Below are 144,179 nucleotides of genomic sequence, written 5' to 3' on the forward strand. Positions count from 1 at the left end.
GTCAACAGTAGGAATAGGGCTCTGGTCAACAGTAGGAATAGGGCTCTGGTCAACAGTAGGAATAGGGCTCTGGTCAACAGTAGGAATAGGGCTCTGGTCAACAGTAGGAATAGGGCTCTGGTCAACAGTAGGAATAGGGCTCTGGTCAACAGTAGGAATAGGGCTCTGGTCAACAGTAGGAATAGCGCTCTGGTTTAAAGTAGTGCACTATGTAGGGAATAGGGCTGTAGGGAATAGGGCTCTGGTCAACAGTAGGAATAGGGCCCTGGTCAACAGTAGGAATAGGGCTCTGGTCAACAGTAGGAATAGGGCTCTGGTCAACAGTAGGAATAGGGCTCTGGTCAACAGTAGGAATAGGGCTCTGGTCAACAGTAGGAATAGGGCTCTGGTCAACAGTAGGAATAGGGCTCTGGTCAACAGTAGGAATAGGGCTCTGGTCAACAGTAGGAATAGGGCTCTGGTCAACAGTAGGAATAGGGCTCTGGCTCAACAGTAGGAATAGGGCTCTGGTCAACAGTAGGAATAGGGCTCTGGTCAACAGTAGGAATAGGGCCCTGGTCAACAGTAGGAATAGGGCGCTGGTCAACAGTAGGAATAGGGCCCTGGTCAACAGTAGGAATAGGGCTCTGGTCAACAGTAGGAATAGGGCTCCACTCTATATCAGACACCACCACCACTCTATATCAGACAGCACCACCACTCTATATCAGACAGCACCACCACTCTATATCAGACAGCACCACCACTCTATATCAGACAGCAGGACCACTCTATATCAGACAGTACCACCACTCTATATCAGACAGCACCACCACTCTATATCAGACAGCACCACCAATATCAGACAGCACCACCACTCTATATCAGACAGCACCACCACTCTGTATCAGACAGCACCACCACTCTATATCAGACAGCACCACCACTCTATATCAGACAGCACCACCACTCTATATCAGACAGCACCACCACTCTATATCAGACAGCACCACCACTCTATATCAGACAGCACCACCACTCTATATCAGACAGCACCACTCTATATCAGACAGCACCACCACTCTATATCAGACAGCACCACCACTCTATATCAGACACCACCACTCTATATCAGACAGCACCACCACCACTCTATATCAGACAGCACCACCACCACTCTATATCAGACAGCACCACTCTATATCAGACAGCACCACCACTCTATATCAGACAGCACCACCACTCTATATCAGACAGCACCACCAATCTATATCAGACAGCACCACCACTCTATATCAGACAGCACCACCACTCTATATCAGACAGCACCACCACTCTATATCAGACACCACCACTCTGTATCAGACAGCACCACCACTATGTATCAGACAGCACCACTCTATATCAGACAGCACCACCACTCTATATCAGACAGCACCACCACTCTATATCAGACAGCACCACCACCACTCTATATCAGACAGCACCACCACTCTATATCAGACAGCACCACTCTATATCAGACAGCACCACCACTCTATATCAGACAGCACCACTCTATATCAGACAGCACCACCACTCTATATCAGACAGCACCACCACTCTATATCAGACAGCACCACCACCACTCTATATCAGACAGCACCACTCTATATCAGACAACACCACCACTCTATATCAGACAGCACCACCACTCTATATCAGACAGCACCACCACTCTATATCAGACAGCACCACCACTCTATATCAGACAGCACCACCACTCTATATCAGACAGCACCACTCTATATCAGACAGCACCACCACTCTATATCAGACAGCACCACCACTCTATATCAGACAGCACCACCACTCTATATCAGACAGCACCACTCTATATCAGACAGCACCACCACTCTATATCAGACAGCACCACCACTCTATATCAGACAGCACCACTCTATATCAGACAGCACCACCACTCTATATCAGACAGCACCACCACTCTATATCAGACAGCACCACTCTATATCAGACAGCACCACTCTATATCAGACAGCACCACCACTCTATATCAGACAGCACCACCACTCTATATCAGACAGCACCACCACTCTATATCAGACAGCACCACCACTCTATATCAGACAGCACCACCACTCTATATCAGACAGCACCACCACTCTATATCAGACAGCACCACCACTCTATATCAGACAGCACCACCACTCTATATCAGACAGCACCACCACTCTATATCAGACAGCACCACCACTCTATATCAGACAGCACCACCACTCTATATCAGACAGCACCACTCTATATCAGACAGCACCACCACTCTATATCAGACAGCACCACCACTCTATATCAGACACCACCACTCTATATCAGACAGCACCACCACCACTCTATATCAGACAGCACCACCACCACTCTATATCAGACAGCACCACTCTATATCAGACAGCACCACCACTCTATATCAGACAGCACCACCACTCTATATCAGACAGCACCACCAATCTATATCAGACAGCACCACCACTCTATATCAGACAGCACCACCACTCTATATCAGACAGCACCACCACTCTATATCAGACACCACCACTCTGTATCAGACAGCACCACCACTATGTATCAGACAGCACCACTCTATATCAGACAGCACCACCACTCTATATCAGACAGCACCACCACTCTATATCAGACAGCACCACCACCACTCTATATCAGACAGCACCACCACTCTATATCAGACAGCACCACTCTATATCAGACAGCACCACCACTCTATATCAGACAGCACCACTCTATATCAGACAGCACCACCACTCTATATCAGACAGCACCACCACTCTATATCAGACAGCACCACCACCACTCTATATCAGACAGCACCACTCTATATCAGACAACACCACCACTCTATATCAGACAGCACCACCACTCTATATCAGACAGCACCACCACTCTATATCAGACAGCACCACCACTCTATATCAGACAGCACCACCACTCTATATCAGACAGCACCACTCTATATCAGACAGCACCACCACTCTATATCAGACAGCACCACCACTCTATATCAGACAGCACCACCACTCTATATCAGACAGCACCACTCTATATCAGACAGCACCACCACTCTATATCAGACAGCACCACCACTCTATATCAGACAGCACCACTCTATATCAGACAGCACCACCACTCTATATCAGACAGCACCACCACTCTATATCAGACAGCACCACCACTCTATATCAGACAGCACCACCACTCTGTATCAGACAGCACCACCACCACTCTATATCAGACAGCACCACCACTCTATATCAGACAGCACCACTCTATATCAGACAGCACCACCACTCTATATCAGACAGCACCACCACTTATATCAGACAGCACCACCACTCTATATCAGACAGCACCACCACTCTATATCAGACAGCACCACCACTCTATATCAGACAGCACCACCACTCTGTATCAGACAGCACCACCACCACTCTATATCAGACACCACCACCACTCTATATCAGACAGCACCACCACCACTCTATATCAGACAGCACCACCACTCTATATCAGACAGCACCACCACTCTATATCAGACAGCACCACTCTATATCAGACAGCACCACCACTCTATATCAGACAGCACCACTCTATATCAGACAGCACCACCACTCTATATCAGACAGCACCACCACCACTCTATATCAGACAGCACCACCACTCTATATCAGACAGCACCACCACTCTATATCAGACAGCACCACCACCACTCTATATCAGACAGCACCACCACTCTATATCAGACAGCACCACTCTATATCAGACAGCACCACCACTCTATATCAGACAGTACCACTCTATATCAGACAGCACCACCACTCTATATCAGACAGCACCACCACTCTATATCAGACAGCACCACCACTCTATATCAGACACCACCTCTATATCAGACAGCACCACTCTATATCAGACATCACCACCACCACTCTATATCAGACAGCACCACCACTCTATATCAGACAGCACCACCACTCTATATCAGACAGCACCACCACCACTCTATATCAGACAGCACCACTCTATATCAGACAGCACCACCACTCTATATCAGACAGCACCACCACTCTATATCAGACAGCACCACCACCACTCTATATCAGACAGCACCACTCTATATCAGACAGCACCACTCTATATCAGACAGCACCACCACTCTATATCAGACAGCACCACCACTCTATATCAGACAGCACCACCACTCTATATCAGACAGCACCACCACTCTATATCAGACAGCACCACCACCACTCTATATCAGACAGCACCACCACTCTATATCAGACAGCACCACTCTATATCAGACAGCACCACCACTCTATATCAGACAGCACCACCACCACTCTATATCAGACAGCACCACTCTATATCAGACAGCACCACCACTCTATATCAGACAGCACCACCACTCTATATCAGACAGCACCACCACTCTATATCAGACAGCACCACTCTATATCAGACAGCACCACCACTCTATATCAGACAGCACCACCACTCTATATCAGACAGCACCACCACTCTATATCAGACAGTACCACCACTCTATATCAGACAGCACCACCACTCTATATCAGACAGCACCACCACTCTATATCAGACAGCACCACCACTCTATATCAGACAGCACCACCACTCTGTATCAGACAGCACCACCACTCTATATCAGACAGAACCACCACTCTATATCAGACAGCACCACCACTCTATATCAGACAGCACCACCACTCTATATCAGACAGCACCACCACTCTATATCAGACAGCACCACCACTCTATATCAGACAGCACCACTCTATATCAGACAGCACCACCACTCTATATCAGACAGCACCACCACTCTATATCAGACACCACCACTCTATATCAGACAGCACCACCACCACTCTATATCAGACAGCACCACCACCACTCTATATCAGACAGCACCACTCTATATCAGACAGCACCACCACTCTATATCAGACAACACCACCACTCTATATCAGACAGCACCACCACTCTATATCAGACAGCACCACCACTCTATATCAGACAGCACCACCACTCTATATCAGACAGCACCACCACTCTATATCAGACAGCACCACTCTATATCAGACAGCACCACCACTCTATATCAGACAGCACCACCACTCTATATCAGACAGCACCACCACTCTATATCAGACAGCACCACCACTCTATATCAGACAGCACCACCACCACTCTATATCAGACAGCACCACCACTCTATATCAGACAGCACCACTCTATATCAGACAGCACCACCACTCTATATCAGACAGCACCACTCTATATCAGACAGCACCACCACTCTATATCAGACAGCACCACCACTCTATATCAGACAGCACCACCACCACTCTATATCAGACAGCACCACTCTATATCAGACAACACCACCACTCTATATCAGACAGCACCACCACTCTATATCAGACAGCACCACCACTCTATATCAGACAGCACCACCACTCTATATCAGACAGCACCACCACTCTATATCAGACAGCACCACTCTATATCAGACAGCACCACCACTCTATATCAGACAGCACCACCACTCTATATCAGACAGCACCACCACTCTATATCAGACAGCACCACTCTATATCAGACAGCACCACTCTATATCAGACAGCACCACCACTCTATATCAGACAGCACCACCACTCTATATCAGACAGCACCACTCTATATCAGACAGCACCACCACTCTATATCAGACAGCACCACCACTCTATATCAGACAGCACCACCACTCTATATCAGACAGCACCACTCTATATCAGACAGCACCACCACTCTATATCAGACAGCACCACCACTCTATATCAGACAGCACCACCACTCTATATCAGACAGCACCACTCTATATCAGACAGCACCACCACTCTATATCAGACAGCACCACTCTATATCAGACAGCACCACCACTCTATATCAGACAGCACCACTCTATATCAGACAGCACCACCACTCTATATCAGACAGCACCACCACTCTATATCAGACAGTACCACCACCACTCTATATCAGACAGCACCACCACTCTATATCAGACAGCACCACCACTCTATATCAGACAGCACCACCACACTATATCAGACAGCACCACCACTCTATATCAGACAGCACCACCACACTATATCAGACAGCACCACCACTCTATATCAGACAGCATCACCACTCTATATCAGACAGCACCACTCTATATCAGGCAGCACCACCACTCTATATCAGACAGCACCACCACTCTATATCGGACAGCACCACTCTATATCAGACAGCACCACCACTCTATATCAGACAGCACCACCACTCTGTATCAGACAGCACCACCACCACTCTATATCAGACAGCACCACCACTCTATATCAGACAGCACCACTCTATATCAGACAGCACCACCACTCTATATCAGACAGCACCACCACTCTATATCAGACAGCACCACCACTCTATATCAGACAGCACCACCACTCTATATCAGACAGCACCACCACTCTATATCAGACAGCACCACCACTCTGTATCAGACAGCACCACCACCACTCTATATCAGACACCACCACCACTCTATATCAGACAGCACCACCACCACTCTATATCAGACAGCACCACCACTCTATATCAGACAGCACCACCACTCTATATCAGACAGCACCACTCTATATCAGACAGCACCACCACTCTATATCAGACAGCACCACTCTATATCAGACAGCACCACCACTCTATATCAGACAGCACCACCACCACTCTATATCAGACAGCACCACCACTCTATATCAGACAGCACCACCACTCTATATCAGACAGCACCACCACCACTCTATATCAGACAGCACCACCACTCTATATCAGACAGCACCACTCTATATCAGACAGCACCACCACTCTATATCAGACAGTACCACTCTATATCAGACAGCACCACCACTCTATATCAGACAGCACCACCACTCTATATCAGACAGCACCACCACTCTATATCAGACACCACCACTCTATATCAGACAGCACCACTCTATATCAGACATCACCACCACCACTCTATATCAGACAGCACCACCACTCTATATCAGACAGCACCACCACTCTATATCAGACAGCACCACCACCACTCTATATCAGACAGCACCACTCTATATCAGACAGCACCACCACTCTATATCAGACAGCACCACCACTCTATATCAGACAGCACCACCACCACTCTATATCAGACAGCACCACTCTATATCAGACAGCACCACTCTATATCAGACAGCACCACCACTCTATATCAGACAGCACCACCACTCTATATCAGACAGCACCACCACTCTATATCAGACAGCACCACCACTCTATATCAGACAGCACCACCACCACTCTATATCAGACAGCACCACCACTCTATATCAGACAGCACCACTCTATATCAGACAGCACCACCACTCTATATCAGACAGCACCACCACCACTCTATATCAGACAGCACCACTCTATATCAGACAGCACCACCACTCTATATCAGACAGCACCACCACTCTATATCAGACAGCACCACCACTCTATATCAGACAGCACCACTCTATATCAGACAGCACCACCACTCTATATCAGACAGCACCACCACTCTATATCAGACAGCACCACTCTATATCAGACAGCACCACTCTATATCAGACAGCACCACCACTCTATATCAGACAGCACCACCACCACTCTATATCAGACAGCACCACTCTATATCAGACAGCACCACCACTCTATATCAGACAGCACCACCACTCTATATCAGACAGCACCACCACTCTATATCAGACAGCACCACTCTATATCAGACAGCACCACTCTATATCAGACAGCACCACCACTCTATATCAGACAGCACCACCACTCTATATCAGACAGCACCACCACTCTGTATCAGACAGCACCACCACTCTATATCAGAAAGCACCACCACCACTCTATATCAGACAGCACCACTCTATATCAGACAACACCACTCTATATCAGACAGCACCACCACTCTATATCAGACAGCACCACTCTATATCAGACAGCACCACTCTGTATCAGACAGCACCACCACTCTATATCAGACACCACCACCACTCTATATCAGACAGCACCACCACTCTATATCAGACAGCACCACCACTCTATATCAGACAGCATCACCACTCTATATCAGACAGCACCACCACTCTATATCAGACAGCACCACCACTCTATATCAGACAGCACCACCACTCTATATCAGACAGCACCACCACCACTCTATATCAGACAGCACCACCACTCTATATCAGACAGCACCACCACTCTATATCAGACAGCACCACCACTATATCAGACAGCACCACCATTATATCAGACAGCACCACCATTATATCAGACAGCACCACCACTCTATATCAGACAGCACCACTCTATATCAGACAGCACCACTCTATATCAGACAACACCACTCTATATCAGACAGCACCACCACTCTATATCAGACAGCACCACTCTATATCAGACAGCACCACTCTGTATCAGACAGCACCACCACTCTATATCAGACAGCACCACCACTCTATATCAGACAGCACCACTCTATATCAGACAGCACCACCACTCTATATCAGACAGCACCACCACTCTATATCAGACAGCACCACCACTATATCAGACAGCACCACCATTATATCAGACAGCACCACCACTCTATATCAGACAGCACCACTCTATATCAGACAGCACCACCACTCTATATCAGACAGCACCACCACCACTCTATATCAGACAGCACCACCACTCTATATCAGACAGCACCACTCTGTATCAGACAGCACCACCACTCTATATCAGACAGCACCACCACTCTATATCAGACAGCACCACCACTCTATATCAGACAGCACCACCACTCTATATCAGACAGCACCACCACTCTATATCAGACAGCACCACTCTGTATCAGACAGCACCACCACTCTATATCAGACAGCACCACCACTCTATATCAGACAGCACCACCACTCTATATCAGACAGCACCACCACTCTATATCAGACAGCACCACCACTCTATATCAGACAGCACCACCACTCTATATCAGACAGCACCACCACTCTATATCAGACAGCACCACCACTCTATATCAGACAGCACCACCACTCTATATCAGACAGCACCACCACTCTGTATCAGACAGCACCACTCTATATCAGACAGCACCACCACTCTATATCAGACAGCACCACCACTCTATATCAGACAGCACCACCACTCTATATCAGACAGCACCACCACCACTCTATATCAGACAGCACCACCACTCTATATCAGACAGCACCACTCTATATCAGACAGCACCACCACTCTATATCAGACAGCACCACCACTCTATATCAGACAGCACCACTCTATATCAGACAGCACCACCACCACTCTATATCAGACAGCACCACCACTCTATATCAGACAGCACCACCACCACTCTATATCAGACAGCACCACCACTCTATATCAGACAGCACCACCACTCTATATCAGACAGTACCACCACTCTATATCAGACAGCACCACTCTATATCAGACAGCACCACCACTCTATATCAGACAGCACCACCACTCTATATCAGACAGCACCACCACTCTATATCAGACAGCACCACCACTCTATATCAGACAGCACCACCACTCTATATCAGACAGCACCACCACTCTATATCAGACAGCACCACCACTCTATATCAGACAGCACCACTCTATATCAGACAGCACCACCACTCTATATCAGACAGCACCACTCTATATCAGACAGCACCACCACTCTATATCAGACAGCACCACTCTATATCAGACACCACCACTCTATATCAGACAGCACCACCACTCTATATCAGACAGCACCACTCTATATCAGACAGCACCACCACTCTATATCAGACAGCACCACCTATCAGACAACACCACCACTCTATATCAGACAGTACCACCACTCTATATCAGACAGCACCACTCTATATCAGACAGCACCACCACCACTCTATATCAGACAGCACCACTCTATATCAGACAACACCACTCTATATCAGACAGCACCACCACTCTATATCAGACAGCACCACCACTCTATATCAGACAGCACCACTCTATATCAGACAGCACCACTCTATATCAGACAGCACCACCACTCTATATCAGACAGCACCACCACTCTATATCAGACAGCACCACCACTCTGTATCAGACAGCACCACCACTCTATATCAGAAAGCACCACCACCACTCTATATCAGACAGCACCACTCTATATCAGACAACACCACTCTATATCAGACAGCACCACCACTCTATATCAGACAGCACCACTCTATATCAGACAGCACCACTCTGTATCAGACAGCACCACCACTCTATATCAGACACCACCACCACTCTATATCAGACAGCACCACCACTCTATATCAGACAGCATCACCACTCTATATCAGACAGCACCACCACTCTATATCAGACAGCACCACCACTCTATATCAGACAGCACCACCACTCTATATCAGACAGCACCACCACCACTCTATATCAGACAGCACCACCACTCTATATCAGACAGCACCACCACTCTATATCAGACAGCACCACCACTATATCAGACAGCACCACCATTATATCAGACAGCACCACCATTATATCAGACAGCACCACCACTCTATATCAGACAGCACCACTCTATATCAGACAGCACCACTCTATATCAGACAACACCACTCTATATCAGACAGCACCACCACTCTATATCAGACAGCACCACTCTATATCAGACAGCACCACTCTGTATCAGACAGCACCACCACTCTATATCAGACAGCACCACCACTCTATATCAGACAGCACCACTCTATATCAGACAGCACCACCACTCTATATCAGACAGCACCACCACTCTATATCAGACAGCACCACCACTATATCAGACAGCACCACCATTATATCAGACAGCACCACCACTCTATATCAGACAGCACCACCACTCTATATCAGACAGCACCACCACCACTCTATATCAGACAGCACCACCACCACTCTATATCAGACAGCACCACCACTCTATATCAGACAGCACCACTCTGTATCAGACAGCACCACCACTCTATATCAGACAGCACCACCACTCTATATCAGACAGCACCACCACTCTATATCAGACAGCACCACCACTCTATATCAGACAGCACCACCACTCTATATCAGACAGCACCACTCTGTATCAGACAGCACCACCACTCTATATCAGACAGCACCACCACTCTATATCAGACAGCACCACCACTCTATATCAGACAGCACCACCACTCTATATCAGACAGCACCACCACTCTATATCAGACAGCACCACCACTCTATATCAGACAGCACCACCACTCTATATCAGACAGCACCACCACTCTATATCAGACAGCACCACCACTCTATATCAGACAGCACCACCACTCTGTATCAGACAGCACCACCACTATATCAGACAGCACCACCACTCTATATCAGACAGCACCACCACTCTATATCAGACAGCACCACCACTCTATATCAGACAGCACCACCACCACTCTATATCAGACAGCACCACCACTCTATATCAGACAGCACCACTCTATATCAGACAGCACCACCACTCTATATCAGACAGCACCACCACTCTATATCAGACAGCACCACTCTATATCAGACAGCACCACCACCACTCTATATCAGACAGCACCACCACTCTATATCAGACAGCACCACCACCACTCTATATCAGACAGCACCACCACTCTATATCAGACAGCACCACCACTCTATATCAGACAGTACCACCACTCTATATCAGACAGCACCACTCTATATCAGACAGCACCACCACTCTATATCAGACAGCACCACCACTCTATATCAGACAGCACCACCACTCTATATCAGACAGCACCACCACTCTATATCAGACAGCACCACCACTCTATATCAGACAGCACCACCACTCTATATCAGACAGCACCACCACTCTATATCAGACAGCACCACTCTATATCAGACAGCACCACCACTCTATATCAGACAGCACCACTCTATATCAGACACCACCACTCTATATCAGACAGCACCACCACTCTATATCAGACAGCACCACTCTATATCAGACAGCACCACCACTCTATATCAGACAGCACCACTCTATCAGACAACACCACCACTCTATATCAGACAGTACCACCACTCTATATCAGACAGCACCACTCTATATCAGACAGCACCACCACCACTCTATATCAGACAGCACCACTCTATATCAGACAACACCACTCTATATCAGACAGCACCACCACTCTATATCAGACAGCACCACTCTATATCAGACAGCACCACTCTGTATCAGACAGCACCACCACTCTATATCAGACACCACCACCACTCTATATCAGACAGCATCACCACTCTATATCAGACAGCACCACCACTCTATATCAGACAGCACCACCACTCTATATCAGACAGCACCACCACTCTATATCAGACAGCACCACCACTCTATATCAGACAGCACCACCACTCTATATCAGACAGCACCACCACTCTATATCAGACAGCACCACCACTATATCAGACAGCACCACCATTATATCAGACAGCACCACCATTATATCAGACAGCACCACCACTCTATATCAGACAGCACCACTCTATATCAGACAGCACCACTCTATATCAGACAACACCACTCTATATCAGACAGCACCACCACTCTATATCAGACAGCACCACTCTATATCAGACAGCACCACTCTGTATCAGACAGCACCACCACTCTATATCAGACAGCACCACCACTCTATATCAGACAGCACCACTCTATATCAGACAGCACCACCACTCTATATCAGACAGCACCACCACTCTATATCAGACAGCACCACCACTATATCAGACAACACCACCATTATATCAGACAGCACCACCACTCTATATCAGACAGCACCACTCTATATCAGACAGCACCACCACTCTATATCAGACAGCACCACCACCACTCTATATCAGACAGCACCACCACTCTATATCAGACAGCACCACTCTGTATCAGACAGCACCACCACTCTATATCAGACAGCACCACCACTCTATATCAGACAGCACCACCACTCTATATCAGACAGCACCACCACTCTATATCAGACAGCACCACCACTCTATATCAGACAGCACCACCACTCTATATCAGACAGCACCACCACTCTATATCAGACAGCACCACCACTCTATATCAGACAGCACCACCACTCTGTATCAGACAGCACCACCACTCTATATCAGACAGCACCACCACTCTATATCAGACAGCACCACCACTCTATATCAGACAGCACCACCACTCTATATCAGACAGCACCACCACTCTATATCAGACAGCACCACCACTCTATATCAGACAGCACCACCACTCTATATCAGACAGTACCACCACTCTATATCAGACAGCACCACCACTCTATATCAAACAGCACCACCACCACTCTATATCAGACAGCACCACCACTCTATATCAGACAGTACCACCACTCTATATCAGACAGCACCACCACTCTATATCAGACAGCACCACTCTATATCAGACAGCACCACCACCACTCTATATCAGACAGCACCACCACTCTATATCAGACAGCACCACCACCACTCTATATCAGACAGCACCACCACTCTATATCAGACAGCACCACCACTCTATATCAGACAGCACCACCACTCTATATCAGACAGCACCACTCTATATCAGACAGCACCACCACTCTATATCAGACAGCACCACCACTCTATATCAGACAGCACCACCACTCTATATCAGACAGTACCACCACTCTATATCAGACAGCACCACTCTATATCAGACAGCACCACCACTCTATATCAGACAGCACCACCACTCTATATCAGACAGCACCACCACTCTATATCAGACAGCACCACCACTCTATATCAGACAGCACCACCACCACTCTATATCAGACAGCACCACCACTCTATATCAGACAGCACCACCACCACTCTATATCAGACAGCACCACTCTATATCAGACAGCACCACCACTCTATATCAGACAGCACCACTCTATATCAGACAGCACCACCACTCTATATCAGACAGTACCACCACTCTATATCAGACAGCACCACTCTATATCAGACAGCACCACCACTCTATATCAGACAGCACCACCACTCTATATCAGACAGCACCACTCTATATCAGACAGCACCACCACTCTATATCAGACAGCACCACCACTCTATATCAGACAGCACCACCACTCTATATCAGACAGTACCACCACTCTATATCAGACAGCACCACCACTCTATATCAGACAGCACCACCACTCTATATCAGACAGCACCACCACCACTCTATATCAGACAGCACCACCACTCTATATCAGACAGCACCACCACCACTCTATATCAGACAGCACCACCACTCTATATCAGACAGCACCACTCTATATCAGACAACACCACCACCACTCCATATCAGACAGCACCACTCTATATAAGACAGCACCACCACTCTATATCAGACAGCACCACCACTCTATATCAGACAGCACCACTCTATATCAGACAACACCACCACCACTCCATATCAGACAGCACCACTCTATATAAGACAGCACCACCACTCTATATCAGACAGCACCACCACTCTATATCAGACAGTACCACCACTCTATATCAGACAGCACCACCACTCTATATCAGACAGTACCACTCTATATCAGACAGCACCACCACTCTATATCAGACAGCACCACCACTCTATATCAGACAGCACCACCACTCTGTATCAGACAGCACCACCACTCTATATCAGACAGCACCACTCTATATCAGACATCACCACCACCACTCTATATCAGACAGCACCACCACTCTATATCAGACAGCACCACTCTATATCAGACATCACCACCACCACTCTATATCAGACAGCACCACCACTCTATATCAGACAGCACCACCACCACTCTATATCAGACAGCACCACCACTCTATATCAGACAGTACCACCACTCTATATCAGACAGCACCACCACTCTATATCAGACAGCACCACCACTCTATATCAGACAGCACCACTCTATATCAGACAGCACCACCATTATATCAGACAGCACCACCACTCTATATCAGACAGCACCACCACACTATATCAGACAGCACCACCACTCTATATCAGACAGCACCACCACTCTATATCAGACAGCACCACCACTCTATATCAGACAGCACCACTCTATATCAGACAGCACCACCACTCTATATCAGACAGCACCACCACTCTATATCAGACAGCACCACCACTCTATATCAGACAGCACCACCACCACTCTATATCAGACAGCACCACTATTTGTCCCCCCTCCCTCCAGACTCACTCTGTCTGTGTGTTTGTCCCCCCAGACTCACTCTGTCTGTGTGTTTGTCCCCTCCAGACTCACTCTGTCTGTGTGTTTGTCCCCTCCAGACTCACTCTGTCTGTGTGTGTTTGTCCCCTCCAGACTCACTCTGTCTGTGTGTGTTTGTCCCCTCCAGACTCACTCTGTCTGTGTGTGTTTGTCCCCTCCAGACTCACTCTGTCTGTGTGTGTTTGTCCCCTCCAGACTCACTCTGTCTGTGTGTGTTTGTCCCCTCCAGACTCACTCTGTCTGTGTGTGTTTGTCCCCCCCTCCCTCCAGACTCACTCTGTCTGTGTGTGTTTGTCCCCCCTCCCTCCAGACTCACTCTGTCTGTGTGTTTGTCCCCTCCAGACTCACTCTGTCTGTATGTGTTTGTCCCCTCCAGACTCACTCTGTCTGTGTGTGTTTGTCCCCTCCAGACTCACTCTGTCTGTGTGTGTTTGTCCCCTCCAGACTCACTCTGTCTGTGTGTGTTTGTCCCCTCCAGACTCACTCTGTCTGTGTGTGTTTGTCCCCCCTCCCTCCAGACTCACTCTGTCTGTGTGTGTTTGTCCCCTCCAGACTCACTCTGTCTGTGTGTGTTTGTCTCCTCCAGACTCACTCTGTCTGTGTGTTTGTCCCCCCTCCCTCCAGACTCACTCTGTCTGTGTGTTTGTCCCCAGACATACAGCACATTAAGCGCAGGGACATCCTCCTGAAGAGGGAGCTGGGAGAGGGGGCGTTCGGAAAGGTCTTCCTGGCTGAGTGCTACAACCTGATCCCCACCAAGGATACCATGCTGGTGGCTGTCAAGGTAAGGAGGGATCCCCCAAACAGACACAGTACTGTCTGTGGTAAATGGTTCTCATTAGGAGGGATCCCCCAAACAGACACAGTACTGTCTGTGGTAAATGGTTCTCATTAGGAGGGATCCCCAAACAGACACAGTACTGTCTGTGGTAAATGGTTCTCATTAGGAGGGATCCCCAAACAGACACAGACACAGAAAGGAATGGTGTCTGTTGTGTGAAAGGAATGGTGTCTGTTGTGTGAAAGGAACGGTGTCTGTTGTGTTGTGGGAAAGGAATGGTGTCTGTTGTGGGAAAGGAACGGTGTCTGTTGTGTGGTGGGAAAGGAACGGTGTCTGTTGTGGGAAAGGAACGGTGTCTGTTGTGTTGTGGGAAAGGAATGGTGTCTGTTGTGGGAAAGGAACGGTGTCTGTTGTGTGGTGGGAAAGGAACGGTGTCTGTTGTGGGAAAGGAACGGTGTCTGTTGTGTTGTGGGAAAGGAATGGTGTCTGTTGTGGGAAAGGAACGGTGTCTGTTGTGTGGTGGGAAAGGAACGGTGTCTGTTGTGTGGTGGGAAAGGAACGGTGTCTGTTGTGGGAAAGGAACGGTGTCTGTTGTGTTGTGGGAAAGGAACGGTGTCTGTTGTGGGAAAGGAGCGGTGTCTGTTGTGTTGTGGGAAAGGAGCGGTGTCTGTTGTGTGGTGGGAAAGGAATGGTGTCTGTGGTGGGAAAGGAATGGTGTCTGTTGTGGGAAAGGAACGGTGTCTGTTGTGGGAAAGGAACGGTGTCTGTTGTGGGAAAGGAAGGGTGTCTGTTGTGGGAAAGGAACGGTGTCTGTTGTGGGAAAGGAATGGTGTCTGTGGTGGGAAAGGAACGGTGTCTGTTGTGGGAAAGGAACGGTGTCTGTTGTGGGAAAGGAATGGTGTCTGTGGTGGGAAAGGAACGGTGTCTGTTGTGGGAAAGGAATGGTGTCTGTTGTGTGGTGGGAAAGGAATGGTGTCTGTTGTGGGAAAGGAATGGTGTCTGTGGTGGGAAAGGAACGGTGTCTGTTGTGGGAAAGGAATGGTGTCTGTTGTGTGGTGGGAAAGGAATGGTGTCTGTGGTGGGAAAGGAATGGTGTCTGTTGTGTGGTGGGAAAGGAATGGTGTCTGTTGTGGGAAAGGAACGGTGTCTGTTGTGGGAAAGGAATGGTGTCTGTTGTGGGAAAGGAATGGTGTCTGTTGTGGGAAAGGAACGGTGTCTGTTGTGGGAAAGGAATGGTGTCTGTGGTGGGAAAGGAACGGTGTCTGTGGTGGGAAAGGAACGGTGTCTGTTGTGGGAAAGGAATGGTGTCTGTTGTGTGGTGGGAAAGGAATGGTGTCTGTGGTGGGAAAGGAATGGTGTCTGTTGTGTGGTGGGAAAGGAATGTTGTCTGTGGTGGGAAAGGAATGGTGTCTGTTGTGTGGTGGGAAAGGAATGTTGTCTGTGGTGGGAAAGGAATGGAGTCTGTGGTGGGAAAGGAACGGTGTCTGTGGTGGGAAAGGAACGGTGTCTGTTGTGTGGTGGGAAAGGAATGGTGTCTGTGGTGGGAAAGGAACGGTGTCTGTTGTGTGGTGGGAAAGGAACGGTGTCTGTTGTGTGGTGGGAAAGGAATGTTGTCTGTGGTGGGAAAGGAACGGTGTCTGTTGTGTGGTGGGAAAGGAATGGTGTCTGTGGTGGGAAAGGAACGGTGTCTGTGGTGGGAAAGGAACGGTGTCTGTTGTGTGGTGGGAAAGGAATGGTGTCTGTTGTGGGAAAGGAATGGTGTCTGTTGTGGGAAAGGAATGGTGTCTGTTGTGTGGTGGGAAAGGAATGGTGTCTGTGGTGGGAAAGGAATGGTGTCTGTTGTGTGGTGGGAAAGGAATGGTGTCTGTGGTGGGAAAGGAATGGTGTCTGTGGTGTGGTGGGATAGGAATGTTGTCTGTGTGGGAAAGGAACGGTGTCTGTGGTGGGAAAGGAATGGTGTCTGTTGTGGGAAAGGTACGATGTCTGTTTGCTTTCAAACACTTAAATCTTCTTCCATCTCCGTTGAATAGAAGATAAAACAATATCACCTTATGTCAACCAACTGAAACCCTGCAGTTCTCTTCCTGTTATTATCGTGTCTAAGCACTCGTAGTTATTATGTTGGACTGACGCCCAGAGGAGAAACATTTACTGAGTCTGTATCCTCAATGGCATCCTATTCCCTGTGTAGTGCACTACATTTGCATCCTATTCCCTGTGTAGTGCACTACATTTGCATCCTATTCCTATGTAGTGCACTACATTTGACCAAGGTCCATAGGGGCTCTGGGAAAAATAGTGCACTATAATGGGATTAGGACGCCAGTGTGGATGCATTCTCAGTAAATGTTTCTCCTCTGGGTCCAGACAGTTTGTTTAGAGGAGTCACCAGAACACTGTGACCATGCTGTCTGGTATTACTGGTCCAGACAGTTTGTTTAGAGGAGTCACCAGAACACTGTGACCATGCTGTCTGGTATTACTGGTCCAGACAGTTTGTTTAGAGGAGTCACCAGAACACTGTGACCCTGCTGTCTGGTATTACTGGTCCAGATAGTCAACAGAACACTGTGACCATGCGTTGTGTTGTTACTGAGTGATGAGGGGATGTGATGTTACTGAGTGATGAGGGGATGTGATGTTACTGAGTGATGAGGGGATGTTACTGAGTGATGAGGGGATGTGATGTTACTGAGTGATGAGGGGATGTTACTGAGTGATGAGGGGATGTGATGTTACTGAGTGATGATGAGGGGATGTTACTGAGTGATGAGGGGATGTTACTGAGTGATGAGGGGATGTTACTGAGTGATGAGGGGATGTTACTGAGTGATGAGGGGATGTTACTGAGTGATGAGGGGATGTTACTGAGTGATGAGGGGATGTTACTGAGTGATGAGGGGATGTGATGTTACTGAGTGATGAGGGGATGTGATGTTACTGAGTGATGAGGGGATGTTACTGAGTGATGAGGGATGTTACTGAGTGATGATGGGATGTGATGTTACTGAGTGATGATGGGATGGATGTTACTGAGTGATGAGGGGATGTTACTGAGTGATGAGGGGATGTTACTGAGTGATGAGGGGATGTTACTGAGTGATGAGGATGTTACTGAGTGATGAGGGGGGATGTTACTGAGTGATGAGGGGATGTTACTGAGTGATGAGGGATGATGTTACTGAGTGATGAGGGGATGTGATGTTACTGAGTGATGAGGGGATGTTACTGAGTGATGAGGGGATGTTACTGAGTGATGAGGGGATGTGATGAGGGATGAGGGGATGTTACTGAGTGATGAGGGGATGTTACTGAGTGATGAGGGGATGTTACTGAGTGATGAGGGGATGTTACTGAGTGATGAGGGGGATGTGATGTTACTGAGTGATGAGGGGATGTTACTGAGTGATGAGGGATGTGATGTTACTGAGTGATGAGGGATGTTACTGAGTGATGAGGGGGATGTTACTGAGTGATGTTACTGAGTGATGAGGGGATGTGATGTTACTGAGTGATGAGGGGATGTGATGTTACTGAGTGATGAGGATGTGATGTTACTGAGTGATGAGGGGATGTTACTGAGTGATGAGGGGATGTTACTGAGTGATGAGGGGATGTTACTGAGTGATGAGGGGATGTTACTGAGTGATGAGGGGATGAGGGTGATGTTACTGAGTGATGAGGGGATGTGATGTTACTGAGTGATGAGGGGGGATGTTACTGAGTGATGAGGGGATGTTACTGAGTGATGAGGGGATGTTACTGAGTGATGAGGGGATGTTACTGAGTGATGAGGGATGTGATGTTACTGAGTGATGAGGGATGTTACTGAGTGATGAGGGGATGTTACTGAGTGATGAGGGGATGTTACTGAGTGATGAGGGGATGTGATGTTACTGACTGATGAGGTGATGTTACTGAGTGATGAGGTGATGTTACTGAGTGATGAGGGGATGTTACTGAGTGATGAGGGGATGTTACTGAGTGATGAGGGGATGTTACTGAGTGATGAGGGGATGTTACTGAGTGATGAGGGGATGTTACTGAGTGATGAGGGGATGTTACTGAGTGATGAGGTGATGTTACTGAGTGATGAGGGATGTTACTGAGTGATGAGGGGATGTTACTGAGTGATGAGGGGATGTTACTGAGTGATGAGGGGATGTTACTGAGTGATGAGGGGATGTTACTGAGTGATGAGGGGATGTTACTGAGTGATGAGGGGATGTTACTGAGTGATGAGGGATGTGATGTTACTGAGTGATGAGGGGATGTGATGTTACTGAGTGATGAGGGGATGTGATGTTACTGAGTGATGAGGGGGTGATGTTACTGAGTGATGAGGGGATGTGATGTTACTGAGTGATGAGGGGATGTTACTGAGTGATGAGGGGATGTTACTGAGTGATGAGGGATGTTACTGAGTGATGAGGGGATGTTACTGAGTGATGAGGGATGATGTTACTGAGTGATGAGGGGATGTTACTGAGTGATGAGGGGATGTTACTGAGTGATGAGGGGATGTTATGTTACTGAGTGATGAGGGGATGTGATGTTACTGAGTGATGAGGGGATGTTACTGAGTGATGAGGGGATGTTACTGAGTGATGAGGGGATGTTACTGAGTGATGAGGGGATGTTACTGAGTGATGAGGGGATGTGATGTTACTGAGTGATGAGGGGATGTTACTGAGTGATGAGGGGATGTTACTGAGTGATGAGGGGATGTTACTGAGTGATGAGGGATGTGATGTTACTGAGTGATGAGGGGATGTTACTGAGTGATGAGGGATGTGATGTTACTGAGTGATGAGGGGATGTTACTGAGTGATGAGGGGATGTGATGTTACTGAGTGATGAGGGGATGTGATGTTACTGAGTGATGAGGGGATGTGATGTTACTGAGTGATGAGGGGATGTTACTGAGTGATGAGGGGATGTTACTGAGTGATGAGGGGATGTTACTGAGTGATGAGGGGATGTTACTGAGTGATGAGGGGATGTTACTGAGTGATGAGGGGATGTGATGTTACTGAGTGATGAGGGGATGTGATGTTACTGAGTGATGAGGGATGTTACTGAGTGATGAGGGATGTTACTGAGTGATGAGGGGATGTTACTGAGTGATGAGGGGATGTTACTGAGTGATGAGGGATGTGATGTTACTGAGTGATGAGGGATGTTACTGAGTGATGAGGGGATGTTACTGAGTGATGAGGGGATGTTACTGAGTGATGAGGGGATGTGATGTTACTGACTGATGAGGTGATGTTACTGAGTGATGAGGTGATGTTACTGAGTGATGAGGGGATGTTACTGAGTGATGAGGGGATGTTACTGAGTGATGAGGGGATGTTACTGAGTGATGAGGGGATGTTACTGAGTGATGAGGGGATGTTACTGAGTGATGAGGGGATGTTACTGAGTGATGAGGTGATGTTACTGAGTGATGAGGGGATGTTACTGAGTGATGAGGGGATGTTACTGAGTGATGAGGGGATGTTACTGAGTGATGAGGGGATGTTACTGAGTGATGAGGGGATGTTACTGAGTGATGAGGGGATGTTACTGAGTGATGAGGGGATGTTACTGAGTGATGAGGGGATGTGATGTTACTGAGTGATGAGGGGATGTGATGTTACTGAGTGATGAGGGGATGTGATGTTACTGAGTGATGAGGGGATGTGATGTTACTGAGTGATGAGGGGATGTGATGTTACTGAGTGATGAGGTGATGTTACTGAGTGATGACGGGATGTTACTGAGTGATGAGGGGATGTTACTGAGTGATGAGGGGATGTTACTGAGTGATGAGGGGATGTTACTGAGTGATGAGGTGATGTTACTGAGTGATGACGGGATGTTACTGAGTGATGACGGGATGTTACTGAGTGATGAGGGGATGTTATGTTACTGAGTGATGAGGGGATGTTACTGAGTGATGAGGGGATGTGATGTTACTGAGTGATGAGGGGATGTGATGTTACTGAGTGATGAGGGGATGTTACTGAGTGATGAGGGGATGTTACTGAGTGATGAGGGGATGTTACTGAGTGATGAGGTGATGTTACTGAGTGATGACGGGATGTTACTGAGTGATGAGGGGATGTTACTGAGTGATGAGGGGATGTTACTGAGTGATGAGGGATGTTACTGACTGATGAGGGGATGTTACTGACTGATGAGGGGATGTTACTGACTGATGAGGGGATGTTACTGAGTGATGAGGGGATGTTACTGAGTGATGAGGGTTGTTACTGAGTGATGAGGGATGTTACTGACTGATGAGGGGATGTTACTGAGTGATGAGGGGATGTTACTGAGTGATGAGGGGATGTTACTGAGTGATGAGGGGATGTGATGTTACTGAGTGATGAGGGGATGTGATGTTACTGAGTGATGAGGGGATGTTACTGAGTGATGAGGGGATGTTACTGAGTGATGAGGGGATGTTACTGAGTGATGAGGGGATGTTACTGAGTGATGAGGGGATGTGATGTTACTGAGTGATGAGGGGATGTGATGTTACTGAGTGATGAGGGGATGTGATGTTACTGAGTGATGAGGGGATGTTACTGAGTGATGAGGGGATGTTACTGAGTGATGAGGGGATGTTACTGAGTGATGAGGGATGTTACTGAGTGATGAGGGGATGTGATGTTACTGAGTGATGAGGGGATGTTACTGAGTGATGAGGGGATGTGATGTTACTGAGTGATGAGGGATGTTACTGAGTGATGAGGGGATGTTACTGAGTGATGAGGGGATGTTACTGAGTGATGAGGGGATGTGATGTTACTGACTGATGAGGTGATGTTACTGAGTGATGAGGTGATGTTACTGAGTGATGAGGGATGTTACTGAGTGATGAGGGGATGTTACTGAGTGATGAGGGGATGTTACTGAGTGATGAGGGATGTTACTGAGTGATGAGGGGATGTTACTGAGTGATGAGGGGATGTTACTGAGTGATGAGGTGATGTTACTGAGTGATGAGGGGATGTTACTGAGTGATGAGGGGATGTTACTGAGTGATGAGGGGATGTTACTGAGTGATGAGGGGATGTTACTGAGTGATGAGGGGATGTTACTGAGTGATGAGGGGATGTTACTGAGTGATGAGGGATGTTACTGAGTGATGAGGGGATGTGATGTTACTGAGTGATGAGGGGATGTGATGTTACTGAGTGATGAGGGGATGTGATGTTACTGAGTGATGAGGGGATGTGATGTTACTGAGTGATGAGGGGATGTGATGTTACTGAGTGATGAGGGGATGTTACTGAGTGATGAGGGGATGTGATGTTACTGAGTGATGAGGGGATGTTACTGAGTGATGAGGGATGTTACTGAGTGATGAGGGGATGTTATGTTACTGAGTGATGAGGGGATGTGATGTTACTGAGTGATGAGGGGATGTTACTGAGTGATGAGGGGATGTTACTGAGTGATGAGGGGATGTTACTGAGTGATGAGGTGATGTTACTGAGTGATGACGGGATGTTACTGAGTGATGAGGGGATGTTACTGAGTGATGAGGGGATGTTACTGAGTGATGAGGGGATGTTACTGAGTGATGAGGTGATGTTACTGAGTGATGACGGGATGTTACTGAGTGATGACGGGATGTTACTGAGTGATGAGGGGATGTTATGTTACTGAGTGATGAGGGGATGTTACTGAGTGATGAGGGATGTGATGTTACTGAGTGATGAGGGGATGTGATGTTACTGAGTGATGAGGGGATGTTACTGAGTGATGAGGGGATGTTACTGAGTGATGAGGGATGTTACTGAGTGATGAGGGGATGTTACTGACTGATGAGGGATGTTACTGACTGATGAGGGATGTTACTGAGTGATGAGGGGATGTTACTGAGTGATGAGGGTTGTTACTGAGTGATGAGGGATGTTACTGACTGATGAGGGGATGTTACTGAGTGATGAGGGATGTTACTGAGTGATGAGGGGATGTTACTGAGTGATGAGGGGATGTGATGTTACTGAGTGATGAGGGGATGTGATGTTACTGAGTGATGAGGGGATGTTACTGAGTGATGAGGGATGTTACTGAGTGATGAGGGATGTTACTGAGTGATGAGGGGATGTTACTGAGTGATGAGGGGATGTTACTGAGTGATGAGGGGATGTTACTGAGTGATGAGGGGATGTTACTGAGTGATGAGGGGATGTTACTGAGTGATGAGGGGATGTTACTGAGTGATGAGGGGATGTTACTGAGTGATGAGGGGATGTTACTGAGTGATGAGGGGATGTTACTGAGTGATGAGGGGATGTTACTGAGTGATGAGGGGATGTGATGTTACTGAGTGATGAGGGGATGTTACTGAGTGATGAGGGGATGTTACTGAGTGATGAGGTGTTTTTTAGGTTTGTATAACTGAAGACCTACTGGTAATTTACAGACATCATCCAGCAGAATACCAACAGTACATCTCTCTTCTTCCCAGACCCTGAAGGACCTCAACCTGTCTGTTGTCTATAAGATGCCTGATATCAATGTGTTTACTACTACAGTAGTACCAGCAGTAAAACAACAGTACTTCTCCATCTCATCCACAGACCCTGAAACCATCAGGTTGGTGTCCCTTTGGTTCCCAGAGCCTGAAGGACCCCAACCTGTCTGTTGTCTATATGCTGTAGTTCCGTCTGTAAACCAACAGTACTTCTCCATCTCATCCACAGACCCTGAAACCATCAGCGTGTCCCTTTGGTTCCCAGAGCCTGAAGGACCCCAACCTGTCTGTTGTCTATATGCTGTAGTTTCATCTGTAAACCAACAGTACTTCTCCATCTCATCCACAGACCCTGAAACCATCAGGTTGGTGTCCCTTTGGTTCCCAGAGCCTGAAGGACCCCAACCTGTCTGTTGTCTATATGCTGTAGTTCCGTCTGTAAACCAACAGTACTTCTCCATCTCATCCACAGACCCTGAAACCATCAGCGTGTCCCTTTGGTTCCCAGAGCCTGAAGGACCCCAACCTGTCTGTTGTCTATATGCTGTAGTTCCATCTGTAAACCAACAGTACTTCTCCATCTCATCCACAGACCCTGAAACCATCAGCGTGTCCCTTTGGTTCCCAGAGCCTGAAGGACCCCAACCTGTCTGTTGTCTATATGCTGTAGTTCCATCTGTAAACCAACAGTACTTCTCCATCTCATCCACAGACCCTGAAACCATCAGGTTGGTGTCCCTTTGGTTCCCAGAGCCTGAAGGACCCCAACCTGTCTGTTGTCTATATGCTGTAGTTCCGTCTGTAAACCAACAGTACTTCTCCATCTCATCCACAGACCCTGAAACCATCAGGTTGGTGTCCCTTTGGTTCCCAGAGCCTGAAGGACCCCAACCTGTCTGTTGTCTATATGCTGTAGTTCCGTTCTGTAAACCAACAGTACTTCTCCATCTCATCCACAGACCCTGAAACCATCAGCGTGTCCCTTTGGTTCCCAGAGCCTGAAGGACCCCAACCTGTCTGTTGTCTATATGCTGTAGTTCCGTCTGTAAACCAACAGTACTTCTCCATCTCATCCACAGACCCTGAAACCATCAGCGTGTCCCTTTGGTTCCCAGAGCCTGAAGGACCCCAACCTGTCTGTTGTCTATATGCTGTAGTTCCGTCTGTAAACCAACAGTACTTCTCCATCTCATCCACAGACCCTGAAACCATCAGGTTGGTGTCCCTTTGGTTCCCAGAGCCTGAAGGACCCCAACCTGTCAGCCAGAAAAGACTTCCAGAGAGAAGCTGAGCTGCTCACCAACCTCCAGCACGACCACATTGTTAAGTTCTATGGGGTCTGTGTGGATGGAGATCCCCTCATCATGGTGTTTGAGTACATGAAGAATGGGGACCTCAACAAGTTCCTCAGGTAGTGGTATAGGAACAATGCTGGTACACAGGGGCGCCTCTTTGGTTTTAGAAGTGGGGGACATAACCTGACGGGAGGTCTGGAATATTTGGGGGAATCTAAAGCTAATTTCCTGCATTTTTACACAATCCAACATGCCGTCTCTATTTAGAACAAAAAGAAAGCAAAAATGTCCTCTGTCTCTACTCCTCCTCTGTCTCTACTCCTCCTCTGTCTCTACTCCTCCTCTGTCTCTACTCCTCCTCTGTCTCTACTCCTCCTCTGTCTCTACTCCTCCTCTGTCTCTACTCCTCCTCTGTCTCTACTCCTCCTCTGTCTCTACTCCTCCTCTGTCTCTACTACTCCTCTGTCTCTACTACTCCTCTGTCTCTACTCCTCCTCTGTCTCTACTCCTCCTCTGTCTCTACTCCTCCTCTGTCTCTACTCCTCCTCTGTCTCTACTACTCCTCTGTCTCTACTCCTCCTCTGTCTCTACTCCTCCTCTGTCTCTACTCCTCCTCTGTCTCTACTCCTCCTCTGTCTCTACTCCTCCTCTGTCTCTACTCCTCCTCTGTCTCTACTCCTCCTCTGTCTCTACTCCCCCTCTGTCTCTACTCCTCCTCTGTCTCTACTCCTCCTCTGTCTCTACTCCTCCTCTGTCTCTACTCCTCCTCTGTCTCTACTCCTCCTCTGTCTCTACTACTCCTCTGTCTCTACTACTCCTCTGTCTCTACTCCTCCTCTGTCTCTACTCCTCCTCTGTCTCTACTCCTCCTCTGTCTCTACTCCTCCTCTGTCTCTACTCCTCCTCTGTCTCTACTACTCCTCTGTCTCTACTCCTCCTCTGTCTCTACTCCTCCTCTGTCTCTACTCCTCCTCTGTCTCTACTACTCCTCTGTCTCTACTCCTCCTCTGTCTCTACTACTCCTCTGTCTCTACTACTCCTCTGTCTCTACTACTCCTCTGTCTCTACTAGCCCTCTGTCTCTACTCCTCCTCTGTCTCTACTACTCCTCTGTTCTGTTCTGTATCTCCCTCTCCAGAGTCCATGGTCTAGATGGCCAGCCTCTACATACTGTATAGATGAAGGTTAATGTTTCTCTCTCTCCAGAGTCCATGGTCCAGATGGCCAGCCTCTACATACTGTATAGATGAAGGTTTATGTTTCTCTCTCTCCAGAGTCCATGGTCCAGATGGCCAGCCTCTACATACTGTATAGATGAAGGTTTATGTTTCTCTCTCTCCAGAGTCCATGGTCCAGATGGCCAGCCTCTACAGACTGTATAGATGAAGGTTAATGTTTCTCTCTCTCCAGAGTCCATGGTCCAGATGGCCAGCCTCTACATACTGTATAGATGAAGGTTTATGTTTCTCTCTCTCCAGAGTCCATGGTCCAGATGGCCAACCTCTACAGACTGTATAGATAAAGGATAATGTTTCTCTCTCTCCAGAGTCCATGGTCCAGATGGCCAGCCTCTACATACTGTATAGATGAAGGTTAATGTTTCTCTCTCTCCAGAGTCCATGGTCCAGATGGCCAGCCTCTACATACTGTATAGATGAAGGTTTATGTTTCTCTCTCTCCAGAGTCCATGGTCCAGATGCTATGATCCTTGTGGATGGCCATCCCGTTCAAACTGACGGAGAGCTGGGTCTGTCCCAGATGTTACACATCGCTACCCAGATCTCAGCCGGCATTGTGTACCTGGCCTCCCAGCACTTTGTCCACAGAGACCTGGCCACCAGGAACTGTCTAGTGGGCAATGGGCTTTTGGTGAAGATAGGAGACTTCGGGATGTCCAGAGACATCTACAGCACAGACTACTACAGGGTAAGGACTCATGTATGGATGGACTATAGCATTTGGACTGAGAGATTTGATATTTTATGAACCCCTGTGCCATTTCCTTTAACTCCTTAGTGATCCCTTCCCGCTCGAATCCCGGTAACGGGATCGATTGGACAACATCCAGTGAAATTGCAGCAAATTCACAAACAGAAATATTCATAATAAGACTTCATAAACATACACGTGTTATGCATCAGAATACAGCTGAACTTCTTGTTCATCCAGCCGCAGTGTCAGGTTTCAAAAAGGCTTCACGGCGAAAGCAGACCGGGCGATTATCTGAGGACAGCACCCAGCATACAAACACATGAAAATCATATTTCAACCAGCCAGGCATGACACAAAAGTCAGAAATAACGAAAACAACAAAGTGAGTTCCAGGTCACCTGGAGTGACACATGGAAGAGCAGGGCTACTTCTTCATTTCTCAAAGGAAAAACATCAACCAATTTCTGAAGACTGTTGACCTCTAGTGGAAGCCATAGGAACTACAAGCAGATTCCTATTAAAAAGGTCTTACCATAGAAATCTAATGCAAAACAGATAGACCTAAAAAAAATAATCCCAGGTTGGATTGTGCCTGGGGTTACGCCTGCCAACTCAGTTCTGTTATACTCACAGACATTATTCTAACAGTTTTAGAGGTTTAGAGTGTTTTCTATCCAAATCTAATAATGGTATGCATATCCTAGCATCTGGGCCTGAGTGGCAGGCAGTTTACTTTGGGCACGCTTTTCATCCGGACGTGAAAATACTGCCCCCTAGCCCAAAGAAGTTTTCAATCTAGAGCAAAAAAATGTCCTTATATGATAAGTAAACACAGTGGGGCAGTCCACGAGGGGGCGTAGTGCCCCTCTTGAAGTAAACACAGTGAGGCAGTCCACGAGGGGGCGTAGTGCCCTCTTGAAGTAACCACAGTGGGGCAGTCCACAAGGGGGCGTAGTGCCTCTCTTGAAGTAAACACAGTGAGGCAGTCCACGAGGGGGCGTAGTGCCCCTCTTGAAGTAAACACAGTGAGGCAGTCCACGAGGGGGCGTAGTGCCCCTCTTGAAGTAAACACAGTGAGGCAGTCCACGAGGGGTGTAGTGCCCCTCTTGAAGTAAACACAGTGAGGCAGTCCACGAGGGGGCGTAGTGCCCTCTTGAAGTAAACACAGTGAGGCAGTCCACGAGGGGGCGTAGTGCCCCTCTTGAAGTAAACACAGTGAGGCAGTCCACGAGGGGGCGTAGTGCCCCTCTTGAAGTAAACACAGTGAGGCAGTCCACGAGGGGGCGTAGTGCCCTCTTGAAGTAAACACAGTGAGGCAGTCCACGAGGGGGCGTAGTGCCCCTCTTGAAGTAAACACAGTGAGGCAGTCCACGAGGGGGCGTAATGCCCCTCTTAAAGTAAACACAGTGAGGCAGTCCACGAGGGGGCGTAGTGCCCCTCTTGAAGTAAACACAGTGAGGCAGTCCACGAGGGGGCGTAGTGCCCTCTTGAAGTAAACACAGTGAGGCAGTCCACGAGGGGGCGTAGTGCCCCTCTTGAAGTAAACACAGTGAGGCAGTCCACGAGGGGTCGTAGTGCCCTCTTGAAGTAAACACAGTGAGGCAGTCCACGAGGGGGGCGTAGTGCCCCTCTTGAAGTAAACACAGTGGGGCAGTCCACGAGGGGGCGTAGTGCCCCTCTTGAAGTAAACACAGTGGGGTAGTCCACGAGGGGGCGTAGTGCCCCTCTTGAAGTAAACACAGTGAGGCAGTCCACGAGGGGGCGTAGTGCCCTCTTGAAGTAAACACAGTGGGGCAGTCCACGAGGGGGCGTAGTGCCCTCTTGAAGTAAACACAGTGAGGCAGTCCACGAGGGGGCGTAATGCCCCTCTTAAAGTAAACACAGTGAGGCAGTCCACGAGGGGGCGTAGTGCCCTCTTGAAGTAAACACAGTGAGGCAGTCCACGAGGGGGCGTAGTGCCCTCTTGAAGTAAACACAGTGAGGCAGTCCACGAGGGGCGTAGTGCCCCTCTTGAAGTAAACACAGTGAGGCAGTCCACGAGGGGTCGTAGTGCCCCTCTTGAAGTAAACACAGTGAGGCAGTCCACGAGGGGGCATAGTGCCCCTCTTGAAGTAAACACAGTGGGGCAGTCCACGAGGGGGCGTAGTGCCCCTCTTGAAGTAAACACAGTGGGGTAGTCCACGAGGGGGCGTAGTGCCCCTCTTGAAGTAAACACAGTGAGGCAGTCCACGAGGGGGCGTAGTGCCCCTCTTGAAGTAAACACAGTGGGGCAGTCCACGAGGGGGCGTAGTGCCCCTCTTGAAGTAAACACAGTGGGGTAGTCCACGAGGGGGTGTAGTGTCCCTCTTGGTTCTCAGTGGAGGAAGCTGCCTCATGTCAACATGTTATTGTTACAATCTGGTGAATTTCTGTTCTTCCCAAAAACCTCACGTAATGAACGTGTGAGAGAGACATCTGAAATATATATATATCTATCTCATTTCTCAACTGCGACCTGGCCAAGATAAAGCAAAGTAGTGCAGTACACTCCGTGTGTGGCGCATGTAACTCCTTTGATCAAGTCATCCTTTAAATGCATCAGGACCGTGAAAAAAGGGCATCAGGATATATGGGGAGAGTCTAGTTGGTTATCAGGCCTGGGGAGAGTCTAGACGGTTATCAGGCCTGGGGAGAGTCTAGATGGTTATCAGGCCTGGGGAGAGTCTAGTTGGTTATCAGGCCTGGGGAGAGTCTAGTTGGTTATCAGGCCTGGGGAGAGTCTAGTTGGTTATCAGGCCTGGGGAGAGTCTAGATGGTTATCAGGCCTGGGGAGAGTCTAGATGGTTATCAGGCCTGGGGAGAGTCTAGATGGTTATCAGGCCTGGGGAGAGTCTAGATGGTTATCAGGCCTGGGGAGAGTCTAGATGGTTATCAGGCCTGGGGAGAGTCTAGATGGTTATCAGGCCTGGGGAGAGTCTAGATGGTTATCAGGCCTGGGGAGAGTCTAGATGGTTATCAGGCCTGGGGAGAGTCTAGATGGTTATCAGGCCTGGGGAGAGTCTAGATGGTTATCAGACCTGGGGAGAGTCTAGATGGTTATCAGGCCTGGGGAGAGTCTAGATGGTTATCAGTCCTGGGGAGAGTCTAGATGGTTATCAGGTCTGGGGAGAGTCTAGATGGTTATCAGGCCTGGGGAGAGTCTAGATAGTTATCAGGCCTGGGGAGAGTCTAGGTGGTTATCAGGCCTGGGGAGAGTCTAGATGGGAGAGAGTCTAGATGGTTATCAGGCCTGGGGAGAGTCTAGATGGGAGAGAGTCTAGATGGTCCATGATTACAACAGTAACAGTCTTGTTGATGCTGTCCATGATGCCAACAGTAACATCAGTCTTGTTGATGCTGTCCATGATTACAACAGTAACATCAGTCTTGTTGATGCTGTCCATGATTACAACAGTAACAGTCTTGTTGATGCTGTCCGTGATTACAACAGTAACAGTCTTGTTGATGCTGTCCGTGATTACAACAGTAACATCAGTCTTGTTGATGCTGTCCATGATTACAACAGTAACAGTCTTGTTAATGCTGTCCATGATTACAACAGTAACATCAGTCTAGTTGATGCTGTCCATGATGACAACAGTAACATCAGTCTAGTTGATGCTGTCCATGATTACAACAGTAACATCAGTCTTGTTGATGCTGTCCGTGATGACAACAGTAACATCAGTCTAGTTGATGCTGTCCATGATGACAACAGTAACATCAGTCTTGTTGATGCTGTCCATGATTACAACAGTAACATCAGTCTTGTTGATGCTGTCCATGATTACAACAGTAACAGTCTTGTTAATGCTGTCCATGATTACAACAGTAACATCAGTCTTGTTGATGCTGTCCATGATTACAACAGTAACAGTCTTGTTGATGCTGTCCATGATTACAACAGTAACAGTCTAGTTGATGCTGTCTATGATTACAACAGTAACATCAGTCTAGTTGATGCTGTCCATGATTACAACAGTAACATCAGTCTAGTTGATGCTGTCCATGATGACAACAGTAACATCAGTCTTGTTGATGCTGTCCATGATTACAACAGTAACATCAGTCTTGTTGATGCTGTCCATGATTACAACAGTAACAGTCTTGTTAATGCTGTCCATGATTACAACAGTAACATCAGTCTTGTTGATGCTGTCCATGATTACAACAGTAACAGTCTTGTTGATGCTGTCCATGATTACAACAGTAACAGTCTAGTTGATGCTGTCTATGATTACAACAGTAACATCAGTCTAGTTGATGCTGTCCATGATGACAACAGTAACATCAGTCTTGTTGATGCTGTCAGGCCCATGATTAGCTGCTAACCTGTTTCAGGTCAGAGGTCACACAGCGCTATACTAATATAGTCCTGTTAACCTGTTTCAGGTCGGAGGTCACACAGCGCTATACTAATATAGTCCTGTTAACCTGTTTCAGGTCAGAGGTCACACAGCGCTATACTAATATAGTCCTGTTAACCTGTTTCAGGTCGGAGGTCACACAGCGCTATACTAATATAGTCCTGTTAACCTGTTTCAGGTCGGAGGTCACACCATGTTGCCGATCCGCTGGATGCCCCCTGAGAGCATCATGTACAGAAAGTTCACAACAGAAAGTGACGTTTGGAGCTTTGGAGTCATCCTCTGGGAGATCTTCACCTACGGGAAGCAGCCGTGGTTTCAGCTGGCCAACAACGAGGTATACTGGACCACCAACACTTTGCCTGCGTCCCGTAGGGCTCTAGTCAAGAGTAGTGGACTATTTAGGCAATAGGACGCCATTTCAAATCACATTTGTATTGGTGGTCTGAAGTCAAGAGGTCTGAAGACAAGAGTAGTGTCTATATAACACATTTAGGAGCACCCCTAGGAGCACCCCTAGTGTCTATATAACACATTTAGGAGCACCCCTAGGAGCACCCCTAGTGTCTATATAACACATTTAGGAGCACCCCTAGTGTCTATATAACACATTTAGGAGCACCCCTAGGAGCACCCCTAGTGTCTATATAACACATTTAGGAGCACCCCTAGGAGCACCCCTAGTGTCTATATAACACATTTAGGAGCACCCCTAGGAGCACCCCTAGTGTCTATATAACACATTTAGGAGCACCCCTAGTGTCTATATAACACATTTAGAGCACCCCTAGTGTCTATATAACACATTTAGGAGCACCCCTAGTGTCTATATAACACATTTAGGAGCACCCCTAGTGTCTATATAACACATTTAGGAGCACCCCTAGTGTCTATATAACACATTTAGGAGCACCCCTAGTGTCTATATAACACATTTAGGAGCACCCCTAGTGTCTATATAACACATTTAGGAGCACCCCTAGTGTCTATATAACACATTTAGGAGCACCCCTAGTGTCTATATAACACATTTAGGAGCACCCCTAGGAGCACCCCTAGTGTCTATATAACACATTTAGGAGCACCCCTAAGGGGCACCCCGATTGTCTATATAACACATTTAGGAGCACCCCTAGTGTCTATATAACACATTTAGGAGCACCCCTAGGAGCACCCCTAGTGTCTATATAACACATTTAGGAGCACCCCTAGGAGCACCCCTAGTGTCTATATAACACATTTAGGAGCACCCCTAGGAGCACCCCTAGTGACTATATAACACATTTAGGAGCACCCCTAGTGTCTATATAACACATTTAGGAGCACCCCTAGGAGCACCCCTAGTGTCTATATAACACATTTAGGAGCACCCCTAGGAGCACCCCTAGTGTCTATATAACACATTTAGGAGCACCCCTAGGAGCACCCCTAGTGTCTATATAACACATTTAGGAGCACCCCTAGGAGCACCCCTAGTGTCTATATAACACATTTAGGAGCACCCTAGGAGCACCCTAGGAGCACCCCTAGGAGCACCCCTAGTGTCTATATAACACATTTAGGAGCACCCTTGGAGCACCCCTAGTGTCTATATAACACATTTAGGAGCACCCCTAGTGTCTATATAACACATTTAGGAGCACCCCTAGAGCACCCCTAGTGTCTATATAACACAATTAGGAGCACCCTAGGAGCACCCTAGTGTCTATATAACACATTTAGGAGCACCCTAGAGCACCCCTAGGAGCACCCCTAGTGTCTATATAACACATTTAGGAGCACCCTAGTGTCTATATAACACATTTAGGAGCACCCCTAGGAGCACCCCTAGTGTCTATATAACACAATTAGGAGCACCCCTAGTGTCTATATAACACAATTAGGAGCACCCCTAGTGTCTATATAACACATTTAGGAGCACCCCTAGTGTCTATATAACACATTTAGGAGCACCCCTAGTGTCTATATAACACAATTAGGAGCACCCCTAGGAGCACCCCTAGGAGCACCCCTAGTGTCTATATAACACATTTAGGAGCACCCCTTGGAGCACCCCTAGTGTCTATATAACACATTTAGGAGCACCTCTAGTGTCTATATAATACAGTTAGGAGCACCCCTGGGAGCACCCCTAGTGTCTATATAACACATTTTGGAGCACCCCTAGGAGCACCCCTAGTGTCTATATAACACATTTAGGAGCACCCCTAGTGTCTATATAACACATTTAGGAGCAGCCCTAGTGTCTATATAACACATTTAGGAGCACCCCTAGTGTCTATATAACACATTTAGGAGCACCCCTAGTGTCTATATAACACATTTAGGAGCACCCCTAGGAGCACCCCGAGGAGCACCCCTAGTGTCTATATAACACATTTAGGAGCACCCCTAGGAGCACCCCTAGTGTCTATATAACACATTTAGGAGCACCCCTAGTGTCTATATAACACAATTAGGAGCACCCCTAGGAGCACCCCTAGTGTCTATATAACACATTTAGGAGCACCCCTAGGAGCACCCCTAGTGCCTATATAACACATTTAGGAGCACCCCTAGGAGCACCCCTAGGAGCACCCCTAGTGTCTATATAACACATTTAGGAGCACCCCTAGGATCACCCCTAGTGTCTATATAACACATTTAGGAGCACCCTTAGGAGCACCCCTAGTGTCTATATAACACATTTAGGAGCACCCCTAGGAGCACCCCTAGGAGCACCCCTAGTGTCTATATAACACATTTAGGAGCACCCCTAGGAGCACCCCTAGGAGCACCCCTAGTGTCTATATAACACATTTAGGAGCACCCCTAGTGTCTATATAACACATTTAGGAGCACCCCTAGTGTCGATATAACACATTTAGGAGCACCCCTAGTGTCTATATAACACATTTAGGAGCACCCCTAGGAGCACCCCTAGTGTCTATATAACACATTTAGGAGCACTCCTAGTGTCTATATAACACATTTAGGAGCACCCCTAGTGTCTATATAACACATTTAGGAGCACCCCTAGGAGCACCCCTAGTGTCTATATAACACATTTAGGAGCACCCCTAGTGTCTATATAACACATTTAGGAGCACCCCTAGGAGCACCCCTATGAGCACCCCTAGTGTCTATATAACACATTTAGGAGCAGCCCTAGTGTCTATATAACACATTTAGGAGCACCCCTAGTGTCTATATAACACATTTAGGAGCACCCCTTGGAGCACCCCTAGTGTCTATATAACACATTTAGGAGCACCTCTAGTGTCTATATAATACAGTTAGGAGCACCCCTGGGAGCACCCCTAGTGTCTATATAACACATTTAGGAGCACCCCTAGGAGCACCCCTAGTGTCTATATAACACATTTAGGAGCACCCCTAGGAGCACCCCGAGGAGCACCCTTAGGAGCACCCCTAGTGTCTATATAACACATTTAGGAGCACCCCTAATGTCTATATAACACATTTAGGAGCACTCCTAGTGTCTATATAACACAATTAGGAGCACCCCTAGTGTCTATATAACACATTTAGGAGCACTCCTAGTGACTATATAACACATTTAGGAGCACCCCTAGTGTCTATATAACACAATTAGGAGCACTCCTAGTGTCTATATAACACATTTAGGAGCACTCCTAGTGTCTATATAACACATTTAGGAGCACTCCTAGTGTCTATATAACACATTTAGGAGCACTCCTAGTGTCTATATAACACAATTAGGAGCACCCCTAGGAGCACCCCTAGTGTCTATATAACACAATTAGGAGCACTCCTAGTGTCTATATAACACAATTAGGAGCACTCCTAGTGTCTATATAACACATTTAGGAGCACTCCTAGTGTCTATATAACACAATTAGGAGCACCCCTAGTGTCTATATAACACAATTAGGAGCACCCCTAGGAGCACCCCTAGTGTCTATATAACACATTTAGGAGTACCCCTAGTGACTATATAACACATTTAGGAGCACCCCTAGGAGCACCCCTAGTGTCTATATAACACATTTAGGAGCACCCCTAGGAGCACCTCTATTGTCTATATAACACATTTAGGAGCACCCCTAGGAGCACCCCTAGTGTCTATATAACACATTTAGGAGCACCCCTAGGAGCACCCCTAGTGTCTATATAACACATTTAGGAGCACCCCTAGTGTCTATATAACACAATTAGGAGCACCCCTAGTGTCTATATAACACATTTAGGAGCACTCCTAGTGACTATATAACACATTTAGGAGCACCCCTAGGAGCACCCCTAGTGTCTATATAACACATTTAGGAGCACCCCTAGTGTCTATATAACACATTTAGGAGCACCCCTAGGAGCACCCCTAGTGTCTATATAACACATTTAGGAGCAGCCCTAGTGTCTATGTAACACATTTAGAGCACCCCTAGTGTCTATATAACACATTTAGGAGCACCCTAGGAGCACCCCTAGTGTCTATATAACACATTTAGGAGCACCCTAGGAGCACCCCTAGTGTCTATATAACACATTTAGGAGCACCCTAGTGTCTATATAACACATTTAGGAGCACCCTAGGAGCACCCCTAATGTCTATATAACACATTTAGAGCACCCCTAGGAGCACCCCTAGGAGCACCCCTAGTGTCTATATAACACAATTAGGAGCACCCCTAGTGTCTATATAACACATTTAGGAGCACCTCTAGTGTCTATATAATACAGTTAGGAGCACCCCTGGGAGCACCCCTAGTGTCTATATAACACATTTAGGAGCACCCTAGGAGCACCCCTAGTGTCTATATAACACATTTAGGAGCACCCCTAGGAGCACCCCGAGGAGCACCCTTAGGAGCACCCCTAATGTCTATATAACACATTTAGGAGCACTCCTAGTGTCTATATAACACAATTAGGAGCACCCCTAGGAGCACCCCTAGTGTCTATATAACACATTTAGGAGCACCCCTAGTGTCTATATAACACATTTAGGAGCACCCCTAGGAGCAGCCCTAGTGTCTATATAACACAATTAGGAGCACCCCTAGTGTCTATATAACACATTTAGGAGCACTCCTAGTGTCTATATAACACAATTAGGAGCACTCCTAGTGTCTATATAACACATTTAGGAGCACTCCTAGTGTCTATATAACACAATTAGGAGCACTCTAGTGTCTATATAACACATTTAGGAGCACTCCTAGTGTCTATATAACACAATTAGGAGCACCCCTAGTGTCTATATAACACATTTAGGAGCACCCCTAGTGTCTATATAACACAATTAGGAGCACCCCTAGGAGCAACCCTAGTGTCTATATAACACATTTAGGAGCACCCCTAGGAGCACCCCTAGTGTCTATATAACACATTTAGGAGCACCCTAGGAGCACCCCGAGGAGCACCCTTAGAGCACCCCTAATGTCTATATAACACATTTAGGAGCACCCCTAGTGTCTATATAACACATTTAGGAGCACCCCTAGGAGCACCCCTAGTGTCTATATAACACATTTAGGAGCACCCCTAGGAGCACCCCTAGTGTCTATATAACACATTTAGGAGCACCCCTAGGAGCACCCCGAGGAGCACCCTTAGGAGCACCCCTAGTGTCTATATAACACATTTAGGAGCACCCCTAGGAGCACCCCTAGTGTCTATATAACACAATTAGGAGCACCCCTAGTGTCTATATAACACAGTTAGGAGCACCCCTAGGAGCACCCCTAGTGTCTATATAACACAGTTAGGAGCACCCTAGGAGCACTCCTAGTGTCTATATAACACAATTAGGAGCACCCCTAGGAGCACCCTTAGTGTCTATATAACACATTTAGGAGCACCCTAGTGTCTATATAACACAGTTAGGAGCACCCTAGGAGCACCCCTAGTGTCTATATAACACAGTTAGGAGCACCCTAGGAGCACCCCTAGTGTCTATATAACACAATTAGGAGCACCCCTAGGAGCACCCCTAGTGTCTATATAACACATTTAGGAGCACCCCTAGTGTCTATATAACACATTTAGGAGCACCCCTAGGAGCACCCCTAGGAGCACCCCTAGTGTCTATATAACACATTTAGGAGCACCCTGGGAGCACCCCTAGGAGCACCCTAGTGTCTATATAACACATTTAGGAGCACCCCTAGTGTCTATATAACACATTTAGGAGCACCCTAGTGTCTATATAACACAGTTAGGAGCACCCTAGGAGCACCCCTAGTGTCTATATAACACAGTTAGGAGCACCCCTAGGAGCACCCCTAGTGTCTATATAACACAATTAGGAGCACCCCTAGTGTCTATATAACACATTTAGGAGCACCCCTAGGAGCACCCCGAGGAGCACCCTTAGGAGCACCCCTAATGTCTATATAACACATTTAGGAGCACCCCTAGGAGCACCCCTAGGAGCACCCCTAGTGTCTATATAACACATTTAGGAGCACCCCTAGTGTCTATATAACACAATTAGGAGCACCCCAAGTGTCTATATAACACAATTAGGAGCACCCCTAGGAGCACCCCTAGTGTCTATATAACACATTTAGGAGCACCCCTAGGAGCACCCCTAGTGTCTATATAACACATTTAGGAGCACCCCTAGGAGCACCCCTAGTGTCTATATAACACATTTAGGAGCACCCCTAGGAGCACCCCTAGTGTCTATATAACACATTTAGGAGCACCCTAGGAGCACCCCTAGTGTCTATATAACACATTTAGGAGCACCCCTAGGAGCACCCCGAGGAGCACCCTTAGGAGCACCCCTAGTGTCTATATAACACATTTAGGAGCACCCCTAGGAGCACCCCTAGTGTCTATATAACACATTTAGGAGCACCCCTAGGAGCACCCCTAGTGTCTATATAACACAATTAGGAGCACCCCTAGTGTCTATATAACACAGTTAGGAGCACCCCTAGGAGCACCCCTAGTGTCTATATAACACAGTTAGGAGCACCCCTAGGAGCACCCCTAGTGTCTATATAACACAATTAGGAGCACCCCTAGGAGCACCCCTAGTGTCTATATAACACATTTAGGAGCACCCCTAGTGTCTATATAACACAGTTAGGAGCACCCCTAGGAGCACCCCTAGTGTCTATATAACACAGTTAGGAGCACCCTAGGAGCACCCCTAGTGTCTATATAACACAATTAGGAGCACCCCTAGGAGCACCCCTAGTGTCTATATAACACATTTAGGAGCACCCCTAGTGTCTATATAAAACATTTAGGAGCACCCCTAGGAGCACCCCTAGGAGCACCCCTAGTGTCTATATAACACATTTAGGAGCACCCTGGGAGCACCCCTAGGAGCACCCCTAGTGTCTATATAACACATTTAGGAGCACCCTAGTGTCTATATAACACATTTAGGAGCACCCCTAGTGTCTATATAACACAGTTAGGAGCACCCTAGAGCACCCTAGTGTCTATATAACACAGTTAGGAGCACCCCTAGGAGCACCCCTAGTGTCTATATAACACATTTAGGAGCACCCCTAGGAGCACCCCGAGGAGCACCCTTAGGAGCACCCCTAATGTCTATATAACACATTTAGGAGCACCCCTAGGAGCACCCCTAGGAGCACCCCTAGTGTCTATATAACACATTTAGGAGCACCCCTAGTGTCTATATAACACAATTAGGAGCACCCCAAGTGTCTATATAACACAATTAGGAGCACCCCTAGGAGCACCCCTAGTGTCTATATAACACATTTAGGAGCACCCCTAGGAGCACCCCTAGTGTCTATATAACACATTTAGGAGCACCCCTAGGAGCACCCCTAGTGTCTATATAACACATTTAGGAGCACCCCTAGGAGCACCCCTAGTGTCTATATAACACATTTAGGAGCACCCCTAGGAGCACCCCTAGTGTCTATATAACACATTTAGGAGCACCCCTAGGAGCACCCCTAGTGTCTATATAACACAATTAGGAGCACCCCTAGTGTCTATATAACACATTTAGGAGCACCCCTAGTGTCTATATAACACAATTAGGAGCACCCCTAGTGTCTATATAACACATTTAGGAGCAGCCCTAGTGTCTATATAACACATTTAGGAGCACCCCTAGGAGCACCCCTAGTGTCTATATAACACAATTAGGAGCACCCCTAGTGTCTATATAACACTTTTAGGAGCACCCCTAGGAGCACCCCGAGGAGCACCCTTAGGAGCACCCCTAATGTCTATATAACACATTTAGGAGCACCCCTAGTGTCTATATAACACATTTAGGAGCACCCCTAGTGTCTATATAACACAATTAGGAGCACCCCTAGGAGCACCCCTAGTGTCTATATAACACATTTAGGAGCACCCCTAGGAGCACCCCGAGGAGCACCCTTAGGAGCACCCCTAGTGTCTATATAACACATTTAGGAGCACCCCTAGTGTCTATATAACACATTTAGGAGCACCCCTAATGTCTATATAACACATTTAGGAGCACCCCTAGTGTCTATATAACACATTTAGGAGCACCCCTAGGAGCACCCCTAGTGTCTATATAACACATTTAGGAGCACCCCTAGTGATATAACACATTTAGGAGCAGCCCTAGTGACTATATAACACATTTAGGAGCAGCCCTAGTGTCTATATAACACATTTAGGAGCACCCCTAGTGACTATAGAACACATTTAGGAGCACCCCTAGGAGCACCCCTAGTGTCTATATAACACAATTAGGAGCACCCCTAGGAGCACCCCTAGTGTCTATATAACACAATTAGGAGCACCCCTAGGAGCACCCCTAGGAGCACCCCTAGTGTCTATATAACACATTTAGGAGCACCCCTAATGTCTATATAACACATTTAGGAGCACCCCTAGTGTCTATATAACACATTTAGGAGCACCCCTAGGAGCACCCCTAGTGTCTATATAACACAATTAGGAGCACCCCTAGTGTCTATATAACACAGTTAGGAGCACCCCTAGGAGCACCCCTAGTGTCTATATAACACAGTTAGGAGCACCCTAGAGCACCCCTAGTGTCTATATAACACAGTTAGGAGCACCCCTAGGAGCACCCCTAGTGTCTATATAACACAATTAGGAGCACCCCTAGGAGCACCCCTAGTGTCTATATAACACATTTAGGAGCACCCTAGTGTCTATATAACACATTTAGGAGCACCCTAGGAGCACCCCTAGGAGCACCCCTAGTGTCTATATAACACATTTAGGAGCACCCCTGGGAGCACCCTAGGAGCACCCCTAGTGTCTATATAACACATTTAGGAGCACCCTAGTGTCTATATAACACATTTAGGAGCACCCCTAGTGTCTATATAACACAGTTAGAGCACCCTAGGATCACCCCTAGTGTCTATATAACACAGTTAGGAGCACCCCTAGGAGCACCCCTAGTGTCTATATAACACATTTAGGAGCACCCTAGGAGCACCCCGAGGAGCACCCTTAGGAGCACCCCTAATGTCTATATAACACATTTAGGAGCACCCCTAGGAGCACCCCTAGGAGCACCCCTAGTGTCTATATAACACATTTAGGAGCACCCCTAGTGTCTATATAACACAATTAGGAGCACCCCAAGTGTCTATATAACACCATTAGAGCACCCTAGGAGCACCCCTAGTGTCTATATAACACATTTAGAGCACCCTAGAGCACCCCTAGTGTCTATATAACACATTTAGGAGCACCCATAGGAGCACCCCTAGTGTCTATATAACACATTTAGGAGCACCCTAGGAGCACCCCTAGTGTCTATATAACACATTTAGGAGCACCCCTAGGAGCACCCCTAGTGTCTATATAACACATTTAGGAGCACCCCTAGAGCACCCCTAGTGTCTATATAACACATTTAGGAGCACCCCTAGGAGCACCCCTAGTGTCTATATAACACATTTAGGAGCACCCCTAGTGACTATAGAACACAGTTAGGAGCACCCCTAGGAGCACCCCTAGTGTCTATATAACACAATTAGGAGCACCCCTAGGAGCACCCCTAGTGTCTATATAACACATTTAGGAGCACCCTAGTGTCTATATAACACAGTTAGGAGCACCCCTAGGAGCACCCCTAGTGTCTATATAACACAGTTAGGAGCACCCCTAGGAGCACCCCTAGTGTCTATATAACACAATTAGGAGCACCCCTAGGAGCACCCCTAGTGTCTATATAACACATTTAGGAGCACCCTAGTGTCTATATAACACATTTAGGAGCACCCTAGGAGCACCCTAGAGCACCCTAGTGTCTATATAACACATTTAGGAGCACCCCTGGGAGCACCCCTAGGAGCACCCCTAGTGTCTATATAACACATTTAGGAGCACCCCTAGTGTCTATATAACACATTTAGGAGCACCCCTAGTGTCTATATAACACAGTTAGGAGCACCCCTAGGAGCACCCCTAGTGTCTATATAACACAGTTAGGAGCACCCCTAGGAGCACCCCTAGTGTCTATATAACACATTTAGGAGCACCCCTAGGAGCACCCTGAGGAGCACCCTTAGAGCACCCCTAATGTCTATATAACACATTTAGGAGCACCCTAGGAGCACCCTAGAGCACCCCTAGTGTCTATATAACACATTTAGGAGCACCCCTAGTGTCTATATAACACAATTAGGAGCACCCCAAGTGTCTATATAACACAATTAGGAGCACCCCTAGGAGCACCCCTAGTGTCTATATAACACATTTAGGAGCACCCTAGGAGCACCCCTAGTGTCTATATAACACATTTAGGAGCACCCATAGGAGCACCCCTAGTGTCTATATAACACATTTAGGAGCACCCCTAGGAGCACCCCTAGTGTCTATATAACACATTTAGGAGCACCCCTAGGAGCACCCCTAGTGTCTATATAACACATTTAGGAGCACCCCTAGGAGCACCCCTAGTGTCTATATAACACATTTAGGAGCACCCCTAGGAGCACCCCTAGTGTCTATATAACACATTTAGGAGCACCCCTAGGAGCACCCCTAGTGTCTATATAACACATTTAGGAGCACCCCTAGGAGCACCCCTAGTGTCTATATAACACAATTAGGAGCACCCCTAGTGTCTATATAACACATTTAGGAGCACCCCTAGTGTCTATATAACACAATTAGGAGCACCCTAGTGTCTATATAACACATTTAGGAGCACCCTAGTGTCTATATAACACATTTAGGAGCACCCTAGGAGCACCCCTAGTGTCTATATAACACAATTAGGAGCACCCCTAGTGTCTATATAACACAATTAGGAGCACCCCTAGGAGCACCCCTAGTGTCTATATAACACAATTAGGAGCACCCCTAGTGTCTATATAACACTTTTAGGAGCACCCCTAGGAGCACCCTTAGGAGCACCCTTAGGAGCACCCCTAATGTCTATATAACACATTTAGGAGCACCCCTAGTGTCTATATAACACATTTAGGAGCACCCCTAGTGTCTATATAACACAATTAGGAGCACCCCTAGGAGCACCCCTAGTGTCTATATAACACATTTAGGAGCACCCCTAGGAGCACCCCTAGTGTCTATATAACACAATTAGGAGCACCCCTAGGAGCACCCCTAGTGTCTATATAACACATTTAGGAGCACCCTAGGAGCACCCCTAGTGTCTATATAACACATTTAGGAGCACCCCTAGTGTCTATATAACACATTTAGGAGCACCCCTAGGAGCACCCCTAGTGTCTATATAACACAATTAGGAGCACCCCTAGGAGCACCCCTAGTGTCTATATAACACATTTAGGAGCACCCTAGTGTCTATATAACACAATTAGGAGCACCCCTAGGAGCACCCCTAGTGTCTATATAACACAATTAGGAGCACCCCTAGTGTCTATATAACACATTTAGGAGCACCCTAGTGTCTATATAACACAATTAGGAGCACCCCTAGTGTCTATATAACACATTTAGGAGCACCCCTAGTGTCTATATAACACAATTAGGAGCACCCCTAGAGCACCCCTAGGAGCACCCCTAGGAGCACCCTAGGAGCACCCCTAGTGTCTATATAACACATTTAGGAGCACCCCTAGTGACTATATAACACATTTAGGAGCACCCCTAGGAGCACCCCTAGTGTCTATATAACATATTTAGGAGCACCTCTAGTGTCTATATTACACATTTAGGAGCACCCCTAGGAGCACCCCTAGTGTCTATATAACACATTTAGGAGCACCCCTAGTGTCTATATAACACAATTAGGAGCACCCCTAGGAGCACCCCTAGGAGCACCCCTAGGAGCACCCCTAATGTCTATATAACACATTTAGGAGCACTCCTAGTGTCTATATAATACAATTAGGAGCACCCCTAGGAGCACCCCTAGTGTCTATATAACACATTTAGGAGCACCCCTAATGTCTATATAACACAATTAGGAGCACCCCTAGTGTCTATATAATACAATTAGGAGCACCCTAGGAGCACCCCTAGTGTCTATATAACACAATTAGGAGCACCCCTAGGAGCACCCCTAGTGTCTATATAACACATTTAGGAGCACCCCTAGGAGCACCCCTAGTGTCTATATAACACATTTAGGAGCACCCCTAGGAGCACCCCTAGTGTCTATATAACACATTTAGGAGCACCCCTAGGAGCACCCCTAGTGTCTATATAACACATTTAGGAGCACCCCTAGTGTCTATGTAACACATTTAGGAGCACCCCTAGTGTCTATATAACACATTTAGGAGCACCCCTAGGAGCACCCTTAGTGTCTATATAACACATAACACCACCTCTTCCTGAGGACCGGCCCACCTCTTCCTAAGACTCGGCCCAACGCTTCCTGAGGCCCGGCCCACCTCATCCTGAGGCCCGGCCCACCTCTTCCTGAGGCCCGGCCCACCTCTTCCTGAGGCCCGGCCCACCTCTTCCTGAGGCCCGGCCCACCTCTTCCTGAGGCCCGGCCCAACTCTTCCTGAGGCCCGGCCCACCTCTTCCTGAGGCCCGGCCCACCTCTTCCTGAGGCCCGGCCCACTTCTTCCTGAGGCCCGGCCCACTTCTTCCTGAGGCCCGGCTCACCTCTTCCTGAGGCCCGGCCCACCTCTTCCTGATGCCCGGCCCACCTCTTCCTGAGACTCGGCCCACCTCTTCCTGAGACTCGGCCCACCTCTTCCTGAGACTCGGCCCACCTCTTCCTGAGGCCCGGCCCACCTCTTCCTGAGGCCCGGCCCACCTCTTCCTGAGGCCCGGCCCACCTCTTCCTGAGGCCCGGCCCACCTCTTCCTGATGCCCGGCCCACCTCTTCCTGATGCCCGGCCCACCTCTTCCTGATGCCCGGCCCACCTCTTCCTGAGACTCGGCCCACCTCTTCCTGAGACTCGGCCCACCTCTTCCTGAGACCCGGCCCACCTCTTCCTGAGACCCGGCCCACCTCTTCCTGAGACCCGGCCCAACTCTTCCTGAGGCCCGGCCCACCTCTTCCTGATGCCCGGCCCACCTCTTCCTGAGGCCCGGCTCACCTCTTCCTGAGGCCCGGCCCACCTCTTCCTGAGGCCCGGCCCACCTCTTCCTGAGGCCCGGCCCACCTCTTCCTGAGGCCCGGCCCACCTCTTCCTGAGGCCCGGCCCATCTCTTCCTGAGGCCCGGCCCACCTCTTCCTGAGGCCCGGCCCACCTCTTCCTGAGGCCCGGCCCACCTCTTCCTGAGGCCCGGCCCACCTCTTCCTGAGACTCTGCCCACCTCTTCCTGAGACTCGGCCCACCTCTTCCTGAGACTCGGCCCACCTCTTCCTGAGGCCCGGCCCACCTCTTCCTGAGGCCCGGCCCACCTCTTCCTGAGGCCAATAATCTCTCTCTCTCTGTCTCCCTGTTTGACTGACCCCTAACCCCTACACCCAAACCCCTCTCTCTGTCTCTCTGTTTGACTGACCCCTAACCCCTACACCCTAACCCCTCTCTCTGTCTCTCTGTTTGACTGACCCCTAACCCCTACACCCTCCTCTCTCTGTCTCTCTGTTTGACTGACCCCTAACCCCTACACCCTCCTCTCTCTGTCTCTCTGTTTGACTGACCCCTAACCCCTACACCCTAACCCCTCCTCTCTCTGTCTCTTCAGGTCATAGAGTGTTTAGTACAAGGTCAGGTCCTGGACAGGCCGAGGGTTTGTCCCAAGGAGGTGTATGACCTGATGCTGGCCTGCTGGCAGAGGGAACCACAGCAGAGGTTGAACATCAAGGACATTCAGAAGATCCTCTATACCATGGGGAAAGACACACCTGTCTACCTGGATATACTCAGCTAGCACCAGTTCTACCTGGACGGAGTAGGGAGTTGATCCTAGACACTCACCTTGGATCAGTTTTGCATTTCTCTAACCAATGGATAAGTTTAAGATTGGGGAGGAGAAGCTGATCCTAGACCTGTAGCTTAAGGGAAACTTTACCCTGGAGCTTGCCTGGATGTGTTGGGCTAAGATGGTCTGGATGTAATGCTTGTTGGACAGACAGACTGATAGACAACCAGGACATAACCAGCCAGCCTGTTCCTTACTGTTCCGCTGTCAACAGGAGCCTAAACGTTTGGGAAGGACTCAAAGTGCCTGATCCACTATTTCCATATACTGGATAAAAGTATCAACAAAACAAAGGTTTACATTTTGTTTCCTGATACAGTGTACACACCTGGTCAATCTGTCATGGACAGGTGTTCCTAATGTTCTGTCCACTCAGTGTATATCCAGTGCAAAGTATTCAGGACCCTTGACTTTTTCCACATTTTGTTATGTTACAGCCTTACTCTAAAATTGATTAAAATATATATTTTTCCTCATCAATCTACACACAATACCCCATAATGACAAAGCGAAAAACAGGTTTTTTGATTTTTTTATGTATTAAAGATACAAAACATAAATACCTTATTTACATAAGTATTCAGACCCTTTGCTATGACACTCTAAGTGGAGCTCAGGTGCATCCTGTTTCCATTGATCATCCTTGATGTTTCTACAACTTGGAGTCCACCTGTGGTAAATTCAATTGATTGGACATGATTTGGAAAGACTCACACCTGCCTATATAAGATCCCACAGCTGACAGTGTATATCAGAGCAAAAACTAAGCCATGAGGTCGAAGGAATTGTCCCCAGAGTTTGAGACAGGATAGTGTAGAGGCACAGATCTGGGGAAGGGTACCAAAACATTTCTGCAGCATTGAAGGTTCCCAAGGACACAGTGGCCTCCATCATTCTTAAATGTAAGAAGTTTGGAATCACCAAGACTCTTCCTAGAGCTGGCTGCCCAGCAGAGCCTTGGTCGGGAGGTGACCAAGTACCTGATGGTCACTGACAGAGCTCCAGAGTTCCTCTGTGGAGATTGGATAACTTTCCAGAAGGACAACCATCTCTGCAGCACTCCACCAATCAGGTCTTTATGGTAGTGACCAGATGGAAGCCACTCCTCAGTAAAAGGCACATGACAACCCACTTGCAGTTTGCCAAAAGGCACCTAAAGGAGAAACAAGATTCTCTGGATGAAACCTGTCACCAACGGTGAAGCATGGTGGTGGCAGCATCACTACGGTGAAGCATGGTGGTGGCAGCATCACTACGGTGAAGCATGGTGGTGGCAGCATCACAACGGTAAGCATGGTGGTGGTAGCATCACTACGGTGAAGTATGGTGGAGGCAGCATCACTATGGTGAAGCATGGTGGTGGCAGCATCACAACAGTGAAGCATGGTGGTGGCAGCATCACTACGGTGAAGCATGGTGGTGGCAGCATCACTACGGTGAAGCATGGTGGTGGCAGCATCATGCTGTGGGGATGTTTTTCAGTGGCAGGGACTGGGAGACTAGTCAGGATCGAGAGAAAGATGAACGGAGCAAAGTACAGAGAGATCCTTGATGAAAACCTGCTCCAGAGCATTCAGGACCTCAGACTGAGGTGAAGGTTCACCTTTCAACAGGACAACGACCCTAAGCACACAGCCAAAACAATGCAGGAGTGGCTTCGGGACAAGTGTCTGAATGTCCTTGAGTGGCCCATCCAGAGGCCAGACTTGAACCCGATCCAACATCTCTGGAGAGACCTGAAAATAGCTGTGCAGCGATGCTCCCCATCCAATCTGACGGAGCTTGAGAGGATCTGCAGAGAAGAATGGAAGGAACTCCCCAAATACAGGTGTACCAAGCTTGTAGCGTCCTACTCAAAACGACTCGAGGCTGTAATCACTGCCAAAGGTGCATCAACAAAGTACTGCGTAAAGGGTCTGAATATTAATGGAAATGTGATATTTTAGTGTTTTTTAAATGTATAAATTTGCAATAAAAAATGAAAACATTATTTTGCTTTGTCGTTATGTGGTATTGTGTGTGTCCATGTTAGAGTATGGCTGTAATGTAACATAATGTGGAAAAAGTCAAGCGGTCAGAATACTTTCTGAATGTACTGTTTATGATCTATAGTTATTCAATGAAGATGATGTTTATCAAACACTGCAAGGAAAACACACAAAATACTGTAAATGAAGGGAAATCATGTCTTTAAGGTACGGTGATCAGGTCTTTAAGGTACGGTGATCATGTCTTTAAGGTACGGTGATCATGTCTTTAAGGTACGGTGATCATGTCTTTAAGGTACGGTGATCATGTCTTAAAGGTACGGTGATCATGTCTTTAAGGTACGGTGATCATGTCTTTAAGGTACGGTGATCATGTCTTTAAGGTACGGTGATCATGTCTTTAAGGTACGGTGATCATGTCTTTAAAGGTACGGTGATCAGGTCTTTAAGGTACGGTGATCATGTCTTTAAGGTACGGTGATCATGTCTTTAAGGTACGGTGATCAGGTCTTTAAGGTACGGTGATCATGTGTTTAAGGTACGGTAATCAGGTCTTTAAGGTACGGTGATCAGGTCTTTAAGGTACGGTGATCATGTCTTTAAGGTACGGTGATCAGGTCTTTAAGGTACGGTGATCAGGTCTTTAAGGTACGGTGATCATGTCTTTAAGGTACGGTGATCATGTCTTTAAGGTACGGTGACAACACGACAGAAGATGAAACGTTCCTGTGTTTCCTTTTCATTAGTAGATACTTATATATTACATATTTTTACGTTTCATTTGGAGATGTCAGTCTGCCATGTCTGTTGCGAAGGACACACCCCTTTTTTGGGGAGAAACTGATACTGTCAAACTATTGGCAGGGACTTGATGATGAAAGCCTTACTGCTCTCCAATTGGCTGCGTCAGAGTTCTCATGCTAATGAGGCTCCTCATTTCTGTCCAATGAACTGGAGGAAGGGAGAAACTCACCAATCAACAGCCAACAAAGTACAATTCTATTTGAATTGAAGTGAATGTACATAATGTACATGTCTGTGTGTTAATTTATCTTTCCTTGAATTCTTTAAGTTCCTTTCCAATACGATGGCTATAAATGGACTACATCATCTCTGACTTCTGTTTTTAATCAAAGTCACGATCACAGAGGTGATTGGTTATTGTCTTCGGGACTCACATATAGGGAGGCTTAAGTCCATTGACTCTAGAAAGAGAAGGAGAGACTTTTTACAATGCGGAGTGCACCAAAAGAGAGATTTCTCCAAACCAGTGGAGGCTGGCGGAGGGGAGGACGGCTCAAAATAACGGCTGGAACAGAGCGAATGGAATGGAATCAAACACATAGAAACTCTGTGTTTTGATTTATTTATTACCAATCCGCTCATTCCGCTCCAGCCATTACCATGAGCCTGTCCTCCCCAATCAAGGTGCCACCATCCTCCTGTGCTCCAAATTATATTTCTTCAGGAGGTGAAAAAAAATCAAATACCAATCACCAAACACACAGACACACACTGAATAATGTGATAAGATGTCCCACAACCCCCTCTGCCTGTCACCAAACACACAGACACACACTGAATAATGTGATAAGATGTCCCACAACCCCCTCTGCCTGTCACCAAACACACACTGAATAATGTGATAAGATGTCCCACAACCCCTCTGCCTGTCACCAACACACACTGAATAATGTGATAAGATGTCCCACAACCCCCTCTGCCTGTCACCACACACACACACACACACTGAATAATGTGATAAGATGTCCCACAACCCCCTCTGCCTGTCACCACACACACACACACTGAATAATGTGATAAGATGTCCCACAACCCCCTCTGCCTGTCACCAAACACACAGACACACACTGAATAATGTGATAAGATGTCCCACAACCCCCTCTGCCTGTCACCAAACACACAGACACACACTGAATAATGTGATAAGATGTCCCACAACCCCTCTGCCTGTCACCAAACACACACTGAATAATGTGATAAGATGTCCCACAACCCCTCTGCCTGTCACCAAACACACACTGAATAATGTGATAAGATGTCCCACAACCCCCTCTGCCTGTCACCACACACACACTGAATAATGTGATAAGATGTCCCACAACCCCTCTGCCTGGTTGCACCCTACAGGAGGAGGGAGGGGACTGGTTGAACCCTACAGGGGAGGGAGGGGACTGGTTGCACCCTACAGGAGGAGGGAGGGGACTGGTTGCACCCTACAGGAGGAGGGAGGGGACTGGTTGAACCCTACAGGGGAGGGAGGGGACTGGTTGCACCCTACAGGAGGAGGGAGGGGACTGGTTGCACCCTACAGGAGGAGGGAGGGGACTGGTTGAACCCTACAGGGGAGGGAGGGGACTGGTTGAACCCTACAGGAGGAGGGAGGGGACTGGTTGAACCCTACAGGAGGAGGGAGGGGACTGGTTGCACCCTACAGGAGGAGGGAGGGGACTGGTTGAACCCTACAGGGGGAGGGAGGGGACTGGTTGCACCCTACAGGGGGAGGGAGGGGACTGGTTGCACCCTACAGGAGGAGGGAGGGGACTGGTTGCACCCTACAGGAGGAGGGAGGGGACTGGTTGAACCCTACAGGGGGAGGGAGGGGACTGGTTGAACCCTACAGGAGGAGGGAGGGGACTGGTTGAACCCTACAGGAGGAGGGGAGGGGACTGGTTGCACCCTACAGGGGGAGGGAGGGGACTGGTTGAACCCTACAGGGGGAGGGAGGGGACTGGTTGAACCCTACAGAAGGAGGGAGGGGACTGGTTGGCCCCTACAGGAGGAGGGAGGGGACTGGTTGCACCCTACAGGGGGAGGGAGGGGACTGGTTGAACCCTACAGGAGGAGGGAGGGGACTGGTTGCACCCTACAGGAGGAGGGAGGGGACTGGTTGCACCCTACAGGAGGAGGGAGGGGACTGGTTGCACCCTACAGGGGAGGGAGGGGACTGGTTGAACCCTACAGGAGGAGGGAGGGGACTGGTTGCACCCTACAGGAGGAGGGAGGGGACTGGTTGAACCCTACAGGGGAGGGAGGGGACTGGTTGAACCCTACAGGAGGAGGGAGGGGACTGGTTGCACCCTACAGGAGGAGGGAGGGGACTGGTTGAACCCTACAGGGGGAGGGAGGGGACTGGTTGAACCCTACAGGGGAGGGAGGGGACTGGTTGAACCCTACAGGAGGAGGGAGGGGACTGGTTGCACCCTACAGGAAGAGGGAGGGGACTGGTTGCACCCTACAGGAGGAGGGAGGGGACTGGTTGCACCCTACAGGAGCTCCATATCCAAATCGGAGGGAGGGGACTGGTTGCACCCTACAGGAGGAGGGAGGGGACTGGTTGCACCCTACAGGAGGAGGGAGGGGACTGGTTGCACCCTACAGGAGGAGGGAGGGGACTGGTTGCACCCTACAGGAGGAGGGAGGGGACTGGTTGCACCCTACAGGAGGAGGGAGGGGACTGGTTGCACCCTACAGGAGGAGGGAGGGGACTGGTTGCACCCTACAGGAGGAGGGAGGGGACTGGTTGCACCCTACAGGAGGAGGGAGGGGACTGGTTACACCCTACAGGAGGAGGGAGGGGACTGGTTGCAACAGGAGGGGAGGGGACAATGAACCCACATATGAAATCAAATCCACGGACGGACAGACGGACAGAGCAGCCCTGAGAAATGTTAACAAGTCAAATATACTGTCAGGTGAAAATTATTAATTTTATTATCCATTAGCACAATTGTTTGCATTCCCAATTCTGACAGACGTCATGATTGGACCTGTTGTTACGTTGGGGATTTATATACAGAACCAGTCAAAGATTTGGACACACCTACTCATTCAAGGGTTTTTATTTTTTACTATTTTCTACATTGTATAATAATAGTTTAGACATCAAAACTATGAAATAACACATATGGAATCATGTAGTAACCAAAAAAGTGTTAAACAAATTAAAATATATTTCATATTTTAGATTCTTCAACATAATAGATTCTTCAACATAATAGATTGTCCTAACATAATAGTTTGTGGTGCTTTCGCTGTTAAAGCACTTGTATTTCTATCAACATTTATAATGAGCATTTCTGTAAATTGATGTGGCTCTCTGCAATATCACCAGATGTTTTTGGAACTACTGAACATAACGCGCCAATGTATACTGAGATTTTTTTTGATAAATATGAACTTTATCGAACAAAACATAAATGTATTGTCTAACATGAAGTCCTATGAGTGTCATCTGATGAAGATCATCAAAGGTTAGTGATTAATTCTCTCTCTATTTCAGAGTTTTGTGACTCCACTCTTTGCTTGGAAAAATGGCTGTGTTTTTCTGTGACTTGGCTCTGACCTAACATAATAGTTTACATTTTACATTTAAGTCATTTAGCAGACGCTCTTGTGGTGCTTTCGCTGTTAAGCCTATTTGAAATCGGACACTGGTGGGATTAACAACACAATTACCTTTAAAATGGTATAAGATACTTGTATGTTTGAGGAATTTTAATTATGAGATTTCTGTTGTTTTGAATTTGGCGCCAAGCACTTTCACTGGCTGTTGTCATATCGACCCCGTTAACGGGATCTCAGCCCTAAGAAGTTTTAAACAAACAACAAATATATTTGAGATTTAAGATTCTTCAAAGTAGCCACCCTTTGCCTTGATGACAGCTTTGCACACTCTTGGCATTCTCTCAACCAGCTTCACCTGGAATACTTTTCCAACAGTCTTGAAGGAGTTCCCACATATGCTGAGCACTTGTTGGCGGCTTTTCCATCACTCTGCGGCCCAACTCATCCCAAACCATCTCAATTGGGTTGAGGTCAGGTGATTGTGGAGGCCAGGTCATCTGATGTAGCACTCCATCACTCTCCTTCTTTTTCAAATATCCCTTACACAGCCCGGAGGTGTGTTTTGGGTCATTGTCCTGTTGATAGACAAATGATAGTCCCGCTAAGCGCAAACCAGATGGGATGGTGTATCACTGCAGAATGCTGCGGTAGCCATGCTGGTTAAGTGTGCCTTGAATTCTAAATAAATCACAGACAGTGTCACCAGAAAAGCACAATCACACCACCTCCTCCATGCTTCATGGAGGGAACCACACATGAGGAGATCATCCGTTCATCTATTCTGCATCTCACAAAGACACGAACGGTTGGAACCAAACATTTCAAATTTGGACTCATCAGAACAAATGACAGATTTCCACCGGTCTAATGTCCATTGGTCATGTTTCTTGGCCCATCAATTCGACCACGAAGGCCTGATTCAATTAGTCTCCTCTGAACAGTTGATGCTGAGATATGTCTCTTACTTGAACTCTGTGAAGCATTTATTTTAGGCTGCAATCTGAGGTACAGCGAACTCTAATGTACTTATCCTCTGCAGCAGAGGAAACTCTGGGTCTTCCTTTCTTGTCGCGGTCCTCATGAGGCAGTTTCATCAGAGCACTTGATGGTTTTTGCCACTGCACATTTTCTGTACGGACTGACCTTCATATCTTAAAGTAATGATGTGCTGTCGTTTCTCTTTGCTTATTTGAGCTGATCTTTCCATAATATGGACTTGGTCATTTACCAAATAGGGCTATATTCTGTATACCATTCCTAATAAGGAAAGAAATTCCACAAATGTACTTTAATCAAGTCACACTTATTAATTTCTTAAAAATCCAGGTGACTACCTCATGAAGTTGGTTGACAGAAGGCCAAGAGTGTGCAAAGCTGTCATCAAGGCAACGGGTGGTGTCACGCCTTGGTCATTGTATTTTGTGTTTTTGTTATATGTTTGGGTAGGCCAGGGTGTGACATGGGTTTATATGTTGTTTTTCGTATTGGGGTTTGTAGTATTTGGGATCGCGGCTGATTAGGGGTGTTGTATAGGCTTGGCTGCCTGAGGCGATTCTCAATCAGAGTCAGGTGATTCTCGTTGTCTCTGATTGGGAACCATATTTAGGTAGCCTGAGCTTCACTGTGTATTTCGTGGGTGATTGTTCCTGTCTCTGTGTAGTTTCACCAGATAGGCTGTAATTACGTTCCGTTTGTTGTTTTTGTATTTAGTTATTTCATGTATCGTTTCGTTTTCTTCATTAAAGATCATGAGTAACAAACACGCTGCATTTCGGTCCGACTCTCTTCCTTCAACAGACGAACGCCGTTACAGGTGGCTACTTTTAAGAATCTGAACTATAAAATATATTTTGATATGTTTAACCCCACCCCCTAAGTTTTAGATGCACTATTGTTAAGTGACTGTCCCACTGGATGTCATAAGGTGAATGCACCAATTTGTAAGTCGCTCTGGATAAGAGCGTCTGCTAAATGACTTAAATGTAAATGTAAATGTAACGTATTTTTGGTTACAACATGATTCCATATGTGTTCTCTGGTTCTTCAGCTATTAGTAACAAAGTGGCTCTTTAAACATTGAACCACAACAACGATCAACTGACATCGGTCTTTGAGTTTTCTCCAGTTCTTATGGGACTATATAGTATCAATATTGTGTAGACTGACCTGTATAAACAACATATTGATTATCGATCTTGGACATGCACCAGAAAATATTATTCATGTGATCAATATGTAAAATGTATTGGGATTATTGCAACATGTCAAGCACATCGGGAGCACAGTATCTAGCATAGAAACAGTTTCCTTATTGTTATAGACTATCTTTAACCTACAGTGTCTAACATAGAAACAGTTTCCTTATTGTTATAGACAATCTTTAACCTACAGTATCTAACATAGAAACAGTTTCCTTATTGTTATAGACAGTCTAACCTACAGTATCTAGCATAGAAACAGTTTCCTTATTGTTATAGACACTCTTTAACCTACAGTATCTAACATAGAAACAGTTTCCTTATTGTTATATATTTTTAGCAGGTGACAGTCAGGAGCCAATCTGTAGTGAGCACTGAGACAGAACATTGCAGCTGGAGCTTATGACTCAGATGATGAGAGACCTTCCACTTCCTATTGTGTGTCAGTTGGGAGTGTTTGTGAGGACTTAGAGGGTTTGACGATGGGGGCACTTTGGCAACTTGGCCTTCCATTCAGCTGGTGAGAGGGATGTTGCATTGACATCGGAGGAGATGAAGAGGGGTCTCCTCAGCAGAAGTAGATCTCTCCATCTATAGGAGGCTCTATGTGCTGGGTTTCTACGGAGACAAACAGATAAACAGACTACAATCAAACCCCTGTAGTATTTACACTGTAGTTATACCTGCTACTGTCGTATTTACACTGTAGTTATACCTGCCACTGTCGTATTTACACTGTAGTTATACCTGCCACTGTCATATTTACACTGTAGTTATACCTGCTACTGTCGTATTTACACTGTAGTTATACCTGCTACTGTCATATTTACACTGTAGTTATACCTGCCACTGTCGTATTTACACTGTAGTTATACCTGCTACTGTCATATTTACACTGTAGTTATACCTGCTACTGTCGTATTTACACTGTAGTTATACCTGCTACTGTCGTATTTACACTGTAGTTATACCTGCTACTGTCATATTTACACTGTAGTTATACCTGCTACTGTCGTATTTACACTGTAGTTATACCTGCTACTGTCGTATTTACACTGTAGTTATACCTGCCACTGTCATATTTACACTGTAGTTATACCTGCCACTGTCGTATTTACACTGTAGTTATACCTGCTACTGTCATATTTACACTGTAGTTATACCTGCTACTGTCGTATTTACACTGTAGTTATACCTGCTACTGTCGTATTTACACTGTAGTTATACCTGCTACTGTCATATTTACACTGTAGTTATACCTGCCACTGTCGTATTTACACTGTAGTTATACCTGCTACTGTCATATTTACACTGTAGTTATACCTGCTACTGTCGTATTTACACTGTAGTTATACCTGCTACTGTCGTATTTACACTGTAGTTATACCTGCTACTGTCGTATTTACACTGTAGTTATACCTGCTACTGTCGTATTTACACTGTAGTTATACCTGCCACTGTAGTATTTACACTGTAGTTATACCTGCTACTGTCGTATTTACACTGTAGTTATACCTGCCACTGTCGTATTTACACTGTATTTATACCTGCCACTGTAGTATTTACACTGTAGTTATACCTGCTACTGTCGTATTTACACTGTAGTTATACCTGCCACTGTAGTATTTACACTGTAGTTATACCTGCTACTGTCGTATTTACACTGTAGTTATACCTGCCACTGTCGTATTTACACTGTAGTTATACCTGCCACTGTCGTATTTACACTGTAGTTATACCTGCTACTGTCGTATTTACACTGTAGTTATACCTGCCACTGTCGTATTTACACTGTAGTTATACCTGCTACTGTCGTATTTACACTGTAGTTATACCTGCCACTGTCGTATTTACACTGTAGTTATACCTGCCACTGTCGTATTTACACTGTAGTTATACCTGCCACTGTCATATTTACACTGTAGTTATACCTGCTACTGTCGTATTTACACTGTAGTTATACCTGCCACTGTCGTATTTACACTGTAGTTATACCTGCCACTGTCGTATTTACACTGTAGTTATACCTGCCACTGTCATATTTACACTGTAGTTATACCTGCTACTGTAGTATTTACACTGTAGTTATACCTGCTACTGTCGTATTTACACTGTAGTTATACCTGCTACTGTCGTATTTACACTGTAGTTATACCTGCCACTGTCGTATTTACACTGTAGTTATACCTGCCACTGTCGTATTTACACTGTAGTTATACCTGCCACTGTCATATTTACACTGTAGTTATACCTGCCACTGTCATATTTACACTGTAGTTATACCTGCCACTGTCGTATTTACACTGTAGTTATACCTGCCACTGTCATATTTACACTGTAGTTATACCTGCTACTGTCGTATTTACACTGTAGTTATACCTGCCACTGTCGTATTTACACTGTAGTTATACCTGCCACTGTCGTATTTACACTGTAGTTATACCTGCTACTGTCGTATTTACACTGTAGTTATACCTGCCACTGTCGTATTTACACTGTAGTTATACCTGCTACTGTCGTATTTACACTGTAGTTATACCTGCCACTGTCGTATTTACACTGTAGTTATACCTGCCACTGTCGTATTTACACTGTAGTTATACCTGCTACTGTCGTATTTACACTGTAGTTATACCTGCTACTGTCGTATTTACACTGTAGTTATACCTGCCACTGTCGTATTTACACTGTAGTTATACCTGCCACTGTCGTATTTACACTGTAGTTATACCTGCCACTGTCATATTTACACTGTAGTTATACCTGCTACTGTAGTATTTACACTGTAGTTATACCTGCTACTGTCGTATTTACACTGTAGTTATACCTGCCACTGTCGTATTTACACTGTAGTTATACCTGCCACTGTCGTATTTACACTGTAGTGATACCTGCCACTGTCGTATTTACACTGTAGTTATACCTGCCACTGTCATATTTACACTGTAGTTATACCTGCCACTGTCGTATTTACACTGTAGTTATACCTGCCACTGTAGTTATACCTGCCACTGTCGTATTTACACTGTAGTTATACCTGCCACTGGCGTATTTACACTGTAGTTATACCTGCCACTGTAGTTATATCTGCCACTGTCGTATTTACACTGTAGTTATACCTGCCACTGTAGTGATACCTGCCACTGTCGTATTTACACTGTAGTTATACCTGGCACTGTCGTATTTACACTGTAGTTATACCTGCCACTGTAGTTATATCTGCTACTGTCGTATTTACACTGTAGTTATACCTGCCACTGTAGTTATACCTGCCACTGTAGTGATACCTGCCACTGTCATATTTACACTGTAGTTATACCTGCCACTGTCGTATTTACACTGTAGTTATACCTGCCACTGTCGTATTTACACTGTAGTTATACCTGCCACTGTCGTATTTACACTGTAGTTATACCTGCCACTGTCGTATTTACACTGTAGTTATACCTGCCACTGTAGTTATACCTGCCACTGTCATATTTACACTGTAGTTATACCTGCCACTGGCGTATTTACACTGTAGTTATACCTGCCACTGTAGTTATATCTGCCACTGTCGTATTTACACTGTAGTTATACCTGCCACTGTAGTGATACCTGCCACTGTCGTATTTGCACTGTCGTATTTACACTGTAGTTATACCTGCCACTGTAGTTATATCTGCTACTGTCGTATTTACACTGTAGTTATACCTGCCACTGTAGTTATACCTGCCACTGTAGTGATACCTGCCACTGTCATATTTACATTGTAGTTATACCTGCCACTGTCGTATTTACACTGTAGTTATACCTGCCACTGTCGTATTTACACTGTAGTTATACCTGCCACTGTCGTATTTACACTGTAGTTATACCTGCCACTGTCGTATTTACACTGTAGTTATACCTGCCACTGTCGTATTTACACTGTAGTTATACCTGCCACTGTAGTTATACCTGCCACTGTAGTTATACCTACCACTGTCGTATTTACACTGTAGTTATACCTGCCACTGTCGTATTTACACTGTAGTTATATCTGCCACTGTCATATTTACACTGTAGTTATACCTGCCACTGTCGTATTTACACTGTAGTTATATCTGCCACTGTCATATTTACACTGTAGTTATACCTGCCACTGTCGTATTTACACTGTAGTTATACCTGCCACTGTCGTATTTACACTGTAGTTATACCTGCCACTGTCGTATTTACACTGTAGTTATACCTGCCACTGTCGTATTTACACTGTAGTTATACCTGCCACTGTCGTATTTACACTGTAGTTATACCTGCCACTGTAGTTATACCTGCCACTGTAGTTATACCTACCACTGTACTCATATTTACACTGTAGTTATACCTGCCACTGTAGTTATACCTGCCACTGTAGTTATACCTGCCACTGTCATATTTACCCTGTAGTTATACCTGCCACTGTCGTATTTACACTGTAGTTATACCTGCCACTGTCGTATTTACACTGCCTAGTGAGAGTCTACACATCCCTCGTACAGTCTTCACATTTTGCTGCACAACATTTTTTAAATAATAATTTGATTAAAACATTTGATTAAATTGGATCAGGTTTTCAAGTATTGTGGTGGCAGCATCATGTTATGGGTATGCTTGTCATCGGAAAGGACTGGGGAGTTTGTTAGGATCAGAAAAATATGAAGGGAGCATTCTTTTGAAACCTAACTCTGGGATAGAGTTGTTGAGTGTTCCTGATGAGTCCAGTCTCTGCCTGGTCCTAATATATACATTTTGGTCCGACTCTCCTTCACCACAAGAGAACCGTTACAGTCTCAGTCCTGCTTTAAATTTGCGTGAAAATCAGAGACGAGGTCTGAATATTTCAGTCCATCAATGACTTTCAAATAAATGTACTAAACTTGAGTAATAATGACAAAAGCAATGTTTAAATGTCACCCTAAGAGTAACACACAGATGGAGGTATCGTATTCTAATTGTTGCCGAATGTGATCACACCAAACATTAACTCTCGCTGTGAAGACATAAGCAATAAAGACAACTATGTTTTTAAATTTGTAAATTGCCTACCTCCTCATGCCTTTTGCACACATTGTATATAGACTGCCCATTTTTTCTACTGTGTTATTGACTTGTTAATTGTTTATTCCATGTGTAACTCTGTGTTGTCTGTTCACACTGCTATGCTTTATCTTGGCCAGGTCGCAGTTGCAAATGAGAACTTGTTCTCAACTAGCCTACCTGGTTAAATAAAGGTGAAATAAAAAAAATAAAAAATTAAAAAATTTGGAAAACCCTCAGATCCCAGCACATAAAGATATGGCACTGTAGTAGAATAGCCCAGATCACAGACCCAACAACTGGACTGGATTGTGGTCTCAACACTGTAGTAGAATAGCCCAGATCACAGACCCAACAACCTATAACTGGACAGGATTGTGGTCTCAACACTGTAGTAGAATAGCCCAGATCACAGACCCAACAACTGGACTGGATTGTGGTCTCAACACTGTAGTAGAATAGCCCAGATCACAGACCCAACAACCTATAACTGGACTGGATTGTGGTCTCAACACTGTAGTAGAATAGCCCAGACCACAGACCCAACAACCAATAACTGGACTGGATTGTGGTCTCAACACTGTAGTAGAATAGCCCAGATCACAGACCCAACAACTGGACTGGATTGTGGTCTCAACACTGTAGTAGAATAGCCCAGATCACAGACCCAACAACTGGACTGGATTGTGGTCTCAACACTGTAGTAGAATAGCCCAGATCACAGACCCAACAACTGGACTGGATTGTGGTCTCAACACTGTAGTAGAATAGCCCAGATCACAGACCCAACAACCTATAACTGGACTGGATTGTGGTCTCAACACTGTAGTAGAATAGCCCAGACCACAGACCCAACAACCAATAACTGGACTGGATTGTGGTCTCAACACTGTAGTAGAATAGCCCAGATCACAGACCCAACAACTGGACTGGATTGTGTTCTCAACACTGTAGTAGAATAGCCCAGATCACAGACCCAACAACTGGACTGGATTGTGGTCTCAACACTGTAGTAGAATAGCCCAGATCACAGACCCAACAACTGGACTGGATTGTGGTCTCAACACTGTAGTAGAATAGCCCAGATCACAGACCCAACAACTGGACTGGATTGTGGTCTCAACACTGTAGTAGAATAGCCCAGATCACAGACCCAACAACCTATAACTGGACTGGATTGTGGTCTCAACACTGTAGTAGAATAGCCCAGACCACAGACCCAACAACCAATAACTGGACTGGATTGTGGTCTCAACACTGTAGTAGAATAGCCCAGATCACAGACCCAATAACCAATAACTGGACAGGATTGTGGTCTCAACACTGTAGTTATACCTGGTGACTGTCCTCCCTGTCTCAACACTGTAGTGTGTACCTGGTGACTGTCCTCCCTGTCTCAACACTGTAGTGTGTACCTGGTGACTGTCCTCCCTGTCTCAACACTGTAGTGTAGTTATACCTGGTGACTGTCCTCCCTGTCTCAACACTGTAGTGTAGTTATACCTGGTGACTGTCCTCCCTGTCTCAACACTGTAGTGTAGTTATACCTGGTGACTGTCCTCCCTGTCTCAACACTGTAGTGTATACCTGGTGACTGTCCTCCCTGTCTCAACACTGTAGTGTATACCTGGTGACTGTCCTCCCTGTCTCAACACTGTAGTGTAGTTATACCTGGTGACTGTCCTCCCTGTCTCAACACTGTAGTGTAGTTACACTGGTGACTGTCCTCCCTGTCTCAACACTGTAGTGTAGTTACACTGGTGACTGTCCTCCCTGTCTCAACACTAGTGTGTACCTGGTGACTGTCCTCCCTGTCTCAACACTGTAGTGTAGTTATACCTGGTGACTGTCCTCCCTGTCTCAACACTAGTGTGTACCTGGTGACTGTCCTCCCTGTCTCAACACTGTAGTGTCGTTATACCTGGTGACTGTCCTCCCTGTCTCAACACTGTAGTGTAGTTATACCTGGTGACTGTCCTCCCTGTCTCAACACTGTAGTGTAGTTATACCTGCTGACTGTCCTCCCTGTCTCAACACTAGTGTGTACCTGGTGACTGTCCTCCCTGTCTCAACACTGTAGTGTAGTTATACCTGGTGACTGTCCTCCCTGTCTCAACACTGTAGTGTAGTTATACCTGCTGACTGTCCTCCCTGTCTCAACACTGTAGTGTAGTTATACCTGGTGACTGTTCACCCTGTTCCTTCTTCTTCTTGTCCTTCTTGTTCTTGCTCCTGTCTTTAGCCAGTTGCAGCAGTCTGTTAGGTATCTGGTTCTGACTGTCTCCACTAGGGGCCTTTAGGGCCGGGGCCTCAGAGAAAGGGCTTAGGCTCTTCCCTTTTGACGAGGTCAGGGATTCTTTCCTGGGAGAGGAGGAGAGCTCAGTCGGGTCCATTGGATCTTTGTCCAGGGAGGTAGAGGAGGGGAAGTGGGGGGAGTCGTCCGAGGTAGAAGAGGGAGTTCTCTGTATCCACCTCTGTTGAAGATGACAGGATGTGCGGTTATGAATATGATATTACATTATAATAATGTTGTCTGAGTCGGTACAGCCACCGGGTTTCTTCATGCATCATGCCGATAGAAGCAGACATCTCACTGGGAAGAGGAAGGGCGGGGGTGTACGCTTCATGATTAACGACTCATGGTGTAATCATAACAACATACAGGAACTCTATTAATTTTGTTCAACTGACCTAGAATTCCAAACAATCAAATGCCCATGCCGACCACATTATCTCACAAGAGAATTCTCTTCGATCATAGTCCCAGCCGTGATATCACCCCCAAGCAGATACCTCGACGGCGGAGGAAATTAGCTGGAAACTAAACTGAAAACCATATATCCTGAAGCTGCATTTATTGTAGCAGGAGATTTTAACAAATCAAATTTGTGAACAAGGCTACCTAAATTATATCAGCATATTGACTGTAGCACGAGAGCCATACACTGGACCACTGCTAAACTTCCACAAGGCAAACAAGGCCCTCCCCTGCCCTCCCTTCGGCAAATCTGACCACGACTCCATCTTTCTCCTACCGTCCTATAGGCAAACACTCAACCAGGATGTACCTGTGACTAGAACCATTCAATGCTGGTCTGACCAATCGGAATTCACTCTTCAAAATGTTGGGGTGACAGGTAGCCTTAGTGGTTAGAGCATTAGGCCAGTAACCGAAAGGTTGCTAGATCAAATCCCTGAGATGAAAAGGTAAACATCTGTCATTCTGCCCCTGAACAAGGCAGTTAACCCACTGTTCCTAGGCTGTGATTGAAAATAAGAATTTGTTCTTCACTGACTTGCTTAGTTAAATAAAGGTTAAATAAAGAATATATATAATAATTAAACAAGCGAAATGTCGGTATAGGGACAAAATGGAGTCGCAACTCAACGGCTCAGACACGAGAGGTATAGATACTATAGATAATATATTATAAATATGATACATATTAGAGTACAGGTGTTATATAATATATTATAAATATAATTGTTATAGAATAGACATAATATACATAGTATAGTAGAGATAATATATTATAAATATATATATTATAAATATGATAGATATTATAGTATAGATAATGTATTATAAATATGATACATATTATGGTATAGAAATAATATAGATGTTATAGTATAGATAGTATATTATAAATATGATAGATATTATAGTTTAGAAATAATATAGATATAAAGAAAGAAAAAGAGGAGTTGACATGTACAGTATGTGGTAGCTTACAACTTGCAGGCTTGTTGCAGGCTTGTTTTCAAATTGCTGTGCGTTTTGTTGCCAACCTATTTTGCTACCTGACAACTTTACGGGTTTCACTTTTTAATTACCGTTCATATATTTATTTTTTCCTCGACTTTTTCACTCCGGACGCTTTATCTGGACACGATTCGTCAGGACCTCCAACAGCCGAAGCTAAGTAGTAACATTAACATGATGCCTTCTAATTGCAGCCGCTGTGCTCGCCTTACGGCGAGGATAGCTGTACTGCAAGCCCAGCTTCAGACGCAATCGTTAGGCAAGGGTAATTTCAGTGTAGGAAAGGATGAAACAGCGTCTGTGCCACCAGTAAGTACAGATAGTAGTATAAATCCCCTGGCACAGTCCCCGCAGCCGGACAACTTTCTCACGGTTTCTGGAAGGAAATGCTGTAGGAACGCTCAACCGGTGTCGCTCATTCAGCAGACAGAAACTTTCAACCGGTTCTCCCCATTAAGCAGCGGGTCGGTGTCAGAGGCCGAGTCTTCTCTGGTCTCTACTCCTCCCGTTACGGGGTCTGAGACGCCGAAGCTTCCCACCATTAGCTCTGACAAATTGAAAACTCTAGTCATTGGCGACTCCATTACCCGCAGTATTAGACTTAAAGCGAATCATCCAGCGATCATACACTGTTTACCCGGGGCAGGGCTACCGACGTTAAGGCTAATCTGAAGATGGTGCTGGCTAAAGCTAAAACTGGCGAGTGTAGAGAGTATAGAGATATTGTTATCCACGTCGGCACCAACGATGTTAGGATGAAACAGTCAGAGATCACCAAGCGCAACATAGCTTCTGCGTGCATATCAGCTAGAAAGATGTGTCGGCATCGAGTAATTGTCTCTGGCCCCTCCCAGTTAGGGGGAGTGATGAGCTCTACAGCAGAGTCTCACAACTCAATCGCTGGTTGAAAACTGTTTTCTGCCCCTCCCAAAAGATAGAATTTGTAGATAATTGGCCCTCTTTCTGGGACTCGCCCACAAACAGGACCAAGCCTGACCTGCTGAGGAGTGACGGACTCCATCCTAGCTGGAGGGGTGCTCTCATCTTATCTGCCAACATAGACAGGGCTCTAACTCCTCTAGCTCCACAATGAAATAGGGTGCAGGCCAGGCAGCAGGCTATTAGCCAGCCTGCCAGCATAGTGGAGTCTGCCACTAGCATAGTTAGTGTAGTCAGCTCAGCTATCACCATTGAGACCGTGTCTGTGCCTCGACCTGGGTTGGGCAAAACTAAACATGGCGGTGTTCGCCTTAGCAATCTCACTAGGATAAAGACCACCTCCATTCCTGTCATTACTGAAAGAGATCATGATACCTCACATCTCAAAATAGGGCTACTTAATGTTAGATCCCTTACTTCAAAGGCAATTATAGTCAATGAACTAATCACTGATCATAATCTTGATGTGATTGGCCTGACTGAAACATGGCTTAAGCCTGATGAATTTACTGTGTTAAATGAGGCCTCACCTCCTGGCTACACTAGTGACCATATCCCCGTGCATCCCGCAAAGGCGGAGGTGTTGCTAACATTTACGATAGCAAATTTCAATTTACAAAAAAAAAATGACGTTTTCGTCTTTTGAGCTTCTAGTCATGAAATCTATGCAGCCTACTCAATCACTTTTTATAGCTACTGTTTACAGGCCTCCTGGGCCATATACAGCGTTTCTCACTGAGTTCCCTGAATTCCTATCAGACCTTGTAGTCATTGCAGATAATATTCTAATCTTTGGTGACTTTAATATTCACATGGAAAAGTCCACAGACCCACTCCAAAAGGCTTTTGGAGCCATCATCGACTCAGTGGGTTTTGTCCAACATGTCTCTGGACCCACTCACTCTCACAGTCATACGCTGGACCTAGTTTTGTCCCATGGAATAAATGTTGTGGATCTTAATGTTTTTCCTCATAATCCTGGACTATCAGACCACCATTTTATTACGTTTGCAATTGCAACAAATAATCTGCTCAGACCCCAACCAAGGAACATCAAAAGTCGTGCTATAAATTCACAGACAACACAAAGATTCCTTGATGCCCTTCCAGACTCCCTCTGCCTACCCAAGGACGCCAGAGGACAAAAATCCGTTAACCACCTAACTGAGGATCTCAATTTAACCTTGCGCAATACCCTAGATGCAGTTGCACCCCTAAAAACTAAAAAAATGTCTCATAAGAAACTAGCTCCATGGTACACAGAAAATACCCGAGCTCTGAAGCAAGCTTCCAGAAAATTGGAACGGAAATGGCGCCACACCAAACTGGAAGTCTTCCGACTAGCTTGGAAGGATGGTACCGTGCAGTACCGAAGAGCCCTTACTGCTGCTCGATCGTCCTATTTTTCTAACTTAATTGAGGAAAATAAGAACAATCCGAAATTCCTTTTGATACTGTGGCAAAGCTAACTAAAAAGCAGCATTCCCCAAGAGAGGATGACTTGCACTTTAGCAGTGATAAATTCATGAACTTCTTTGAGGAAAAGATTATGATTATTAGAAAGCAAATTACGGACTCCTCTTTAAACCTGCGTATTCCTCCAAACCTCAGTTGTCCTGAGTCTGCACAACTCTGCCAGGACCTAGGATCAAGAGAGACGCTCAAGTGTTTTAGTACTATATCTCTTGACACAATGATGAAAATAATCATGGCCTCTAAACCTTCAAGCTGTATACTGGACCCTATTCCAACTAAACTACTGAAAGAGCTGCTTCCTGTGCTTGGCCCTCCTATGTTGAACATAATAAACGGCTCTCTATCCACTGGATGTGTACCAAACTCACTAAAAGTGGCAGTAATAAAGCCTCTCTTGAAAAAGCCAAACCTTGACCCAGAAAATATAAAAAACTATCGGCCTATATCGAATCTTCCATTCCTCTCAAAGATTTTAGAGAAGGCTGTTGCGCAGCAACTCACTGCCTTCCTGAAGACAAACAATGTATACGAAATGCTTCAGTCTGGTTTTAGACCCCATCATAGCACTGAGACGGCACTTGTGAAGGTGGTAAATGACATTTTGATGGCATCGGACCGAGGCTCTGCATCTGTCCTCGTGCTCCTAGACCTTAGTGCTGCTTTTGATACCATCGATCACCACATTCTTTTGGAGAGATTGGAAACCCAAATTGGTCTACACGGACATGTTCTGGCCTGGTTTAGGTCTTATCTGTCGGAAAGATATCAGTTTGTCTCTGTGAATGGTTTGTCCTCTGACAAATCAACTGTACATTTCGGTGTTCCTCAAGGTTCTGTTTTAGGACCACTATTGTTTTCACTATATATTTTACCTCTTGGGGATGTTATTCGAAAACATAATGTAAACTTTCACTGCTATGCGGATGACACACAGCTGTACATTTCAATGAAACATGGTGAAGCACCAAAATTGCCCTCGCTAGAAGCATGTGTTTCAGACATAAGGAAGTGGATGGCTGCAAACTTTCTACTATTAAACTCGGACAAAACAGAGATGCTTGTTCTAGGTCCCAAGAAACAAAGAGATCTTCTGTTGAATCTGACAATTAATCTTAATGGTTGTACAGTCGTCTCAAATAAAACTGTGAAGGACCTCGGCGTTACTCTGGACCCTGATCTCTCTTTTGAAGAACATATCAAGACCATTTCGAGGACAGCTTTTTTCCATCTACGTAACATTGCAAAAATCAGAAACTTTCTGTCCAAAAATGATGCAGAAAAATTAATCCATGCTTTTGTCACTTCTAGGTTAGACTACTGCAATGCTCTATTTTCCGGCTACCCGGATAAAGCACTAAATAAACTTCAGTTAGTGTTAAATACGGCTGCTAGAATCCTGACTAGAACCAAAAAATTTGATCATATTACTCCAGTGCTAGCCTCTCTACACTGGCTTCCTGTCAAAGCAAGGGCTGATTTCAAGGTTTTACTGCTAACCTACAAAGCATTACATGGGCTTGCTCCTACCTACCTCTCTGATTTGGTCCTGCCGTACATACCTATACGTACGCTACGGTCACAAGACGCAGGCCTCCTAATTGTCCCTAGAATTTCTAAGCAAACAGCTGGAGGCAGGGCTTTCTCCTATAGAGCTCCATTTTTATGGAACGGTCTGCCTACCCATGTCAGAGACGCAAACTCGGTCTCAACCTTTAAGTCTTTACTGAAGACTCATCTCTTCAGTGGGTCATATGATTGAGTGTAGTCTGGCCCAGGAGTGGGAAGGTGAACGGAAAGGCTCTGGAGCAACGAACCGCCCTTGCTGTCTCTGCCTGGCCGGTTCCCCGTTTTCCACTGGGATTCTCTGCCTCTAACCCTGTTACGGGGGCTGAGTCACTGGCTTGCTGGGGCTCTCTCGTGCCGTCCCTGGGGGGGGATGCGTCACCTGGGTGGGTTGATTCACTGTTGTGGTCGGCCTGTCTGGGTTCCCCCCCCCCCTTGGGTTGTACCGTGTCGGAGATCTTTGTGGGCTATACTCGGCCTTGTCTCAGGATGGTAAGTTGGTGGTTGAAGATTTCCCTCTAGTGGTGTGGGGGCTGTGCTTTGGCAAAGTGGGTGGGGTTATATCCTTCCTGTTTGGCCCTGTCCGGGGGTGTCCTCGGATGGGGCCACAGTGTCTCCTGACCCCTCCTGTCTCAGCCTCCAGTATTTATGCTGCAGTAGTTTATGTGTCGGGGGGCTAGGGTCAGTTTGTTTATCTGGAGTACTTCTCCTGTCCTATTCGGTGTCCTGTGTAAATCTAAGTGTGCGTTCTCTAATTCTCTCCTTCTCTCTTTCTTTCTCTCTCTCGGAGGACCTGAGCCCTAGAACCATGCCCCAGGACTACCTGACATGATGACTCCTTGCTGTCCCCAGTCCACCTGGCCATGCTGCTGCTCCAGTTTCAACTGGCCTGGGCCCTAGGACCATGTCCCAGGACTACCTGACATGAGGACTCCTTGCTGTCCCCAGTCCACCTGGCCATGCTCCTGCTCCAGTTTCAACTGTTCTGCCTTACTATTATTCAACCATGCTGGTCATTTATGAACATTTGAACATCTTGGCCACGTTCTGTTATAATCTCCACCTGGCACAGCCAGAAGAGGACTGGCCACCCCACATATGCTCTCTCTAATTCTCTCTTTCTTTTCTCTCTCGGAGGACCTGAGCCCTAGGACCGTGCCCCAGGACTACCTGACATGATGGCTCCTTGCTGTCCCCAGTCCATCTGACTGTGCTGCTGCTCCAGTTTCAACTGTTCTGCCTTATTATTATTTGACCATGCTGGTCATTTATGAACATTTGAACATCTTGGTCATGTTCTGTTATAATCTCTACCCGGCACAGCCAGAAGAGGACTGGCCACCCCACATAGCCCGGTTCCTCTCTAGGTTTCTTCCTAGGTTTTGGCCTTTCTAGGGAGTTTTTCCTAGCCACCGTGCTTTTACACCTGCATTGTTTGCTGTTTGGGGTTTTAGGCTGGGTTTCTGTACAGCACTTTGAGATATCAGCTGATGTACGAAGGGCTATATAAATAAATTTGATTTGATTTGATTTGATAGTAGTATAGACATAGACAGTATAGAACAGATAATATATTATAAATATGATATATATTATAGTATGTATATTATAGTATAGATAATATATAATAAATATGATATGTATTATCGTACAGAAATAATATAGATAGTATATTATAAATATGATAGATATTATAGCATAGAAATAATATAGATATTATAGTATAGATAGTATAATATAAATATGATAGATATTATAGCATAGAAATAATTTAGATATTGTAGTATTGATATAATACAGTTAGTATAGTATAGATAATATATTATAAATGATAGATATTATAGCATGGATATTATAGTATAGAACAAATAGTATATTATAAATATGATTGATATTATAGTACAGATATAATATAGATAGTATAGATTATATATTATAAGCGACCAGTTTTGATAGCCTTTAGCCGTACCCTCATACTACTCCTTCTCTGTTCCGCGGGTGATGTGGAGGTAAACCCAGGCCCCGCATGTCCCCAGGTACCCTCATTTGTTGACTTCTGTGATCGAAAAAGTCTTGGTTTTATGCATGTCAACATCAGAAGCCTCCTCCCTAAGTTTGTTTTACTCACTGCTTTAGCACACTCTGCTAACCCTGATGTCCTTGCCGTGTCTGAATCCTGGCTCAGGAAGGCCACCAAAAATTCAGAGATTTCCATACCCAACTATAACATCTTCCGTCAAGATAGAACTGCTAAAGGGGGAGGAGTTGCAGTCTACTGCAGAGATTGACATTACTTTGCAGGCTTACTTTCCAGGTCCATACCCAAACAGTTTGAACTACTAATTTTGAAAATTACTCTCTCCAGAAACAAGTCTCTCACTGTTGCCGCCTGCTACCGACCCCCCTCAGCTCACCGCTGTGCCCTGGACACCATTTGTGAATTGATCGCCCCCCATCTAGCTTCAGAGTTCGTTCTGTTAGGTGACCTAAACTGGGATATGCTTAACACCCCGGCAGTCCTACAATCTAAGCTAGATGCCCTCAATCTCACTCAAATCATCAAGGAACCCACCAGGTACAACCCTAACTCTGTAAACAAGGGCACCCTCATAGACGTCATCCTGACCAACTGGCCCTCCAAATATACCTCTGCTGTCTTCAACCAGGATCTCAGCGATCACTGCCTCATCGCCTGTATCCGCCACGGAGCCGCAGTCAAATGACCACCCCTCATCACTATCAAACGCTCCCTAAAACACTTCTGTGAGCAGGCCTTTCTAATCGACATGGCCCGGGTATCCTGGAAGGACATTGACCTCATCCCGTCAGTTGAGGATGCATGGTCATTCTTTAAAAGTAACTTCCTCACCATTTTAGATAAGCATGCTCCGTTCAAAAAATGCAGAACCAAGAACAGATACAGCCCTTGGTTCACTCCAGACCTGACTGCCCTCGACCAGCACAAAAACATCCTGTGGCGGACTGCAATAGCATCGAATAGCCCCCGTGATATGCAACTGTTCAGGGAAGTCAGGAACCAATACACGCAGTCAGTCAGGAAAGCTAAGGCCAGCTTCTTCAGGCAGAAGTTTGCATCCTGTAGCTCCAACTCCAAAAAGTTCTGGGACACTGTGAAGTCCATGGAGAACAAGAGCACCTCCTCCCAGCTGCCCACTGCTCTGAGGCTAGGAAACACGGTCTCCACCGATAAATCCATGATTATCGAAAACTTCGATAAGCACTTCTCAACGGCTGGCCATGCCTTCCGCCTGGCTACTCCAACCTCGGCCAACAGCTCCGCCCCCCGTAGCTCCTCACCCAAGCCTCTCCAGGTTCTCCTTTACCCAAATCCAGATAGCAGATGTTCTGAAAGAGCTGCAAAACCTGGACCCGTACAAATCAGCTGGGCTTGACAATCTGGACCTGCTATTTCTGAAACTATCTGCCGCCATTGTCGCAACCCCTATTACCAGCCTGTTCAACCTCTCTTTCATATCGTCTGAGATCCCCAAGGATTGAAAGCTGCCGCAGTCATCCCCCTCTTCAAAGGGGAGACATCCTGGACCCAAACTGTTACAGACCTATATCCATCCTGCCCTGCCTATCTAAGGTCTTCGAAAGCCAAGTCAACAAACAGGTCACTGACCATCTCGAATCCCACCGTACCTTCTCCGCTGTGCAATCTGGTTTCCGAGCCGGTCACGGGTGCACCTCAGCCACACTCAAGGTACTAAACGATATCATAACCGCCATCGATAAAAGACAGTACTGTGCAGCCGTCTTCATCGACCTCGCCAAGGCTTTCGACTCTGTCAATCACCATATTCTTATCGGCAGACTCTACAGCCTCGGTTTTTCGGATGACTGCCTTGCCTGGTTCACCAATTACTTTGCAGACAGAGTTCAGTGTGTCAAATCGGAGGGCATGCTGTCCGGTCCTCTGGCAGTCTCTATGGGGGTGCCACAGGGTTCAATTCTCGGGCCGACTCTTTTCTCTGTGTATATCAATGATGTTGCTCTTGCTGCGGGCGATTCCCTGATCCACCTCTACGCAGACGACACCATTCTATATACTTTCGGCCCGTCATTGGACACTGTGCTATCGAACCTCCAAACGAGCTTCAATGCCATACAGCACTCCTTCCGTGGCCTCCAACTGCTCTTAAATGCGAGTAAAACCAAATGCATGCTTTTCAACCGATCGCTGCCTGCACCCGCATGCCCGACTAGCATCACCACCCTGGATGGATCCGACCTTGAATATGTGGACATCTATAAGTACCTAGGTGTTTGGCTAGACTGCAAACTCTCCTTCCAGACCCACATCAAACATCTCCAATCGAAAATCAAATCAAGAGTCGGCTTTCTATTCCGCAACAAAGCCTCCTTCACTCACGCTGCCAAGCTTACCCTAGTAAAACTGACTATCCTACCGATCCTCGACTTCGGCGATGTCATCTACAAAATGGCTTCCAACACTCTACTCAGCAAACTGGATGCAGTCTATCACAGTGCCATCCGTTTTGTCACTAAAGCACCTTATACCACCCACCACTGCGACTTGTATGCTCTAGTCGGCTGGCCCTCACTACATATTCGTCGCCAGACCCACTGGCTCCAGGTCATCTACAAGTCCATGCTAGGTAAAGCTCCGCCTTATCTCAGTTCACTGGTCACGATGGCAACACCCATCCGTAGCATGCGCTCCAGCAGGTGTATCTCACTGATCATCCCTAAAGCCAACACATCATTTGGCCGCCTTTCGTTCCAGTACTCTGCTGCCTGTGACTGGAACGAATTGCAAAAATCGCTGAAGTTGGAGACTTTTATCTCCCTCACCAACTTCAAACATCAGCTATCCGAGCAGCTAACCGATCGCTGCAGCTGTACATAGTCTATAGGAAAATAGCCCACCCATTTTCACCTACCTCATTCCCATACTGTTTTTTATACTGTTTTTATTTATTTATTTTTCTGCTCTTTTGCACACCAATATCTCTACCTGTACATGACCTGATCATTTATCACTCCAGTGTTAATCTGCAAAACTGTATTATTCGCCTACCTCCTCATGCCTTTTGCACACATTGTATATAGACTGCCCATTTTTTTTTCTACTGTGTTATTGACTTGTTAATTGTTTATTCCATGTGTAACTCTGTGTTGTCTGTTCACACTGCTATGCTTTTATCTTGGCCAGGTCGCAGTTGCAAATGAGAACTTGTTCTCAACTAGCCTACCTGGTTAAATAAAGGTGAAAAAAATAAATAAATAAAAATATATATAATATAGACAGTATATGATAGATATTATGGTACAGATATTATAGTAGATAGTATAGAGTAAAGTTGATAGATATAATCGTATAGATAATATAGATCGTATATATAATAGATTATAAATGACAGATATTATAGTGTAGATATTTTAGGAGATAGTGTAGATATTATAGAAATACATATGATAGATAAAATAGTATATATATTGTAATATAGATGGTGTAGTATAGATCATATATTGTCAATATGATATATATGATAGTGTAGATAATATAGATATTGTAGTATAGATAATATATTGTCAATATGATATATATGATAGTGTAGATAATATAGATATTGTAGTATAGATAATATAATATGACAGATATTACAGCATGGATATTGTAGTATAGATATAACATAGATAGTATAGTGTAAATTATATATCATAAATATGATAGAAATTATAGTGTACAGATAATATATAATAAATATGATAAATATTATAGTATAGATATAATATAGACAGTGTCATGACTGTCCTGCTCGGCTCAGGTTACCTGGGTCCACAATCCTACAGAGAGATCTCTCACCCCCACCAGAGGAGAAGAGGTGTGAAGATGGTTTATGACACCTCACTCCCACCAGAGGAGAAGAGGTGTGAAGGTTTATGACACCTCACCCCCACCAGAGGAGAAGAGGTGTGAAGATGGTTTATGACACCTCACCCCCACCAGAGGAGAAGAGGTGTGAAGATGGTTTATGACACCTCACTCCCACCAGAGGAGAAGAGGTGTGAAGGTTTATGACACCTCACTCCCACCAGAGGAGAAGAGGTGTGAAGGTTTATGACACCTCACCCCCACCAGAGGAGAAGAGGTGTGAAGATGGTTTATGACACCTCACTCCCACCAGAGGAGAAGAGGTGTGAAGATGGTTTATGACACCTCACTCCCATTGTAAATCTAAGGCAGCAGACACAATTCCTTTGTCCTCTCACTACCGAGAACATTTTCATGCAATAAATGGACTTTGTGAAAACGGTTTGGTCAGCCACAATGGTGGCAATGACAAAAGTTGGAATTTGAAAATATATGTCATTTTTGTTTTGTTGTTAAAAGTTAATAAAGGACGACTTTATTAAAACAGTGTAACTTGAAGAGTTGTTCTTGTATGTTTATACGTTGTACGTTGGTGGAAAATGACCAAATCAAAGAGAATGTTTTTGTAAAGATGAAATGTGAAGTTAATTGTCTAAATTGGATCTGAGTAAAATCCAGACCTTGCCTCGTATCTTGACCCAGAGAATTGCCCTAAAAGGCGGTTACGCCCACTTCTGACCCGAGGGTATAAGACCTGTGAGTTAAGAATTAACATGTTAGACTAAGTGACCCGAGCTGCAGCCAATGTCTGAGTAGTCAACGAACCCAAAAACGCAACACGAGGTTGAAGACAAAGGAACCCTCTTCTATCCATGCTACGGATGAGTAGTCAACGAACCCAAAACGCAACACGAGGTTGAAGACAAAGGAACCCTCTTCTATCCATGCTACGGATGAGTAGTCAACCAACCCAAAACGCAACACGAGGTTGAAGACAAAGGAACCCTCTTCTATCCATGCTACGGATGAGTAGTCAACCAACCCAAAACGTAACACGAGGTTGAAGACAAAGGAACCCTCTTCTATCCATGCTACGGATGAGTAGTCAACCAACCCAAAACGCAACACGAGGTTGAAGACAAAGGAACCCTCTTCTATCCATGCTACGGATGAGTAGTCAACGAACCCAAAACGCAACACGAGGTTGAAGACAAAGGAACCCTCTTCTATCCATGCTACGGATGAGTAGTCAACCAACCCAAAACGCAACACGAGGTTGAAGACAAAGGAACCCTCTTCTATCCATGCTACGGATGAGTAGTCAACGAACCCAAAACGCAACACGAGGTTGAAGACAAAGGAACCCTCTTCTATCCATGCTACGGATGAGTAGTCAACCAACCCAAAACGCAACACGAGGTTGAAGACAAAGGAACCCTCTTCTATCCATGCTACGGATGAGTAGTCAACCAACCCAAAACGCAACACGAGGTTGAAGACAAAGGAACCCTCTTCTATCCATGCTACGGATGAGTAGTCAACCAACCCAAAACGCAACACGAGGTTGAAGACAAAGGAACCCTCTTCTATCCATGCTACGGATGAGTAGTCAACGAACCCAAAACGCAACATGAGGTTGAAGACAAAGGAACCCTCTTCTATCCATGCTACGGATGAGAAGCTGCGTCTAAGAATTTAGAACCGGCCTCCACTCTCCATCGAATCCTGTATCTACACTGCTTTCATTCCTACGCTGTGAGCCCTGAGCTACATGGCTGGCTGTCCTCGGAAGACCCCTTTCAGAACAAGGGCGAGGAAACAGACCACTATTACAAAGGACACTGACATCGTGAGGACAACCAGAGAGTTGCAGCAGAGAAGTGCGCCATCCGAGAAGCCGAAACGGCCCACCGGAGACTCCCATCGGTGACCTTCAACACGTAATTCCGTATTTATACTCTGACCCATAAGAGCGGCAGTTTGGGGGCAAGGTTAGGGTTAAAATAAGCATAGCTGACTAATGCACCCAAATGTATATTTCTCTCATCTACTTTCACTTTTTCTCTCTCTTTTAAATACCCATTTTGGGCGACACGTGTCATAGTGTGTTGGCCCATTGTACTAAGTTTTAATAAACAGCCTCGAATGTGTTTTTATGCGACATTCAGAATGAGACTGTAGAGGAAATTGATTAATTAGCGACTGTGGTAAAAATCGATATTCTGATATACTTTGAGTTAATGTGGTAAAGAGAAACTCAATAAAAAAACATTTTCCCAAGGTGCCCCAGGTTAATGAGTTAATAACTGCTTGATTCAGTTAATCATTGTTTTCCCATGGTGCCCCAGGTTAATGAGTTAATAACTGCTTGATTCAGTTAATCATTGTTTTCCCATGGTGCCCCAGGTTAATGAGTTAATAACTGCTTGATTCAGTTAATCATTGTTTTCCCATGGTGCCCCAGGTTAATGAGTTAATAACTGCTTGATTCAGTTAATCATTGTTTTCCCATGGTGCCCCAGGTTAATGAGTTAATAACTGCTTGATTCAGTTAATCATTGTTTTCCCAAGGTGCCCCAGGTTAATGAGGTAATAATTGCTTGATTCAGTTAATCATTGTTTTCCCATGGTGCCCCAGGTTAATGAGTTAATAACTGCTTGATTCAGTTAATCATTGTTTTCCCATGGTGCCCCAGGTTAATGAGTTAATAACTGCTTGATTCAGTTAATCATTGTTTTCCCATGGTGCCCCAGGTTAATGAGTTAATAATTGCTTGATTCAGTTAATCATTGTTTTCCCATGGTGCCCCAGGTTAATGAGTTAATAATTGCTTGATTCAGTTAATCATTGTTTTCCCAAGGTGCCCCAGGTTAATGAGTTAATAACTGCTTGATTCAGTTAATCATTGTTTTCCCATGGTGCCCCAGGTTAATGAGTTAATAACTGCTTGATTCAGTTAATCATTGTTTTCCCATGGTGCCCCAGGTTAATGAGTTAATAACTGCTTGATTCAGTTAATCATTGTTTTCCCATGGTGCCCCAGGTTAATGAGTTAATAACTGCTTGATTCAGTTAATCATTGTTTTCCCATGGTGCCCCAGGTTAATGAGTTAATAATTTCCTGATTCATTTAATCATTGTTTTCCCATGGTGCCCCAGGTTAATGAGTTAATAACTGCTTGATTCAGTTAATCATTGTTTTCCCATGGTGCCCCAGGTTAATGAGTTAATAACTGCTTGATTCAGTTAATCATTGTTTTCCCATGGTGCCCCAGGTTAATGAGTTAATAACTGCTTGATTCAGTTAATCATTGTTTTCCCATGGTGCCCCAGGTTAATGAGTTAATAACTGCTTGATTCAGTTAATCATTGTTTTCCCATGGTGCCCCAGGTTAATGAGTGAATAATTTCCTGATTCATTTAATCATTGTTTTCCCATGGTGCCCCAGGTTAAGGAGTTAATAACTGCTTGATTCAGTTAATCATTGTTTTCCCATGGTGCCCCAGGTTAATGAGTTAATAACTGCTTGATTCAGTTAATCATTGTTTTCCCATGGTGCCCCAGGTTAATGAGTTAATAACTGCTTGATTCAGTTAATCATTGTTTTCCCAAGGTGCCCCAGGTTAATGAGTTAATAACTGCTTGATTCAGTTAATCATTGTTTCCCCATGGTGCCCCAGGTTAATGAGTTAATAACTGCTTGATTCAGTTAATCATTGTTTTCCCATGGTGCCCCAGGTTAATGAGTTAATAACTGCTTGATTCAGTTAATCATTGTTTTCCCATGGTGCCCCAGGTTAATGAGTTAATAACTGCTTGATTCAGTTAATCATTGTTTTCCCATGGTGCCCCAGGTTAATGAGTTAATAACTGCTTGATTCAGTTAATCATTGTTTTCCCATGGTGCCCCAGGTTAAGGAGTTAATAATTTCCTGATTCATTTAATCATGCAACTATAAACCGTTCATCATTCGATGAGCAGCATTCGCCACATTAACCGATACGTCTTGACAATAGTATACATAGTATAGATAATACATTATAAATATGATAGATGTTGATAGTGTAGATATGATAGATGAAATTGTAGTGTAGATATTATAGAATATATATAATATAGATAATGTATTATAACTATCTGTACTATACTATGATAGATATTATAGTATAGATATTATAGCATATATAATATAGATAGTATAGTATAGATAATATATTATTAATATGATAGATATTATAGTAGATAGTGTAGAGTAAAGTTGATAGATATAATATATTATCTATGCTATAATATCTGTACTATAATATCTATCATACTTATAATAGTATATAATATAAAGTATAGATAATATATTATAAATATGATAGATATTATAGTATAGATGTTATAGTATAGATATAATATAGTATATATATTATAGTATAGATAATATATTATAAATATGATAGATATCATAGTATAGATAATATAGATTTAATATAGATAATATATTATAAATATGATAGATATTATAGTATAGATAATATATTATAAATATGATAGATATTATAGTATAGATAATATAGATTTAATATAGATAATATATTATAAATATGATAGATAGTATAGTATAGATAATATAGATTTAATATAGATAATATATTATAAATATGATAGATAGTATAGTATAGATATTATAGTATAGATAGATTTAATATAGATAATATATAAAAAATATGATAGATATTATAGTATAAATAATATAGATTTAATATAGATCATATATTATAAATATGATAGATATTATAGTATAGATATTATAGTATAGATAGTATAGATTTAATATAGATAATATATAAAAAATATGATAGATATTATAGTATAGATAGTATAGATTTAATATAGATAATATATTAAAAATATGATGGATATTATAGTATAGATAATATAGATTTAATATAGATAATATATTATAAATATGATAGATATTATAGTATAGATTTAATATAGATAATATATTATAAATATGATAGATATTATAGTATAGATAGTATAGATTTAATATAGATAATATATTATAAATATGATAGATATTATAGTATAGATAATATATTATAAATATGATAGATATTATAGTATAGATAATATAGATTTAATATAGATAATATATTATAAATATGATAGATATTATAGTATAGATAATATAGATTTAATATAGATAATATATTATAAATATGATAGATATCATAGTATAGATAATATAGATTTAATATAGATAATATATTATAAATATGATAGATATTATAGTATAGATAATATATTATAAATATGATAGATATTATAGTATAGATAATATAGATTTAATATAGATAATATATTATAAATATGATAGATATTATAGTATAGATAATATAGATTTAATATAGATAATATATTATAAATATGATAGATAGTATAGTATAGATATTATAGTATAGATAGATTTAATATAGATAATATATTAAAAATATGATAGATATTATAGTATAAATAATATAGATTTAATATAGATAATATATTATAAATATGATAGATATTATAGTATAGATTTAATATAGATAATATATTATAAATATGATAGATATTATAGTATAGATTTAATATAGATAATATATTATAAATATGATAGATATTATAGTATAGTATAGATAATATAGATAATATATTATAAATATGATAGATATTATAGTATAGATATTATAGTATAGATAATATAGATTTAATATAGATAATATATTCTAAATATGATAGATATTATAGTATAGATAATATAGATTTAATATAGATAATATATTCTAAATATGATAGATATTATAGTATAGATATTATAGTATATATAATATAGATTTAATATAGATAATATATTCTAAATATGATAGATATTATAGTATAGATAATATAGATTTAATATAGATAATATATTCTAAATATGATAGATATTATAGTATAGATATTATAGTATAGATAATAGATTTAATATAGATAATATATTCTAAATATGATAGATATTATAGTATAGACAATATATTATTAATATGATAGATATTATAGTATAGATAATATAGATTTAATATAGATAATATATTCTAAATATGATAGATATTATAGTATAGATAATATATTATTAATATGATAGATATTATAAATATGATAGATATTATAGTATAGATAATATAGATGTAATATAGATAATATATTATTAATATGATAGATATTATAGTATAGATAATATAGATTTAATATAGATAATATATTATAAATATGATAGATATTATAGTATAGATTTAATATAGATAATATATTATAAATATGATAGATATTATAGTATAGATAGTATAGATTTAATATAGATAATATATTATAAATATGATAGATATTATAGTATAGATAATATATTATAAATATGATAGATATTATAGTATAGATAATATAGATTTAATATAGATAATATATTATAAATATGATAGATATTATAGTATAGATAATATAGATTTAATATAGATAATATATTATAAATATGATAGATATCATAGTATAGATAATATAGATTTAATATAGATAATATATTATAAATATGATAGATATTATAGTATAGATAATATATTATAAATATGATAGATATTATAGTATAGATAATATAGATTTAATATAGATAATATATTATAAATATGATAGATATTATAGTATAGATAATATAGATTTAATATAGATAATATATTATAAATATGATAGATAGTATAGTATAGATATTATAGTATAGATAGATTTAATATAGATAATATATTCTAAATATGATAGATATTATAGTATAGATATTATAGTATAGATAATATAGATTTAATATAGATAATATATTCTAAATATGATAGATATTATAGTATAGACAATATATTATTAATATGATAGATATTATAGTATAGATAATATAGATTTAATATAGATAATATATTCTAAATATGATAGATATTATAGTATAGATAATATATTATTAATATGATAGATATTATAAATATGATAGATATTATAGTATAGATAATATAGATGTAATATAGATAATATATTATTAATATGATAGATATTATAGTATAGATAATATAGATTTAATATAGATAATATATTATAAATATGATAGATATTATAGTATAGATTTAATATAGATAATATATTATAAATATGATAGATATTATAGTATAGATAGTATAGATTTAATATAGATAATATATTATAAATATGATAGATATTATAGTATAGATAATATATTATAAATATGATAGATATTATAGTATAGATAATATAGATTTAATATAGATAATATATTATAAATATGATAGATATTATAGTATAGATAATATAGATTTAATATAGATAATATATTATAAATATGATAGATATCATAGTATAGATAATATAGATTTAATATAGATAATATATTATAAATATGATAGATATTATAGTATAGATAATATATTATAAATATGATAGATATTATAGTATAGATAATATAGATTTAATATAGATAATATATTATAAATATGATAGATAGTATAGTATAGATATTATAGTATAGATAGATTTAATATAGATAATATATAAAAAATATGATAGATATTATAGTATAAATAATATAGATTTAATATAGATCATATATTATAAATATGATAGATATTATAGTATAGATATTATAGTATAGATAGTATAGATTTAATATAGATAATATATAAAAAATATGATAGATATTATAGTATAGATAGTATAGATTTAATATAGATAATATATTAAAAATATGATGGATATTATAGTATAGATAATATAGATTTAATATAGATAATATATTATAAATATGATAGATATTATAGTATAGATTTAATATAGATAATATATTATAAATATGATAGATATTATAGTATAGATTTAATATAGATAATATATTATAAATATGATAGATATTATAGTATAGTATAGATAATATAGATAATATATTATAAATATGATAGATATTATAGTATAGATATTATAGTATAGATAATATAGATTTAATATAGATAATATATTCTAAATATGATAGATATTATAGTATAGATAATATAGATTTAATATAGATAATATATTCTAAATATGATAGATATTATAGTATAGATATTATAGTATATATAATATAGATTTAATATAGATAATATATTCTAAATATGATAGATATTATAGTATAGATAATATAGATTTAATATAGATAATATATTCTAAATATGATAGATATTATAGTATAGATATTATAGTATAGATAATATAGATTTAATATAGATAATATATTCTAAATATGATAGATATTATAGTATAGACAATATATTATTAATATGATAGATATTATAGTATAGATAATATAGATTTAATATAGATAATATATTCTAAATATGATAGATATTATAGTATAGATAATATATTATTAATATGATAGATATTATAAATATGATAGATATTATAGTATAGATAATATAGATGTAATATAGATAATATATTATTAATATGATAGATATTATAGTATAGATAATATAGATTTAATATAGATAATATATTATAAATATGATAGATATTATAGTATAGATTTAATATAGATAATATATTATAAATATGATAGATATTATAGTATAGATAGTATAGATTTAATATAGATAATATATTATAAATATGATAGATATTATAGTATAGATAATATATTATAAATATGATAGATATTATAGTATAGATAATATAGATTTAATATAGATAATATATTATAAATATGATAGATATTATAGTATAGATAATATAGATTTAATATAGATAATATATTATAAATATGATAGATATCATAGTATAGATAATATAGATTTAATATAGATAATATATTATAAATATGATAGATATTATAGTATAGATAATATATTATAAATATGATAGATATTATAGTATAGATAATATAGATTTAATATAGATAATATATTATAAATATGATAGATATTATAGTATAGATAATATAGATTTAATATAGATAATATATTATAAATATGATAGATAGTATAGTATAGATATTATAGTATAGATAGATTTAATATAGATAATATATTAAAAATATGATAGATATTATAGTATAAATAATATAGATTTAATATAGATAATATATTATAAATATGATAGATAGTATAGTATAGATAATATAGTATAGATAGTATAGATTTAATATAGATAATATATAAAAAATATGATAGATATTATAGTATAGATAGTATAGATTTAATATAGATAATATATTAAAAATATGATGGATATTATAGTATAGATATTATAGTATAGATAATATAGATTTAATATAGATAATATATTATAAATATGATAGATATTATAGTATAGATTTCATATAGATAATATATTATAAATATGATAGATATTATAGTATAGATTTAATATAGATAATATATTATAAATATGATAGATATTATAGTATAGTATAGATAATATAGATAATATATTATAAATATGATAGATATTATAGTATAGATATTATAGTATAGATAATATAGATTTAATATAGATAATATATTCTAAATATGATAGATATTATAGTATAGATAATATAGATTTAATATAGATAATATATTCTAAATATGATAGATATTATAGTATAGATATTATAGTATAGATAATATAGATTTAATATAGATAATATATTCTAAATATGATAGATATTATAGTATAGATATTATAGTATAGATAATATAGATTTAATATAGATAATATATTCTAAATATGATAGATATTATAGTATAGATATTATAGTATAGATAATATAGATTTAATATAGATAATATATTCTAAATATGATAGATATTATAGTATAGACAATATATTATTAATATGATAGATATTATAGTATAGATAATATAGATTTAATATAGATAATATATTCTAAATATGATAGATATTATAGTATAGATAATATATTATTAATATGATAGATATTATAAATATGATAGATATTATAGTATAGATAATATAGATGTAATATAGATAATATATTATTAATATGATAGATATTATAGTACAGATAACATAGATTTAATATAGATAATATATTATAAATATGATAGATATTATAGTATAGATAATATATTATAAATATGATAGATATTATAGTACAGATAATATATTATAAATATGATAGATATTATAGTACAGATAACATAGATTTAATATAGATAATGTATTATTAATATGATAGATATTATAGTTTTAATATAGATAATATATTATAAATATGATAGATATTATAGTATAGATAATATATTATTAATATGATAGATATTATAGTACAGATAATATATTATAAATATGATAGATATTATAGTATAGATATTATAGTACAGATAATATAGATTTAATATAGATAATATAGATTTAATATAGATAATATATTATTAATATGATAGATAGTATAGTATAGATAATATAAATTTAATATAGATAATATATTATAAATATGATAGATAGTATAGTATAGATATTATAGTACAGATATTATAGCAGAGATAGTGTAGAATAAAGTTGATGGATATAAAAGTATGTATAGTACAGATAATATATTATAAATATGACAGATATTAGAGTATAGATATTATATGGATATTATAGTATTAATAGTATAGTTAGATACAATATTCTGAATATGATACGATATTATAGTATATATATTTTAATATAGATAGATAGTTTAGAATAATTATCATAGATATTATAGCATCTTACCTTAGCCATTCTCATGTGTTCTACCCTCTCCATTTCTCGGTGAATGTTTTCTCTGTGTCGATCTAGTTTCCCCTGAGCGTCTCTCAGTCGCTCTAGATCTATCAGATAGTCCTTCTTCTTCCTTTGTAGCTCCACCCTCTCCGTAACGAGCTCCCTGCTCCTCCTCCCCGTCTCCTCTTCCTGTACCAGGAGCTGCACCTCCCTGTCTGTCAGCTGCTGCTCCCGCACCTCCCACTCCCTCTCCCTCCTCCTCTTCTCCTGGTCGTGTGTGGCCTGCTGGCGCTGCAGCGCGGCCGTCTCCTGCCTGTGTTTCTCCAGGCTGCGCTGTTTCTCCTGCTCGATCAGGGAGTTGTGGCGGGAGGAGGGACGGGAGGAGAAGAAGGAGGTGAGGCGTTCGGGGCGGTTGGTGAGAGCCTGGCGCTGATCCTCAATGAAGCTGTCCTGCTGGATTACCACTGCCTGCAGGGACAAAGAGACACATATACCACTGTCTGTGGGGACACAGAGACACATATACCACTGTCTGTGGGGACACAGAGACACATATACCACTGTCTGTGGGGACACAGAGACACATATACCACTGTCTGTGGGGACACAGAGACACATATACCACTATCTGTGGGGACACAGAGACACATATACCACTGTCTGTGGGGACACAGTGACCGATACACTGCACAAAAACACAGTCAGAGTGAAGTGGAGGAGTCATTCAGCTTCTTCTGGTTAAGTACAATACAGCTGGTCCCAAGTCATCAGGAGAGAGGACAGGTGAGGACACTGACCTGCAGGGTGCTGAGCAGGTCATGGATGTGGCTCACACTGTGGAGGACCTGCTAGAAGACAACAGAGATAGATCACACTATAAAGGACCTGCTAGAAGACAACAGAGATGAATCACACTATAAAGGGTTGGAGGACCTGCTTTTGTTCTGGGTCTGGGGTGTATATATATATTCTGGGTCTGGGGGGTATATTTATATTCTGGGTCTGGGGTGTATATATATATTCTGGGTCTGGGGTGTATATTTATGTTCTGGGTCTGGGGTGTATATATATATTCTGGGTCTGGGGTGTATATTTATATTCTGGGTCTGGGGTGTATATATATGTTCTGGGTCTGGGGTGTATATTTATATTCTGGGTCTGGGGTGTATATTTATGTTCTGGGTCTGGGGTGTATATTTATGTTCTGGGGTCTGGGGTGTATATTTATGTTCTGGGTCTGGGGTGTATATATATGTTCTGGGTCTGGGGTGTATATTTATGTTCTGGGTCTGGGGTGTATATTTATGTTCTGGGTCTGGGGTGTATATATCTATGTTCTGGGTCTGGGGTGTATATATCTATGTTCTGGGTCTGGGGTGTATATATCTATGTTCTGGGTCTGGGGTGTATATTTATGTTCTGGGTCTGGGGTGTATATTTATGTTCTGGGTCTGGGGTGTATATATCTATGTTCTGGGTCTGGGGTGTATATTTATGTTCTGGGTCTGGGGTGTATATATATGTTCTGGGTCTGGGGTGTATATATATGTTCTGGGTCTGGGGTGTATATTTATGTTCTGGGTCTGGGGTGTATATTTATGTTCTGGGTCTGGGGTGTATATATATGTTCTGGGTCTGGGGTGTATATTTATGTTCTGGGTCTGGGGTGTATATAGGTCCTTCTGTAGCTCAGTTGGTAGAGCATGGCGCTTGTAACACCAGGGTAGTGGGTTCGATCCCCGGGACCACCCATACGTAGAATGTATGCACACATGACTGTAAGTCGCTTTGGATAAAAGCGTCTGCTAAATGGCATATATTATTATATTATATTATATTATATGTTCTGGGTCTGGGGTGTATATATATGTTCTGGGTCTGGGGTGTATATTTATGTTCTGGGTCTGGGGTGTATATTTATGTTCTGGGTCTGGGGTGTATATTTATGTTCTGGGTCTGGGGTTATATATGTTCTGGGTCTGGGGTTTATGTTTATATTCTGGGTCTGGGGTGTATATTTATATTCTGGGTCTGGGGTGTATATATATGTTCTGGGTCTGGGGTTTATGTTTATGTGGTAGCCTGGTCAGATATCTTTCTTACCTCAGTGTTCCTCTTCAGTAACAGCATCATGGTCGCATTCTCCCCCTGACAACACAAAACTCCAGCATTACTGAACACAGGATAGGAGTGTGTGTGGTGTGGTGTGGTGTGGTGTGGTGTGTGTGTGTGTGTGTGTGTGTGTGTGTGTGTGTGTGTGTGTGTGTGTGTGTGTGTGTGTGTGTGTGTGTGTGTGTGTGTGTGTGTGTGTGTGTGTGTGTGTGTGTGTGTGTGTTGGAGCTATCCCCGTGTGCTGGGAAGACACCACTACCTGGAACCCAAAATGGTTATGCTTTGGGGACAGCTGAAGAACTCTTTTGGAAATATTTAGCTGGTATACTGTCAGATATAGCTTGGTGTATTGAGTACCACCAGCTGGTATACTGTCAGATATAGCTTGGTGTATTGAGTACCACCAGCTGGTATACTGTCAGATATAGCTTGGTGTATTGAGTACCACCAGCTGGTATACTGTCAGATATAGCTTGGTGTATTGAGTACCACCAGCTGGTATACTGTCAGATATAGCTTGGTGTATTGAGGACCACCAGCTGGTATACTGTCAGATATAGCTTGGTGTATTGAGGACCACCAGCTGGTTTACTGTCAGATATAGCTTGGTGTATTGAGGACCACCAGCTGGTATACTGTCAGATATAGCTTGGTGTATTGAGGACCACCAGCTGGTATACTGTCAGATATAGCTTGGTGGATTGTGGGTAACCTTCTTCAGTACACCGTCTGACTCTGTCCTGCGAAGGTCTGCTCTGTCCTCTCCCTCTTCTTTGTCCCCATCTATACAACACAAGACACAAGACACAAGACACTCATCAGATATGTAGAAGACATGTTGCCCGGCATTAACAGAGAATGAGGTCACACCAAGGCATGAGGTCACACCAATGCTTGAGAATGAGGTCACACCAAGCCTTGAGAATGAGATCACACCAAGGCTTGAGAATGAGATCACACCAAGGCTTGAGAATGAGATCACACCAAGGCTTGAGAATGAGATCACACCAAGGCTTGAGAATGAGGTCACACCAAGGCTTGAGAATGAGATCACACCAAGGCTTGAGAATGAGATCAAACTGATCAGATGGATGCTCTAAGTTAAAGGGATCCATCTTTGATCTTAAACTCCATTATTGACATGATAAACAAGGAAAACAGAGGCCCATCTGAGGCTCTCAAGGCTTCTCAACCCTTGATAATGAATACGTATTACTGACAGGGATGTGTCTTACTCTTAGAGATGTGTATCTGCTGAGAGTCAAAGCCTCCGAAGGTCTCGGCCCTGCGAAGGAGACATACAGGGCCCGGGCCCACCACTCCTCCTCCTCCTTCTGTCTCTGGGACCCATACCACCTGCTGCCCCCATCGCTCCTCCCAGAGTACCGTTCACCAGCGCCTGCAACGTCTCCACTGTCACAGAGAGAGAGAAAGAGAGAAAGAGAGAGAGAAAGAGAGAGAGAGAGAGAGAGAGAGAGAGAGAGAGAGAGAGAGAGAGAGAGAGAGAGAGAGAGAGAGAGAGAGAGAGAGAGAGAGAGAGAGAGAGAGAGAGAGAGAGAGAGAGAGAGAGAGAGAGAGAGAGAGAGAGAGAGAGAGAGAGAGAGAGAGAGAGAGAGAGAGAGAGAGAGTTTCAGAGAGAGAGAAAGTACAGAAGAGCAGAGAGAGAGAGAGAGAGAAGAGAGAAAGATTTCTAAGAAAGAGACAGACAGAGACAGAGAGACATCAGAGGAGAAAGAGATCAAGAAGACAGTGAAAGATACTGTCTCCTCCAGAGAGAGAGAGAGAGAGATCAATATAGAGAGAGAAAGAGAGAGAGAGAGAGAGAGAGAGAGAGAGAGAGAGAGAGAAGAGAGAGAGCAGATGAGAGAGAAAGACCCCTGGTTCCCAGAGATGGGCTACTGTTACCACAGATGTCAGTCTGGTCTCCACCCCTGGAGAGATTAGAGAGAGCTACTGAGAGAGACAGAGAAAGAGACAGAGAAAGAGGAGAGACAGTTAAGAGACCAGAAAGAGAGAGAAAGGATTTCACTAATGATAATAACTGTTACTGACTGTACCGTAGATATTAACAGTGTTTCTAATCTTTGCATCAATATATTCTAATCTAAATCAAACACTCTTTGCAATCAACCTTCCCAGTACGTCCTCACATCAGAGGAGAACATCTGATAGATCAGGAAGACAGTTAAAGACCACTGCGACATTGGAAGCCACCCCTGTTATTAATGCACCATGTTACAGTCTGGTCTCCACCCCTGGTTCCCATTAGATGGGCTACTGTTACCACACCATGTCTACAGTCCTCCACCCCTGGTTCCCATGGGTCTGTTACCACACCATGTCTCCACCCCTGGTTCCCATTAGATGGGCTACTGTTACCACACCATGTCTCCTCCACCCCTGGTTCCCATTAGATGGGCTACTGTTACCACACCATGTCTCCTCCACCCCTGGTTCCCATTAGATGGGCTACTGTTACCACACCATGTCTCCTCCACCCCTGGTTCCCATTAGATGGGCTACTGTTACCACACCATGTCTCCTCCACCCCTGGTTCCCATTAGATGGGCTACTGTTACCACACCATGTCTAGATGGGCAGTCTGGTCTCCACCCCTGGTTCCTATTAGATGGGCTACTGTTACCACACCATGTCTCCTCCACCCCTGGTTCCCATTAGATGGGCTACTGTTACCACACCATGTCTCCTCCACCCCTGGTTCCCATTAGATGGGCTACTGTTACCACACCATGTCTCCTCCACCCCTGGTTCCCATTAGATGGGCTACTGTTACCACACCATGTCTCCTCCACCCCTGGTTCCTATTAGATGGGCTACTGTTACCACACCATGTCTCCTCCACCCCTGGTTCCCATTAGATGGGCTACTGTTACCACACCATGTCTCCTCCACCCCTGGTTCCCATTAGATGGGCTACTGTTACCACACCATGTCTCCTCCACCCCTGGTTCCCATTAGATGGGCTACTGTTACCACACCATGTCTCCTCCACCCCTGGTTCCCATTAGATGGGCTACTGTTACCACACCATGTCTCCTCCACCCCTGGTTCCCATTAGATGGGCTGTTGTTACATTCATGGTGAGAGACTAGTCTGTCTACTAACCTTCCTGTAGTGCTCCCTTTATGATGGGTTCTCCTTTAGGTATGTCCTCAGAGCCCGCTCCACTCCCAGCCCTGAACAGCCCCTTGGCCCTGGTGACGTGGCTGGGGCCCTGGTCCTCTCCTGGGCCTGTTCCTGGGGGTTCCAGGGCTCCGGACCTCACACATCTCCCTAAACACGGCCATCTTCTCCTCCAGCATACACATGATCTGCTCATCCTTCTTCCTCAGCATCTCTGCAGGGGATATATTAGGTATTGTTAGTGTTCAGGAGTGTACCCTTTACAGAATCATCTCTGGAAGGGAGATGAGGTATTGTTAGTGTTGATGAGTGTACCCTTCACATCTCTGGAAGGGAGATGAGGTATTGTCAGTGTTGAGGAGTGTACCCTTCACAGAATCATCTCTGGAAGGGAGATGAGGTATTGCTAGTGTTGATGAGTGTACCCTTCACATCATCTCTGGAAGGGAGATGAGGTATTGTCAGTGTTGAGGAGTGTACCCTTCACAGAATCATCTCTGGAAGGGAGATGAGGTATTGCTAGTGTTGATGAGGGTACCCTTCACAGAATCATCTCTGGAAGGGAGATGAGGTATTGCTAGTGTTGATGAGTGTACCCTTCACAGAATCATCTCTGGAAGGGAGATGAGGTATTGTTAGTGTTGATGAGTGTACGTACCCTTCACAGAATCATCCATGTCTTATAGAGTATACGTCATCTCTAACACACAGTCTCCATCTCATCCGATGGCTATAGAACTGCTGTGGCTATGATTGTAGCTAACATTGATATATACCGAAGTTAGGTATTTGAACAGAACTTAAATGAACAAATATATAAATAATAAATAAATGCCCTCTTTGGCATTTCTACCAGCACGTCCTGTGCAACTAGAGGAGAAAAAAAACTCTAGATCGCCTTTACTCCACACACAGAGACGCATACAAAGCTCTTCCTCACTCTCCATCTGACCATAACTCTATCCTCCTGCTTCCTGCTTACAAGCAAGAACACAAACAGGAAGTACCAGTGACAAGCTCAATACAGAAGTGGTCTGAAGCTACAGGACTGTTTAGCTAGCACAGACTGGAATATGTCCCTGGGATTCATCCAATAACATTGAGGAGTTTTACTACACCAGTTACTGACTTTATTAATAAGTTCATCGACGACATTGTCCCCACAAAGACCGTGCGTGCGCATACCAACCATAAGCCATGGATTACAGGCAACATCCGCACTGAGTTAAAGGCTTGAGCTACCAATTTCAAGGAGAGGGACACCAATCCGAATGCTTATAAGAAATCCAGCTACGACCTCTGACAGTCAAAATCTCAATACAAATCCTACTAGTTGTGGCAGGGCAATCAAACTGTCACGGATTACAAAGGGAAACCCAGCCGTGAGTTGCCCAGTGACGCAAGCCTACCAGACCCTTCAATGTTGTGATGATAAAATCTTGGAGAAATAAATAGCACATAGAAAAAAAATATATGTTTTACCAGATATTATTGTTCATCCTGATCAGACAGGTTTTTTACATGGACGATACATTGTTGATAATATAATTACTTGAAACAATTGAACATTATGAAACATCAAAGATAACCGGACTGGTTTTCATAGCAGATTTTGAAAAGGTGTTTGTTAGTACGACTGGAATTTATATAAAAATCCCTGGATTTCTTTAATTTCGGTGAATCACTTACACATTCGGTTAAAGTTATGTATAGCAAGGTGTAAAATAGTAAATAATAGTTATTGTTTTCTTTTAAGAGGAGTACAACAGGGCTGTCCGATGTCTCCATATCTATTTATTATGGCCATTGAAATGCTGGCTATTAAAATTAGACCCAACAAGAACATCAAGGAGTTAGAAATCCAGGGGATTAAAAACTCTGTCAGAGTGACCATTGGGTTTTTGGTCACCTCCCTGACCAAGGTACTTCTCCCCAGAATGCTTAGTTTGGCCGGGCGGCCAACTCTAGGAAGAGTCTTGGTGGTTCCAAACTTCTTCCATTTAAGAATGATGGAGGCACCGTGTTCTTAGGGACCTTCAATGTTGCAGACATTTTCTGGCACCCTTCCCAAGATCTGTGCCTTGACACAATCCTGTCTCGGTGCTCTACGGACAATTCCTTCGACCTCATTGCTTGGTTTTTGCTCTGACATGCACTGTCAACTGTGGGACTTTATATCGACAGGTGTGTGCCTTTCCAAATCATGTTCAGTCAATTAAATTTACCACAGGTGGACTCCAGTCAAGCTGTAGAAACATCTCAAGGATGATCAATGGAAACAGGATGGACCTGAGCTCAATTTCAAGTCTCATAGCAAAGGGACCGAATACTTACGCAAATAAGGTGTCTGTTTTTTTAAATAAATTTGTAAACATTTATAATAAATAATAATAATAATAATAAATGCCATTTAGCAGACGCTTTTATCCAAAGCGACTTACAGTCATGTGTGCATACATTCTACATATGGGTGGTCCCGGGAATCGAACCCACTACCCTGGCGTTACAAGCGCCATGCTCCAACTGAGCTACAGAAGGACCAAAGCCAACTGAGCTACAGAAGGACCAAAGCAAAAACTTGTTTTTGCTTTGTCATTACAGGGTATTGCGACGTCATTACAGGGTATTGCGATGTCATTACAGGGTATTGTGATGTCATTACAGGGTATTGTGATGTCATTACAGGGTATTGTGATGTCATTACAGGGTATTGTGACGTCATTACACGGTATTGTGATGTCATTACAGGGTGTTGTGATGTCATTACAGGGTATTGTGTGTAGATTGATCAGGGAAAAAAACATTAATCAATTTTAGAATAAGTAACACAATTAGGAGAAAATGAAGGGGTACGAATGCTCTGTATAAATTACAGTTAAACCCCAAATGTAATGTTATCCTGTACATTTGGACAGCTGTGCCATACAGGTTGCAAAATAAATGGGAAGAGATTTCCCGATGTACCGATTCCATGGCACATGGTGTACGAACTGACAAAAAAAAAACACTTTGAGTTTTTGCCACCAACAGAATGCAACATATAATGGCACGCCCTGATCTGTTTCACCTGTCCCTGTAATTGTCTCCACCCCCTCCAGGTGTCGCTTATTTTCCCCAGTGTATTTATCCCTGTGTTTCCTGTCTCTCTGTGCCAGTTCGTCTTGTATGTTTCTCCAAGTCAACCAGCGTTTTTCCCGTTCTCCTGATTTTTGCGTTCTCCTGTTTCTAGTCCTCCCGGTTTTGACTCTTGCCTGTTTCTGGACTCTGTACCCGCCTGCCTGACCATTCTGCCTGCCTTGACCACGAGCCTGTCTGCCACTCTGTACCCTCCTGCCTGACCATTCTGCCTGCCTTGACCACGAGCCTGTCTGCCACTCTGTACCCGCCTGCCTGACCATTCTGCCTGCCTTGAGCCTTTTGACCTTACCCTCCTGCCTGACCATGCCTGCCTTGCCTGTCTGCCCTCTGACCTCCTGTCTGACCATTCTGCCTGCCTTGACCCTGCCTACCTCTGTACCTCCTGCCTGCCTCTGACTCTGATCTGGTTTTGACCTTATGCCTGACCATTCTGCCTGCCTTGACCACGAGCCTGTCTGCTACTCTGTACCTCCTGGACTCTGATCTGGTTTTGACCTTATGCCTGTCCACGACCTTTCTCTTACCTTCCCCTTTGGATTAATAAACATTGTAAGACTCTCACCTTGTGCCTTGATGTATAAGGGTCATTCAACAATCTTAGCTTTGTAGATTTTGTTGCTAAGAGACAGAAACACTAGATAATTCATTATGGTAGCTTGTTTCTGGTCACAGGTTCAGTAATGATAAAAAAAATAATCACAATATTCACTTAATAAAACAAATCTTACAAATAACAGTGTTTGGAAAGCCATACACAATCAATCAATATCATAGTAAGGTTGTAATCTTCAGCTCTGTGGATAATATGCAATTAGAAAGGGTTAAAAAAAGGATGTAAAACATTTGAAAAATATATGGCACATTGAAACCAAACAAGGGTGGTCTGTGGTGATAGGTGGGATGGGCTGAGAGTTGCTGAGGGGGTCTGTGGTGATAGGTGGGATGGGCTGAGAGGGTCTGTGGTGATAGGTGGGATGGGCTGAGAGTTGCTGAGGGGGTCTGTGGTGATAGGTGGGATGGGCTGAGAGTCTGTGGTGATAGGTGGGATGGGCTGAGAGGGTCTGGGGTCTGTGGTGATGTGGGGGGTCTGTGGTGATAGGTGGGATGGGCTGAGAGTTGCTGAGGGGGTCTGTGGTGATAGGTGGGATGGGCTGAGAGTTGCTGAGGGGTCTGTGGTGAAGGTGGGATGGGCTGAGAGTTGCTGTCTGTGGTGATAGGTGGGATGGGCTGAGAGTTGCTGAGGGGTCTGTGGTGATAGGTGGGATGGGCTGAGAGTTGCTGAGGGGGTCTGTGGTGATAGGTGGGATGGGCTGAGAGTTGCTGAGGGGGTCTGTGGTGATAGGTGGGATGGGCTGAGGGGGTCTATGGTGATAGGTGGGATGGGCTGAGAGTTGCTGAGGGGGTCTGTGGTGATAGGTGGGATGGGCTGAGAGTTGCTGAGGGGGTCTGTGGTGATAGGTGGGATGGGCTGAGAGTTGCTGAGGGTCTATGGTGATAGGTGGGATGGGCTGAGAGGGTCTATGGTGATAGGTGGGATGGGCTGAGAGGGTCTATGGTGATAGGTGGGATGGGGATGGGCTGAGAGGGATCTGTGGTCTATGGTAGTTGGGATGGGCTGAGAGTTGCTGAGGGGGTCTATGGTGATAGGAGGGATGGCTGAGAGTTGCTGAGAGGGTCTGTGGTTATAGTTGGGATGGGCTGAGTGTGGCTGAGAGGGTCTATGGTGATAGGAGGGATGGGCTGAGAGTTGCTGAGAGGGTCTATGGTGATAGTTGGGATGGCTGAGAGTGGCTGAAGGGGGTCTATGGTCAAGGGAGTCTCCTCACCTCTCATCTCCTTAGCTTTGGTCTCCAGCAGTCTCTTGTCCTCCTCTGTTTCACTGGGGTTCTCCTCATCCTCATCTTTCTCTCTGTAAAGCAACATCATTAGTACAAACCACTCCCATTTCCAGTCATTCACATGTCCTCTTAGCATCCTATAGAATCCCGTTGACAGTGCTAGTCTTCTCCTTACTGCTGAGAAAGCCTAGGATAGAGTAGCCTACAGTGGCAGCCTGCCCATGAGGTGATGAAGCCAGACAGAGAACATTCAATACTCCAATAGAGCATTACAACATATTGTACATCCCTCCATCCCTAGGTACAGAACGGTAGCACATTCTCTCTCTCTCTCTCTCTCCATGGTTCAGAGTTCAGACTCACATGGACTGCATGGCCTCCTGTATGATTTGCATCCAGGTGTTGCGTTCCTCCTTGGTTGCAGTGTGTACCTCCACCATCTCTGGTTTCTCCGTCCCTGCTGTTATCAGGAAGAGACCCTTCTCCTCGTTAGCCACCTCTCTAACGATCAGCTTCTGGAGGGAGAGGACCGTGGAGCGCTGGTCCTACGGGGCGATGGAAGAGAGGGAGGGATGATTAAAGGATGGATTAAAGGCAGGAAGAGGGAGAGTGAGGCAGAGAGAAGAAGAGAGGGAGAGAGAAGAGGAGAGGGAGAGAGAAGAAAGGGAGAAAGAGAAGAGAGAGAGAGAGAGAGAGAGGGAGAGAGGTGACATGGAGAGAGAGGGGGATAGAGAGGAGAGAGAGTGATAGATAAGAGAGAGGGATAGAGGGGAGAGAGATGAGAGAGAGTGATAGATGGGAGAGAGAGAATAAGAGAGAGAGGGATAGAGGGAGAGAGAGATAAGAGAGAGGGATAGAGGGGAGAGAGAAGAATTAAGAGAGAGATGGATAGAGGGGAGAGAGAGAATAGAGAGAGAGATGGATAGAGGGAGAGAGAGAATTAAGGGATAGAGGGGAGAGAGATGAGAGAGAGTGATAGAGAGGGAGAGAGAGAATAAGAGAGAGATGGATGTCTGAAGAGAGAATAAGAGAGAGGGATAGAGGGGAGAGAGATGAGAGAGAGTGATAGAGAGGGAGGAGAGAGATTAGAGAGAGAGGGATAGAGGGGAGAGAGAATAAGAGAGAGAGTTTAGAGGGAGAGAGAGAATAGAAGAGAGAGATGGATAGAACAGTACAATAAGAAAAGATAGAAGGAGAGAAATAAGAGAGAGAGGGATAGAGGGGAGAGAGAGAATAAGAGAGAGAGATGGATAAGGAGAGAGGGGAGAGAGAGTTAAGCGAGATGAAATTGGGACAGAAAGAGGTAAGAAGAGAGAGGAGATGGAAGGGAGGGAGAGAGAGATTAAGAGAGAGATGGATAGGGGAGAGAGAAGATTAAGAGAGAGAGGGATAGAGGGGAGAGAGAGATTAAGGATAGAGGGAGAGGGATAGAGGGGAGAGAGAGATTAAGCCTTATATGAAAGTCTACATAATATCATCCACCTTGCCATGCAGCTCAGTGTCCATGTCTGAATCACCTCTCTGGTTATTCTCTGGGCATCAATATTGCTTAGTCATTGAGCTATTGAGTTATATGCAAATCAAAGTTTATTTGTCACGTTTACAGAATACAGCTGGTGTAAACAGTACAATGAAAGGTTTAATTGCAAACTCTTCCTCAACAATGCCGAATTCAATGTACGTTCACTTGAGTTAAGCAACAAATGTTATTTACCACAGCCTCAAAGTCACACCATCTGGACTTGGTGCCGGTGTGCTGTGTGATGCTACTTGGCTACCAGCCAAACCTTTCGCTTGGACTTTAAATAACCATTTAATCAAAATCTGCATTAAACACATTTACCAACGTCCAGGTTTTTCCTGATGACCTTTTTCATTTAACTTTTTCACCCCGGACACTTTATCTAGATGTGGTTCTACAGGACCTCCACCAGCCAACCAGTAGTAACATTAACATGATGCTTTATCTGGACGTGGTTCTACAGGACCTCCACCAGCCAACCAGTAGTAACATTAACATGATGCTTTATCTGGACATGGTACAGGACCTCCACAGGACCTCATTAACATGCCAACCAGTAGTAACATTATGATGCTTTATCTGGGCGTGGTTCATCAGGACCTCCACCAGCCAACCAGTAGTAACATTAACATGATGCTTTATCTGGATGTGGTTCTACAGGACCTCCACCAGCCAACCAGTAGTAACATTAACATGATGCTTTATCTGGATGTGGTTCTACAGGACCTCCACCAGCCAACCAGTAGTAACATTAACATGGTGGTTCATCAGGACCTCCACCAGACAACCAGTAGTAACATTAACATGGTGGTTCATCAGGACCTCCACCAGCCAACCAGTAGTAACATTAACATGATGCTTTATCTGGGCGTGGTTCATCAGGACCTCCACCAGCCAACCAGTAGTAACATTAACATGATGCTTTATCTGGACGTGGTTCATCAGGACCTCCACCAGCCAACCAGTAGTAACATTAACATGATGCTTTATCTAGACGTGGTTCATCAGGACCTCCACCGGCCAACCAGTAGTAACATTAACATGATGCTTTATCTAGACATGGTTCTACAGGACCTCCACCAGCCAACCAGTAGTAACATTAACATGATGCTTTATCTAGACGTGGTTCATCAGGACCTCCACCAGCCAACCAGTAGTAACATTAACATGATGCTTTATCTGGACCTGGTTCATCAGGACCTCCACCAGCCGAAGATAAGTATGTTATCCAGATACTGACTGTTAACACTTGGTGGTCTATAGGAGCTTCCCACCAGAATGGGCTTTAGATGAGGCAGATGAACCTGTAGCCATATTACTTAAACAGTATTGATGATTGATTTCATGATTGATTTCATGATTGATTTCATTAACCAGTTAGGGCTAGGCAGAATACTGCCCCTTTGGAGGAATTGCGTGCCCATAGTAAACAGAAAATCTGTCCAAAATTGCTAATATATGCATATAATAATTATTATTGAATAGAAAACACTCTAAAGCTTCTGAAACCGTTCAAATTATGTCTGTATGTAAAGCAGAACTCTCAGGGCAGCCATTCTCCCAAACTCTCTCTGTCAGCAGTGAAGTTGGGCCAACTTTGACGTCATCGCCCCCACCCTTCCCAACCAGCTACGGATCTGGGAACAGTTTGTATGTCTTCAGCGAGGTGTCTCCTTTCAATAGGGCATTTCATTGTGAAAATCGCTCGCTCTCTCACCCTTTGGCGGGCTAAAACATTCGGGTCACGCGAAAATACATGCACTCTCATGCGCACGTCGCGTCTGGAGATCCCTTTGTTCCAGGAATCGTTACACGATGTGAGTTTTGCTGTTCGAGTTGAGAATTGTTTTGCACGTTTAGAAACATCCTAAAGCTTGATTCTGCACTTAGTTTGACCAGTTTAGTCGACATATAATATGTAATTTTGAAGTTTTGATTGGCAACTCCTGGAATTTTGGCTGCATTTCAGCCGGAATTTGTCGCGTTTGATAACCCAAAGACGCAGACTTGAAAGCCAAACGCTGTTTTTGGTAAGTATGACTCCTTGCACGACTTCTGATCGAAGACCATCAAAGGTAAGGGAATATTTATGTGGTAATTTTGTGTTTCTGTTGACTCCAACATAGCGGAGAAATATTGCTAATGTCTGAGCGCCGTCTCAGATTATTGCCTAGTGAACTAATTCTGTAACGTTAAAAATAAATGTAACACAGCGGTTGCATTAAGAAGCAGTGTATCTTTCTAACTGTATGTAGAACATGTATATTTAGTCAAAGTTTATGATGTGTATTGCTGTTATCTGGTGGAGTTATCATCATTTCTCCGGACATTTTAGTAGCCTTTTTGAACATGTCGTCATTGTAAACAGAGATTTATGGATATAAATGGCATATTATTGAAAAAACATAAATGTACTGTGTAACATGTCCTATTACTGTCGTCTGATGAAGATTTTCAAAAGGTTAGTGAATTATTTTTTCTTTTAATCCTGCGTTTGTGATTACATATTTTGTTTGACAAAATGGCTATTTAAATTAGCTGTGTCTTTGCTGGTGGTTTGACATAAATATGTGCTATGTTTTCGTCGTACAACATTTTAGAAATCTGACTTTCTGGGTAGATGAACAAGGTGTTTATCTTTCATTTGAGCTATTGGACTTGTTAATGTGTGGTTAAATATTTCTAAGAATATTTTTGCATTCTTTTGAGTTGAGTGTGGGGGAGGGGGTGCCCTTGGGGAACGTGATGTCTTTAACCTTGTTTACTTAAGCTACATATGTTAACGTGGGCTATTTTTAACACTTTTCTGGGATGCTTGATTGTTTTTCTTGCTTTACTGGGAAGCTTCAGAGGTAGACATGCTCGGGTTATTTTTATTAGTGCAGGGTGAGATGCACACAGTAGACTTCCTGCTAGGGCACACCGCCTCAGTGCTAACAGTTGAACTCTGGTTCATAGGCATATGATTACTGCCTACAATAGCTGTAGGATCAGCAGAGACATTCAGGGTAGTTAGACGGACATACATTAGGTTATTTACATTGTGTCTTCCAACACCCCTGGGATCATGTACATTTGCTGAAGCATTATGACAACTCAGCGTCACAATGGTTGGGATTCAAAGAGCTGGGCTCGGGTCATTGATAAGTCATTGTCTAAGTGTAGGGTTGTTATCCACTATGTTAGGAGGTCACCAAGCGCAACATCAGTGTGTTGTTAGGTTCTTGTTTTTTCAGAGTAAGTAACTCACGGACACTAGAGAAGATAGAAGATTGGTTAATTCTTCCCAAAGGATCTGTACAGTAATTCAGACAACCCAACATTTCTCCCATCACAGGTATATATATATTCCACTTAAGACACTTCTCCTTCTCTCCAATCCTTACATCTTATGGTTCCACAGGAAGTAGTAACCTTTGTTAATCCATTCAGGGGATCTGACCTCAAACCTCCTGACCTCAACCCCTCCTTCACCTCGTCCACAGATGTCCATCTGCCTCCCCTTTGATCTCCTCCCGTCCACCCAGTACATTCCACAGCCAGAGATCTGTCTTTCTACAGATCTCACTCCTTAATATACTATCGTCTGATCTATCATGTCTTTAATATCTCAATGTTCAGAATATTGAATCCAACAGTGTAAATCAGCTAGAAAGATGTGTCGGAATCGAGTAATTGTCTCTGGCCCCCTCCCAGTTAGGGAGTGATGAGCTATACAGCAGAGTCTCACAACTCAATTGCTGGTTGAGAACTGTTTTCTGTCCCTCCCAAAGATAGACTTTGTAGATAATTGGCCCTCTTTTTTGGTACTCTCCCTCACCCGAGCCTGGCCCGCTGAGGAGTGACGGACTCCATCCTAGCTGGAAGGGTGCTCTCATCTTATCTGTCAGCATAGACAGGCTCTAAATCCTCTAGCGCCGCAATGAAATAGGGTGCAGGCCAGGCAGCAGGCTGTTAGCCAAGCAACAGGCTGTTACCCAGCCTGCCAGCATAGTGGAGTCTGCCACTAGCACCATCAGTATAGTCAGCTATTTTTGACTCTCTCTCTCTAACGCACCTGCTGTCTCGACCTCTGATTGCTCGGCTATGAAAAGCCAACTGACATTTACTCCTGAGATACTGACCTGTTTCTCCCTCTACAACCACTGTGATTATTATTATTTAACTCTGCTGGTCATCTATGAACGTCTGAACATCTTGAATAACAATCTGGCCTTTATGGACATGTACTTTCATACTGTAAACCTCCACCGGTACAGCCAGAGGAGGACTGGCCACCCCTCGGAGGCTGGTTCCTCTCTGGGTTTCTTCCTAGGCTCCTGGCTTTCTAGGGAGTTTTGTCCTAGCCACCGTGCTTCTACATCTGCATTGTTTGCTGGGGTTTTAGGCTGGGTTTCTGTACAGCACTTTGAGACATCTGCTGATGTTAAAAAGGGCTTCGTAAATATATTTAATTGATTGATGAATGAACATAATACTGGAGATTGCAACGATGATTAACAATTTTGTTTGTCCAAAAACATCCAATTGATGTACAGATCAATTTATTTAAACTATCCTGCTGTCCATCTACCAACATGTTACAATGTATTTCCATGGTGAACATGCTTATTATTCCCCAACCAAGGACTTCTCTAAATTACTGGCTGTTGGGCCCAATACAACCTACCCATAACCCAGCCAAGGACTTCCCTAAATTACTGGCTGTTGGGCCCAATACAACCTACCCATAACCCAGCCAAGGACTTCCCTAAATTACTGTTTGTTGGGCCCAATACAACCTACCCATAACCCAGCCAAGGACTTCACTAAATTACTGGCTGTTACAATACAACCTACCCATAACCCGGCCAAGGACGTCCCTAAATTACTGTCTGTTGGGCCCAATACAACCTACCCATAACCCAGCCAAGGACTTCCCTAAATTACTGTCTGTTGGGCCCAATACAACCTACCCATAACCCAGCCAAGGACTTCCCTAAATTACTGGCTCTTGGGCCAAATACAACCTACCTATAACCCAACCAAGGACTTCCCTAAATTACTGGCTCTTGGGCCCAATACAACCTACCCATAACCAAACATATCCCATTGAGCTGTAATTTCTGCAAGAAAAACAGCATAATTGCCGGATCAGATGTCAGGAGGCTTAGACCCATTATTATTACTGAATATACCCATTATTATTACTGAATAGACCCATTATTATTACTGAATAGACCCATTATTATTACTGAATAGACCCATTATTATTATTATTATTATTACTGAATAGACCCATTATTATTATTATTATTACTGAATAGACCCATTATTATTACTGAATAGACCCATTATTATTACTGAGTGGGAAGATCAACCAATCACATTCCAGAGATATAATTATGTAATTCTGATGATTGTAAGGTACTCTGGATAAGAGTGTCTGCTAAATGACTTGATTGTAATGGAAAAATTGACTAAACCAATAAGATGCCAAAGAGATATTTACATATTTCTGGTCTTAACCAATCACCTACCAGAGAGGCAAAGACGAATTTTTGGTCTTTCTCCTGTAGGAAGACGACAATATCAGAGAGAAGGATGGCCGTTACATCTAGAGAGAGGAGACCAGAGGTTAGAGGTCAGGGTTAGATATCAGAGAGAAGCATGGCCGTTACATATAGAGAGAGGAGACCAGAGGTTAGAGGTCAGGGTTAGATATCAGAGAGAGGAGACCAGAGGTTAGAGGTCAGGGTTAGATATCAGAGAGAAGCATGGCTGTTACATATAGAGAGAGGAGACCAGAGGTTAGAGGTCAGGGTTAGATATCAGAGAGAAGCATGGCTGTTACATATAGAGAGAGGAGACCAGAGGTTAGAGGTCAGGGTGAGATATCAGAGAGAAGCAAGGCTGTTACATATAGAGAGAGGAGACCAGAGGTTAGAGGTCAGGGTTAGATATCAGTGATATTGGTGTCCTTCTCACCCTTGAGTTTCCCCTGTGAGTTCTTCAGCTGCAGAGGTCCATCATACAGCAATCTTCTCCTCTGAGCAGGTCCTCTCTAGCAAACATCTGACCGCTCTTCATCCTCATTATGGACTTGCTGTCTGTTCGGCTGTAGATGTCCTTCAGCCTCCTCTTCTTCTCATGCTCGTTCACCTAGCAACATGACATTTATTACCATAGGTCAGTTCACCTAGCAACATGACAATTATTATCATAGGTCAGTTCACCTAGCAACATGACAATTATTACCATAGGTCAGTTCACCTAGCAACATGACAATTATTATCATAGGTCAGTTCAACATGACAATTATTACCATAGGTCAGTTCACCTAGCAACATGACAATTATTACCATAGGTCAGTTCACCTAGCAACATGACAATTATTACCATAGGTCAGTTCACCTAGCAACATGACAATTATTATCATAGGTCAGTTCACCTATTATTAGTACATTATTATCACATTTCAGTTGACCTAATATGAATAAATTATTATTATATTACCTTGCTGTCCACTGCAGTGATGACCTCCTTGACCTTGTATAGAGCATCACTCAGGTCCCCATGGTCTTCCTCATTCTCTGTGGGGAGAGGATGGTCAAAGCACACACACACACACACACACACACACACACACACACACACACACACACACACACACACACACACACACACACACACACACACACACACACACACAACACAGGTAACACAGATGAACACACATAACACATAACAGAATGACAGAAAGAGACAGAAAGAGACAAACAAGGTTAATGTCATTCTAGATGAAGCTCCACCATGTGGTCAGTATAACAGACAGTCTCCTCCTCCTCCTCCTCCTCCTCCTCCTCTCTTCTTTCTCGATGAAGCTCCACCATTTGGTCAGTATAACAGACAGACAGTCTCCTCCTCCTCCTCCTCCTCTTCCTCCTCCTCCCTTCATTCTAGATGAAGCTCCACCATGTGGTCAGTATAACAGACAGTCTCCTCCTCCTCCTCCTCCTCCTCCTCCTCCTCCTCCTCCTCCTCATTCTAGATGAAGCTCCACCATATGGTCAGTATAACAGACAGTCTCTTCGTCGTCCTCCTCCTCCTCCTCCTCCTCTCTTCATTCTAGATGAAACTCCACCATGTGGTCAGTATAACAGCCAGACTCCTCCTCCTCCTCCTCCTCCTCCTCTCCTCTCTTCATTCTAGATGAAGCTCCACCATATGGTCAGTATAACAGACAGTCTCTTCGTCCTCCTCCTCCTCCTCCTCCTCCTCTCTTCATTGTAGATGAAGCTCCACCATGTGGTCAGTAGAACAGACAGTCTCCTCGACCCTCCTCCTCCTCCTCCTCCTCCTCCTCCTCCTCCTCCTCCTCCTCCTCCTCCTCCTCTCTTCATTCTAGATGAAGCTCCACCATATGGTCAGTATAACAGACAGTCTCCTCCTCCTCCTCCTCCTCTCTTCATTCTAGATGAAGCTCCACCATATGGTCAGTATAACAGACAGTATCCTCCTCCTCCTCCTCCTCCTCCTCCTCCTCCTCTCTTCATTATAGATGAAGCTCCACTATGTGGTCAGTATAACAGACAGTCTCCTCCTCCTCCTCCTCCTCTCTTCATTCAAACTGGCAGGAGAACTCCTCTAAAAGCACCGCTAAGAAGGACTAGCACCCTATTCCAAATATATAGTGCACTACATTTCACCAGGGCCAGGTATTCACACCCCTTGCCTTATTCCACATTTTATTTTATTACATCTTGAATTAAAAAATAATTCATTTCGATATTTTTTGTCAATGGCCTACACACAATACCCCATAATGTCAAATTCAAATCATAATATAATATAATATATGCCATTTAGCAGACGCTTTTATCCAAAGCGACTTACAGTCATGGGTGCATACATTCTACGTATGGGTGGTCCCGGGATTGAACCCACTACCCTGGCGTTACAAGCGCCATGCTCTACCAACTGAGCTACAGAAGGACCAAATCATGTTTTTAGAAATGAATTAAACATGAAAAGCTGAAAAGAATTAAGTCAATAAGTATTCAACCTCTTTGTAAGAAATGTATTATCAAGTCACATAATAAGGGTCATGGACTCACTCTGTGTGCTTTAATAACAGTGTTTATCATGATTTTGACTACCCCGCACATTAAATTATCTATATGGTCCCTCAGTCGAGAAGTGAATTTCAAACATAGATTCAACCACAAAGACCAAGGAGGTGTTCCACTGCCTTGTGAAGAAGGGCACCTATTGGTAGATGGGTAAAAATCTAAAAGCAGACATTGAATATCCCTTTGTGAAGTTACTAATTACACTTTGGATGGTGTATAAATACACCCAGTCGCTACAAAGATACAGGCGTCCTTCCTAACTCAGTTACCGGAGAGGAAGGAAACTGCTCAGGGATTTCACCATGAGGCTTACAAGTTACAAAGTTGAATAGTTGTGATAGGAGAAAACTGAGGATGGATCAACAACATTGTAGTTACTCCACAATACTAACCTAAATGCATCCTGGTTGTTGAATAGTTGTGAGAGGAGAAAACTGAGGATGGATCAATAACACAGTACTAACCTAAATGCATCCTGGTTGTTGAATGGTTTGAGAGGAGAACAAGGATGGATCAACAACCATGTGTCAAAGAACGAAAAAAAAATTCTATAAATAAACATTTCTTGAATACAAAATGTTATGTTTGGGGCAAATCCAACACAACACTGAGTACCACTTCCTATTTTCAAACATAGTGGTGACTGCATCATGTTATGACTATGCTTGTTATCGGCAAGGACTACAGAGTGTTTTAAGGATAAAAAGAAACGGAATACAGCTATAAACACAGACAATATCCGAGAGGAAAACCTGGTTCAGTCTGCTTTCCAGCAGACACTAGGAGACAAATGAACATTTCAACAGGACAACAACCTAAAACACAAGGCCAAATACTGTATACACTGGAGTTGCTCACCAAAAAGGCATTGAATGTTCCTGACCGGCCTTGTTACAGTTTTGACTTATATCGGCTCTTAGAGACTAACCCAGAAAGACTCTCAGCTCTTAGAGACTAACCCAGAAAGACTCTCAGCTCTTAGAGACTTACCTAGAAATACTCTCAGCTCTTAGAGACTAACCCCAGAAAGACTCTCAGCTCTTAGAGACTAACCCAGAAAGACTCCCAGCTCTTAGAGACTAACCCAGAAAGACTCTCAGCTCTTAGAGACTGACCCATAAATACTCTCAGCTCTTAGAGACTGACCCAGAAAGACTCTCAGCTCTTAGAGACTAACCCAGAAAGACTCTCAGCTCTTAAAGACTGACAGCTCAGAAAGACGCTCAGCTCTTAGAGACTGACCCAGAAAGACTCTCAGCTCTTAGAGACTGACCCAGAAAGACTCTCAGCTCTTAGAGACTAACCCAGAAATACTCTCAGCTCTTAGAGACTTACCCAGAAAGACTCCCAGCTCTTAGAGACTAACCCAGAAAGACTCTCAGCTCTTAGAGACTGACCCAGAAAGACTCCCAGCTCTTAGAGACTAACCCAGAAAGACTCTCAGCTCTTAGAGTCTTACCCAGACTCTTAGAGACTTACCCAGAAAGACTCCCAGCTCTTAGAGACTTACCCAGAAAGACGGTGGGTGGGTATGGGTGTGGGTATGCACCCACCCCTGTTCCCTGTACTCCACCATCAGCTCCTTGGTCTTGCTGATGTTGAGAGAGGTTGTTGTCATGGCACCACACTGCCAGTTCTCTGACCTCCTCCCTGTAGTCCAGGACCAGCTCCTTGGTCTTGCTGATGTTGAGAGAGAGGTTGTTGTCATGGCACCACACTGCCAGTTCTCTGACCTCCTCCCTGTAGTCCAGGACCAGCTCCTTGGTCTTGCTGATGTTGAGAGAGAGGTTGTTGTCATGGCACCACACTGCCAGTTCTCTGACCTCCTCCCTATAAGCTGTCTCGTTGTGGTCGGTGATCTGGCCAACCTCCGTCGTGTCGTCAGCAAACTTGATGATGGATTTCGAGTCGAGCGTGTCTACATGGCTGTGAGGGAGTTGAGGATCAGGGTGGCATATGTGTTGTTACCTACCCTTACCATCTGGGGTGCGGCCCGTCAGGAGGTCCAGGATCCAGTTGCAGAGGGAGGTGTTGAAGTTGGAGTCCTGGGTGTCCGGGATGATGAAGTTGATGTGTGCCTTGACCAGCCTGTGTGTATGTGTGTGTGTGTGTGGTGTGTGTATATACAGAGACCACCTTATCTGTCCAGCAGAGTGCAGGGCAGAGCTGGGGGCAGTGTGTGTGTGTGTGTGTGTGTGTGTGTGTGTGTGTGTGTGTGTGTGTGTGTGTGTGTGTGTGTGTGTGTGTGTGTGTGTGTGTGTGTGTGTGTGTGTGTGTGTGTGTGTGTGTGTGTGTGTGTATACAGAGACCACCTCATCTGTCCAGCAGAGGGCAGAACTGGGGGCAGTGTGTGTATGTGTGTGTATATATACAGAGACCACCTGATCTGTCCAGCAGAGGGCAGAACTGGGGCAGCAGACAAACCTTTGGTGTGATGTAGTATTCTCTGCATCAGGACGGGGTACTTGGTGATCCTCTGGGTGACTAACAGAATGCATTCTGGGATACCTAGCCTCCGGACGATACTGCTTCTCATCTTCTTCTTAAAAGTCACATAATAGGAAGACAGAATTGATGAGATGCAACAGTTAGATGCCTAGAAACAGAGATGATATGAGATATTGGTTTAGCTGATGTCTAATGATAATGGATGCTGTAAATGAGTAGCGCACGGTAAGTGCTTACCCTGATGAAGGCCTGGAAGCGTTTGTCTTTGGAGTGCAGCTCCTTGTAGATGTTTGACCTCGTTGTGGCGGCTGCAGAACTTCCCGTAAACTCTCTTCATAATCGCTGCTTTGGTCCCTGAGAACTGAAAAACAGCAACCAGCATGATATGTGTTACGTTTCCCTCTTTCTGTGTTGTGGGTTTGTATGTGTGTGTTTCAGGAAAGGGCTTCCTTGGATTCCAAGCAGCTGATTGGTCGGCCCCATTGCTAATTGGCGCTCTGACCCCGCCCTCTCGTCAGGGGATACAGTTGTCTTCAATTACCGACTCTTTCTGCAGCTTTAAAAGCCAGTGTTCCTTTGTTAGGAAAAAGAGAGCTTCTTCGTATGTGCTGTGTGGTTGTAGGGTATAAGTTGTATGTGCTGTGTGGTTGTAGGGTATAAGTTGTATGTGCTGTGTGGTTGTAGGGTATAAGTTGTATGTGCTGTGTGGTTGTAGGGTATAAGTTGTATGTGCTGTGTGGTTGTAGGGTATAAGTTGTATGTGCTGTGTGGTTGTAGGGTATAAGTTGTATGTGCTGTAGGGTGGGTATAAGTTGTATGTGCTGTGTGGTTGTAGGGTATAAGTTGTATGTGCTGTGTGGTTGTAGGGTATAAGTTGTATGTGCTGTGTGGTTGTAGGGTATAAGTTGTATGTGCTGTGTGGTTGTAGGGTGGGTATAAGTTGTATGTGCTGTAGGGTTGTAGGGTGGGTATAAGTTGTATGTGCTGTGTGGTTGTAGGGTGGGTATAAGTTGTATGTGCTGTGTGGTTGTAGGGTGGGTATAAGTTGTATGTGCTGTGTGGTTGTAGGGGGTATAAGTTGTAGGTGCTGTGTGGTTGTAGGGTGGGTATAAGTTGTAGGTGCTGTGTGGTTGTAGGGTGGGTATAAGTTGTAGGTGCTGTGTGGTTGTAGGGTTGGTATAAGTTGTATGTGCTGTGTGGTTGTAGGGTGGGTATAAGTTGTAGGTGCTGTGTGGTTGTAGGGTGGGTATAAGTTGTATGTGCTGTGTGGTTGTAGGGTTGGTATAAGTTGTATGTGCTGTGTGGTTGTAGGGTGGGTATAAGTTGTAGGTGCTGTCCTTCCAGGACCTCCTCAACTGTCTCTATGATGTGGTGTAGAGAGACAACATGCCCTCCTCAACTGTCTCTATGATGTGGTATAGAGATACACCAGGACCTCAACTGTCTCTATGATGTGGTATAGAGAGACAACATGCCCTCCTTCCAGGACCTCCTCAACTGTCTCTATGATGTGGTGTAGAGAGACACCAGGACCTCCTCAACTGTCTCTATGATGTGGTATAGAGATACACCAGGACCTCCTCAACTGTCTCTATGATGTGGTATAGAGAGACAACATGCCCTCCTTCCAGGACCTCCTCAACAGTCTCTATGATGTGGTGTAGAGAGACACCAGGACCTCCTCAACTGTCTCTATGATGTGGTATAGAGAGACAACATGCTCTCCTTCCAGGACCTCCTCAACTGTCTCTATGATGTGGTGTAGAGAGACACCAGGACCTCCTCAGCTGTCTCTATGATGTGGTATAGAGAGACAACATGCTCTCCTTCCAGGACCTCCTCAACTGTCTCTATGATGTGGTGTATAGAGACACCAGGACCTCCTCAACTGTCTCTATGATGTGGTGTATAGAGACACCAGGACCTCCTCAACTGTCTCTATGATGTGGTGTAGAGAGACACCAGGACCTCCTCAGCTGTCTCTATGATGTGGTGTAGAGAGACACCAGGACCTCCTCAGCTGTCTCTATGATGTGGTGTATAGAGACAACATGCTCTCCTTCCAGGACCTCCTCAACTGTCTCTATGATGTGGTATAGACACCATGCACTCCTTCCAGGAGTGTGGGGGGGGGAGGATGTTGTTGTGCTCTGTTCTGTTCTGTGGTGTTCTGTGGTGTTCTGTACTGTGGTGTTCTGTAGTGTGGTGTTCTGTAGTGTGGTGTTCTGTGGTGTAGTGTGGTGTTCTGTGGTGTAGTGTGGTGTTCTGTGGTGTAGTGTGGTGTTCTGTGGTGTTCTGTTCTGTGGTGTTCTGTTCTGTGGTGTTCTGTTCTGTGGTGTTCTGTTCTGTGGTGTTCTGTTCTGTGGTGTTCTGTTCTGTGGTGTTCTGTTCTGTGGTGTTCTGTTCTGTGGTGTTCTGTAGTGTGGTGTGGTGTTCTATAGTGTGGTGTTCTATAGTGTGGTGTTCTGTAGTGTGGTGTTCTGTGGTGTGGTGTTCTGTGGTGTGGTGTTCTGTAGTGTGGTGTTCTGTTCTGTGGTGTTCTGTAGTGTGGTGTTCTGTAGTGTGGTGTTCTGTAGTGTGGTGTTCTGTGGTGTTCTGTAGTGTGGTGTTCTGTTCTGTGGTGTTCTGTAGTGTGGTGTGGTGTTCTGTGGTGTTCTGTAGTGTGGTGTGGTGTTCTGTGGTGTTCTGTAGTGTGGTGTTCTGTTCTGTGGTGTTCTGTAGTGTGGTGTTCTGTAGTGTGGTGTTCTGTAGTGTGGTGTTCTGTTCTGTGGTGTTCTGTAGTGTGGTGTTCTGTAGTGTGGTGTTCTGTAGTGTGGTGTTCTGTTCTGTGGTGTTGTGTGGTGTGGTGTTCTGTGGTGTTCTGTAGTGTGGTGTGGTGTTCTGTGGTGTTCTGTAGTGTGGTGTTCTGTTCTGTGGTGTTCTGTAGTGTGGTGTTCTGTAGTGTGGTGTTCTGTAGTGTTCTGTGGTGTTCTGTTCTGTGGTGTTCTGTAGTGTGGTGTTCTGTACTGTGGTGTTCTGTAGTGTGGTGTTCTGTAGTGTGGTGTTCTGTAGTGTGGTGTTCTGTTCTGTGGTGTTCTGTAGTGTGGTGTTCTGTAGTGTGGTGTTCTGTAGTGTTCTGTGGTGTTCTGTTCTGTGGTGTTCTGTAGTGTGGTGTTCTGTACTGTGGTGTTCTGTAGTGTGGTGTTCTGTAGTGTGGTGTTCTGTGGTGTGGTGTTCTGTGGTGTGGTGTTCTGTGGTGTTCTGTGGTGTAGTGTGGTGTTCTGTGGTGTGGTGTGTGGTGTTCTGTAGTGTAGTGTGGTGTTCTGTGGTGTAGTGTGGTGTTCTGTGGTGTTCTGTACTGTGGTGTTCTGTACTGTGGTGTTCTGTACTGTGGTGTTCTGTACTGTGGTGTTCTGTGGTGTAGTGTGGTGTTCTGTAGTGTGGTGTTCTGTGGTGTAGTGTGGTGTTCTGTAGTGTTCTGTAGTGTGGTGTTCTGTAGTGTAGTGTGGTGTTCTGTAGTGTAGTGTGGTGTTCTTTAGTGTGGTGTAGTGTCGTGTTCTGTAGTGTTCTGTAGTGTGGGCTCTCTCCCTCCTCCAACCTGTGTCTCCAGGATGTCTCCTATCTTGTTGATGATGAATCCTCTGTCCTCCCCCTCCAGCTGGCTCTCTCTCTTCCTCTCCATGAGACGTGTCAGGAAGGAGGTGTGGAGGTCCAGGAGCTCCCCCAGGGCAGGGAACAGCCTGTCTACTGTCTGAGGTTCCAGCTGCAGCTCCTTCACAAGACCCTTACTGTACACCTCCATCATGATCAGCAGGGTCCTCACGTGGTGCATCTCTGTCTGCATCAACTCTGGAGGAGGAGAAACAGGGAGGGGTTAAAGGTCAGGAGGGGAGGTACAGGGAGGGGGAGGTACAGGGAGGGGGAGATACAGGGAGGGGTTAAAGGTCAGGAGAGGGAGGTACAGGGAGGGAGAGATACAGGGAGGGGTTAAGGTTAGGAGGGGGAGATACAGGGAGAGAGGGGGTAAAGGTTAGGAGGGGGAGATACAGGAAGGGGTTAAAGGTTAGGAGGGGGAGAAACAGGGAGGGGTTAAAGGTTAGGAGGGGGGAGATACAGGGAGGGGGAGATGCAGGAGGGGGAGATACAGGGAGGGGTAAAGTTTAGGAGGGGGAGATACAGGGAGGGGAGATGCAGGGAGAGAGGGGTTAAAGGTCAGGGGGAGGTACAGGGAGGGAGAGATACAGGGAGGGGTTAAGGTTAGGAGGGGGAGATACAGGGAGAGAGGGGGTAAAGGTTAGGAGGGGGAGATACAGGAAGGGGTTAAAGGTTAGGAGGGGGAGAAACAGGGAGGGGTTAAAGGTTAGGAGGGGGAGATACAGGGAGGGGAGATACAGGGAGAGAGGGGGTAAAGGTTAGGAGGGGGAGATGCAGGGAGAGAGGGGTAAAGGTTAGGAGGGGGAGATGCAGGGAGAGAGGGGGTAAAGGTTAGGCGGGGGAGATGCAGGGAGAGAGGGGGTAAAGGTTAGGAGGGGGAGATACAGGGAGAGAGGGGGTAAAGGTTTGGAGGGGGAGATACAGGGAGAGAGGGGGTAAAGGTTTGGAGGGAGATGCAGGGAGAGAGGGGGTAAAGGTTAGGAGGGGGAGATGCAGGGAGAGAGGGGGTAAAGGTTAGGAGGGGGATAAACTTAGGGAGATCAGGGTATGTCCAGCTCTAGATAGAGGGGTAGCAGTGCATTGCAACTCTGGATAGAGGGGTAGTGGTGTGCTGTAACTCTAGATAGAGGCATAGTAGTGCATTGTAACTCTAGATAGAGGCATAGTATTGCAATGTAACTCTAGATAGAGGGGTATTATTGCCTGGTAATTCTAGATAGAGGGGTAGTAGTATGCTGTAACTCTAGATAGAGGGGTAGTAGTATGCTGTAACTCTAGATAGAGGGGTAGTATTGCAATGTAACTCTAGATAGAGGGGTAGTATTGTATTGTAACTCTAAATAGAGGGTAGTATGCTGTAACTCTAGATAGAGGGGTAGTATTGTATTGTAACTCTAAATAGAGGGTAGTATGCTGTAACTCTAGATAGAGGGGTAGTATTGCATTGTAACTCTAGATAGAGGGGTAGTATTGCATTGTAACTCTAGATAGAGGGGTAGTATTGCATTGTAACTCTAGATAGAGGGGTAGTATTGCATTGTAACTCTAAATAGAGGGGTAGTATTGCATTGTAACTCTAGATAGAGGGGTAGTAGTGTATTGTAACTCTAGATAGAGGGGTAGTATTGCATTGTAACTCTAGATAGAGGGGTAGTATTGCATTGTAACTCTAGATAGAGGGTAGTAGTATGCTGTAACTCTAGATAGGAGTAGTAGTGCATTGTAACTCTAGATAGAGGGGTAGTAGTGCATTGTAACTCTTGATAGAGGAGTAGTAGTGTATTGTAACTCTAGATAGAGGGGTAGTAGTGCATTTCAACTCTAGATAGAGGGGTAGTAGTGCATTTTAACTCTAGATAGAGGGGTAGTAGTGCATTGTAACTCTAGATAGAGGGGTAGTATTGTATTGTAACTCTAGATAGAGGGGTAGTATTGCATTGTAACTCTAGATAGAGGGGTAGTATTGCATTGTAACTCTAGATAGAGGGGTAGTAGTGTATTGTAACTCTAGATAGAGGGGTGGTAGTGCATTGTAACTCTAGATAGAGGGGTAGTAGTATGCTGTAACTCTAGATAGAGGGGTAGTAGTATGCTGTATCTCTAGATAGAGGGCTGGTAGTATGCTGTAACTCTAGATAGGAGTAGTAGTGCATTGTAACTCTAAATAGAGGGGTAGTAGTGCATTGTAACTCTTGATAGAGGAGTAGTAGTGTATTGTAACTCTAGATAGAGGAGTAGTAGTGTATTGTAACTCTAGATAGAGGGGTAGTAGTGTATTGTAACTCTAGAAAGAGGGGTAGTAGTGCCTGGTAACTCTAGATAGAGGGGTAGTAGTGCATTGTAACTCTAGATAGAGGGGTAGTAGTGCCTGGTAACTCTAGATAGAGGGGTGGTAGTGCATTGTAACTCTAGATAGAGGGGTAGTAGTATGCTGTAACTCTAGAAAGAGGGGTAGTGTGCTGTAACTCTAGATAGAGAGGTAGTAGTATGCTGCAACTCTAGATAGAGGAGTAGTGCATTGTAACTCTAGATAGAGGGGTAGTAGTGCCTGGTAGCTCTAGATAGAGGGGTGGTAGTGCATTGTAACTCTAGATAGAGGGGTAGTAGTATGCTGTAACTCTAGAAAGAGGGGTAGTGTGCTGTAACTCTAGATATAGGGGTAGTAGTATGCTGTAACTCTAGATAGAGGGGTAGTTGTGTATTGTAACTCTAGATAGAGGGGTAGTAGTGTATTGTAACTCTAGATAGAGGGCTGGTAGTATGCTGTAACTCTAGATAGGAGTAGTAGTGCATTGTAACTCTAGATAGAGGGGTAGTAGTGCATTGTAACTCTTGATAGAGGAGTAGTAGTGTATTGTAACTCTAGATAGAGGAGTAGTAGTGTATTGTAACTCTAGATAGAGGGGTAGTAGTGTATTGTAACTCTAGAAAGAGGGTAGTAGTGCCTGGTAACTCTAGATAGAGGGTAGTAGTGCATTGTAACTCTAGATAGAGGGGTAGTAGTGCCTGGTAACTCTAGATAGAGGGGTGGTAGTGCATTGTAACTCTAGATAGAGGGGTAGTAGTATGCTGTAACTCTAGAAAGAGGGGTAGTGTGCTGTAACTCTAGATAGAGGGGTAGTAGTATGCTGCAACTCTAGATAGAGGAGTAGTGCATTGTAACTCTAGATAGAGGGGTAGTAGTGCCTGGTAGCTCTAGATAGAGGGGTGGTAGTGCATTGTAACTCTAGATAGAGGGGTAGTAGTATGCTGTAACTCTAGAAAGAGGGGTAGTGTGCTGTAACTCTAGATATAGGGGGTAGTAGTATGCTGTAACTCTAGATAGAGGGGTAGTTGTGTATTGTAACTCTAGATAGAGGGGTAGTAGTGTATTGTAACTCTAGATAGAGGGTGGTAGTATGCTGTAACTCTAGATAGAGGGTAGTAGTGCATTGTAACTCTAGATAGAGGGGTAGTAGTGCCTGGTATAATTCAAGGTAGAGTAGGGTACAGTAGCAGTGGTAGGTACAGTAGCAGTGGTAGGTACAGTAGCAGTGGTAGGTACTGTAGGTACTGTAGCAGTGGTAGGTACTGTAGCAGTGGTAGGTACTGTAGCAGTGGTAGGAACTGTAGCAGTGGTAGGTACAGTAGCAGTGGTAGGTACAGTAGCAGTGGTAGGTACTGTAGCAGTGGTAGGTACTGTAGCAGTGGTAGGTACAGTAGCAGTGGTAGGTACAGTAGCAGTGGTAGGTACAGTAGCAGTGGTAGGTACTGTAGGTACTGTAGCAGTGGTAGGTACTGTAGCAGTGGTAGGTACTGTAGCAGTGGTAGGTACAGTAGCAGTGGTAGGTACAGTAGCAGTGGTAGGTACAGTAGCAGTGGTAGGTACCGTAGATGACCTCCTGTCTCTTGATGACGTCCTTCTTCAGATGTTTGAGGAAGTTGCTGTCCATAACGTTGCTCCAGGAGTCTGCTTCCAGCTCTTTCAGGTCTTCCTCAAACTCCCCCATCAGCTGACTGTCAATCATCTCTGTGCCTAGATTATGAAACACAACACTCAGATAGCATTCACAGGTATTTATCTAGACATTATCGTAGACACTATAATCTATAATAATAATATAATTGTGTTTACTATGGACTGTGTGATGATGACTGTGTGGTGATGGTGACTTTGGGTAACGTGTGTGTTTACTATGGACTGGGTGGTGGTGACTGTGGGTAATGTGTGTGTTTACTATGGACTATGTGATGATGACTGTGTGTAACGTGTGTGTGTTTACTATGGACTGTGTGGTGATGGTGACTGTGGGTAATGTGTGTGTTTACTATGGACTATGTGATGATGACTGTGGGTAACGTGTGTGTTTACTATGGACTGTGTGGTGATGGTGACTGTGGGTAATGTGTGTGTTTACTATGGACTATGTGATGGTGACTGTGGGTAATGTGTGTGTTTACTATGGACTGTGTGGTGGTGACTGTGTGGTGATGGTGACTGTGGGTTACGTGTGTGTGTGTTTACTATGGACTATGTGATGGTGACTGTGGGTAATGTGTGTGTTTACTATGGACTGTGTGGTGGTGACTGTGGGTAATGTGTGTGTTTACTATGGACTGTGTGGTGGTGACTGGGGGTAACGTGTGTGTTTACTATGGACTGTGTGGTGGTGACTGTGTGGTGGTGACTGTGTGGTGGTGACTGTGTGGTGGTGACTGTGGGTAATGTGTGTGTTTACTATGGACTGTGTGGTGGTGACTGTGGGTAACGTGTGTGTTTACTATGGACTGTGGTGGTGACTGTGGGTAATGTGTGTGTTTACTATGGACTGTGTGATGATGACTGTGGGTAACGGTGTGTTTACTATGGACTGTGTGGTGGTGACTGTGGGTAATGTGTGTGTTTACTATGGACTGTGTGGTGGTGACTGGGGGTAACGTGTGTGTGTTTACTATGGACTATGTGATGATGACTTTGGGTAACGTGTGTGTTTACTATGGACTGTGTGGTGGTGACTTTGGGTAACGTGTGTGTTTACTATGGACTGTGTGGTGGTGACTGGGGGTAACGTGTGTGTGTTTACTATGGACTATGTGATGATGACTGTGGGTAACGTGTGTGTTTACTATGGACTATGTGATGATGACTGTGGGTAAATGTGTGTGTTTACTATGGACTGTGTGATGGTGACTGTGGGTAACGTGTGTGTTTACTATGGACTGTGTGGTGGTGACTGTGGGTAACGTGTGTGTTTACTATGGACTATGTGATGGTGACTGTGGGTTACGTGTGTGTGTTTACTATGGACTATGTGATGGTGACTGTGGGTTACGTGTGTGTGTTTACTATGGACTATGTGATGGTGACTGTGTGGTGGTGACTGGGGTAACGTGTGTGTGTGTTTACTATGGACTGTGTGGTGGTGACTGTGGGTAACGTGTGTGTGTGTGTGTGTTTACTATGGACTGTGGTGGTGACTGTGGGTAACGGTGTGTTTACTATGGACTATGTGATGATGACTTTGGGTAACGTGTGTTTACTATGGACTGTGTGGTGGTGACTGTGGGTAACGTGTGTGTTTACTATGGACTGTGTGGTGGTGACTGGGGGTAACACGTGTGTGTTTACTATGGACTATGTGATGATGTGAGGTAAATGTGTGTGTTTACTATGGACTGTGTGATGGTGACTAACGTGTGTGTTTACTATGGACTGTGTGTTGGTGACTGTGGGTAACGTGTGTGTTTACTATGGACTATGTGATGGTGACTGTGGGTTACGTGTGTGTGTTTACTATGGACTATGTGATGGTGACTGTGGGTTACGTGTGTGTGTTACGTGTGTGTGTTTACTATGGACTATGTGATGGTGACTGTGTGGTGGTGACTGGGGGTAACGTGTGTGTGTGTTTACTATGGACTGTGTGGTGGTGACTGTGGGTAACGTGTGTGTGTGTGTTTACTATGGACTGGGTGTGTGTGTGTTTACTATGGACTGTGTGGTGGTGACTGTGGGTAACGTGTGTGTGTGTTTACTATGGACCGTGTGGTGGTGACTGGGGGTGTGTGTGTGTTTACTATGGACTGTGTGGTGGTGACTGTGTGGTGGTGACTGTGTGGTGGTGACTGTGGGTAACGGTGTTTACTATGGACTGTGTGGTGGTGACTGTGTGGTGGTGACTGTGTGGTGGTGACTGTGTGGTGGTGACTGTTGGTGACTGGGGTAACGTGTGTGTTTACTATGGACTGTGTGGTGGTGACTGTGTGGTGGTGACTGTGTGGTGGTGACTGGGGGTAACGTGTGTGTTTACTATGGACTGTGTGGTGGTGACTGGGGGTAACGTGTGTGTTTACTATGGACTGTGTGGTGGTGACTGTGTGGTGGTGACTGTGTGGTGGTGACTGTGTGGTGGTGACTGTGTGGTGGTGACTGGGGGTAACATGTGTGTTTACTATGGACTGTGTGGTGGTGACTGGGAGTTACGTGTGTGTGTTTACTATGGACTGTGTGGTGGTGACTGGTGGTAACGTGTGTGTTTACTATGGACTGTGTGGTGGTGACTGGGGTAACGTGTGTGTTTACTATGGACTGTGTGGTGGTGACTGGGGGTAACGTGTGTGTTTACTATGGACTGTGTGGTGGTGACTGGGGGTAACGTGTGTGTTTACTATGGACTGTGTGGTGGTGACTGGGGGTAACGTGTGTGTTTACTATCGACCGTGTGGTGGTGACTGTAGCAGTGTTCTGGTCTAGTCTATAGTAGTGTGTAGTCCATAATAGTGTTCTGGGCTGGTCTATAGTAGTGGTCTGGTCTATAGTAGTGGTCTGGTCTATAGTAGTGGTCTGGTCTATAGTAGTGGTCTGGTCTATAGTAGTGGTCTGGTCTATAGTAGTGGTCTGGTCTATATTAGTGGTCTGGTCTATAGTAGTGGTCTGGTAGTGGTCTGGTCTATAGTAGTGGTCTGGTCTATAGTAGTGGTCTGGTCTATAGTAGTGGTCTGGTCTATAGTAGTGGTCTGGTCTATAGTAGTGGTCTGGTCTATAGTAGTGGTAGTGGTCTGGTCTTTGGTAGTGGTCTGGTCTATGGTAGTGGTCTGGTCTATAGTAGTGTTCTGGTCTATAGTAGTGGTCTGGTCTATAGTAGTGGTCTGGTCTATAGTAGTGGTCTGGTCTATAGTAGTGGTCTGGTCTATAGTAGTGGTCTGGTCTATAGTAGTGGTCTGGTCTATAGTAGTGGTCTGGTCTATAGTAGTGGTCTGGTCTATAGTAGTGGTCTGGTCTATAGTAGTGGTCTGGTCTATAGTAGTGGTCTGGTCTATAGTAGTGGTCTGGTCTATAGTAGTGGTCTGGTCTATAGTAGTGGTCTGGTCTGGTCTGGTCTTTAGTAGTGGTCTGGTCTATGGTAGTGGTCTGGTCTATAGTAGTGTTCTGGTCTATAGTAGTATTCTGGTCTGGTCTATAGTAGTGGTCTGGTCTATAGTAGTGGTCTGGTCTATAGTAGTGGTCTGGTCTATAGTAGTGGTCTGGTCTATAGTAGTGGTCTGGTCTGGTTCTGGTCTATAGTAGTGTTCTGGTCTATAGTAGTGTTCTGGTCTATAGTAGTGTTCTGGTCTATAGTAGTGTTCTGGTCTGGTCTATAGTAGTGTTCTGGTCTGGTCTATAGTAGTGGTCTGGTCTATAGTAGTGGTCTGGTCTATAGTAGTGTTCTGGTCTGGTCTATAGTAGTGTTCTGGTCTGGTCTATAGTAGTGGTCTGGTCTATAGTAGTGGTCTGGTCTATAGTAGTGGTCTGGTCTATAGTAGTGGTCTGGTCTATAGTAGTGGTCTGGTCTATAGTAGTGGTCTGGTCTATAGTAGTGGTCTGGTCTATAGTAGTGGTCTGGTCTATAGTAGTGGTCTGGTCTATAGTAGTGGTCTGGTCTATAGTAGTGTTCTGGTCTGGTCTATAGTAGTGTTCTGGTCTATAGTAGTGGTCTGGTCTATAGTAGTTCTGGTCTGGTCTATAGTTGTGTTCTGGTCTATAGTAGTGTTCTGGTCTATAGTAGTGGTCTGGTCTATAGTAGTGTTCTGGTCTATAGTAGTGTTCTGGTCTATAGTAGTGGTCTGGTCTATAGTAGTGGTCTGGTCTAGTAGTGGTCTGGTCTGGTCTATAGTAGTGTTCTGGTCTGGTCTATAGTAGTGTTCTGGTCTGGTCTATAGTAGTGTTCTGGTCTGGTCTATAGTAGTGTTCTGGTCTGGTCTATAGTAGTGTTCTGGTCTGGTCTATAGTAGTGTTCTGGTCTGGTCTATAGTAGTGTTCTGGTCTGGTCTATAGTAGTGGTCTGGTCTGGTCTATAGTAGTGGTCTGGTCTATAGTAGTGTTCTGGTCTATAGTAGTGGTCTGGTCTATAGTAGTGGTCTGGTCTATAGTAGTGGTCTGGTCTATAGTAGTGGTCTGGTCTATAGTAGTGTTCTGGTCTATAGTAGGGAACTAAACAGGAAATAGGGTGCCATTTGAGATGCATTTAAAGACACAAAGCTGTTAGTCATTCTATCCATAGTTGTTGAGAGATTAGTAACCTACGAACCTTAGGTCACTGTGAGTGACTCTGTAGATTCATTGACCAGGTTGGTCTTGCACAGAGAGTCAGTAGAATGGGACAGGTACCGTATACCCTTGATAGGCATGTCATCAAACACCTGGTGACTGGAGAGAGGAACAGAGAGAGAGGACATAGAGAGAGGACATAGAGAGAGAGGACATAGAGAGAGGACAGAGAGAGAGGAAACAGAGAGAGGACAGAGAGAGAGAGAGGACACAGAGAGAGGACACAGAGAGAGGACACAGAGAGAGGACAGGAGAGAGAGGACAGAGGGAGAGGACAGTGAGAGAGGACAGTGAGAGGAGAGAGAGGACATTGAGAGAGGAAACAGGGAGAGAGGAAACAGAGAGAGAAACAGGGAGAGAAGGACAGGAGAGAGAGGACATTGAGAGAGAGAGGACATTGAGAGAGAGGACATTGAGAGAGAGAGAGGAAACAGAGAGAGAGAGAGAAACAGAGAGAGAGAGAGAAGAGAGAGAGGAGGAAACAGAGAGAGAGGAAACAGAGAGAGGACACAGAGAGAGAGGACATAGAGAGAGAGGACACAGAGAGAGAGGACATTGAGAGAGAGAGGACATTGAGAGAGAGGACATTGAGAGAGAGAGGACATTGAGAGAGAGAGGACAGAGAGAGAGAGGACAGAGAGGACAGATTTAGGACAGAGAGAGGACAGAGATATATAGGACAGAGAGAGAGGACACAGAGAGAGAGGACACAGAGAGAGAGGACACAGAGAGAGAGGACATTGAGAGAGAGAGGACAGAGAGAGAGTGACAGAGAGGACACAGAGAGAGAAGAAACAGAGAGAGAAGACACAGAGAGAGAGGACACAGAGAGAGAGGACATAGAGAGAGAGGGGAAACAGAGAGAGAGGAAACAGAGAGAGAGGAAACAGAGAGAGAGAAACAGAGAGAGGAAACAGAGAGAGAGAGGACATGGAGAGAGGACATGTATACCCTTGATAGGCATGTCAAAGGACTGGTGACTGGAGAGAGGAAACAGAGAGAGGACATAGAGACAGAGAGACAGAGACAGAGACAGAGACAGAGACAGAGAATGGGACAGGTACTGAGATACCCTTGATAGAGCATGATAGAGAGAGAGAGAGAGAGACATAGAGACAGAGAGAGAGAGAGACAGAGACAGAGACAGAGACAGAGAGTCAGTAGAATGGGACAGGTACTGTATACCCTTGATAGGCATGTCATCAAACACCTGGGAGCTCATGTATTAATATTAGAAGCTATTCTCAAAATACTACTATTGTTTACTCAGAAATAAAATGATAAGTAGAAAACATCCAATTAACTTCACAGATCTTCATTGTAAAGGGTTTAAAACACTGTTTCCCATGCTTTTCAATGAACCATAAACAATTAATGAACATGCACCTGTGGAACGGTCGTTAAGACACTAACAGCTTACAGATGGTAGGCAATTAAGGTCACAGTTATGAAAACTTAGGACACTAAGGGAGGCCTTTCTACTGACTCTGAAAAACACCAAAAAGAAAGATGCCCGGAGGTCCTTGCTCATCTGCATGAACGTGCCTTAGGCATGAGGACTGCAGATGTGGCCAGGGCAATAATTTGCAATGTCCGCACTGTGACACACCTAAGACGGCGCTACAGGGAGACAGGATGGACAGGTGATCGTCCTCGCAGTGGCAGACCACGTGTAACATCACACCTGCAGGACAGGTACAGGATGGTAACAACTGCCCGAGTTACACCAGGAATGTACAATCCCTCCATCAGTGCTCAGACTGTCCGCAATAGGCTGAGAGAGGCTGGACTGAGGGATTGTAGGACTGTTGTAAGTCAGGTCCTCACCAGACATCGCCGGCAACAACGTCGCCTATGGGCACAAACCCACCATCGCTGGACCAGACAGGACTGGCAAAAAGTGCTCTTCACTGACGAGTCACTGTTTTGTCTCACCAGGGGTGATGGTCGGAATCGTGTTTATCGATGACAGAATTGAGTGCCGGGGCGGTAGTCATTTAGTTCAGTTATCTTTGCCTTTGTGGGTACAGGAACAAATGATAGCCATCTTGAAGCATGTAGGGACAATAGACTGGGATAGGGAGCGGTTGAAAATGTCTGTAAACGCACCGTAAACACACCAGCCACACATGCTCTGAGGACGCGGCTAGGGATGCCGTCTGGGACAGCAGCCTTCTGAGGGTTAACACATTTAAATGTTTTCCTCGCATCAGCCATGGAGAAGGAAAGGGGGAGGGGGACGAGTCCTTGTTAGCAGGCTGGGATTGTGGCACTGTATTATCCTCAAAGCGGGCAAAGAAGTTGTTTAGTTTGTCTGGAAGCGTGATGTCGGTTTCCGTGACGTGGCTGGTTTTCTTTTTGTAGTCCGTGATTTCCTGTAGACCCTGCCACATACTTCTCGTGTCTGAGCCATTGAATTGAGAATCCGCCTTGTTGCTGTACTGGCATTTCGCTTGTTTGATTGCCTTGCGGAGGGAGTACCTACACTGTTTATATTCAGTCATATTTCCAGACCTCTTTAAATAAGGTGGATCACGCTTTAAGTTTTGTGCGAATGCCGCCTTCCATCCAGGGTTTCTGGTTAGAGTAGGTTTTAATAGTCACAGTGGGTACAACATCTCCAATGCACTTCTTTATAATTGTCAGCATATAGGTCAATGTTGTTCTCTGCGGCTGAGCTGAAAATATTCCAGTCCGAGTGATCAAAACAATCTTGAAGCGTGGCTTCCGATTGGTCTGACCAGCGTTGAATGGTTCTCGTCACTGGTAAACCCTGTTTGAGTTTCTGCCTATAAGACGATAGGAGCAAGATGGCGTCGTGGTCGGTTTTGCCGAAGGGAGGGGCGGGGGGAGGCTTTGTAAGCATCGCGGAAGTTTTGCCCTTGCATGTAGCATAATCAATATGTTGGAAGAATTTAGGTAGACTTGTTCTCAAATTTGCTTTGTTAAAATCCCCAGCTACAATAAATGCAGCCTCAGGATATATGGTTTCCAGTTTACATAGTTCCGTGATGTCCGCCTTGCTGTCTGCTTGAGGGGGAATCTACACAGCTGTGACTATAACGGAAGATAATTCTCTTGGTAGGTAAAATGGCCGGCATTTGATTGTAAGGAATTTGGGTGAGCAGAAGGACTTGAGTTCCTGAATGTCGTTATGATTACACAATGAGTCGTTAATCATAAAGAATACACCCAAACCCTTCTTCTTGCCAGACAGGTGTTCATCTCTATCGGCGCGATGCATGGAGAAGCCCAGTGGCTGAACCGATTCCAACAACATATGTTTCCGTGAAGCAGAGAATGTTACAATCCCTGATGTCTCTCTTAGCATTTATGAACATTTGAACATCTTGGCCATGTTCTGTTATAATCTCCACCCGGCACAGCCAGAAGAGGACTGGCCACCCCTCATAGCCTGGTTCATTTCTAGGTTTCTTCCTAGGTTTTGGCCTTTCTAGGGAGTTTTTCCTAGCCACCGTGCTTCTACACCTGCATTGCTTGCTGTTTGGGGTTTTTAGGCTGGGGTTCTGTACAGCACTTTGAGATATCAGCTGATGTAAGGGCTATATAAATACATTTGATTTGATGTCTATATTTGATGTCTTCGGGTTGGAGTGAGCGGTCGCATCCGCACTTCGCTCCGCAGGTAGTATTACTTTTTCATTACATTTCATTATATTTCATTATAGTACAACGGTTTGATTTGTCTAATCTTAGCAATTTCTTCTTAGCTAGCTACATAGCCGTCTTTGTATCAAAGATAATTGCGTAATTATCGTATTTCGTCGTCCTAACGTAGTCTTCACTGCTCTGCCCAGCAGCTAGCCAGCTAGCAAACGTCCACCGATTAGCAGCACTGTAGAAACTATTACACTCAACTGAACGACTTGATTAGTGTAGTGTTAGCTAGCTACATAGCTGTCTTTGCTGTCTTCGTATCCAAGATAATTGTGTAGTTTAGAGTGTGTAGTCTTAGAGTGATTATCTTAATTTACTGAGGTTAGCTAGCCAGCTATTTGTCATCCTTAACGTAGGAGACACTGCTAGCTAGCCAACAGCTAGCCAACGTATACCAAATAGAACTTCCCCACTCAACAACCCGGTCGCATTCCGCTTCGCTCCACAGGTAGTATCACATTTTCATTTAATTTCATTACAGTACAACGGTTTGATTTGTTTGATCGTAGCTAGCTACATAGCTAGCTACATAGCAGTCTTTGTATCAAAGATAATTGTGTAGTCTAGAGCGACTTTCTAGGTTAGCTAGCCAGCTATTGTCGTTCTTTTAACGCAACGTAACGTAATCAACACTGCTAGCTAGCCAGCTAGCCCCCGAATAGCAGCACTGTAGAAACTATTACACTCAACGGAACGACTTGATTAGTGTAGTGTCAACAACGCAGCCACTGCCAGCTAGCCTACTTCAGCAGTACTGTATCATTTTAATCATTTTAGTCAATAAGATTCTTGCTACGTAAGCTTAACTTTCTGAACATTCGAGACGTGTAGTCCACTTGTCATTCCAATCTCCTTTGCATTAGTGTAGCCTCTTCTGTAGCCTGTCAACTATGTGTCTGTCTATCCCTGTTCTCTCCTCTCTGCACAGACCATACAAACGCTCCCACACCGCGTGGCATGGCCACCCTAATCTGGTGGTTCCAGCGCGCACGACCCACGTGGAGTTCCAGGTCTCCGGTAGCCTCTGGAACTGCCGATCTGCGGCCAACAAGGCAGAGTTCATCTCAGCCTATGCCTCCCTCCAGTCCCTCGACTTCTTGGCACTGACGGAAACATGGATCACCACAGACAACACTGCTACTCCTACTGCTCTCTCTTCGTCCGCCCACGTGTTCTCGCACACCCGAGAGCTTCTGGTCAGCGGGGTGGTGGCACCGGGATCCTCATCTCTCCCAAGTGGTCATTCTCTCTTTCTCCCCTTACCCATCTGTCTATCGCCTCCTTTGAATTCCATGCTGTCACAGTTACCAGCCCTTTCAAGCTTAACATCCTTATCATTTATCGCCCTCCAGGTTCCCTCTGAGAGTTCATCAATGAGCTTGATGCCTTGATAAGCTCCTTTCCTGAGGACGGCTCACCCTCTCACAGTTCTGGGCGACTTTAACCTCCCCACGTCTACCTTTGACTCATTCCTCTCTGCCTCCTTCTTTCCACTCCTCTCCTATTTTGACCTCACCCTCTCACCTTCCCCCCTACTCACAAGGCAGGCAATACGCTCGACCTCATCTTTACTAGATGCTGTTCTTCCACTAACCTCATTGCAACTCCCCTCCAAGTCTCCGACCACTACCTTGTATCCTTTTCCCTCTCGCTCTCATCCAACACCTCCCACACTGCCCCTACTCGGATGGTATCGCCCGTCCCAACCTTCGCTCTCTCTCCCCCGCTTCTCTCTCCTCTTCCATCCTATCATCTCTTCCCTCTGCTCAAACCTTCTCCAACCTATCTCCTGATTCTGCCTCCTCAACCCTCCTCTCCTCCCTTTCTGCATCCTTTGACTCTCTATGTCCCCTATCCTCCAGGCCGGCTCGGTCCTCCCCCTCCCGCTCCGTGGCTCGACGACTCATTGCGAGCTCACAGAACAGGGCTCCGCGCAGCCGAGCGGAAATGGAGGAAAACTCTCCTCCCTGCGGACCTGGCATCCTTTCGCTCCCTCCTCTCTACATTTTCCTCCTCTGTCTCTGCTGCTAATGCCACTTTCTACCACTCTAAATTCCAAGCATCTGCCTCTAACCCTAGGAAGCTCTTTGCCACCTTCTCCTCCCTCCTGAATCCCCCCCCCAGACTGAAGTAGAGGTGCCTGTGTCAGAGACGGAGGCCCAGACTGAAAGTAGAGGTGCCTGTGTCAGAGACGGAGGCCCAGACTGAAGTAGAGGTGCCCGTGTCAGAGACGGAGGCCCAGACTGAAGTAGAGGTGCCCGTGTCAGAGACGGAGGCCCAGACTGAAGTAGAGGTGCCTGTGTCAGAGACGGAGGCTCAGTAAAAATAAATCACGGCTACAAAGAGAGGACCATTAGGGTTGGGTTGGGTTAGAGTCAGGGTTAGGGTTGGAGTCAGGGTTGGGTTAGAGTCAGGGTTAGGAACAGGGTCAGGGTCAGATTTAAGGTTAGTGTCAGGATTAGGGACATGTGCAGGATTAAGAACAGGGTCATAACCACCTTCCGGAGACACCTGAAACCCCACCTCTTTAAGGAATACCTAGGATAGGATAAGTAATCCTTCTCACCCCCCTTAAGATTTAGATGCACTATTGTAAAGTGACTGTTCTACTGGATGTCATAAGGTGAATGCACCAATTTGTAAGTCGCTCTGGATAAGACCGTCTGCTAAATGACTTAAATGTAATGTAATGAGTCAGGGTTATGATTAGGAACAGGGTCAGGGTTTGAGTCAGGATTATGGTTAGGAACAGGGTCAGGGTTTGAGTCAGGGTTATGATTAGGAACAGGGTCAGGGTCAGAGTTAGGATGATGGTTAGGTTTTGGTTTAAGAACAGGCTCAGGGTTAGGGTTAGGGATAGGTTTTGGTTTAAGAACAGGCTCAGGGTTAGGGTTAGGGATAGGTTTGGGTTTAAGAACAGGCTCAGGGTCAGGGATAGGTTTTGGTTTAAGAACAGGCTCAGGGTTAGGGATAGGTTTTGGTTTAAGAACAGGCTCAGGGTCAGGGATAGGTTTTGGTTTAAGAACAGGCTCAGGGTTAGGGTTAGGAGTATGTTAGGGTTAGGTTTTGGTTTAAGAACAGGCTCAGGGTTAGGGTTAGGGATAGGTTTGGTTTAAGAACAGGCTCAGGGTTAGGGTTAGGGATAGGTTTGGTTTAAGAACAGGCTCAGGGTCAGGGTTAGGGATAGGTTTTGGTTTAAGAACAGGCTCAGGGTTAGGGTTAGGGATAGGTTTTGGTTTAAGAACAGGCTCAGGATTAGGGTTAGGGATAGGTTTTGGTTTAAGAACAGGCTCAGGGTTAGGGTTAGGGATAGGTTTTGGTTTAGAACAGGCTCAGGGTTAGGGTTAGGGATAGGTTTTGGTTTAGAACAGGCTCAGGGTTAGGGTTAGGGATAGGTTTTGGTTTAAGAACAGGCTCAGGGTCAGGGATAGGTTTTGGTTAAGAACAGGCTCAGGGTTAGGGATAGGTTTTGGTTAAGAACAGGCTCAGGGTTAGGGATAGGTTTTGGTTAAGAACAGGCTCAGGGTTAGGGTTACGGATAGGTTTTGGTTTAAGAACAGGCTCAGGGTTAGGGTTAGGGTTAGGTTTTGGTTTAAGAACAGGCTCAGGGTTAGGGATAGGTTTTGGTTTAAGAACAGGCTCAGGGTTAGGGTTAGGGATAGGTTTTGGTTTAAAATCAAAAAAAATCAAATCAAATCAAATCAAATTTTATTTGTCACATACACATGGTTGCAGATGTTAATGCGAGTGTAATGTAAATGCTTGTGCTTCTAGTTCCGACAATGCAGTGATAACCAACAAGTAATCTAACTAACAATTCCAAAACTACTGTCTTATACACAGTGTAAGTGTTATGCAGGTGAAGGAGGACCCAAACGCGACTTAACAGAAACAGAGTTTATTAATGCTCAAAACCGAATAACTGAAATCCTCTAGATAGTAGAGGGGAAAACAACCGGAGAAGCGGCCACAGACTGCAGGTCGCCGGGTAGGCGCAGGCCGTAGTCAACTGAGACACCTGCTCACACGCAGCGTCTGAAGAAGGCACAAAACACGACAGGACAGGGTGATACACAATCACACGGCAAAAAACACGACAGGACAGGGCGAAACGCAATTACAGCATGGAATACAAAACAAGGAACCGATGGAACAGGAACGGATCACAAAGGAATAAATAGGGAGTCTAATCAGGGGGAAAGGATCGGGAACAGGTGTGGGAAGACTAAATGATGATTAGGGAATAGGAACAGCTGGGAGCAGGAGCGGAACGACGACAGAGAAGAGAGAGCGAGAGAGTGAAAGGGGAGGGGGAGAGAGAGGGATAGAACCAAACAAGACCAGCAGAGGAAACGAATAGCATGGGGAGCACAGGGACAAGACATGACAATAAATGACAACATGACAGTGCCCCCCACTCACCGGCGCCTCCTGGCGCACTCGAGGAGGAGGAATCCAGCGGCAACGGGAGGAAATCATCGATGAGCGAACGGTCCAGCACGTCCCGAGACGGAACCCAACTCCTCTCCTCAGGACCGTAACCCTCCCAATCCACTAGGTATTGTGACCCGTCCCCGAGAACGCATGTCCATACTTTTATGTACCTTGTAAATAGGTGCGCTCGACAAGGGACGGGAGGGGGGAGGAAGACGAACGGTCTGCCAAGAAAGGGCTTAACACAGGAGACATGGAAGACAGGATGGACGCGACGAAGATGTCGCGGAAAAACGAGTCGCACAGCGACAGGATTGACGACCTGGGAGACACGGAACGGACCAATGAACCATGGAGTCAACTTACGAGAAGCTGTCGTAAGAGGAAGGTTGCGAGTGGAAAGCCACACTCTCTGGCCGCAACAATACCTTGGACTCTTAATCCTGCGTTTATTGGCGGCTCTCACCGTCTGTGCCCTGTAACGGCAAAGTGCAGACCTCACCCTCCTCCAGGTGCGCTCACAACGTTGGACAAACGCTTGAGCGGAGGAACGCTGGACTCGGCAAGCTGGGGATGAGAACAGAGGAGGCTTGCAACCCAGACTACTCTGAAACGGAGATAACCCGGTAGCAGGCTAAGGAAGCCAATTGTGAGCCGTATTCTGCCCAGGGGAGCTGTTCTGCCCAAGACGCAGGGTTCCTGAAAGAAAGGCTACAGAGATGCGACCAATCGTCTGATTGGCCCTCTGCTTGACCAAGTTAGATTGGGGATGAAACCCGAAGAGAGACTGACGGACGCACTAATCAAACGACAGAACTCCTCCAAAACTGTGACGTGAATTATGGACCTCTGTCTGAAACGGCGTCTAACGGAGGCCATGAATCCTGAATACATTCTCAATAATGATTTGTGCCGTTCTCCTTAGCGGAAGGAAGTTTAGCGAGGGAATGGGAATGTGCCGCCTTAGAGAACCTATCGACAACCGTCAGAATCACAGTCTTCCCCGCAGACAAAGGCAGACCGGTAATGAAGTCTAAGGCAATGTGAGACCATGGTCGAGAAGGAATGGGGAGCGGTCTGAGACGACCGGCAGGAGGAGAGTTACCCGACTTAGTCTGCGCGCAGTCCGAACAGGCAGCCACGAAACGGCGCGTGTCACGCTCCTGAGTCGGCCACCAAAAGCGCTGGCGAATAGACGCAAGAGTGCCTCGAACACCGGGATGACCCGCTAACTTGGCAGAGTGAGCCCACTGAAGAACAGCCAGACGAGTGGAAACAGGAACGAAAAGGAGGTTACTAGGACAAGCGCGCGGCGACGCAGTGTGCGTGAGTGCTTGCTTAACCTGTCTTTCAATTCCCCAGACTGTTAACCCGACAACACGCCCATAAGGAAGAATCCCCTCGGGATCAGTAGAAGCCACAGAAGAACTAAACAGACGGGATAAGGCATCAGGCTTGGTGTTCTTGCTACCCGGACGGTAAGAAATCACAAACTCGAAACGAGCGAAAAACAACGCCCAACGAGCTTGACGGGCATTAAGTCGTTTGGCAGAACGGATGTACTCAAGGTTCTTATGGTCTGTCCAAACGACAAAAGGAACGGTCGCCCTCCAACCACTGTCGCCATTCGCCTAGGGCTAAGCGGATGGCGAGCAGTTCACGGTTACCCACATCATAGTTGCGCTCAGATGGCGACAGGCGATGAGAAAAATAAGCGCAAGGATGAACCTTATCGTCAGACTGGAAGCGCTGGGATAGAATGGCTCCCACGCCTACCTCTGAAGCGCCAACCTCGACAATGAATTGTCTAGTGACGTCAGGAGTAACGAGGATAGGAGCGGACGTAAAACGTTCTTTTAGAAGATCAAAAGCTCCCTGGGCGGAACCGGACCACTTAAAACACGTCTTGACAGAAGTAAGAGCTGTGAGAGGGGCAGCAACTTGACCGAAATTACGAATGAAACGCCGATAGAAATTAGCGAAACCTAAAAAGCGCTGCAACTCGACACGTGACCTTGGAACGGGCCAATCACTGACAGCTTGGACCTTAGCGGAATCCATCTGAATGCCTTCAGCGGAAATAACGGAACCGAGAAAAGTAACGGAGGAGACATGAAAAGAGCACTTCTCAGCCTTTACGTAGAGACAATTCTCTAAAAGGCGCTGTAGAACACGTCGAACGTGCTGAACATGAATCTCGAGTGACGGAGAAAAAATCAGGATATCGTCAAGATAGACAAAAACGAAAATGTTCAGCATGTCTCTCAGAACATCATTAACTAATGCCTGAAAAACAGCTGGCGCATTGGCGAGACCGAACGGCAGAACCCGGTACTCAAAATGCCCTAACGGAGTATTAAACGCCGTTTTCCACTCGTCCCCCTCTCTGATGCGCACGAGATGGTAAGCGTTACGAAGGTCCAACTTAGTAAAGCACCTGGCTCCCTGCAGAATCTCGAAGGCTGATGACATAAGGGGAAGCGGATAACGATTCTTAACCGTTATGTCATTCAGCCCTCGATAATCCACGCAGGGGCGCAGAGTACCGTCCTTCTTCTTAACAAAAGAACCCCGCCCCGGCCGGAGAGGAAGAAGGCACTATGGTACCGGCGTCAAGAGACACAGACAAATAATCCTCGAGAGCCTTACGTTCGGGAGCCGACAGAGAGTATAGTCTACCTCGAGGAGGAGTGGTCCCCGGAAGGAGATCAATACTACAATCATACGACCGGTGAGGAGGAAGGGAGTTGGCTCGGGACCGACTGAAGACCGTGCGCAGATCATGATATTCCTCCGGCACTCCTGTCAAATCGCCAGGTTCCTCCTGAGAAGTAGGGACAGAAGAAACGGGAGGGATGGCAGACATTAAACACTTCACATGACAAGAAACGTTCCAGGATAGGATAGAATTACTAGACCAATTAATAGAAGGATTATGACATACTAGCCAGGGATGACCCAAAACAACAGGTGTAAACGGTGAACGGAAAATCAAAAAAGAAATAGTCTCACTGTGGTTACCAGATACTGTGAGGGTTAAAGGTAGTGTCTCAAATCTGATACTGGGAAGATGACTACCATCTAAGGCGAACATGGGCGTAGGCTTATCTAACTCTCTGAAAGGAATGTCATGTTTCCGAACCCATGCTTCGTCCATGAAACAACCCTCAGCCCCAGAGTCTATCAAGGCACTACATGTAGCGCCCGAACCGGTCCAGCGTAGGTGGACCGACAAAGTAGTACAGGACTTTGATGGAGAGACTTGAGTAGTTGCGCTCACCTGTAGCCCTCCGCTTACAGATGAGCTCTGGCTTTTACTGGACATGAATTAACGAAATGTCCAGCAACTCCACAATAGAGGCACAGGCGGTTGGTGATCCTCCGTTCCCTCTCCTTATTCGAGATGCGAATCCCTCCCAGCTGCATGGGCTCAGTCTCAAAGCCAGAGGGGGAGATGGCTGCGATGCCATCTGTTGTTACACAAGTGCGTACCTAACGACAAGTTATTCTTTCTTATACCGGAGTTGAACCTACGCCACCTGGGTGAAAACCAGGAATCCTATTCAACGTTTAAAAACCCTTGTATAATTTGAATCTACATAACATTTAACATTTCCTGTTGCTGGAGGGAATACTGTTGTGTTATGTGAAACCACTGCAATTTGATCCTCCTGTTGTTGCATGAATTTTACTGCAGAGCAAGAAATGCAACCATTAAGTAAATTCAACGTTTAAAAAGCCTTGTATAATTTGAATCTACATAACTTGTCACATTTCCTGTTGCTGAGGGAATATTGTTGTGTTGTGAGAAACTGCTGCATCTGTTGTTACACAAGTGGGTACCTTACGAAAAGATATTGTTTCCCATACCACCTGGGTGAAAACCAGGAATCCTAACCGCTAGACCATATGGGAAGACACATACTTAAAATACACATCACAGACAAATCTTTAAATGTTGACATTATGCCTGTTGGATTCAAAAACTACATCTTTTTTTCTCAGAGATGTTGGGGAATGTCCAGATGAAATCCATCTAAAATGTGTTTAAAGTGAGAACAGCCAGAAACACTGAAAGGTATACAGTATCATTCCCAGCTTGATTTCAGTCAATTAAATAAAGTATTGAGCCAGCCAGGAGTAAAACCTAGAATCTTCTGATCCGTAGTCAGACACGTTATCCATTTCACCACTGGCCCAACGTCTAAGCTAAAGTCAGGTCACAGCTAGACCAGTGTTCACAGTCATGGCGTCTGTCAACAACAAGGTTCCTTGGTTTTCTGTTTCAGATGCATATCTTAATTTGATCCTCCTGTTGTTGCATGAATTTTACTGCAGAGCAAGAAATGCAGCCATGAAGTCTATTCAACGTTTAAAAAGCCTTGTATAATTTGAATCTACATAACATGTCACATTTCCTGTTGCTGAGGGAATATTGTTGTGTTGTGAGAAACTGCTGCATCTGTTGTTACACAAGTGGGTACCTAACGAAAATATATTGTTTCCATACCGGCAGTTGAACCTAGTCTACCTGGGTGAAAACCAGGAATCCTAACCGCTAGACCATATGGGAAGACACATACTATATATGAATGAGTGATGGTACAGAGCAGCATACAGTAGATGGTATCGAGTACAGTATATACATATGAGATGAGTGTGTAGACAAAGTAAACAAAGTGGCATAGTTAAAGTGGCTAGTGATACATGTGTTACATAAGGATGCAGTCGATGATGTAGAGTACAGTATATACATATGCATATGAGATGAATAATGTAGGGTAAGTAACATTATATAAGGTAGCATTGTTTAAAGTGGCTAGCGATATATTTACATCATTTCCCATCAATTCCCATTATTAAAATGGCTGGAGTTGGGTCAGTGTCAATGACAGTGTGTTGGCAGCAGCCACTCAATGTTAGTGGTGGCTGTTTAACAGTCTGATGGCCTTGAGATAGAAGCTGTTTTTCAGTCTCTCGGTCCCAGCTTTGATGCACCTGTACTGACCTCGCCTTCTGGATGATAGCGGGGTGAACAGGCAGTGGTTCGGGTGGTTGATGTCCTTGATGATCTTTATGGGCTTCCTGTAACAACGGGTGGTGTAGGTGTCCTGGAGGGCAGGTAGTTTGCCCCCGGTGATGCGTTGTGCAGTCCTCACTACCCTCTGGAGAGCCTTACGGTTGAGGGCGGAGCAGTTGCCGTACCAGGCGGTGATACAGCCCGCCAGGATGCTCTCGATTGTGCATCTGTAGAAGTTTGTGAGTGCTTTTGGTGACAAGCCGAATTTCTTCAGCCTCCTGAGGTTGAATAGGCGCTGCTGCGCCTTCTTCACGACGCTGTCAGTGTGAGTGGACCAATTCAGTTTGTCTGTGATGTATGCCGAGGAACTTAAAACTAGCTACCCTCTCCACTACTGTTCCATCGATGTGGATAGGGGGTGTTCCCTCTGGTGTTTCCTGAAGTCCACAATCATCTCCTTAGTTTTGTTGACGTTGAGTGTGAGGTTATTTTCCTGACACCACACTCCGAGGGCCCTCCCTCCTCCCTGTAGGCCGTCGTCGTTGTTGGTAATCAAGCCTACCACTGTTGTGTCGTCTGCAAACTTGATGATTGAGTTGGAGGCGTGCGTGGCCACGCAGTCGTGGGTGAACAGGGAGTACAGGAGAGGGCTCAGAACGCAGACAAATCTTTAAATGTTGATATTATGCCTGTTGGATTCAAAAACTACATCTTTTTTTCTCAGAGATGTTGGGGAATGTCCAGATGAAATCCGTCTAAAATGTGTTTGAAGTGAGAACAGCCAGAAGCACTGAAAGGTATACAGTATCATTCCCAGCTTGATTTCAGTCAATTAAATAAAGTATTGAGCCAGCCAGGAGTCGAACCTAGAATCTTCTGATCCGTAGTCAGACACGTTATCCATTGCGCCACTGGCCCCACGTCTAAGCTGAAGTCAGGTCACAGCTAGAACAGTGTACACAGTCATGGCGTCTGTCAACAAAAAAGGTTCCTTGGTTTTCTGTTTCAGATGCATATGTTAATTTGATCCTCCTGTTGTTGCATGAATTTTACTGCAGAGCAAGAAATGCAGCCATGAAGTGTATTCAACGTTTAAAAAGCCTTGTATAATTTTAATCTACATAACAAGTCACATTTCCTGTTGCTGAGGGAATATTGTTGTGTTGTGAGAAACTGCTGCATCTGTTGTTACACAAGTGGGTACCTAAAGAAAATATATTATTTCCCATACCGGGAGTTAAACCCGGCCACCTGGGTGAAAACCAGGAATCCTAACCGCTAGACCATATGGGAAGACACATACTTAAAAATTCACATCACAGACAAATCTTTAAAAGTTGACATCATGCCTGTTGGATTTAAAAGCTACATATTTTTTTCTCAGAGATGTTGGGGAATGTCCAGATGAAATACGTGTAAAATGTGTTTGAAGTGAGAACAGCCAGAAGCACTGAAAGGTATACAGTATCATTCACAGCTTGATTTAAGTCAATTAAACATATATTTAGCAAGCCAGGAGTCAAACCTAGAATCTTCTGATCTGTAGTCAGACACGTTATCCATTGTGCCACTGGCCCCACGTCTAAGCTGAAGTCAGGTCACAGCTAGACCAGTGTACACAGTCAAGCGTCTGTCAAAAACAAGGTTTTCTGTTTCAGAAGCATATTTTAATTTGATCCTCCTGTTGTTGCATGAATTTTACTACAGGGCAAGAAATGCAGCCATGAAGTCTATTCATCGTTTAAAAAGCCTTGTATAATTTGAATCTACATGACATGTCACATTTGCTGAGGGAATACTGTTTTGTGAAACTGCTGAATCTGTTGTTACACAAGTGCGTACCTAACGATGAGTTATTCTTTCCCATCCCGGGAGTTGAACCCTGGCCACCTGGGTGAAAACCAGGAATCCTAAACGCTAGACCATATGGGAAAACACATAATTAAAATACACATCACAGACAAATCTTTAAATGTTGACATTATGCCTGTTGGATTCAAAAGCTACATTTTTTTTCTCAGAGGTGATGGGGAATGTCCAGATGAAATCCGTCTAAAATGAGTTTGAAGTGAGAACAGCCAGAAGCACTGAAAGCTAACAGTATCATTCCCAGCTTGATTTCAGTCAATTAAATAAACTATTGAGGCAGCCAGGAGTCAAACCTTGAATGTTCTGGTCTGTAATTAGACACATTATCCATTGCGCCACTGGCACCACGTCTAAGTTGAAGTCAGGTCACAGCTAGACCAGTTTACACAGTCATAGCGTCTGTCAACAACAAGGTTCCTTGGTTTTCTGTTTCAGATGCATATCTTAATTTGATCCTCCTGTTGTTGCATGAATTTTACTGCAGAGCAAGAAATCCAGCCATGAAGTTTATTCAACGTTTAAAAAGCTTTGTATAATTTCAATATACATAACATGTCACATTTCCTGTTGCTGAGGGAATATTGTTGTGTTGTGTGAAACTGCTGCATCTGTTGTTACACAAGTGGGTACCTAACGAAAAGATATTCTTTCCCATACCGGGAGTTGAACCTAGGCCACCTGGGTGAAAACCAGGAATCCTAACCGCTAGACCATATGGGAAGACACATACTTAAAATACACATCACAGACAAATCTTTAAATGTTGACATTATGCCTGTTGGATTCAAAACTACATCTTTTTTTCTCAGAGATGTTGGGGAATGTCCAGATGAAATCCATCTAAAATGTGTTTAAAGTGAGAACAGCCAGAAACACTGAAAGGTATACAGTATCATTCCCAGCTTGATTTCAGTCAATTAAATAAAGTATTGAGCCAGCCAGGAGTAAAACCTAGAATCTTCTGATCCGTAGTCAGACACATTATCCATTTCACCACTGGCCCAACGTCTAAGCTAAAGTCAGGTCACAGCTAGACCAGTGTTCACAGTCATGGCGTCTGTCAACAACAAGGTTCCTTGGTTTTCTGTTTCAGATGCATATCTTAATTTGATCCTCCTGTTGTTGCATGAATTTTACTGCAGAGCAAGAAATGCAGCCATGAAGTCTATTCAACGTTTAAAAAGCCTTGTATAATTTGAATCTACATAACATGTCACATTTCCTGTTGCTGAGGGAATATTGTTGTGTTGTGAGAAACTGCTGCATCTGTTGTTACACAAGTGGGTACCTAACGAAAATATATTGTTTCCATACCGGCAGTTGAACCTAGTCTACCTGGGTGAAAACCAGGAATCCTAACCGCTAGACCATATGGGAAGACACATACTATATATGAATGAGTGATGGTACAGAGCAGCATACAGTAGATGGTATCGAGTACAGTATATACATATGAGATGAGTGTGTAGACAAAGTAAACAAAGTGGCATAGTTAAAGTGGCTAGTGATACATGTGTTACATAAGGATGCAGTCATGATGTAGAGTACAGTATATACATATGCATATGAGATGAATAATGTAGGGTAAGTAACATTATATAAGGTAGCATTGTTTAAAGTGGCTAGCGATATATTTACATCATTTCCCATCAATTCCCATTATTAAAATGGCTGGAGTTGGGTCAGTGTCAATGACAGTGTGTTGGCAGCAGCCACTCAATGTTAGTGGTGGCTGTTTAACAGTCTGATGGCCTTGAGATAGAAGCTGTTTTTCAGTCTCTCGGTCCCAGCTTTGATGCACCTGTACTGACCTCGCCTTCTGGATGATAGCGGGGTGAACAGGCAGTGGTTCGGGTGGTTGATGTCCTTGATGATCTTTATGGGCTTCCTGTAACAACGGGTGGTGTAGGTGTCCTGGAGGGCAGGTAGTTTGCCCCCGGTGATGCGTTGTGCAGTCCTCACTACCCTCTGGAGAGCCTTACGGTTGAGGGCGGAGCAGTTGCCGTACCAGGCGGTGATACAGCCCGCCAGGATGCTCTCGATTGTGCATCTGTAGAAGTTTGTGAGTGCTTTTGGTGACAAGCCATTTCTTCAGCCTCCTGAGGTTGAATATTGGCGCTGTGCGCCTTCTTCACGTTGCTGTCAGTGTGAGTGGACCAATTCAGTTTGTCTGTGATGTGTATGCCGAGGAACTTAAAACTAGCTACCCTCTCCACTACTGTTCCATCGATGTGGATAGGGGGGTGTTCCCTCTGGTGTTTCCTGAAGTCCACAATCATCTCCTTAGTTTTGTTGACGTTGAGTGTGAGGTTATTTTCCTGACACCACACTCCGAGGGCCCTCCCCTCCTCCCTGTAGGCCGTCTCGTCGTTGTTGGTAATCAAGCCTACCACTGTTGTGTCGTCCGCAAACTTGATGATTGAGTTGGAGGCGTGCGTGGCCACGCAGTCGTGGGTGAACAGGGAGTACAGGAGAGGGCTCAGAACGCACCCTTGTGGGGCCCCGTGTTGAGGATCAGCGGGGAGGAGATGTTGTTGCCTACCCTCACTGGCACCACGTCTAAGCTGAAGTCAGGTCACAGCTAGACAAATGTACACAGTCATAGCGTCTGTCAACAACAAGGTTCCTTGGTTTTCTGTTTCAGATGCATATGTTAATTTGATCCTCCTGTTGTTGCATGAATTTTACTGCAGAGCAAGAAATGCAGCCATGAAGTGTATTCAACGTTTAAAAAGCCTTGTATAATTTTAATCTACATAACAAGTCACATTTCCTGTTGCTGAGGGAATATTGTTGTGTTGTGAGAAACTGCTGCATCTGTTGTTACACAAGTGGGTACCTAAAGAAAATATATTCTTTCCCATACCGGGAGTTGAACCCGGCCAGAGATGTTGGGGAATGTCCAGATGAAATCTGTCTAAAATGTGTTTGAAGTGAGAACAGCCAGAAGCACTGAAAGGTATACAGTATCATTCCCAGCTTGATTTCAGTCAATTAAATAAAGTATTGAGCCAGCCAGGAGTCGAACCTAGAATCTTCTGATCCGTAGTCAGACACGTTATCCATTGCGCCACTGGCCCCACGTCTAAGCTGAAGTCAGGTCACAGCTAGAACAGTGTACACAGTCATGGCGTCTGTCAACAAAAAGGTTCCTTGGTTTTCTGTTTCAGATGCATATGTTAATTTGATCCTCCTGTTGTTGCATGAATTTTACTGCAGAGCAAGAAATGCAGCCATGAAGTGTATTCAACGTTTAAAAAGCCTTGTATAATTTTAATCTACATAACAAGTCACATTTCCTGTTGCTGAGGGAATATTGTTGTGTTGTGAGAAACTGCTGCATCTGTTGTTACACAAGTGGGTACCTAAAGAAAATATATTATTTCCCATACCGGGAGTTGAACCCGGCCAACTGGGTGAAAACCAGGAATCCTAACCGCTAGACCATATGGGAAGACACATACTTAAAATACACATCACAGACAAATCTTTAAAAGTTGACATCATGCCTGTTGGATTTAAAAGCTACATATTTTTTTCTCAGAGATGTTGGGGAATGTCCAGATGAAATACGTGTAAAATGTGTTTGAAGTGAGAACAGCCAGAAGCACTGAAAGGTATACAGTATCATTCACAGCTTGATTTAAGTCAATTAAACCATATATTTAGCAAGCCAGGAGTCAAACCTAGAATCTTCTGATCTGTAGTCAGACACGTTATCCATTGTGCCACTGGCCCCACGTCTAAGCTGAAGTCAGGTCACAGCTAGACCAGTGTACACAGTCACAGCGTCTGTCAAAAACAAGGTTTTCTGTTTCAGAAGCATATTTTAATTTGATCCTCCTGTTGTTGCATGAATTTTACTACAGGGCAAGAAATGCAGCCATGAAGTCTATTCATCGTTTAAAAAGCCTTGTATAATTTGAATCTACATGACATGTCACATTTGCTGAGGAATACTGTTTTGTGAAACTGCTGAATCTGTTGTTACACAAGTGCGTACCTAACGATGAGTTATTCTTTCCCATCCCGGGAGTTGAACCCTGGCCACCTGGGTGAAAACCAGGAATCCTAAACGCTAGACCATATGGGAAAACACATAATTAAAATACACATCACAGACAAATCTTTAAATGTTGACATTATGCCTGTTGGATTCAAAAGCTACATTTTTTTCTCAGAGGTGATGGGGAATGTCCAGATGAAATCCGTCTAAAATGAGTTTGAAGTGAGAACAGCCAGAAGCACTGAAAGCTAACAGTATCATTCCCAGCTTGATTTCAGTCAATTAAATAAACTATTGAGGCAGCCAGGAGTCAAACCTTGAATGTTCTGGTCTGTAATTAGACACATTATCCATTGCGCCACTGGCACCACGTCTAAGTTGAAGTCAGGTCACAGCTAGACCAGTTTACACAGTCATAGCGTCTGTCAACAACAAGGTTCCTTGGTTTTCTGTTTCAGATGCATATCTTAATTTGATCCTCCTGTTGTTGCATGAATTTTACTGCAGAGCAAGAAATCCAGCCATGAAGTTTATTCAACGTTTAAAAAGCTTTGTATAATTTCAATATACATAACATGTCACATTTCCTGTTGCTGAGGGAATATTGTTGTGTTGTGTGAAACTGCTGCATCTGTTGTTACACAAGTGGGTACCTAACGAAAAGATATTCTTTCCCATACCGGGAGTTGAACCTAGGCCACCTGGGTGAAAACCAGGAATCCTAACCGCTAGACCATATGGGAAGACACATACTTAAAATACACATCACAGACAAATCTTTAAATGTTGACATTATGCCTGTTGGATTCAAAAACTACATCTTTTTTCTCAGAGATGTTGGGGAATGTCCAGATGAAATCCATCTAAAATGTGTTTAAAGTGAGAACAGCCAGAAACACTGAAAGGTATACAGTATCATTCCCAGCTTGATTTCAGTCAATTAAATAAAGTATTGAGCCAGCCAGGAGTAAAACCTAGAATCTTCTGATCCGTAGTCAGACACATTATCCATTTCACCACTGGCCCAACGTCTAAGCTAAAGTCAGGTCACAGCTAGACCAGTGTTCACAGTCATGGCGTCTGTCAACAACAAGGTTCCTTGGTTTTCTGTTTCAGATGCATATCTTAATTTGATCCTCCTGTTGTTGCATGAATTTTACTGCAGAGCAAGAAATGCAGCCATGAAGTCTATTCAACGTTTAAAAAGCCTTGTATAATTTGAATCTACATAACATGTCACATTTCCTGTTGCTGAGGGAATATTGTTGTGTTGTGAGAAACTGCTGCATCTGTTGTTACACAAGTGGGTACCTAACGAAAATATATTGTTTCCATACCGGCAGTTGAACCTAGTCTACCTGGGTGAAAACCAGGAATCCTAACCGCTAGACCATATGGGAAGACACATACTATATATGAATGAGTGATGGTACAGAGCAGCATACAGTAGATGGTATCGAGTACAGTATATACATATGAGATGAGTGTGTAGACAAAGTAAACAAAGTGGCATAGTTAAAGTGGCTAGTGATACATGTGTTACATAAGGATGCAGTCGATGATGTAGAGTACAGTATATACATATGCATATGAGATGAATAATGTAGGGTAAGTAACATTATATAAGGTAGCATTGTTTAAAGTGGCTAGCGATATATTTACATCATTTCCCATCAATTCCCATTATTAAAATGGCTGGAGTTGGGTCAGTGTCAATGACAGTGTGTTGGCAGCAGCCACTCAATGTTAGTGGTGGCTGTTTAACAGTCTGATGGCCTTGAGATAGAAGCTGTTTTTCAGTCTCTCGGTCCCAGCTTTGATGCACCTGTACTGACCTCGCCTTCTGGATGATAGCGGGGTGAACAGGCAGTGGTTCGGGTGGTTGATGTCCTTGATGATCTTTATGGGCTTCCTGTAACAACGGGTGGTGTAGGTGTCCTGGAGGGCAGGTAGTTTGCCCCCGGTGATGCGTTGTGCAGTCCTCACTACCCTCTGGAGAGCCTTACGGTTGAGGGCGGAGCAGTTGCCGTACCAGGCGGTGATACAGCCCGCCAGGATGCTCTCGATTGTGCATCTGTAGAAGTTTGTGAGTGCTTTTGGTGACAAGCCGAATTTCTTCAGCCTCCTGAGGTTGAATAGGCGCTGCTGCGCCTTCTTCACGACGCTGTCAGTGTGAGTGGACCAATTCAGTTTGTCTGTGATGTGTATGCCGAGGAACTTAAAACTAGCTACCCTCTCCACTACTGTTCCATCGATGTGGATAGGGGGGTGTTCCCTCTGGTGTTTCCTGAAGTCCACAATCATCTCCTTAGTTTTGTTGACGTTGAGTGTGAGGTTATTTTCCTGACACCACACTCCGAGGGCCCTCCCTCCTCCCTGTAGGCCGTCTCGTCGTTGTTGGTAATCAAGCCTACCACTGTTGTGTCGTCCGCAAACTTGATGATTGAGTTGGAGGCGTGCGTGGCCACGCAGTCGTGGGTGAACAGGGAGTACAGGAGAGGGCTCAGAACGCACCCTTGTGGGGCCCCGTGTTGAGGATCAGCGGGGAGGAGATGTTGTTGCCTACCCTCACTGGCACCACGTCTAAGCCGAAGTCAGGTCACAGCTAGAGAAATGTACACAGTCATAGCGTCTGTCAACAACAAGGTTCCTTGGTTTTCTTTTTCAGATGCATATCTTAATTTGATCCTCCTGTTGTTGCATGAATTTTACTGCAGAGCAAGAAATGCAGCCATGAAGTGTATTCATCGTTTAAAAAGCCTTGTATAATTGGAATCTACATGACATGTCACATTTGCTGTTGCTGAGGGAATATTGTTGTGTTTTGTGAAACTGCTGAATCTGTTGTTACACAAGTGCGTACCTAATGACAAGTTATACTTTCCCATACCGGTAGTTGAACACGGGCCACCTGGGTGAAAACCAGGAATCCTAACCGCTAGACCATATGGGAAGCCAAATACTTAAAATACACATCACAGACAAATCTTTAAATGTTGACATTATGCCTGTTGGATTCAAAAACTACATATTTTTTTCTCAGAGATGTTGGGGAATGTCCAGATGAAATCCGTCTAAAATGTGTTTAAAGTGAGAACAGCCAGAAGCACTGAAAGGTATACAGTATCATTCCCAGCTTGATTTCAGTCAATTAAATAAAGTATTGAGCCAGCCAGGAGTTGAACCTAGAATCTTCTGATCCGTAGTCAGACACGTTATCCATTGCGCCACTGGCGCCACATCTAAACTGAAGTCAGATCACAGCTAGACCAGTGTACACAGTCATGGCGTCTGTCAACATCAAGGTTCCTTGGTTTTCTGTTTCAGATGCATATCTTAATTTGATCCTCCTGTTGTTGCATGCATTTTACTGCAGAGCAAGAAATGCAGCCATGAAGTGCATTCAACGTTTAAAAAGCCTTATATAATTTGAATCTACATAACAAGTCACATTTCCTGTTGCTGAGGGAATATTGTTGTGTTGTGAGAAACTGCTGCATCTGTTGTTACACAAGTGCGTACCTAACGACAAGATATTCTTTCCCATACCGGGAGTTGAACCCAGGCAACCTGGGTGAAAACCAGGAATCCTAACTGCTAGACCATATGGGAAGACACATACTTAAAATACACATCACAGACAAATCTTTAAATGTTGACATTATGCCTGTTGGATTTAAAAGCATCTGTTGTTACACAAGTGGATACCCTACGAAAATATATTCTTTCCCATACCAGGAGTTGAACCCGGGCCACCTGGGTGAAAAACAGGAATCCTAACCGCTAGACCATACGGGAAGACACATACTTAAAAATTCACATCACAGACAAGTCTTTAAATGTTAACATTATGCCTGTTGGATTTAAAAGCTACATCTTTTTTTCTCAGAGATGTTGGGGAATGTCCAGATGAAATCCGTCTAAAATGTGTTTGAAGTGAGAACAGCCAGAAGCACTGAAAGGTATACAGTATCATTCCCAGCTTGATTTCAGTCAATTAAACAAAGTATTGAGCCAGCCAGGAGTCGAACATAGAATCTTCTGAATCATAGTCAGACACGTTATCCATTGCGCCACTGGCCCCAGATCTAAGCTGAAGTCAGGTCACAGCTAGACCAGTGTACACAGTCATAGCGTCTGTCAACAACAAGTTTCCTTGGTTTTCTGTTTAAGATGCATATCTTAATTTGATCCTCCTGTTGTTGCATGAATTTTACTGCAGAGCAAGAAATGCAGCCATGAAGTGTATTCAACGTTTAAAAAGACTTGTATAATTTGAATCTACATGACATGTCACATTTCATGTTGCTGAGGGAATATTGTTGTATTGTGAGAAACTGCTGCATCTGTTGTTACACAAGTACGTACCTTACGACAAGATATTCTTTCCCATACCAGGAGTTGAACCCGGGCCACCTGGGTGAAAACCAGGAATCCTAACCGCTAGACCATATGGGTAGACACAAACTTAAAATACACATCACAGACAAATCTTTAAATGTTGATATTATGCCTGTTGGATTCAAAAACTACATCTTTTTTTCTCAGAGATGTTGGGGAATGTCCAGATGAAATCCGTCTAAAATGTGTTTGAAGTGAGAACAGCCAGAAGCACTGAAAGGTATACAGTATCATTCCCAGCTTGATTTCAGTCAATTAAATAAAGTATTGAGCCAGCCAGGAGTCGAACCTAGAATCTTCTGATCCGTAGTCAGACACGTTATCCATTGCGCCACTGGCCCCACGTCTAAGCTGAAGTCAGGTCACAGCTAGAACAGTGTACACAGTCATGGCGTCTGTCAACAAAAAGGTTCCTTGGTTTTCTGTTTCAGATGCATATGTTAATTTGATCCTCCTGTTGTTGCATGAATTTTACTGCAGAGCAAGAAATGCAGCCATGAAGTGTATTCAACGTTTAAAAAGCCTTGTATAATTTTAATCTACATAACAAGTCACATTTCCTGTTGCTGAGGGAATATTGTTGTGTTGTGAGAAACTGCTGCATCTGTTGTTACACAAGTGGGTACCTAAAGAAAATATATTATTTCCCATACCGGGAGTTGAACCCGGCCAACTGGGTGAAAACCAGGAATCCTAACCGCTAGACCATATGGGAAGACACATACTTAAAATACACATCACAGACAAATCTTTAAAAGTTGACATCATGCCTGTTGGATTTAAAAGCTACATATTTTTTTCTCAGAGATGTTGGGGAATGTCCAGATGAAATACGTGTAAAATGTGTTTGAAGTGAGAACAGCCAGAAGCACTGAAAGGTATACAGTATCATTCACAGCTTGATTTAAGTCAATTAAACCATATATTTAGCAAGCCAGGAGTCAAACCTAGAATCTTCTGATCTGTAGTCAGACACGTTATCCATTGTGCCACTGGCCCCACGTCTAAGCTGAAGTCAGGTCACAGCTAGACCAGTGTACACAGTCACAGCGTCTGTCAAAAACAAGGTTTTCTATTTCAGAAGCATATTTTAATTTGATCCTCCTGTTGTTGCATGAATTTTACTACAGGGCAAGAAATGCAGCCATGAAGTCTATTCATCGTTTAAAAAGCCTTGTATAATTTGAATCTACATGACATGTCACATTTGCTGAGGGAATACTGTTTTGTGAAACTGCTGAATCTGTTGTTACACAAGTGCGTACCTAACGATGAGTTATTCTTTCCCATACCGGGAGTTGAACCCTGGCCACCTGGGTGAAAACCAGGAATCCTAAACGCTAGACCATATGGGAAAACACATAATTAAAATACACATCACAGACAAATCTTTAAATGTTGACATTATGCCTGTTGGATTCAAAAGCTACATTTTTTTTCTCAGAGGTGATGGGGAATGTCCAGATGAAATCCGTCTAAAATGTGGTTGAAGTGAGAACAGCCAGAAGCACTGAAAGGTATACAGTATCATTCCCAGCTTGATTTCAGTCAATTAAACAAATT

General features: G+C 44.2%; 2 protein-coding genes and 3 non-coding genes across 5 annotated transcripts in view; 1 reads left to right on the forward strand and 4 right to left on the reverse strand.

Annotated features, from left to right (window-relative positions):
* Positions 1 to 47,165, forward strand: part of LOC124020250 (NT-3 growth factor receptor-like) — a 165,135-nt gene extending 117,970 nt beyond the window's left edge. Inside the window, exons 13-17 of the mRNA XM_046335608.1 lie at positions 16,193 to 16,323; positions 25,996 to 26,207; positions 27,772 to 28,015; positions 32,585 to 32,743; positions 46,471 to 47,165. Coding sequence (XP_046191564.1) covers positions 16,193 to 16,323; positions 25,996 to 26,207; positions 27,772 to 28,015; positions 32,585 to 32,743; positions 46,471 to 46,656 — 932 coding nt within the window. The 3' untranslated portion in view covers positions 46,657 to 47,165. The remainder of the gene's footprint in view (positions 1 to 16,192; positions 16,324 to 25,995; positions 26,208 to 27,771; positions 28,016 to 32,584; positions 32,744 to 46,470) is intronic.
* A 7,817-nt stretch (positions 47,166 to 54,982) lies between these two features.
* On the reverse strand, positions 54,983 to 114,653 carry LOC124020249 (A-kinase anchor protein 13-like). The gene is given in 21 exon segments (XM_046335607.1): positions 54,983 to 55,879; positions 62,481 to 62,775; positions 84,706 to 85,164; positions 85,494 to 85,544; positions 86,800 to 86,844; positions 87,521 to 87,591; positions 88,044 to 88,127; positions 88,165 to 88,221; positions 89,935 to 90,052; positions 90,054 to 90,166; positions 94,917 to 94,999; positions 95,292 to 95,473; positions 101,970 to 102,046; positions 102,418 to 102,481; positions 102,484 to 102,591; positions 102,946 to 103,022; positions 106,986 to 107,103; positions 107,247 to 107,304; positions 107,306 to 107,370; positions 110,587 to 110,837; positions 114,511 to 114,653. Coding segments are annotated over 21 exon segments (2,565 nt in total). The 5' UTR covers positions 114,650 to 114,653; the 3' UTR covers positions 54,983 to 55,829.
* An 18,532-nt stretch (positions 114,654 to 133,185) lies between these two features.
* Positions 133,186 to 133,258, reverse strand: trnar-acg. The gene has a single exon. It is a non-coding gene; the product is annotated as a tRNA-Arg (tRNA).
* Positions 133,259 to 137,216: 3,958 nt separating this feature from the next.
* Positions 137,217 to 137,289, reverse strand: trnar-acg. The gene has a single exon. It is a non-coding gene; the product is annotated as a tRNA-Arg (tRNA).
* Positions 137,290 to 142,884: 5,595 nt separating this feature from the next.
* trnar-acg lies at positions 142,885 to 142,957 on the reverse strand. Its single transcript has one exon. It is a non-coding gene; the product is annotated as a tRNA-Arg (tRNA).
* Positions 142,958 to 144,179: the final 1,222 nt, after the last annotated feature.

This window comes from Oncorhynchus gorbuscha, unplaced genomic scaffold, assembly GCF_021184085.1.
Source record: "Oncorhynchus gorbuscha isolate QuinsamMale2020 ecotype Even-year unplaced genomic scaffold, OgorEven_v1.0 Un_scaffold_785, whole genome shotgun sequence".
Lineage (NCBI taxonomy): Eukaryota > Metazoa > Chordata > Actinopteri > Salmoniformes > Salmonidae > Oncorhynchus > Oncorhynchus gorbuscha.